General features: G+C 39.5%; 1 protein-coding gene, 1 long non-coding RNA gene and 1 pseudogene across 4 annotated transcripts; 2 read left to right on the top strand and 1 right to left on the bottom strand.

The window, feature by feature from the left end:
- Window positions 1-61,341: 61,341 nt before the first annotated feature.
- Window positions 61,342-63,119, bottom strand: LOC111750158 (uncharacterized). The gene is made up of 2 exons (XR_002785305.2): window positions 61,641-63,119; window positions 61,342-61,457 (listed from the first exon to the last, which is right to left on the bottom strand). It is a non-coding gene; the product is annotated as an uncharacterized LOC111750158 (long non-coding RNA).
- Window positions 63,120-63,334: 215 nt separating this feature from the next.
- PTGER2 (prostaglandin E receptor 2) lies at window positions 63,335-117,052 on the top strand. Of its 3 annotated transcripts, none has more exons than XM_064292477.1 (3): window positions 63,335-63,436; window positions 63,539-64,428; window positions 83,473-83,765. In XM_064292477.1, the coding sequence occupies exons 1-3, from the start codon at window positions 63,370-63,372 to the stop codon at window positions 83,656-83,658; spliced, it is 1,143 nt and encodes a 380-aa protein (XP_064148547.1). In that variant the 5' UTR covers window positions 63,335-63,369; the 3' UTR covers window positions 83,659-83,765. The 3 variants fall into 3 exon arrangements, with proteins under 3 accessions (XP_064148547.1, XP_064148548.1, XP_010587196.3); XM_064292478.1 differs by lacking the exon at window positions 83,473-83,765 and adding an exon at window positions 115,919-117,052 and having other exon boundaries at window positions 63,337-63,436; XM_010588894.3 differs by lacking the exon at window positions 83,473-83,765 and adding an exon at window positions 74,825-76,994 and having other exon boundaries at window positions 63,346-63,436.
- LOC111750157 (uncharacterized) lies at window positions 116,104-117,112 on the top strand (annotated as a pseudogene).
- Window positions 117,113-144,179: the final 27,067 nt, after the last annotated feature.

A 144,179-nucleotide genomic window follows, 5' to 3' on the forward strand; every position in this document is an offset into this window, starting at 1 on the left:
CGAGTACTGAAAATGAGTAGGAATTTCGACTCCAATTCAAAATTGAACAAGGAACACAAAGGAATAGTTCACATAAGAGAAAATACATATGATTAATAAATAACTGACAAATCAGTGGTTTTCAGCAGCTCCTCAGAAGAAAAGATCTGGCGGTCTGCTCCCATAAAGATTACAGCCTAGGAAACCCTGTGGGGCAGTTCTTGAGGACACACAACAGTAACTGTAGAAAAATGTCCAGCCTAATCAAAGAAATGTAAAAATAAATACAGTCTCACCTCTTAAACTATGAAGGCCAATAATAATAATAACTCTCAAAGCAGAGAAGTTATGGTAAGGGGGAAAGAGCCCTAGTGGTTCAGTGGTTAAACACTCAGCTGCTAACCAAAAGGTCTGCAGTTCAAACCTACCTGCCACTCTGTGGGAGAAAGATGTGACAGTCTGCTTTCGTAAAGATTACAGCCTTGGAAACTCTATGGGGCAGTTCTACTCTGTCCTGTAGGATTGCTATGAGTTGGAATCGACTCAATGGCAATGGGCTTGGGCTTATTATAGGAGGAACACTCATGTTCGCCAGGTCAGTCTGTAAATTTGTATATCTTTCTTGAAAGCAACCTAACAGTGTGTATCAGGAGCCTAAAAGTAATCTTTTCTATTGTTCAGTTCCACTCTAGAATTTTCTACTAGAAATAATCAGAGGGGCTGCCAGAGTTATGTGCAAAACTGTTCTTTCTAGCATTATGTGTAATATCAAAAAAAAAAAATTTAAAGGAAACCATCTAAGTGATCAAACAGATGTGTCTGTAGGGTTTGTTTGTTTAACCTTTGTTTTGATCATAATTTATATATATGTTATACAGCCGTTAATAAAAGTTTTCAGATAATTTATAAAAATTGAAGAGAAAGCTTACAATGTAATACCAATTTTTTAAAATGAAACAAAACTATTTGAAGATATGATTCATAAATATATACGTGTAGAAAAAAACCAACCCAGTGCAATGAAAGTACAATGAAAAAATTAATCAAAATGTGAACCACGGTTACCCTTTTTATGGACTTTTTCCATAATTTTTTATATTTTCCAAGTTTTAAAATAGTAAGTATGTATGTCTTTTACATGAAGTTATTTTTTAAAGGAATGAATAGAAGTAGACCTAGTAAACAAGTGAAAAGTGTGAAGAGGAAGCTTTCTAGTCTAGAGGAATAACATGAGCATAGGCACATAGGAATGAAGAAGTGTGGCATGTCCAGGTGTGGTTAGTAGTTCCATTTGGCAGAAGCTTGGGATTTATGAGCAAAAGTGGCAAGACAAGAAGTTGAAAAGGCCAGCAGGATCACATCATAAAGGGTATTGGGTGTGGCGGTGGACAGTTGGAGCTCTGTGAGGCCCGGGTGACTGCAGGAGGCTTTGAAGCTGGATGATGTCAGAATGGAGTTTGGGGAAGATCGCGTTAGAGGTGTGGATTGTGATGCAGAAGATGAGGGCAATGGAAGAGGTGGGAGTGGTATTCCAGGGCCCCTGGGGCAGTGGTGCAGTCCCTGTACTGACCACAGCACCCAGCTGAGGAAAGGAGTGGGGCTGAAAGACCAGCTCTGCTCTTACGGTGGGTTGCATGATCTCAGAGGAAGGGGTGGCTTTTTATGATCTTTTACTTGGAGGGGGCTACAAAGGCACCACATATGCAGGCCCTGGAGTGCCCTGCTTCAAAGGAGGGAAAGAATTGAGGAGGAGCTGAATTCAAATTGTGGGAAGGCAGAGATGAGTTGCACAGCTTTTTAGTAGGTAGCACTGACAGATTCCAACTTAGCCATCAGCCATGCCTTTTGTTCTTCTTTCAGCTGCGTATATTTGGCCACTCTCTACTTCTTAGTTTCAGCATATTCTGCAACAAGTCAAGAAAGAAAAAGAAATTCTGAAAAAAAAAAAAGCCTAGTTTTCTTTCTTTTTTTTCAACATTCCCAGTTTACCTGGACAGAAGGTTGAAGCTACTGATTAAAATGAAGTTTTCTAGCCAAATTCATGAAGGGGTAACTACAAGGACTGTTAACTTAGTTCCAAAAATCCATCAAGGGCTGAGTTGACCAGACGTCCCTGAAACTTTAGGGAAAAGAAGGTACTTCACACATACCAAGCACTTGGATGACTCTAGACACTCACTATCATGCATTGTCCTCCTCCACCTGCTCATTTAACTGAAGAACTTCCCGCTCCAGACAGGTGCTTCTCAAAGTGTGGTCCCCAGACAAGCAGCATCAACATTACCCGGGGACTTGTCAGAAATGCAAGTTTTCATGCCACATCCCAGACCAATTGAATTAGAATCTCTGAGAGTAGGCCCAGCAGTCTGTGGTTTAATAATTCCTCCAGGTGATTCTAATGCATGTTAAAGTTTGAGAACCACTACTCCAAGCAAAGAAAAAAAAAAAAGAAGAAAATATCCCCCGAAATGACAAGAAAATATTCAATAGACTCCATTTATGTTTCTCTGTCCTCTGACTCTCAGATCTTTTCAGTTGCAGGTAATCCCTCACATCTGAGCTCTCATAGCATTTTCTCTGTAATTTTCTTGAGGCAGTTACATTTAAATTCACATAGCCCTTCACTGAACCTTTCTTATGCTGAAAGTGCTGATAGCAGTAAGGAGCCCTGTGGTGTCCACCCACTTGGCCCAGGGAGGTAAAGATGTTCCCCTCAGATGTGCTGTTGCTTTATCTTCTATGTACGCTTCTAGTGCTGTGGCCTAACAGTTGCTGGTTGTGAAAGAAGAGACTAAGGAGCATTCACAGAAACAATTATCAAAGATTATGGCTAAAGGTGAGCTTTCATTGTTGTTGTTGTTAGGTGCGTTCTGTTGTACATAGCAACCCTATGTACAACAGAATGGAAACACTTCCCCGTTCCTGTGCCAGCCTCACGATCGTTGTTATGCTTGAGCCCATTCTCGTAGCCACTGTGTCAATGCATCTCGCTGAGGATCTTCCTCTTTTTCTGCTGACTCTCTACCAAGCATGATGTCCTTCTCCAGGGCCTTATCCTTCCTGATAACATGTCTGAAGTATGTGAGACACAGTCTCACCATCCTTGCTTCTAAGGAGCATTCTGGCTATATTTCTTCCAAGACAGATTTGTTCATTCTTTGAGCAGTCCATCCCATATTCGATATTTTCAATATTATTTGCCAACACCATAATTCCAAGGTGTCAATTCTTCTTCTTTCATTAGAGATTTAATAATTTTTTTTTAGCTTTCCATAGGATAGAAACCTCCATTAAATATGTAAAGCTATTTTTAAACTTTTGTAAATTGAGACTTTTGTGTCTTTTTAAGAATACACCACAGGCTTGTTTCATCTTTCTTCCCAGGCTTTAAAAGCCTTGAGGACTAGGTAGTTACTTATTTCCCTAGGTGAAGAGCCAGTAACTAATTTCCCCAATAACTAACACATATACTGCAGAGGGCAATAAATATATATGTGTATATTGAATAAACTGTGCTGTCCCCATGATCTTCCAAAAACATTTATTTCAAAAAAAAAAAAAAAACTCATTGCCATGGAGTTGATTCCGACTCGCAGTGACCCTATAGGACCGAGTAGAACTGTCCCATAGGGTTTCCAAGGCTGTAAATCTTTTGTTCTTTCATTAATTAAAAGATTATTTATTTATTTTATTGTACTTTAGATGAAGGTTTACAGAACAAATCAGTTTCTCATTAAACAATTGGTACACATATTGTTTTGTGACATTGGTTGCCAACAGCACGACATGTCAACACTCTCCCCTTTTCGACCTTGGGTTTCCAATTACCAGCTTTCCTGTCCCCTCCTGCCTTCCTGTCCTTGCACCGGGGCTGGTGTGCCCATTTAGTCTTGTTTTGTTTTATGAGCCTGTCTAATCTTTGGCTGAAGAGTGAACCTTAGGAGCAACTTCAATGCTGAGTTAAAAGGGTGTCCAGGGGCCAAATTCTCAGAGTTTCTCCAGTCTCTGTCAAACCAGTAAGTCTGTTCTTTTTTTGTGAGTTAGAATTTTGTTCTACATTTTTCTCCAGTTCTTTCTGGGGCCCTCTGTTATGATCCCTGTCAGAGCAGTTGGTGGTGGTAGTCAGGCACCATCTAGTCATGCTGGACTCAGTCTGGTGGAGGCTGTGGTAATTGTGATCCACTAGTCCTTTGGAGTAATCTTTCCCTTGTGTCTTTGGTTTTCTTCATTCTCCCTTGCTCCAGATGGGATAGGACCAGTGGAATATCTTAGATGGCCCCTCACAAGCTTTTAAGACTCCAGACACTATTTACCACAGTAGGATGTAGAATATTTTCTTTACAAACTATTATGCCAGTTGAGCTAGATGTCCACTGAGACCGTAGTCCCCAGCTCTCAGCCCAGTAATTCGGTCCCTCAGGCAATTTGGATGTGTCTATGAAGCTTCTATGACCTTGACTTGGTCAAGTTGTGCTGGCTTCTCCAGTATCGTATACTGTCTTACCCCTCACCAAAGTTCACCCTTATCTATTGTCTACTTGGTGTTTTTGCCTCCCCATTCCACTCCCCCTGCCCCCTCCCCCCTTGTAACCATCAAAGATTGTTTCTTTCTGTGTAAACCCAAGACTATAAATCTTTACAGAAGCCGCAGAGTAGCTGGTTGGTTCAAACTGCTGATCTTTTGGTTAGCATCAGAGTGCTTTAACCCCTGAGCCACCAGGGCTCCTAAAAACATAATAACTATATTCAATAAGATGCTACTATAACTTGGTCAAAGATTCCTCTGTAGTTGATGAGAAATGTTCTCTCACTAGCATACAAGGGTTTTTCCTCTTAGGCTACCAAAGGTAAGAATAATAAATGTAAGAAAAAATAGTCGTGCTGCATATTTTCCCTCTGTCATAGACATTATGGAAGTTAACATAAGTGTTCCAATTTTGTCCAAAGAATGGAAACTCATAGTTAGCTAAGTTAACAATATAGTTTGTTTATTAGGCAATTTTTACACTGTAAAAACAACTTTTTCTTATTGGAGTTTTTCATGCCTTTTCTTGTAACTATACTCATGAACTAGACCAGGGTTGCTGTTCTGGGTGTTCCCAATAGGGCCTCTAGGTAAAGGGCAGCTGAGATCACAGGTAAGGGGTGGTACTAGAATTAAGTCTTACTCTCCTTGCCTTTCCCCAATTGCCTAACTCACTGAAACGAATCAGCTGGTCTCCCCTGACATCATCAAGGTGAATATCTCAATTTTTAAAATTGCGTGAATACAAGACTCAGTTCAATCTTAAAAATACTTTCAATGAATGTGTTGAGAACTCATCATTCTCTGCTTATAACCAAAAAAAAAAAACCCAAACCTGTTGCCATTAAGTCGATTCTGACTCATAGCAACCCTATAGGACAGAGTAGAACTGCCTTCTAGAGTTTCCAAAGAGCAACTGGTGGATTCAAAATGCTGACCTTTTGGTTAGCAGCCATAGCGCTTAACCGCTACACCACCAGGGTTTTTCTCTACTTATAAAAAAAAAAAAAAAAACTTATAGAGTATATGAAATCAAATATAGGGAGAAGAAGCAAACTTTATTTATTTTTTATGCTTATAAGCAAAAACCAATGAGGACAACAAATCATGGTCAAGTCAAATCTGGGAAGAAAATATATTTTATGTCAAGCACATTGGGTCTTATAATGATTCTTGGAATGTAATTGGAAAGACAAGACAAACTAGACACAACACACGTTAAAAATAATTCAATGTAGTGTAAAATGTTACCAAGTGCTATAATATGGGGCATAAATGTTAGAACAACAGAGCGCCAAATCAGAGATAATTGATGTTAAGATTAGTCTAGTAGGGCACTGTATAGACTCCTGGGCAAACAGTAAAGTCAGTATCTTGCCAAGGTCAATTTCTTATCAATACAAAGTAAGATATGTAAACAGTAAATGCCAAGCAACCTGATTCATAATGATTGGGAAAGACTTCTTATATTCTTCCAAATTTAATAACTATCCAGAGGTCTCAACTGGGTTAAAAAGACAAAGTGCAATGATTTACTAATTATGAGAGGCACACTCAGAATAATAGGACCCTCCAAAAAGCTAAAGTTAAAAAATGGGGCCACATCTAGTCTTCAAATGTGAACAAAATAGTATTAGGCAAGGCAGAATTAAGGCAGTAAGTTTTAACTGGGGGTTAAAAAGCCAATATATGTGGTTAAAAGATACAATGAGTAGGGCACACATTACAGCATTGAGTCGTTTTAACCAAATGACATGGCAATAAAACTACAAAGGAAAAAGCATTAAAAATATAAGAAATTGAAAAATCACTATTATTATAGAAGATTTTTATGCCTTACCAATCAAACTTAGATTAAATAGACAAAAAACATCCGTTTAAATCTGTTTATATTTCTGTTGCCACATCACTCAACCCTGAAATGGGTTTTTATTGAATAGGCAGAGTATGTTTAAGACGTTTGGTTTTTAAATCAGAGCTGTGATACAGACTTAAGATTCACTTTGGGGACCACAGAGGCAACTCCGCCACTCATCTGTCAGTTTGTTGGACTATGGTGGCTTGTGTGTTGCTATGATGCTGGAAGCTATGCCACAGGTATTTCAAATACCAGCAGGGTCACCCATGGTGGGCAAGGTTCAGCAGAGCTTCCAGACTAAAGCAGACTAGGAAGAGGAGCCTGGCAATCTATTTCTAAAACAAATTGGTCAGTGAAAATCTTATGAACAGCATCAGAACATTGTCTGATATGATGCCAGATGATCCCCTCAAGTTGGAAGGCACTCAAAATATGACTGGAGAAGAGCTGTCTCCTCAAAGTGAAGTTAACCTTAATGACGTGGATGGAGTAAAGCTTTCAGGACCTTCATTTGCTGATGTAGTATGTCTCAGAATGAGAAAAAACAGCTATAAAACCCCTTAATAATTGGCAGATGGAATGTACAAAGTATGAATCTAGGAAAATTGGACATTGTCAAAAATGAAATGGAAAGCATAAACATCAATATCCTAGGCGTTAGTGAGCTGAGATGGACTGGTATTGGCCATTTTGAATTGGAAAATCTTATGGTCTACTGTGCTGGGAATGACAACTCGAAGAAGAATGGCATTGCACTCATCATCAAAAAGAACATTTCAAGGTCTATCCTGAAGTACAACGCTGTCAGTGATAGAATAATATCCATAGGCCTGCAAGGAAGACCAGTGAATAAAACTATTATTCAAATTTATACACCAAGCACTAATGCCAAAGATAAAGAGATGGAAACTTTTCATGAACTTCTGTGGTCTGAAATTGATCAAATATGCAATCAAGATGCATTGATAATTACTGGTGATTGGAATGTGAAAGTCGGAAACAAAAAAGAAGAATTGGTAGTCGGAAAATATGGGCTTGGTGACAGAAATGAAGCCAGAAATCACAGGATAGAATTCTGCAAAACCAACGACTTTTTCATGGTAAATACCTTTTTCAACAATATAAACAGTGACTATACACTTGGAACTCACCAGATGGAATACACAGAAATCAAATCAACTACATCTGTGGAAAGAGATAATCGAAAACTCAATATCATCAGTCAGAACAAGGCCAAGGACCTGCTGTGGAACAAACCATCAATTACTCTTATGCAAGTTCAAGTTGAAGCTGAAGAAAATTAGAAAAAGTCCACAAGAGCCCAAGTACGATCTTGAGTATATCCCCCCTGAATTTACAGACCATCTCAAGAATAGATTTGACGTGTTGAATGCTAATGACGGGAGTTGTGGGATGACATCAAGGACGTACATGAAGAAAACAAAAGGTCATTAATTAAAAAGACAGGAAAGAAAGAAAGAAAAGACCAAAATGGATGTCAGAAGAGACTATGATAATATTTGACAAATTTGTACAATTTGTGTATTAACTGTTTAATGGGAAACTAATTTGGTCAGTAAACTTTTGCCTAAATTAAAATTTAAAAAAAAGTTGTGAGGTGATAAAAAAAAGAGACTCTGAAACTTGTTCTTGAACATTTGTTGTTGTTGTTAGGTGTCATCGAGTCAGTTCCGACTCATAGCGACCCTATGCTCAGCAGAACGAAACACTGCCTGGTCCTGCACCATCCTTACAATCGTTGTTATGCTTTAGCTCATTGTTGCAGCCACTGTGTCAATCCACCTTGTTGAGGGCCTTCCTCTTTTCCGCTGACCCTGTACTCTGCCAAGCATGATGTCCTTCTCCAGGGACTCATCCCTCCTAACAGTAGACTACTGGGTCCTTCTTCCTAGTCTGTATTAGTCTGGAAGCTCAGCTGAAACCTGTCCTCCATGGGTGACCCTGCTGTTATCTGAATACTGGTGGCATAGCTTCCAGCATCACAGCAACACACAAGCCCCCACAGTAAGGCAAACTGACAGACACATGGGGGTTCTTGGACATAGTGTAGCTAAAGCGAGTGGAAGAAATGATAAAGTAAAAGAGCTGAACAGAAGATTTCAAAGGATGGCTGTAGAAGACAAAGTAAAGTATTATAATGAAATGTGCAAAGACCTGGAGTGGGAAAACCAAAAGGGAAGAACATGTTTGGCATTTCTCAAAATGAACGAACTAAAGAAAAAATTCAAGCCCCGAGTTGGAATATTGAAAGACTCTATGGGCAAAATATTGAATGATGCAGAGAGCATCAAAAGAAGATGGAATGAATACAGTCAGTTGCTGTACCAAAAAGAATTGGTCAACATTCAACTATTTCAGTAGCATTTGATCAAGAACTGATGAGATCAAAGGAAGAAATCCAAGCTGCACTGTTAAAAAGTGTTAAAAAGCAAAGATGTCACTTTGAGAACTAAGGTGCACCTGACCAAAACCATGGGTATTTTCAATCACCTCAGATGCACGGCAAAGCTGAACAATGAATAAGGAAGACCAAAGATGAATTGATGCCTTTGAATTATGATGTTGGTGAGGAATATTGAACATACTATGGACTGGGAGAAGAATGAACGCATCTGTCTTGGAAGAATTACAGCCAGAATGCTCCTTAGAAGCAAGGATGGCGAGACTTAGTCTCACATACTTTGGATGTGTTATAAGGCAGGACCAGTCCTTGGAGAAAGACAACATGCTTGGAAAGTAGAGTGTCAATGAAAAAAAGGAAATTCCTCAACAAGATGGACTGACACAATGCCTACAAAAGTGGGCTCAAACACAGCAACAATTGTGAGGATGCACAGGACTGGGCAGGGTTTCATTCTGTTGTACATGGGGTCACTATGGGTCAGAACCTACTCAGTTGGAGAAGGTGTGCGACAGGGTTGTATTCTTTCACCTTACTTATTCAATCTATATGCTGAACAAATAATTCAAGAACCTTGGTTATATGAAGAAGAATGTGGCATCAGTGTTGGAGGAAGATTCATTAACAACCTGAGAGATATGGATGACACAACTTTGCTTGCCAAAAGTGAAGATGGCTTGAAGCATTTACTGATGAAGGTAAAAGACTACAGACTTCAGTATGAATTACACCTGAACATAAAGAAAACAAAAACTCTTGCAACTGGACCAGTAAACAACATTATGATAAATGGCAAAGAAATTGAAGTTGTCAAGAATGTTATTCTTCCTGGTACAAAAACCAATGCCCATGGAAGTAGTAGTCAAGAAGTCAAATGACTTATTGCGCTGGGCAAATTTGCTACAAAAGAGCATCAAATCATTTGGGGCTCCAAACTTTCTCCCATTTGAATCACCCAGAGCAGGTCCATTTATATTAATACCTATACTTGATAAACACTACACATAAGTGATAAGCATTACAAATTGTGTTGGGGCAAGTTCCCAAGACCTCCCTAAGCTCAAAGATTCTCTAAAAGGACGTACAGGACTCAGCATTTAGCCATGTTGTAATTTAATACAGTGAAAGTATAGAAAGCAAAAGGAAAAGATGCATGGGGTGAAATCTGGAGGAAACCAGGTACAAGCTTCCAAGAATTTTCTCCCAGTGGAGTCACAAAGGATATACAGGTAGTTCCCGACTTAGGGCATACTCGAGTTATGATGAACCACACTTAAAACCACTTGTTTGTTTGTTTGTTTTTTGACATCTGTCATTAGTACATCCTCCTGGGAGGAAGTTATGGGAAAATGCATGCAGGGGATATGGAAAAAAATTGCTGAGTTATGTGAACAGGCTCCGAGCATTTCATCAGGATAATATGATGGAAGAGACAGGTGGAAAAAATCATCCACATGGCAAGAACGCTGAATTTAGAACTTAATATCGCCAATGTGGAACAGCTCATAGATCAAGAAGAAGGGGGAATTGACAGATCAGGACTTAATGGATTTTGAAAAGAAAAGAAAGAGGAAAGAAATAGTAAGGAAAAGGAAGGATAGTTGTCAAAAAGAAAAATTTTCAGTAAAAGGATTAGATGAACTTTTTTCTAAACTAAATTGGGGCCTTCAATTGCTTGAAAACATGGACCCAAATGCAATTGCTTTGCTAAAGTCGATAGGCAGATTTGGTAAGTAGTAAGATGTTAGCACAAAATATATGAAGAAAAAAAGAAAAGGAATGTACAGACAACTGTTTTCTGACTAGAAATGCCACCCCCATCCCCACGGATAATCCAGACAATCCAGAACCTTCCACAAGTGTAGTTATTACCACAACTGACAAAATGCCAACATTTTCCAACTTTTCATCATAGAATAAATTTTTATGATTTGTGTATTTTTTTATGTATGGATGGAGCCCTGGTGGCACAGTGGTTAAGAGCTGGGCTGCTAACCAAAAGTTCAGCAGTTCAAATCCATCATTCTCTCCTTGGAAATCCCATGGGGCAGTTCTACTCTGTCCTATAGGGTCGCTATGAGTCAGAATTGTCTTGATGGCAACAGGTTTGGTTTTTTGGTATGTATTGAAATATATCTGTAAGTTCATACGTAATGTTTCCAACCCCCAAAGACAAATACAGATTGGATTTATAAAGATACTGATAATAAAAGGCAATAATAATAAAAACTAAAAAAAAAAGAAGTATTCGACTTTATATCAGAACTGACTTAAAACGGAGCTTTTGGAATGGAACCCTGTTGTAAGTCAGGGACCACCTGTACTTAATTTCTCCAGACACAAATTTTAACAACACATGTGAAGCATTGTCTACCAGGGAGGCTCATTAGGGATTTAGTACCCAAAGTTTTTAATTGGGGGCTGGTCACATACCTTCTATCTAACCCACTGCCATTGATTTCAACTCTTAACAACCCTGTAAGACAGAGTAGAACTGCCCCATAGGGTTTCCAAGGCTGCAAATCTCTACGGAAGCAGACTGCCACATCTTTCTCCTGCAGAGTGGCAGGTTGGTTCCAACTGCTGACCTTTCAGTTAGCAGCCGAGCACTTTAACAATTCTACCACCAGGGCCCCTACCCCCTCTCTCTAGCACATTCCAAAATAAGAATTCCAGAAGGAAAGCAGGTGTTCGGCATAAATCATATTGTTTGCACAGTTTAGGCACAGTAATCACCCTTTATCACATAGGGAATAGTGGAACTCTTCCAACATCCGAGTCCTCAATGCCAACCAAGGGTCAAACTTGGAAGCAAGCTTGTTTAAAGGTAGCAGTCTCAATCCTGCCGTGTTAACTCTTTCATACACATAAAACTTTAAAAAGAAGGAAAAGTATCATTCTTAACTGATCAAAAAAACCCATTGGCGTCGAGTCGATTCCAACCCATAGAGACCCTATAGGACAACGTAGAACTGCCCCATAGAGTTTCCAAGGAGCGTCAGGTAGATTCTTACAACCTTTTGGTTAGCAGCTGTAGCTCTTAACTACTATGCCACCAGCGTTTCCTTCTTAACTGATATCATAGTATAAATAAAAAAGACTCATCTGAAAATCCATTAAAATGAATAACAGCTTATAAATATGATAATATAAAATATATAAAATTCAATAACATTTTTATATACCAGCAGTGACCTATATAAAAACAAACAACAAAATAGGCCCTGTTTGCAATAGCAACTAAAACATATGTAATGCCTGGGAATGGTCTTAACAGGATAGTGATATTCATGAGAAAAACACTATACGTATTGAGAAATATAAAACAAGATTTGAAAAAGCAACCAGATCATTATTCCTTGTTAGGAAGACTAAATATGAAAACAACTATGCCTAAATTAATTATAGATTTAAGGTAACCCCAATCAAAATCTCTACAGCTTTGAGTTCCTTTTTTAAAAGAAATAAAATTTTTTTTCATACTTTGACAAAGTGATTTTAAAGTTCACTTGAAGAATAAAAAGGAAAGAAAATTCTGAAAAAATAACATTAGTTGTGGGAGGATTAGTTCAATTCTTATAAAAATATGATAATTAAAACAATGTGGTATTTGCGCAAAGAATGCACTAGGTCAACAAAACAGACAAGTTTAAATATAAATCTTATTGTAAGTATCTCAAAGAATGTATCACAAATCGATTAGGGAAAGGAAGATTAGTCAATATATAATGTATGGATAAGTGATTAGGAATTTGAAAAACGATCTAGACCCTAATTTGTTTTTAAAGAAAGCCAAACATGTCTTATCTTTTTATTATTTCAAGTATCCATTATTTGACACCTAATCAAAGCTGTGTTTAGTTTTGAAAATAATTTACTGTTATAGTATTATATTCTTTTCTTTATGTCAAAAAAAGAGCTAAAATAAAAGGGCAGACAGGTCTAGGGAAAATAGTGCAAATGATTAATATCTTTATTACGTAAATAACAAATCCCTGGGTGGTGCAAATGGCTAACGGGTTAACATGCTCAGCTGTTAACCAAATGGTTAGAGGTTCCAGTCTACCCAGATGTGCCTTGGAAGGAAGGACTGGCAATCTACTTTCCAAAAATCAACCATTAAAAGCCTTATGAAGCACACTTCGACTCTGATACACCTGGGGTAACTGTGAGTCAGAGTCATCTCAGTGGCAACTGGTTTATAAATAAAGGTATGATAGGAGCCTCTGGGTGTGCAAACAGTTAAACACCTGGCTACTAACTGAAGAAAGGTGGACCATTTGGATCCACTCAGATGTCCCTAGGAAGAAAGGCCTGGTGATCTCCTTCTGAAAGATCACAGCCAAGAAAAACCCTATGGAGTGAAATTCTACTCTGAAACATATGGAGTCACCATGAGTCACAATCAACTCCACGACAATTGTTTTTGTTGTTGTTGTTTTTTAGTATCTTTACGTGAGGCTGAGGTTGTAGTAGTAGTAGAAAGTAATCTGTGCAAGGCTGTGTGGTCTTGGATAAATTATTTCGCTTCTCTGAACCTCAATCTCTGTCTTCCTTGCAGGGTTGCTGCACAGATTAAATATATGTACAATATTAGACATATGGTTAGTTGCAAAACAAATGACAGCTAGTTAGTAACGGTGGTGGAGATGGTCATGATGGTAAGAACTCACATAAATAAGAAAACATGAAGTCCCCAAAAGATAAATGCATAAAGGACATGAACAGAGACCTCTCAAGAGAAGAAATAAAACTCATAAACTTGGAAAAGCATCCAACCTCATCAAAAGTCAAAGACAATTAAGTTAAAACCATGAGATAGCATTTTCTTATGCACTAAATTACCGAAACATTTTAAAAAAACATAGTTCCTAATGTCAGCAGGGTGTGCTGAAATATTCATGAAATATCATAAATTGCTGATGGTATCTAAATTGGCACAACCATCTTAGGAAGTCATTTGGAAATATGTACTCTCTCATTTAAAAAAAAATCATATCATTTTGTTTAGTAATTTCACTTCCGGGAATCAATCCTAGGAACATCTCCCCAAATGTGGAAATGCTACATGCATAGTAAGGTTAAGTGTACTTGTTACTGCATAATTGGAAACATCCTAACTGTCCAACGATAGGATTTACTCAGTGGATATGATGTCGACAATGTTACTACATAGAAAATACTTGGAATAAGAGGAAAAAAAGAGCAGGATGTACCAATATATGTGTATTGCATAGCAGACAAAACTGGAAGGACGTGTCTCAAATTAGAAACAGTAATCATTAAAATGGTATGATGATGGAGAATTATTAGTTCTATAATTTAAAAATTATATTTAACTAAAGTTTAATTTCCCTGATTGTTTCCAAAGGGGTTCTTTATCTTTTAAATGACACCAAAATGTAACCTCAAAACCCTCAGCAAACGCTAGGATGGCTCTGGTTTTCTGTTTTCTGCTGCCCTCTAGAGGGAGCACAAATGCATTATAACCGTAGCTTGATCTCGCACTCAACAGCAGTCAAGACTTTTAGAACTGCAGAGGGGACTACTCCAATGTGTTTTCTTTAGTTTTAGGGATGTACAGTCCCTGGCTGTAAATGATCCTGTTTCTATTATTGGTGGTGCTTTTAAATGACACGGAATTCCTAGTGCTGAGCATATAATCTTTTCTGAGGAGACACTCCTAGTGGAGAGGTAAAAAAGGAAAACAAAATCAGAGATGCAAACTACTCTCAAAGCCCTAATATTAACCCGTTGCCATGTAGTTGATTTCGACTCATAGCCACCCTATAGGTCAGAGTAAAACTGCCTCTATACATAGGGTTTCCAAGGCGGTAATATTTACAGAAACAGACTGTATTATCTTTCTTCCCCAGAGTGGTTGGTGGGTTTGCAGTCGAGTGCTTAACCACTGCAGGCACCAGGGCTCCCTGCCCTAATATTACTGATATTGGTTACAATCTAGTAACTAAAATTCCAAAGAAAAGCGCTATCAGCCCATTTAACAAAGTTTTTGTTTGTTTGGGGTGGTTTTTTTGTTTTTATTTGTTTTGTTGTATCTTATTAAAGTTGGGTTCCACATAGCACCATGAGAAAGGAAGGAGTTTGTAGCTTTGATGTGTATTTAATTTGACTAGGAATCTATTCAGGCAAGATAAACACTATCAAGGATCAGACCCCAGTGTGTGACAAATGCTAGGACAGCTCTGATTTTCTTTGCCCTCTCGAGGGAGCTCAGATGCTTAAAATACATCATAACCACAACTTGATCTCACACTCAACAGTAGTCAAGACTTTTGGAACAGCAGAGGGGACTTCTCCAGTGTGTTTTCTTTAGTCACATTGGGGTCTGAAAGGTGCCTTGCTTGCCAACTGCTTAAAAAGCATGGGAGCTAGACTTGAACTGTCCTCGGGTTACATCCAAGCACAGCCATGGCAGCTCTGAGTTCACCAGAAACCTTCTCATCCCTCTGTTGGATTTAAATTTTAAACACCCTGATTAAGATGCATAATCTCTTTTTTGTAAGCCAAGTTTGCCTCCAAACTACTTGGAACCAAGAACAAAACGAAGAGCCACAGCTTTTTCAGAAGTATTTATTCCTTCCTTCACCTTTATATGCCCAGACAACTAAAATAAAAAGCAACAAAAATGGAGATGGTGGGAGCCTGAGAACTTTTCTTGAGTTCTTGACCTGAACAATGAAAATCTTCTCAGATAGTATTTGTTATATTATCACAGCTATAAACTCCTTCTCATGGTGCTATGACCTGAACAATGAAAATCTTCTCAGATAGTATTTGTTATATTATCACAGCTATAAACTCCTTCTCATGGTACTATGTGAAACCCAACTTTAATGAGATACAAAAAACTTGTTGTTTTGGCAACTAAAACTTGTGGTTTTGGTGGCTAACAAGTTCTAGTAGCATTTTGGTAGTTCCTGGGTGGTGCAAGCGGTTAAGCACTCAAGTACTAGCCGAAAGGTTGACAGTTTGAACCCACCCAGAGGCCTTGAAAGACAGGCCTGGCCATCTGCTTCTGAAAGGCTACAGCCTTTAACCCTGTGGAGCAGTTCTACTCTGCACACATGGGGTCACCATGAGTTGGAATCAACTTAATGGCAACTAACAACAACAGTACTTGTCTGGTAGGTCATGAGATGGCACAAGCAGTTTGCAATTGCTGCTAACCAGTGGCATCACTAGGGTTGGTGTCACCCAGTGTGGTAATTCATGACATCAACCCCCCCATGCTAATTACCACAATATTGTAGCTAATACACCAGAAATTTTGACAAAATCAGTGACTACAAAAACACCAGCAACAATGAAAACAACTGTGTGCTTGTAGCAGGGGCAGACGAAACCACATGATTCAAAACATCATTGTAATTGGATAATGAGCTCTGACTAGAGCACATTAAAAGGTTTAAAAAGTAAGTAGCATAGAGTTTTAGCCTTGTAGGTATGTCGATACATGTAATCTGGGCTTATAAAAAAAAAATCTTGTTGTTGTTCAAATTAACTATAGGGATAACCCAGTGCCGTCGAGTCGACTCCGACTCATAGAGACCCTATAGGAGAGAGTACAACTACCCCACAGAGTTTCCAAAGGGCGCCTGGCGAATTCGAACTGCCAACCCTTTGGTTAGCACCTGTAGCACTTAACCACAATGCCACCAGAGTATCCCTATAGTAAAAAAACTACTCTAGGGATATATTTATAAATATATCCCTAGAGTAGTTTTTTTACTATAGGGATATATTTATAAAAATAATAAATTTCTGCTGAAACGTACAAAAATTTTATAGACAGTCATTTGGGTGTCACCCCCTGACAGTTTCACCTGGTAAGGTCCACACCCCCAGCACCCTATTAGTGACGCCACTGCTGCTAACATAAAAGTTAGTAGTTCAAACCCACTCAGCAGCTCCACAGAAGGAAAGCTTGGTGAACTGCTTTCATAAAGATTACAGCCAAGAAAACCCTGTGGAGCAGCTCTACTCTGTAACACGTGGGGTCACCATGAGTTAACTCTATGTCAATGGTTTGGTTTTTTTGTTTGTTTGATTTTTCTGTCTTTGAGCTCTCTGGGCTCAAAGACAGAAAAGCAGCAAATAGGACCATTTCTTATGCATTCCAGAGGTAGAAATAAAGCTCTTCATTTGGAGATAACTTGCTCAGAAATCTTATTTCCTCCATTGGGTGCAGTCTGATAGGTGAAATAAAAGGCCAGAACCCTGAACTACCATGCCGGCTATAGAACCCTTGCCCAAAATTGAGGTGGTATGCTTTACTACCTACTCATAGGGGCCTCCTTGCCCATCTTCCTTGCACTTTCAGCCTCTTACTTTATTATTATTATAGTTAATATCATTATTATTAAAAAGTCTATGTACATTGTATAAAATGTGAAAAATGAAATAAAACACCATAGTCCTACCATCTTAGTGCATGGTCTTCCTCAGATTTATGTATTGGTGTATGTCTTAGCAAAATAGGGTCATATTGTGCTGTGTTATCTTCTTGATTTATTTAAGGTTCTCCAACTTTCCATGCCTGTACATTTTCATCTTGTCTAATGTCTATTCCATAAAAAATTCCTATAATTTGTTTCCCAAATCTCCTTTACAGATGATTTGCCCAAACCACAAATCAATATAAGACCCTACACTGCATCTGGTTATTATGTCCCTTAAGTCTCTTGATCTAGCACAGTCCCCTTCTTTTCTTTTCTTTTCTTTTTTTTTTTATAATTTTTATTGTGCTTTAAGCGAAAGTTTACAAATCAAGTCAGTCTCTCACACAAAAACCCATACACACCTTGCTACACACTCCCAATTACTCTCCCTCTAATGAAACAGCCTGCTCTCTCCCTCCACTCTCTCTTTTCGTGTCCATTTCGCCAGCTTCTAACCCCCTCCACCCTCTCATCTCCCCTCCAGGCAGCAGATGCCAACATAGTCTCAAGTGTCTACCTGATCCAAGAAGCTCACTCCTCACCAGCATCCCTCTCCAACCCATTGTCCAGTCCAATCCATGTCTGAAGAGTTGGCTTTGGGAACGGTTCCTGTCCTGGGCCAACAGATGGTCTGGGGGCCATGACCACCGGGGTCCATCTAGTCTCAGTCTGGCCTTTTTATGAGAATTTAGGGTCTGCATCCCACTGCTCTCCTGCTCCCTCAGGGGTTCTCTGTTGTGTTCCCTGTCAGAGCAGTCATTGGTTGTAGCTGGGCACCATCTAGTTCTTCTGGTCTCAGGATGATGTAGTCTCTGGTACATGTGACCCTTTCTGTCTCTTGGGCTCGTAATCACCTTGTGTCCTTGGTGTTCTTCATTCTCCTTTGATCCAGGTGGGTTGAGACCAATTGATGCATCTTAGATGGCTGCTTGCTAGCGTTTAAGACCCCAGATGCCACTCTTCAAAGTGGGATGCAGAATGTTTTCTTAATAGATTTTATTATGCCAATTGACTTAGATGTCCCCTGAAACCATGGTCCCCAAACCCCTATCCCTGCTACACTGGCCTTCGAAGCATTCAGTTTATTCAGGAAGCTTCTTTGCTTTTGGTTTAGTCCAATTGTGCTGACCTCCCCTGTATTGTGTGCTGTCTTTCCCTTCACCTAAAGTAGTTCTTATCTACTATCTAATTAGTGAATGCTTCTCTCCCCGCTCTTGTAACCACAAACGAATGTGTTCTTGTCAGTTTAAACTATTTCTCAAGTTCTTATAATAGTGGTCTTATACAATATTTGTCCTTTTGCAACTGCTTTCACTCAGCATCGTGCCTTCCAGGTTCCTCTGTTATGAAATGTTTCACAGATCCCTCACTGTTCTTTATCGATGCATAGCATTCCATTCTGTGAATATACCATAATTTATTTATCCATTCATCTGTTGATGGGTACCTTGGTTGCTTCCATCTTTTTGCTATTGTAAACAGTGCTGCAACGAACATGGATGTGCATATATCTGTTTGTGTAAAGGCTCTTATTTCTCTAGGATATATTCCAAGGAGTGGGATTGCTGGATCATATGGTAGTTCTATTTCTAGCTTTTTAAGGAAGCGCCAAATCGGTTTCCAAAGTGGTTGTACCATTTGACATTCCCTCCAGTCGTGTATAAGTGTTCCAGTCTCTCCACAATCTCTCCAACAATTATTATTTTGTGTTTTTTGGATTAATGCCAGCCTTGTTGGAGTGAGATGGACTCTCATTGTAGTTTTGATCTGCATTTCTCCAATGGCTAACGATTGTGAACATTTCCCCTCTTTTACTTTTAATGACACTGACTTGTTGAAGAGACCCAGCCAATGGCCCCACCTTCTGAATTTGTCTGTTTGCCTCCTTGCCATGCCATTCTACTTGTTCCTCAACCTGAGCATTTCCTGAAATCTGACAGTTAAATCTAAAGACTTGATGAATTGAAGGTAAAATTTTTGGTTAGAGTATTTCAAAAAGATAATATTGTACTTCAGTATTCTACATCATATCAGAGAAGAAAAATACATATTAACTGGTTGAACCCTCCCTCAGGAGTGATGCTAAGATTCACCCTTGGATTAGAGTAATGACAGTCTGTTTCTTTTATTGAACGATTAATTCCTCTTCCACTTCTTGCAACTAGAAAGTGATTTCTGTCATGTTATTTTTGGTCCCATATGAACGTCTGTTGCTGTTGTTTGCTGCCTTCAAGTCAGTTCCAACTCATAGCGACCCTGTGTACAACAGAATGAAATATTGCCTGGTCCTGCGCCATTCTCATGATTGCTGTTATGCTTAAGCCCATTGTTGCAGCCACAGTGTCAGTCCATCTCATTGAGGGTCATCTTCTTTTTTGCTGACCCTCTTCTTTGCCAAGCATGACGTCCTTCTCCAGGGACTGATCCCTCCTGATAACATATCCAAAGTATGTGACACATAGTCTTGCCATCCTTGCTTCTAAGGAGCACTCTGGTTGTATTTCTGGTTGTATTTCTTCCAAGACAGATTCGTTCTTTCTTTTGGCAGTCCATGGTATATTCAATACTCTTCAACAACGCCATAATTCAAAGGCATCAATTCTTCTTCGCATGCATATGAGACAATTGAATACCATGGCTTGGGTCAGGCACACCTTAGTCTTCAACGTGACATCTTTGCTTTTTAACACTTCAAAGAGATCTTTTGCAGCAGATTTGCCCAGTGCAATCTGTTGTTTGATTTCTTGACTGCTGCTTCCATGGGTGTTGATTGTGGATCCAAATGAAACAAAATCCTTGACAACTTCAGTCTTTTCTCCATTTATCACAATGTTGCTTATTGGTCCAGTTGTGAAAATTTTTGTTTCCTTATATTGAGGTGTAATCCATACTGAAGGCTGTAGTCTTTGATCTTCATCAGTAAGTGCTTTGACTCCTCTTCACTTTCAGCAAGCAAGGTTCTGTCACCTGCATGTCACAGGTTGTTAATGAGTCTTCTTCCAATCCTGATGCCCTGTTCTTCTTCATATAGTCCAGCTTCTTGGATTGTTTGCTCAGCATAAAGATTGAAAAATTATCGTGAAAGGCTACAACGCTGACGAACACTTTTCCTCACTTTAAACCACACAGTATCCCCTTGTCCTGTTCGAACAACTGCCTCATGATCTATGTACAAGTTCCTCATGAGCACAATTAAGTGTTCTGGGATTCCCATTCTTCACAATGTTATCCATAATTTGTTATGATCCACACAGTCATAGTGAATAAAACACAGGTAAACTTCTTTCTGGTATTCTCTGCTTTCAGCCAGGATCCATCTGACAAAATGATATCCCTCGTTCCACATCCTCTTCTGAATCTGGTATGAATTTCTGGCAATTCCCTGTCAATGTAGTGCTGCAATCAATTTTAAATGATTTTCAGCAAAATTTTACTAGTGTGTGATATTAATGATATTGTTCCATGATTTCCTCATTGTGTTGGATCACCTTTCTTTGGAATAGGCATAAATATGGATCTTTTCCAGTCAGTTGGCCAGGTAGCTGTCTTCCAAATTTCGTGGCATAAACAAGTGAGCATCTCCAGCATTTTATGATTTCTGCTACCATATGCTTCTTATTCTCTGCCTGTTTTGGTAAGCTCTTATTGTTTCATAGATGCAATATCTTCTATTTTCTGCCTGAGGATATTGTTGTATTTTATGCTTTCTTTTCTCTGCGTTGTTTTTATTTTCTCCAAGTTCTTTTTATGTGTTTATTTGTATTGATATCTGCTTTTCATGTTAGAGGCTTTCCTCAAATATCAGTTATTTCATATTTAAGGACCAACTAGGTAAGTGAGTCAGAGATTAGGTTTATTAATTTGTAGACTTTCACTTTCGCCCTGTTTTTGCTCCAACTTCAGCTCTGCTTAGGGTCTCTGAATCTAGAGTTACTGGTTTAACTCTTCTATAGAGTAAAAGTCTAGTGTTCTTCTAGGGGTTTGGAGAGGCATTCACCCAAGCAAGTGGGATAGGGAGGGCATCTCGTGTTCTAAGTCTTTCTCAATCAGATTTTAAACCAATCCTCCTATGTTTAACCCTGCCTGTGCTCTTACTTAAAGAGGCGACTGATCCCTCCAATCCCTGTGTTTTCTGGGGTGCCATGAACAGAAACCCTGGTAGCGTAGTGGCTAAGTGCTACAGCTGCTAACCAAAAGGTCAGCAGTTCAAATCCACCAAGCGCTCCTGTGGGGCTGTCCTATAGGGTCACTATGGGGTTGCTACAAGTCAGGATCAACTCAGCAGCAATGGGTATGGGTTTTTTTTTGTTTGTTTTATGGTAGGAACCGTGATGTTTCTTGGCTTCTTCTACTTTTGACTTAAGTTTTAGCTTTCTGTGGTTTGCCAAGCAAGTAACTCACTGTCCATTCTTTTCTAACTTCCAAATTTGTCTTGCTGTTTTCTCTTCTCCTATTGTCTTTGTCTTCATGGAGGGGTAGGCAGGTGCCAGGGCATGAAGAGCCTTGTATACCAAGTTAAAGGATTCAGACTTTATCCTGGAGGCAATGGTGAGACATTAAACAATTATAAGCAGGGGGATATCATGATCAGATCTCTTTTTTGTAATGATAACTCTGGCTTTAATATGGTGCATTTAACAGAGGAGAACAGGACTAATGCCTGGAAAACCAGTTAGGAGGTTTCTGTAGTAACTCAGGTAACTGGATCTAAGAAAACAGCAGTATGGACAGAGAGAAGTGAACTGATCTGAAAGGCGTATAGAAATAATCACTAACAGGATTTGGTGATTATTTAGACATAGAGGCCAAGGAGAAGGGAGGACTCAATGATGACCCCAGGTTTCTGGCTTGGGCAACTGCATGGACAATGATACCATTCACTGAGATAGAGAACAATGAATAAAAAACCAGTTGGAGGAGAAAGTATACCATGCTGCTTCTACAAATGCCAAGTTTCTTCACAGCTGATCTTAATATAGATATAAATGACCACACTTTCCTAGTGAATGCTCTTTCCTGCTCCAGGAGGCGATTACACTAGTCCTAGTCCATCAACCTACCTGCACTGTGCCTACATACATACCCACCTTCAATGAAAGAAATGCCCCTGCTGTCTCAAGACAACCTCTCTGTTTGTACCCTGAATTCTTCCCTTCTCACATTCTCAAGGTGTTTGCTGATTTTTCTCTTCTGTATTACCTTACTCTCCCTCTGTAGAGGATGCTTTCCATCTATATGCTATTACCCATTTAAAAAGAAAATTTGTCTTGATTCCACTGCCTCTCCAATTCCAGTACCAGTTGTTGTCAAGTTGATTCCAACTCATGTGTTGGAATAAAACTATGAGTAGAGCTGTGCTCCAAAGGGTTTTCAATGGCTGATGTTTTGGAAGTAGATTGCCAGGTCTTTTGTCCTAGGTACCTCCAGGTAGACTTAAACCTCCAACCTTTTGGTTAGCAGCCAAGTGCATTGACATTTGCACCACGCAGGAACTCCACTGCTCCAGTTAATGCCACTAAGTTTCTCAGCACACCCAAACCTTTTCAAACGTATCCATAGATTTTTTTTCATTCCTATCTTTACTTTCTTACCTTTAGTTCTTCCCCTTTTTTTCCCCCAGCTCCTCACTAATCAAAGTTTTGTCTCTACCACAACACCAAAACAGCTCCTAGCCGAGAAATTCACCAGTGAGCTACATCCTGCAAATCAGTGGCCAGTTCTCTGCACCTGTCTTATTAGATGTCTTAGCAGCATTCACCCAGTCCATCACTCCCTCCTTCATTTATTCCACAAATATTTGAGTGCTTACTCTATTCTAGACACTGTTCTAGTGATTGGAATAAATCAGTGAGTTAAATACACAAAGATCCCTGCCCTCTGGGAATTTATATTTTCACAGGGGGAGACAGTTAACAAGCAAAAAAAAAACAATAAATAACTAAATTACGTGGTATGTTAGAAGGCAATAAGGGCTGTGGAGAAGATAAAACTAGAACTCAACAATGGCCTTAAAATTTCCCCTTTAACATACAATTATCATTGGCATAACAAAAAACACCTTGCATGATGTCTTAGTTATCCAGTTCTGCTATAACAGAAATACAAGTGGGTGGCTTTAACAAACTATTATCTATTTTCTCACAGTTTAAGAAGCTAGAAGTTCAAATTTAGGGATCCGGCTCTAGGTAAAGGCTTTCTCTGTCTGTCTCTCTGGGGAAAGGTACTTGTCTCTTTTCAGCTTCTGTTTCTTGGCTCCTTGGTGATCTTCATGAGGCATGGCATCTATCTTCCCCCATCCTTGTTTGCTTCCTTGCTCAATCTGCTCTTTTATATCTCAAAAGAGATTGATTTAAGACACACCCTATACTAATAATGCCTCATTAACATAACAAAGAAAACCCATTCCCAAATGGGATAATAACCACAGGCGTTAGAATTTATAACACATGTTTTCGGGGGACACAATTCAATCCATAACATATGACAATAATATTTAATATCAAATCAAATGAAAGGATATGTCCATATATCCCCAGATAACAAAATGAATCACATTTTCATATGCTGCCATTCTTAAGTCAGTGCCGTTTTCCCTCCTGCCTCTCCTGGATTTGAGGTGAGGAAACTGGAGAGAAGAAAAAAGGAAAAGGAGAAACTCAGGGGACAAGGTATTAGGGGTTTTGTATTTCTTAGTTTGTGATCCTACATATTAGGTCTTAGGGGCAGGCAATAGAAATGGAAGTGTTAGACTTCCAGGACATAAGCTGAGTCCTTTTTCACTCCTTTTTAAACTGTCAAATGATAGAAATTTTCTAACAGTAAAGAATCAGGAACTCAAAATATGATAATAACATGATTCAAGAGTAGAATTTTCTACGGGTAATACCTTTTGTTTTAATCTTAAAGAAAATAAAGCTGTGTTCAATATGACTGTAATGAGTATGGATTTCATAGTAGGAGTGGCCGGCGGCTTGCAAAAATGATCGCAACAATTCTTCCCGTCTTTGTATAAAAGCTCTTCCGACCAAGAGGTGGAATTTATTTCCTTGCCCTTGAATTCAGGCTGACCTTGGGACTTTCTTTGACTAATAGAATGTAGTAGAAATGATGTGACACTTTCAAGTGTAAGCCTTACAGCACTCACTTTCTCCCTCTTGGAACACTGTGTCACCATGGGAGGAAGCTCAGGCTAGTCCACAGGAAATTGAGACAAGCCCTGCCAGCTGAGGTTCCCTAGACTAATCACTCCCCAGTCAAGTCACCAGATGACTGTGCTGCAAGAATGATCCCATACAAGACCAGCAAAAAAACCACCCACCTGAGTCCAGCCCGACATTACTGACCCGCTAGTCATGAAAAAAATAAAATGATTATTTTAAACCATTAAATTTTGGGGTGGTTTGTTACACAGAAATAGATTGTTCCCGTTAGGTGCCGTCGAGTCGGTTCTGACTCATAGCAACCCTATGCACAACAGAACGAAACACTTCCTGGTCTTGTGCCATCCTTACCATCGTTGTTATGCTTGAGCTCATCGTTGCAGCCACTGTGTCAATCCACCTCTTTGACGGTCTTCCTCTTTTCCTCTGACCCTGTACTCTGCCAAGCACGATGTCCTCCTCCAGGGACTGATCCCTCCTGACAACATGTCCAAGGTATGTAAGACACAGTTTCACCATCCTTGCCTCTAAGGAGCATTCTGGCTGGACTTCTTGCAAGAAAGATTTGTTCGTTCTTTTGGCAGTCCATGGTATATTCAGTATTCTTCGCCAACACCACAATTCAAGGGCGTCAACTCTTCTTCGGGCTTCCTTATTCATTGTCCAGCTTTCACATGCATATGATGTGACTGAAAATACCATGGCTTGGGTCAGGCCCACCTTAGTCTTCAGGGTGACATCTTTGCTCTTCAACACTTTGAAGAGGTCCTTTGCAGCAGATTTACCGAATCCAATGCATCTTTTGATTTCCTGACTGCTGCTTCCATGGCTGTTGATTGTGGGTCCAAGTAAAATGAAATCCTTGACAACTTCAATTTTTTCTCCGTTTATCGTGATGTTGCTCATTGGTCCAGTTGTGAGGATTTTTGTTTTCTTTATGTTGAGGTGTAATCCATACTGAAGGCTGTGGTCTTTGATCTTCATTAGTAAGTACTTCAAATCATCTTCACTTTCAGCAAGCAAGGTTGTGTCATCTGCATAAGGCAGGTTGTTAATGAGTCTTCCTCCAATCCTGATGCCCCGTTCTTCTTCATATATTCCAGCTTCTCAGATTATTTGTTCAGCATACAGATTAAATAGGCATGGTGAAAGAATACAACCCTGATGCACACCTTTCCTGACTTTAAACCAATCAGTATCCCCTCGTTCTGTCCAAACAACTGGCTCTTGACCTATGTAAAGTTTCCTCAGGAGCACAATTAAGTGTTCTGGAATTCCCATTCTTTGCAGTGTTATCCATAGTTTGTTATGATCCACACAGTCGAATGCCTTTGCATAGTCAATAAAATACAGGTAAACATCCTTCTGGTATTCTCTGCTTTCAGCCAGGATCCACCTGACGTCAGCAATGATATCCCTGGTTCCATGTCCTCTTCTGAAACCAGCCTGAATTTCTGGCAGTTCCCTGTCGATATACTGCTGCAGACGTTTTTGAATGATCGTCGGCAAAATTTTGCTTGTGTGGGATATTAATGATATTGTTCTATAATTTCCACATTCGGTTGGATCACCTTTCTTGGGAATAGGCTTAAATATGGATCTCTTCCAGTCAGTTGGCCAGGAAGCTGTCTTCCATATTTCTTGGCTTAGACAAGTGAGCCCCTCCAGCGCTGCATCTGTTTGTTGAAACATCTCAATTGATATTCCATCAATTCCTGGAGCCCTGTTTTTCGCCAATGCCTTCAGAGCAGCTTGGACTTCTTCCTTCAGTACCATCGGTTCTTGATCATATGCCACCTCTTGAAATGGTTGAATATAGACTAATTCTTTTTGGTATAATGACTCTGTGTATTGCTTCCATCTTCTTTTGATGCTTCCTGCATCATTTAATATTTTCCCCATGGAACCCTTCACTACTGCAACTCGAGGCTTGAATTTTTTCTTCAGTTCTTTCAGCTTGAGAAACGCTGAGCATGTTCTTCCCTTTTGGTTTTCCATTTCCAGCTCTTTGCACATGTCATTATAATACTTTACTTTGTCTTCTCGAGAGGCCCTTTGAAATCTTCTGTTCAGTTCTTTTACTTCATCAATTCTTCCTTTTGCTTTAGCTGCTCAACGATCAAGAGCAAGTTTCAGAGTCTCCTCCGACATCCATCTTGGTCTTTTCTTTCTTTCCTATCTTTTCAATGACCTCTTGCTTTCTTCATGGATGATATCCTTGATGTCATTCCACAACTCGTCTGGTCTTCGGTCACTAGTGTTCAATGCATCAAATCTATTCTTCAGATGGTCTCTAAATTCAGGTGAGATGTACTCAAGGTCATATTTTGGCTCTCGAGGACTTGCTCTGATTTTCTTCAGTTTCAGCTTGAACTTGAATGTGAGCAATTGATGGTCTGTTCCACAGTCGGCCCCTGGCCTTGTTCTGACTGATGATATTGAGCTTTTCCATTGTCTCTTTCTACAGATGTAGTCAATTTGATTTCTTTGTGTTCCATCTGGCGAGGCCAATGTGTATAGTCGTCATTTATGTTGGTGAAAGAAGGTATTTGCAATGAAGAAGTCGTTGGTCTTGCAAAATTCTATCATTCGATCTCAGGCATTCTGTCTAGAACAGAAATAGATACCTTATGTAATAGGTATGACATATGTATTATTTATGTGGAAACCCTAGTGGCATAGTGGTTAAGTGCTACAGCTGCTAACCAAAGCACCAGCAGTTCGAACCCGCCAGGCACTCCTTGGAAACTCTATGGGGCAGTTCTACTCTGTCCTGTAGTGTTGCTATGAGTCAGAATCGACTCGACGGCCCTGGGTTTGGTTTTGGATTAAAGTAATAATTTAAAATTGAGCATTAATCCTTTAATAAACTGAATTTTAATAAGTAAATTTAACATTTGTGAAGAGCGTTAACAGTAGGGAGTATATGCTAGAACCCATTTTTCTACAAAAAGCTCACTAGCCATATACCTTTGTGTTTATTTTTACAAAAATTAAATCATATTGTGCATAGTATCTCATGACTCCATTCATTTAACATTATGGGCATCTATCCATGTCAATCAATGCAGAGATATATTTTTAAATAGTTGCATAGTATCCCATTGATTGAGAAGATACAAAAAATATATTTATATAACTCTTTTTTGATTGACATTTAGGCTAGTTCCCAATGTTAACATATTACAAACAATACTGCAAGGAACTTCTGTATACTTAGAATTTCGAGCATTTATCCTTTGAGCCTCAGTTTCTTTATCTTTAAAATGGGAATACCTCTGACCCTCTTACAAATTGTTATAAAGATTAATGAGACAATGTATATAAAGTCCTAAACAGTTTGAGGATATAAGAAAATAAAATCAAACCCGTTGCCACCAAATCAATTCTGATTCATAGCAGAGTAGAACTGCCCCATATAGGTTCCAAGGCTGTAATCTTCATGGAAGCAGACTGTCACATCTTTCTCCTGAGGAGTGGCTGATGGGTTCGAACTGCCAACCTTGCAGTTAGCAGCCATGCATTTAACCACTGCATCACTAGGGCTCCCTTTTGGGGCTATAGTAATCTTCTAATAAACTATAGTCTTTTCATTATTACTGTCATTATTATTATCATCTGATTATAAGCCCCATTAATTAGGGCAGGGAACATGTGTATTATTTAGGGACTAAAAACCCAAAACCAAACCCATTGCTGTCAAGTCAATTCTGACTCATAGTGACCCTATAAGATGAGTAGATCTGCCCCATAGAGTTTCCAAGGAGCACCTGATGGATTTGAACTGCCAGCCTTTCAGTTAGCAGCCATAGCACTTAACCACTAGGACACCAGGGTTTCTATTTAGGGACTAGTATGTAATAAAAGTGTTCAATAATAAGTTAACTGACCCCTGCAAAGTATGAAGTAGGTACAATTATTATTCCCATTTTACAGATGAGGAAGCTGAGGTACATAGAGGTAAGATAACTTGCCTAGGACAGAATTAAAATTTGAATTCAATGTATGCTCTTAATCTTTGATTACTATATTGTAATCAAAGACCTAAATATAAAAGCTAAACCTATAAAGATCATGGAGGAAAAAATAAGGGTCCTAATATATGGCATAAACAAAATACCAAACATGCACACACAGCCAAAGATGAACTAGATAAATGGGATCTACTGAAAATTAAACATTTATGCTTAACAAAAGACTTCTCCAAAAGAGAACATATAGATTGGGAAAAAAATTTTGGCTACAACATATCCGACAAGGGTCTGATCTGTAAAATTTATAGAAAACTTGAACATGACAAAAAGACAAACAATCCAATTAAAAAATGGGCAAAGGATATGAACAGACAATTCACCAAAGAAGACATTCAGGCTGCTAACAAACATATGAAGAAATGCTCGTGACTATTAACAATTAAAAAAAAAAAAGTTGCTGTCGAGTTGATTCCTACTCATAGCAACCCTATAGGACAGAACTGAACTGCCCCATAGGGTTTCCAAGGAGCACCTCATGCATTTGAACTGCCAACCATTTGGTTAGCAGCCATAGCTCTTAACCACTATGCCACCAGGATTTTCACCTCTAATGGTGTCATCTCACCCTGCCATTAGCAATTAACCAAACCAAAAACTAAACCCATCGTCCTTGAGTCAATTCAGACTCATAGCCACCCTATAGGACAGAGTAGAAGTGCCTCATAGAGTTTCCAAGGAGCACCTAGTGGATTCAAACTGCTAGCCTTTTGGTTAACAGCCATAGCACTTAACCACTATGCCGTCAGGGTTTCCCATTAGCAATTAGAGAGATGCAGATCAAAACTACAATGAGATATCATCTCACCACCCTAACATTACTGGCACTAATCAAAGAAAAATAGAAAATTACAAATGTTGGCAAGGTTGTGGGAAGATTGGAACTCTTACACACTGCTGGTGGGAATGCAAAATGGTACAACCACTGTGGAAAATGGCATGGTGCATCCTCAAAAAAAGTTAGAAACAGAAATACCTTATGATCCAGCAATCCCACTCTTAGGTATATAGCCTAAAGAAATAAGGGCTGTGATATGAATAGACATATGTACACCTATGTTCATTGCAGCATTATTCACAATAGCAAAAATGTGGAAACAACCTAAGTGCCCATCAACAGATAATGGATTAACAAATTTAGGTGCATATACACAATGGAATATTATGCAACAATAAAGATTAATGACGAATCTGAGGAACACCTCACAACAGGGGTGAATTGTGAGGACATTATACTGAGTGACATTAGTCAATAGCAAAAGTACAAATATTGTATGAGACTGCTATTGTAAAGTAACAACAAAAAGTTTACACACAGAAAAAAAGAAAAAAAATTCTTTGATGGTTACCAGAGATAGGAGAAGCAGGAAAGGAAAATTATCAAATAGATAGTAGACACGTGTTAATAATGGTGAAGAGAAAGGCAATACACAATAGGAGAGAAGTCAGCAAAACATGATCATGGCAAGTGATGACACTGAGAGGAATGCAAGAATAAAGGGTAACTAAAAAAAAAAAAATTTTTTTCTTTTACTATAGCATTTTGTTTATAAAAATAGACAATCCTGCAACAATAGTATTAACAAACAGTAATTTACGAATGGATACATAGGTAGGGAGATATGCCAAGAGGTGTGGGAGGGTGTAAGAGAGTACACCTACCAGCAGATACAGGTTTGGTGATGGATATTTCTACACACACAACTGTAGATTTTCCTCATATATTAATACAGACAATAGAACAAGTTGCACAGACAGGGAAACCTCTTAGACATAACAAAGACCTCCAAGGAAGAAGTTTCTAGGTTTGAAGGCAAAGGACCATAGACTCAGGGGACATCTACAGCAATTTGCACAACATAGTTCATAAAAACAATGTTCTATATTTTACTTTGGTGAGTAGTGTCTGGTGTCTTAAAAGCTTGTAAGCGGCCATCTAAGATACAACTATTGGTCTCTGCCAGTCCAGAACAAAGGAAAGTGAAAAAACCAGGCTCAAGGGAGCAATTAGTCCAAAGGGCTAATGGACACATGAACAACAGCCTACACGACCCCAAGAGCTGAAGAACTAGATGGTGCCCAGTTATCACTACCCACCACTGTGACTGGGATCACAACATAGGGTCTGGACACAGCAGGAGAAAAAATATACAACAAAAAATTCAATTCACACACACACACACACACACACACACACACAAACTTACTGGTCTGACAGAGACTGGAAGAGCCCCCAAGACCATGGCCCTAAGACACCCTTCTGACCTGGAACTTAAGCCATTCTTGGAGACCACTTTCCTGCCAAACAATAGACAAGCCCATAAAATAAAAAATAACACCTGAGAGGAAAATGCTTCTTAGAACTATCAATTATAGAAGATCAAAAGGGCAATATTTGCCCAAAAGGAAAGACAAGAAGGCAGGAAGGGGTAGAAAATCAAGACAAAAGGAAAACGGGAACCCAGGGCAGAGATGGGGAGACTGCTGACACATTGTGGGGAGTGAAGCAAAGGCCATGAAACACTTTATATACCAACTATAGAATGGGAATCGAATTTGCTCTGTAAACTTTCACCTAATGCAAAAAAAAAAAAAACTATACTGTACTGCCTCAGTAAATATATATCTTAATAAATAAATGGATGATCTCAGGGTATGAGCATTTCTAAGGCTGTTAATACATGTTGCTATGTAAGCTATTTATTATATTGTTAATTTTTTAAAAAGCAGTACATGAAATTTTACATATAATATGGTCACAACTATGGAAATAAACAAACCAAAAACAGTGCATTAAAGAATGAAGAAAACACATCAAAATGTTCAGAGTGACCTTTGTTTATTGACCCAGTCATGGGTAACTCTTTTTTCCTTCTAATTTTCCAAAATTTCTCTAAATGAGTTATTTTAAAACCACTTAAGTAACCATAGTCCTGCTTTTGTGTTATATATACTTTTTTACTTTACGGTAGGTTCTGTCTTTGAAAGCAAACTTTTCTAAGAAAGATAGTTTTCATGACTAAATTGTATTCTTTGACCTCTATCAATCTTAAAAAGGAAATTAGAATCACAGGTAATTTGCCTTCCTAACATTATCAGAGGAAATCCTGGCGGCGTAGTAGTTAAGTGCTACAGCTGCTAACCAAAGAGTTGGCAGTTTGAATCTGCCAGGTGCTCCTTGGAACCTCTATGGGGCAGTTCTACTCTGTCCTATAGGGCCACTACGAGTCGGAATCGACTCGATGGCGCTCGGTTTGGTTTTGGCTTTTGGTAATGTTATTGGAATGACTCATTTGCTCAGCTCCTGATGCCAATGATCGGTGTTATAGATTTACCTTTCTAATATTTCCTGTATGAGGACAAAAGAACCTTTGTACCCTTCCATGCAATTGTAAAGCACTTTTTATGGACTCAAGGTTTTGCAAAGACTTTATAAGGTTGTTTCTCAAACAGTCCTATGAGGTTGTAATTAGCCCCACCAAGCGTCGGACAAGCACACCTACGTGAAAGAAACTGTAGCTGGATAATAATTTGACTTATTAACCAAAGTATTTTTTGGCCAGTGTTTCCTGATACTCCAGACCTTTCACTGGTTTTAGCAGCATCTAAGGCATCCTATGCTTACTGCTTCAGAGAAAGAACCACATAACAGAACTTAAAGAACACAGGGGTCAATTCTTGGTTTGTGACTTTCACAAAAGCCTAGGCCTAGAGGAGACACAGAACAGGGAAAGTTCCACCACTCCTCCCCTATTCAGTTCCACAGACCATGAAGGAGGGAAAGTGAAGTTCAAGAGAGCAAGAAGAGCTTAGATGTTGACCAAGGGTTTCCTGGACAGCGTGGCCTTATAACCAAAAATCTCAGGAAAATTTGGTGAATCTGAGAGCAAAAAAAAAAACCCATGCCTCACTTCTTGAGTAGAAATAAGACGAGCAGCAGGAAACAACTGTTCTGTAAGCCTTTGGCGTATGAAAAGAGTGAGAATGTTTCCATGAGCACAAGAACAATGAGAACATGGAAAGAAAGTACAGCAGGTCTGATTAGTCTTCAAGTTCATTCTTTCTTCTGCCAATTCCAAACTGCTGTAAATTTTATTTCTAGAATTTCCATTTGACTCTTTTTTGTTGTTTCCATTGATCTACATAGATTTCTTGCCTGTTCACTAAACTAAACCACATTTTCTTTTATTTCTTTAAAAATACTCATTACATGCAAAATCTAGATTATCTTGAAGTTGGCTTCTATTGACTGCTTCCCTCCCCGAACTTTGGTTGAATTTGTTGCCATCTTTATGACTGAGGGTCATAAAGAAGAAACTACCACCCAGAGAAAATACCATTAATATTTTGCTGAACATCCTTCTAGATGCTATTCCATGCAAATATTTATGAATACAATTTTATATTAATGCAATATTTGGTAAAGATAATTGTCAATAAGAATAGATACACATAATCATTTTTGTTGTTGTTGTTAGGTGCTGTCGAGTTGGTTTTGACTCATAGCGACCCCACACACAACAGAACGAAACACTGCCCGGTCCTGCACCATCACCACAATTGTTGCTATGCTTGAGCCCACTGTTGCAGCCACAGTGTCAATCCACCTCATTGAGGGTCTTCCTCTTTTCCCCTGACCCTGTACTGCCAAGCATGATGTCCTTCTCCAGAGACTGATCCCTCCTGACAACATGTCCAAAGTATGTAAGACAGAGTCTTGCCATCCTTGCTTCTAAGGAGCATTCCGGTTGTACTTCTTCTAAGACAGATTTGTTCATTCTTTTGGCAGTCCATGGTATGTTCAATATTCTTTGCCAACACCACAATTCAAAGGCATCAATTCTTCTTCGGTCTTCCTTATTCATTGTCCAGCTTTCACATGCATATGATGTGATTGAAAATACCATGGCTTGGGTCAGGTGCGCCTTAGTCTTCAGGGTGACACCTTTGCTCTTCAACACTTTGAAGAGGTCCTTTGCAGCAGATATACCCAATCCAATGCATCTTTTGATTTCCTGACTGCTGCTTCCATGGCTGTTGATTGTGGATCCAAGTAAAATGAAATCCTTGACAACTTCAATCTTTTCTCCATTTATCGTGATGTTGCTCATTGGTCCAGTTCTGAGGATATTTGTTTTCTGCTGAGGTTCAATCCATACTGAAGGCTGTGGTCTTTGATCTTCATTAGTAAGTACTTCAAATCCTCTTCACTTTCAGCAAGCAAGATTGTGTCATCTGCATAACACAGGTTGTTAATGACTCTTCCTCCAATCCTGATGTCCCGTTCTTCTTCGTATAGTCCAGGTTCTCAGATTATTTGTTCAGCATACAGATTAAATAGGCATGGTGAAAGAATACAACCCTGATGCACACCTTTCCTGAGTTTAAACCAATTAGTATCCCCTTGTTCTGTCCAAACAACTGGCTCTTGACCTATGTAAAGTTTCCTCAGGAGCACAATTAAGTGTTCTGGAATTCCCATTCTTTGCAGTGTTATCCATAGTTTGTTATGATCCACACAGTCGAATGCCTTTGCATAGTCAATAAAATACAGGTAAACATCCTTCTGGTATTCTCTGCTTTCAGCCAGGATCCACCTGACATCAGCAATGATATCTCTGGTTCCCATGTCCTCTTCTGAAACCAGCCTGAATTTCTGGCAGTTCCCTGTCGATATACTGCTGCAGACGTTTTTGAATGATCGTCGGCAAAATTTTGCTTGTGTGGGATATTAATGATATTGTTCTATATAATTTCCACATTCGGTTGGATCACCTTTCTTGGGAATAGGCTTAAATATGGATCTCTTCCAGTCAGTTGGCCAGGAAGTTGTCTTCCATATTTCTTGGCTTAGACAAGTGAGCCCCTCCAGTGCTGCATCTGTTTGTTGAAACATCTCAATTGATATTCCATCGATTCCTGGAGCCCTGTTTTTCGCCAATGCCTTCAGAGCAGCTTGGACTTCTTCCTTCAGTACCATCGATTCCTGATCATATGCCACCTCTTGAAATGGTTGAATATCGACTAATTCTTTTTGGTGTAATTACTCTGTGTATTGCTTCCATCTTCTTTTGATGCTTCCTGCATCATTTAATGTTTTCCCCATAGAGTCCTTCACTATTGCAACTCGAGGCTTGAATTTTTTCTTCAGTTCTTTCAGCTTGAGAAACGCTGAGCATGTTCTTCCCTTTTGGTTTTCCATTTCCAGCTCTTTGCACATGTCATTATAATACTTTACTTTGTCTTCTCGAGAGGCCCTTTGAAATCTTCTGTTCAGTTCTTTTACTTCATCAATTCTTCCTTTTGCTTTAGCTGCTCAACGATCAAGAGCAAGTTTCAGAGTCTCCTCTGACATCCATCTTGGTCTTTTCTTTCTTTCCTATCTTTTCAATGACCTCTTGCTTTCTTCATGGATGATATCCTTGATGTCATTCCACAGCTCATCTGGTCTTCAGTCACTAGTGTTCAATGCATCAAATCTATTCTTCAGATGGTCTCTAAATTCAGGTGAGATGTACTCAAGGTCATATTTTGGCTCTCGAGGACTTGCTCTGATTTTCTTCAGTTTCAGCTTGAACTTGGATATGAGCAATTGATGGTCTGTTCCACAGTCGGCCCCTGGCCTTGTTCTGACTGATATTGAGCTTTTCCATCGTCTCGTTCCACAGATGTAGTCAATTTGATTTCTGTGTGTTCCATCTGGTGAGGTCCATGTGTATAGTTGCCGTTTATGTTGGTGAAAGAAGGTATTTGCAATGAAGAAGTCGTTGGTCTTGCAAAATTCTATCATTCTATCTCCAGAATTGTTTCTATCACCAAGGCCATATTTTCCAACTACTGATCTTTTTTCTTTGTTTCCAACTTTTGTATTAAAATCACCAGTAATTATCAATGCATCTTGATTGCATGTTCGATCAATTTCAGACTGCAGCAGCTGATAAAAATCTATTCATCTTTGGCCCTAGTGGTTGGTGCGTATATTTCAATAATAGTCGTATTAACTTGTCTTCCTTGTAGGCATATGGATGTCATCCCATCACTGACAGCATTGTACTTCAGGATAGATGTTGAGATGTTCTTTTTGACAAGGAATGCGACACTATTCCTCTTCAAGTTGTCATTCCCAGCATAATAGATTATATAATTGTCCGATTCAAAATCGCCAATACCAGTCCATTTCAGTTCACTAATGCCTAGGATATCGATGTTTATGTGTTCCATTTCATTTTTGACGATTCCTAATTTTCCTAGATTCATACTTCGTACATTCCGGGTTCCGATTATTAATGGATGTTTGCAGCTGTTTCTTCTCATTTTGAGTCATGTCACATCAGCAAATGAAGGTCCCTAAAGCTCTACTCCATCCACGTCATTAAGGTCAACTCTACTTTGAGGAGGCAGCTCTTCCCCAGTCATCTTTTAAGTGCCTTCCAACCTGGGGGCTCATCTTCCAGCACTATATCAGACAATGTTCTGCTGTTATTCATAAGGTTTTCACTGGCTAATACTTTTCAGAAGGAGACTGCCAGGTCCTTCTTCCTAGTCTGTTTAGTCTGGAAGCTCAGCTGAAACCTGTCCTCCATGGGTGACCCTGCTGCTATCTGAATACCGGTGGCACAGCTTCCAGCATCACAGCAACACCCAAGCCCCCAGAGTACGACAAACTGACAGACACTGTATATTCCATTGCACAGGTATACCATAATTAATTAAGCCAGTCCTCTATAAAAAGGCATTTATTACTAGATTCTTGCAATAATTAACACTCTTTCTATGTGTATGTGCATATGTGTAGCATCTTTGTGTACTTGTCAAATTATGTCTCCTTAGTAGGATACATTTCTATAACTGTGATTTCTGGGCTAAAGCATAGTCATAATTTTTAACAATTAATAACTTTCCATCAGAAATATGACTTTCCATCAGAGTGCACACACTCATGTTCCCACTAACAGTGTATAAGTGTGCCTATTGATCTATATCCTTAGCTATACTGGACATTTGCAATTTTTTCAAACTTTACCAATCTGTCAGATAAAAAGTAACTTAATTTTATTTAGTGATTTCCCAGTGAGCTCTAGTTCAGTGCTAATGATGGGTAGCTTGCTATGTGTTCCTTTCTGGCTTTAAATGGACATTGTTTGCAATTAAACAAAGAAACAAAACAAACAAAAAAAGCAGTTGCTGTCAAGTCAATTCTGACTCATGGTGCCATGTGTGTCAGAGTAGACTTGTGCTCCATTGGGTTTTAAATGACTGATTTTTTGGAAGTAGATTCCCAGCCCTTTCTTCCAAAGCACTCCTGAGTGAACTTGAACCACCAATCTTTTGGTTAGCAGCCAAGCGTGTTAACTGTTTGCACCACCCAGAGACTCCGTGTGTGATATATAGTGGCTTGGGATGTAAACAAGAGGATCTGGCTTCCATACTCCTAACTTTATTGCACTAACTGTGTGTATCTTTGGGTATGCTACTAAACCTTTCTATGCCTCAATTTCTTCAAATGTAAATGAAGGAATTGGAATAGGTGTTCTCTGACATCCTTTCCAGCTATAAGGGACTGTAGTAGGAATGCACCATGCAGGTCTGCAGCACATACTGTCAGCTGACTAACTCAGCAGCCATTCCAGCCCCTTCTCCCTTGCCTGCCTCTACTCTAAAAGAGGCTGGAAAAGCTCAATACCCCTCTTTTCAGCCATCTTTCAAGCTAAGGGGTAGCCATGTTACCAAGTTCTGGCTAATGAGGCATGAAGGGAAGTCTGTTGAGTGCTTCTGGAAAACCTTTTGCTTTCCTGATGAAAGAAACAGGTATGAGAGAGCGAGCACGCACATGCTCTCACTGATGCTATCTCTGCCTCATCCCTGGTGCTGTATCTCACTGGTCCTCTGCCTTGAATACAGATTTGATACCTAGATCTGCCAGGCAGTGTGGTGCCTTCATAACTCAGCTAAGCCAGAACTGTATTTCCTAAAAATCCTGTATGGTTTCAGGTTAGTGTTGGCCATGAGAGAAATGTTGCATTAGATTTGGAAGGATGCAGTGCAGCAGCAGCCATGGCTTTTATGCTCTGAAGAACAATGCAGAGGGCCAGGCACTGTGGCAGCTCTCACACATTGTTGCTGAGCTGCTGGCACACCTTTCTGGCATGGAGCAGCACCAAGACTCACCGTGCCTCTGCTCCTGCCAGATTTTTCTTCAGCTTCTCCAAGTCCTAAGCCAAGTGCTTGTGTGACTCTGTGATGAATGGTGCGAGCTTCAGCCACGTTATCAAGGCTGCAAGTAGTGAGAGACAGACGCAGATCCAGGCTTTCCTCAAGGATTCCAGTTGTCCTCATGAATTCCAGTCTGTTCTTGCTCTCATTACATCCAGCTTTCTACGCTGACTGCCATTCTGGCTGACCTATGTCAACTTCGGCCTCAATACTAGACCAAAGACAACAAATAGCTTTGCATAGACTCCTCTACCAGCTTGCACAATCATGTAAGGTTTAATGCAACACTGTTAGTGCAATAAAACTAGGTGTATAGAAGCTAGATCATCTTATTTACATCCCAACCCACTATATACCACATACGGAGTCCCTGGGTGGTACAAACAGTTAACGCACTTGGCTGCTAACCAAAAGATTGGTGGTTCAAGCTCACTCAGGGGTGCCTTGGAAGAAAGAACATGGAAGTGTCCTATATTCCTGCTCAATATGATATCTACAAATCACATATGGCTATTGAGCACTTGTAATGTACTTAGTACAAGTAAGAAAATAAAATTTTACCCTTATTTAATATTAATTAACTTAAATCTAAATAGTCACATGTGGCTAGTGGTTACCATATTGGACAGCACAGGCCTAGTGCCTATGATAAATCTCTCATTCTTTATCACTCATAAACCAAACAACCCAAACCCATTGCTGTCAAGTTGATTCCAACTCATAGTGACCCTATAGCACAGGGTAGAACTGCCCCACAGGGTTCCCAAGGAGCGCCTGCTAGATTTGAACAGCTGACCTTTTGGTTAGCAACTGTAGCTCTTAACCACTACAGCACCATGGTGGTTCTGTCTCTCTGACTGAATTGTGACTGATAAAGGCAACAGCTAGTAACCACGTGGGGAAGAACATGAAAACAAAAAGCCAATATGCCAGGAATGACAGGACTGGAGGATAAAAAGAGCCTAGGTCCTTGGTAGCATCGCCAGCCTGTGACCTCTGGACTTATGTGAAAAATAGACCCCCAATTATTCAAACAATTGTTAGTTGGGTTTTTCATTACCAGAAGCTAGAAGCATTCTAACTGATAAAAGTTTGGTAGTAAATTCTTTTTTTTTTTTTAAATGTACAACAGAATCTCTTGACTGATCTCCACCTAATTCATTTACTGAATTGATTCTCAATTTCCAATTCCTTTTATAACCACTGACTGATACCTATACCACACTGAGAGCAACAAGTTTCCTCTCAAGCATATTTCTCCTGTTCTGTCCCCTACATGGCACCTGTGCCTGTTGAAAGTTGTCCCCACTTCACCAGTACATGTGATTAACTTATAGACTACAGATTCCTATCATGCTGGATAAAAGGGCTCCAACTATATTAATAAAATACCACTTAAGAGACTCCAGGTAAAGTCAAGGCTGGTGGAACTATTTAATATGTAAGATGTAGACAGTTACACATAGGAAATTAGTTTATTTAGTCAGAGGTTTTTTCCAATTGGCTCATTGTCCAAGAGTTTCTATTATTTAAAAGGGATCTAAGAACATAGAGCTGCCAATCATTTCCTCCATGCCTTTTTCTAAGAAGAGGTATTTACTCCACCTGTCAAAAAGTCTTCCCCCTCCCCAAAATAGACATATCTCCTGTGCAGAAGAATTCCAAGTAATTTATGTAGATACTCCACCCTCAAGGAGAGGGAGCATAACTCCCTATTCCTTAAGAGTACAGTATGGAGAGACTTGAAAGCAGTGACACAGACAGACACATGTACACCAATGATCATTACAGCACTATCCACATAGCCAAAAAGTGGAAACAACCTAAGTGTCCATCAACAGAGGAGTGGATAAACAAAATGTGGTATATACATATATTAGAATATTACTCAGCCATAAAGAGAAATGAAGTACTGATACGTACTACAATACAGAAGAACCTTGAAAACATTATGGTGAGCGAAATAAGTCAGCCACAAAAGGACAAATATTCTATGATCCCATTTACATGAAATATCTAGAATAGGCAAATGGATAGAGGCCAAAGTATATTAGTGGTTACCAGAGGTGGGAGGGAGGGGGAAAGGGAAATCATGGTCCAGGATGCAGTGAGTATCTGTTTATGGTAGTGGAACACTTGACAACAGATATTGGTGATGGTTATACAACATGATTAATGTAATTGATGTCACTGAATTGTACATGTAAAAAATATCGAGTTGGCAGAAGTTGTGTTTTATATATATTGTTTAAAAACCCATTACCATCAAGTTACAATAAAGCACATGGGGGGCACAGTTAGGGATACTTCCTGCACATGGCCAAACACTTTGTGGGAGTGATTTACTGGGTTAGAAGGCTCAGGACCATAGCCTTGTGGGACAACTAGGTCAATCGGTATAACTTATTTCATAAAGATAATGTTCTACATCCTAGTTTGGTGAGTAGCTTCTGGAGTCTTAAAAGCTTGCAGGTGGCTATCTAAGATATAACTATACAACTATTGGTCTCTCCCTATCTGAAGCAAAGGAGCATGAAGGATATCAAAGACTCAAGGAAGAAGTTAGTCCACAAGACTGATGGTCCACACAAACCAGTCTCTTCTAGCCTGAGACCAGGATAACTAGATGGTGCCTGGCTACCACCACTGACCATTCTGACCAGACACAATAGAAGGTCCCGGTTAGAATGCGAGAAAATGTAGAACAAAACTCAAATTCATAAAAACGCCAGACTTACTGGACTGATAGAGACCTGAGGAAACCCTGAGATTATTGCCCTAAGATACTCTTTTAACCTGGAACTGAAGCCACTCCCGAAAGTCACCTTTCAGCCAAATAACTGATTGGCCTATAAAATAAACATAACACCTGTGAGGAATGTGCTCCTTTAAGCTATACGAGACCAAACGGTCAATATTTACCCAAAAGCAAAGATAAGAAGGCAAGGAGGGGCAGGAAAACTGGACAGATGGAAACAGGACAGGTAGGGCAGAAATGGTGAGAGTACTGATATATTGTAGGATTGTAATCAATGTAATGGAACAATTTGTGTATGAATTGTTGAATGGGAATCTAATTTGCTGTATAAACTTTCACCTGAAACATAATAAAATATATTTTTTAAAAAGTACAGTATGGAAAGGAGGAAATAAAGAGTAATTATCTAATGGAGAAAGCTGACATATACAGCCTCAGCCAGGTGATCAAGGTTAACATCAAAGTGACAAGTCATGTTCATAGTATATACCCTTGATATGATGTAATGAAAATGGCACTTCGACTCTGCGGCCTTCCTCCCCAAAGCTTATAGCCCCAGTGTATAAGGAAAAACATCAAACAACAAACCCAATTGAAAGGATATTTTACAAAATTCTCAAAACTCTCAAGGCCATCAGAAACAAGAAAAGTCTGAAAATCTGTCACAGCCAAGAGGGGCCTGAGGAGACATGACAATGAAATGTACTGTGGTTTCCTGGATAGGATCCTGAAACAGAAAAAAGACGTTAGGTAAAAACAAAGGAAATGTGATTGAACTACAGACTTTAGCTAATAATTATGTGTCAACACAAGTTCATTAATTGTGATAAATACACCACACTAATGTTGTTGTTTGCTCATAGCAACCTTATGGATAACAGAACAAAATGCCACCCAGTCCCGCACCATCTTCCAGCACTCTATCAGACAATATTCTGCTTCAGTCCATAAGGTTTGGTTGTTTGTTTGTTTCATTTTGAAAGAGATCTTATTAGACATGTTTGCTACAAATTTTCAGCATTTTATAGAAAGAACAATAGGTTTCATTTACTTGAATTTTTACAACACTGCAAAAGCCCATTTCTTCCCCCTCCCTCTCTTCCTTTTTCTCCTTTCCTATCTTCCTGCCTTCCCTTCCTTCTCTCTTTCCATCTCTTCCTTTAGCTCTCCTCTCTCCTGCTCTTTTTCTTTCTTTTTAAATAATAAAATTTAAATTGGTGAAAGTTTACACAAGTTAGGTTCCCATTTGACAATTTCCACACAATTGTTGGGTGACATTCGTTCGTTTATTCCCGCCGCCATAGAGTCAATTCCAACTCATAGCGACCCTAGAGGACAGAGTAGAATTGCCCCATAGGGTTTCCAAAGAGCACCTGATAGATTTGTTAGCAGTGGTATCTTTTAATCACAATGCCACCAGGGTTTCCCCTCAGTGACATTAGTTACATTTATCACAATGTGTCAACATCCTCTTTAAATGTGCTGTTTGTTCCATTTCCAGTACTTTAGTTTCCCTGGCCCCTTATCTTCTCATCTTTGCTTTTGAGTAATTGTTGACATTTTGGTCTCATACAGATGGTTTTTAAGTAGAGCACTGATCTTTTGGGTAATATCCTTTATTCTGTGTGCCAATTTGCTTTTTCATTAAAAGTTGATTACAGAGGATAGGTTCAGTTCTAGGTTTAAAGAGTGTCTCAGGGCTATAGCCTTGGGGAATTCTCTGTTCTCTACTGTTCCAGTTTCTCTAGCTTTTTTTTTTTTTTAAGAATTTGAGTCCTTCTCCACATTTTTCTCCCATTGTATCCGGGACCATCTATTGTGACCTCAGGCAGAATGGTCAGTGGTGGTAGCAGAGCATCCTCTAGTTCTTCTAGTCTCAGGGTAGATGAGGTCTTGGCTTGTTTCTTGTTTCTCTTCTGTGCTTTTGGTTACCTTCTTACCGTTTTGCTCCTGAGAAGTAGAGACTCGTAGTTGTGTCTTAGATGGCAGCTCACAAGTTTCTTTTCTTTTTTTCAAACATTGATTATTTTTACTCAATAATATGTCTGGTAACTTAATATGAACATTACCCATGTCATCATATATTCTTTTAAACTATTTAAGGGTGACATTACATTTTTGGGTAGGCAAAACTAATTCTCATTATTGCATGAATTACATTTATAGTGCTTGATGACTAATGATGTTGAATATTTCCTCCATTTTTTAAAAATTTTATCGTGCTTTAGGTGAAAGTTTACAGTGCGAATTAATTTCTCACTCAAAAATTTGCACACAAATTGTTTTTGCGACATTGGTTGCAATCCCCACATTGTTGTCAGCACTCCCCCCCCCACCCCTTTCCCTTTCCACCCTGGGTTCCCCATGTCCACTCATCCAGTTTCCCTGTCCCTTCCTTCCTTCTCATCTTTACTTTCGGGCAGGTGTTGCCTATTGGTCTTGTATACTTAACTGAATGAAGAAGCATGTTCCTCACATGGGTTATTGTTTGTTTTATAGGCCTGTCTAATCTTTGGCTGAAAGGTAGATTCAGGAGTGGCTTCAGTTCTGAGTTAGCAGGGTGTCCAGGGGCCATAGTCTTGGGGGTCTACAGTTCAAATTCACCAGCTGCTCCTTGGAAACCCTATGGGGTAGTTCTACTTTGTCCTACAAGGTCACTATGAGTCAGAATCGACTCAACGGCAACAGGTTTGGTTTTTTGTATAGATACTTCTATCTATTCTAATGACATGTTCAAAGATCTGGAGTTAGGAAACAAAAAGGAAAGGACACATTCAGCATTTCCAAGCTGAAAGAACTGAAGAGAAAATTCAAACCTCAAGTTGCAATATTGAAGGATTCTATTGCAAAATATTGAAAAACTCAGGAAGAATCAAAAGAAGATGAAAAGAATAGAGTCACTGTACCAAAATGAATTGGTCAATGTTCAACCATTTTAGGAGGTAGCATTTGATCAAGAACCAATGGTACTGAAGGAAGAAGTCCAAGCTGCACTGAAGGCATTGGTGAAAAATAAGTCTCCAGGAATTGGAGGAATACCAATTGAGTTGTTTCAAAAAACAGATGCAATGCTGGAAGCATTCATTCATCTATGCCAAGAAATTTTTAAGACAGCTACCTGGCCAACTGGCTGGAAGAGATCCATATTTGTGCCCATTCCAAAGAAGGGTGATCCAACAGAATGCAGAAATTATCACACGATATCATTAATACAACACACAAATAAAATTTTGCTGAAGATAATTCAAAAATGGTTGCAGCAGGACATCAGCAGGGAACTCCCAGAAATTCAAGCAGGATTCCAAAGAGGATGTGGAATGAGGGATATCATTGCTGATGTTACTTGGATCTTGCCTGAAAGCAGAGAATACCAGAAAGACATTTTATTGACTATGCAAAGGCATTTGACTGTGTGGATAATAACAAATAATTGATAACATTGCAAAGAATGGGAATTCCAGAACACTTGATCCTGGCCATGTGGAACCTGTACTTAGACCAAAAGGCAGTCGTTCTAACAGAACAAGGGGATACTGTGTGGTTTAAAGTCAGGAAAAGTGTATGTCAGGGTTGTATCCTTTCACCATACCTATTCAGACTGTATGCTGAGCAAATAATTTGAGAAGCTGGACTATATGAAGAAGAATTAGGCATCAGGATTGAAGGAAACTCATTAACAACCTGCAATAAACAGATAACGAACCTTGCTCGCTGAAAAGAGGACTTGAACCACTTATTGATGAAAATCAAAGACTACAGCCTTCAGAATGGATTACACCTCAACGTAAAGAAAACAAAAATCCTCACAACTGGACCAATAAGTAATATCATGATAAACAGACAAAAGATTGAAGTTGTCAAGGATATCATTCTATTTGGATCCATAATCAACACCCACGGAAGCAGCAGTCAAGAAATCAAATGATGTATTGGGCAAATCTACTGGAAAAGACCTCTTTAACAGATAAAAAAAGAAAGAAAGAAAAGGTGTTACTTTGAGGACTAAGGTGTGCCTGACTCAAGACATGGTATTTTCAATCACCTCATATGCATGCGAAAGCTAGACAATGAATAAGGAAGACTGAAGAAGAAATTATGCATTTGAACTGTGGTGCTGATAAAGAATATTGAATATACAGTGAAGCCCTGGTGGCACAGTGGTTAAGAGCTCACTGCTAACCAAAAAGTTGGTAGTTCAAATCCACCAGTAGCTACTTTGAAACCCGGGGGGCGGGGGGGCAGTTCTACTTTGGCCTATAGCGTTTCTATGAGTTGGAATCAACTGAATGTCAACAAGTTTGGTTTGGGTTTGGTTTAGTAGTGTTTTATAATTTTCATTGTATAAGTTTTTTTATGTCCCTGGTTAGGTAATTCCTAGGCATTTTATTGATTTGGGGGCTATGGTAAATGGTATTGTTTTCTTGATTTCTTGTTCGGAGTACTCTTTGTTAGTGCAAAGGAACCCAATCAATTTATGTGTGCTCATCTTGTACCCTGCAACGTTACTAAATTCTTCTATTAGTTCCAGCAGTTTTCTTGTGGAATCTTTAGGGTCTTCTACATATAGGATCACGTTGTCTGCAAATAGAGCTAGTTTTATTTCTTCTTTTCCGATTTAGATAACTTTTATTTCTCTTTTTTGTCTTATTGCTCTGGGTAGGACTTTCAGTACAATGTTGAATAAGAGTGGTGATAATAGACATCTTTGTCTCTTTCCTGTTGCAAGAGGGAAGGCCTTCAGTCTTTCTCCATTGAGTATAATGTTGGCTGTTCATTTTGCATAAAAAAATTTTTAAAAACCAGTGCCCTCAAGTCAATTCCGACTCATAGTGACCCTGTAGGACAGAGTAGAGCTGCCCCATAGAGTATCCAAGGAGCGCCTGGAGGATTCGAACTGCCGATCCTTTGGCTAGCAGCCGTAGCACTTAGCCACTACTCCACCAGGGTTGCATATATGTCCTTAATTATTGTGAGAAATTTCCTTTCAATTCCTATTTTGCTGAGAGTTTTTATCAGGAAAGTGTTTTGAATTTTATCAAATGCCTTTTCTGCATCAATTGATATGATCATATGCCTCTTCTCCTTTGTTTTATTTATGTAGTGTATTACACTGATTGATTTCTAAGGTTGAACCACCCTTCTAATCCTGGCATGAATCCCACTTGTTCATGGTGTATGATTTTTTTGATATGTTGCTGAAGTCTGTCGGCTAGAATTTTGTTGAAATTTTTTGCATCTATGTTCATAAGGGATAAAAATATTGGTCTGTAATTTTCTTTTTTCGTGATGTCTTTATCTGTTTTGGCATCAGGGTTATGCTGGCTTTATAGGAAGAGCTCAGTAGTGTTGTTTCCTCTTCTGTTTTTTTTTTTTTTTTTTTTATAATAACTTTTATTAAGCTTCAAGTGAACGTTTACAAATCCAATCAGTCTGTCACATATAAGTTTACATACATCACACTCCCTACTCCCACTTACTCTCCCCGTCTTGAGTCTGCCCTTTCAGTCTCTCCTTTCTTGACAATTTTGCCGGCTTCCCTCTCTCTCTATCCTCCCATCCCCCCTCCAGACAAGAGTTGCCAACACAATCTCAAGTGTCCACCTGATATAATTAGCTCACTCTTCATCAGCATCTCTCTCCCACCCGCTGACCAGTCCCTTTCATTTCTGATGAGTTGTCTTCGGGGATGGTTCCTGTCCTGTGTCAACTGAAGGTCTGGGGAGCATGGCCGCCGGGATTCCTCCAGTCTCAGTCAGACCATTAAGTTTGGTCTTCTTATGAGAATTTGGGGTCTGCTTCCCACTGATCTCCTGCTCCCTCAGGGGTCCTCTGCTGAGCTCCCTGTCAGGGCAGTCATCAATTGTGGCCGGGCACCAACTAGTTCTTCTGGTCTCAGGATGATGTAGGTCTCTGGTTCATGGGGCCCTTTCTGTCTCTTGGGCTCTTAGTTGTCATGTGGGCTTGGTGTTCTTCATTTTTCTTTGCTCCAGGTGGGTTGAGACCAATTGCTGCATCTTAGATCGCTGCTTGTTAGTATTTAAGACCCCAGACGCCACATTTCAAAGTGGGATGCAGAATGATTTCATAATAGAATTATTTTGCCAATTGACTTAGAAGTCCCCGCAAACCATGCTCCCCAGACCCCCGCGCTTGCTCCGCTGACCTTTGAAGCATTCATTTTATCCCGGAAACTTCTTTGCTTTTGGTCCAGTCCAATTGAGCTGACCTTCCATGTATTGAGTGTTGTCTTTCCCTTCACCTAAAGCAGTTCTTATCTACTGATTAATCAATAAAAAAACCCTCTCCCACCCTCCCTCCCTCCCCCCCTCGTAACCACAAAAGTATGTGTTCTTCTCAGGTTTACTGTTTCTCAAGATCTTATAATAGTGGTCTTATACAATATTTGTCCTTTTGCCTCTGACTCATTTCGCTCAGCATAATGCCTTTCAGGTTCCTCCATGTTATGAAATGTTTCAGAGATTCGTCACTGTTCTTTATCGATGGGTAGTATTCCATTGTGTGAATATACCACAATTTATTTACCCATTCATCCGTTGATGGACACCTTGGTTGCTTCCAACTTTTTGCTATTGTAAACAGAGCTGCAATAAACATGGGTGTGCATATATCTGTTTGTATGAAGGCTCTTGTATCTCTAGGGTATATTCCTAGGAGTGGGATTTCTGGGTTGTATGGTAGTTCTATTTCTAACTGTTTAAGATAACGCCAGATAGATTTCCAAAGTGGTTGTACCATTTTACATTCCCACCAGCAGTGTATGAGAGTTCCAATCTCTCCGCAGCCTCTCCAACATTTATTATTTTGTGTTTTTTGGATTAATGCCAGCCTTGCTGGTGTGAGATGGAATCTCATCGTAGTTTTAATTTGCATTTCTCTAATGGCTAATGATCGAGAGCATTTTCTCATGTATCTGTTGGCTGCCTGAATATCTTCTTTAGAGAAATGTGTGTTCATATCCTTTGCCCACTTCTTGATTGGGTTGTTTGTCTTTTTGTGGTTGAGTTTTGACAGAATCATGTAGATTTTAGAGATCAGGCGCTGGTCGGAGATGTCATAGCTGAAAATTCTTTCCCAATCTGTAGGTGGTCTTTTTACTCTTTTGGTGAAGTCTTTAGATGAGCATAGGTGTTGGATTTTTAGGAGCTCCCAGTTATCGGGTTTCTCTTCATCATTTTTGGTAATGTTTTGTATTCTGTTTATACCTTGTATTAGGGCTCCTAGGGTTGTCCCAATTTTTTCTTCCATAATCTTTATCGTTTTAGTCTTTATGTTTAGGTCTTTGATCCACTTGGAGTTAGTTTTTGTGCATGGTGTGAGGTATGGGTCCTGTTTCGTTTTTTTGCAAATGGATATCCAGTTATGCCAGCACCATTTGTTAAAAAGGCTGTCTTTTCCCCAGTTAATTGACACTGGTCCTTTGTCAAATATCAGCTGCTCATACGTGGATGGATCTATGTCTGGGTTCTCAATTCTGTTCCATTGGTCTATGTGTCTGTTGTTGTACCAATACCAGGCTGTTTTGACTACTGTGGCTGTATAATAGGTTCTGAAGTCAGGTAAAGTGAGGCCTCCCACTTTCTTCTTCTTTTTCAGTAGTGCTTTGCTTATCCGGGGCTTCTTTCCCTTCCATATGAAATTGGTGATTTGTTTCTCTATCCCCTTAAAATATGACATTGGAATTTGGATCGGAAGTGCGTTAAATGTATAGATGGCTTTTGGTAGAATAGACATTTTTACTATGTTAAGTCTTCCTATCCATGAGCAGGGTATGTTTTTCCACTTAAGCATGTCCTTTTGAATTTCTTGTAGTAGAGCTTTGTAGTTTTCTTTGTATAGGTCTTTTACATCCTTGGTAAGATTTATTCCTAAGTATCTTATCTTCTTGGGGGCTACTGTGAATGGTATTGATTTGGTTATTTCCTCTTCGGTGTTCTTTTTGTTGATGTAGAGGAATCCAAGTGATTTTTGTATGTTTATTTTATAACCTGAGACTCTGCCAAACTCTTCTATTAGTTTCAGTAGTTTTCTGGAGGATTCCTTAGGGTTTTCTGTGTATATAATCATGTCATCTGCAAATAGTGATAACTTTACTTCTTCCTTGCCAATCCGGATACCTTTTATTTCTTTGTCTAGCCTGATTGCCCTGGCTAAGACTTCCAACACGATGTTGAATAAGAGTGGTGATAAAGGGCATCCTTGTCTGGTTCCCGTTCTCAAGGGAAATGCTTTCAGGTTCTCTCCATTTAGAGTGATATTGGCTGTTGGCTTTGCATAGATGCCCTTTATTATGTTGAGGAATTTTCCTTCAATTCCTATTTTGGTAAGAGTTTTTATCATGAATGGGTGTTGGACTTTGTCAAATGCCTTTTCTGCATCAATTGATAAGATCATGTGGTTTTTGTCTTTTGTTTTATTTATGTGATGGATTACATTAATGGTTTTTCTGATATTAAACCAGCCTTGCATACCTGGTATAAATCCCACTTGATCAGGGTGAATTATTTTTTTGATGTGTCGTTGGATTCTATTGGCTAGAATTTTGTTGAGGATTTTTGCATCAATGTTCATGAGGGATATAAGTCTATAATTTTCTTTTTTTGTAATGTCTTTACCTGGTTTTGGTATCAGGGAGATGGTGGCTTCATAGAATGAGTTGGGTAGTATTCCGTCATTTTCTATGCTTTGGAATACCTTTAGTAGTAGTGGTGTTAACTCTTCTCTGAAAGTTTGGTAGAACTCTGCAGTGAAGCCGTCCGGGCCAGGACTTTTTTTTGTTGGGAGTTTTTTGATTACCGTTTCAATCTCTTTTTTTGTTATGGGTCTATTTAGTTGTTCTACTTCTGAATGTGTTAGTTTAGGTAGGTAGTGTTTTTCCAGGAATTCATCCATTTCTTCTAGGTTTTCAAATTTGTTAGAGTACAATTTTTCATAATAATCTGAAATGATTCTTTTAATTTCATTTGGTTCTGTTGTGATGTGGTCCTTCTCATTTCTTATTCGGGTTATTTGTTTCCTTTCCTGTATTTCTTTAGTCAGTCTAGCCAATGGTTTATCAATTTTGTTAATTTTTTCAAAGAACCAGCTTTTGGCTTTGTTAATTCTTTCGATTGTTTTTCTGTTCTCTAATTCATTTAGTTCAGCTCTAATTTTTATTATTTGTTTTCTTCTGGAGCCTGATGGATTCTTTTGTTGCTCACTTTCTATTTGTTCAAGTTGTAGGGACAGTTCTCTGATTTTGGCTCTTTCTTCTTTTTGTGTGTGTGCATTTATTGATATAAATTGGCCTCTGAGCACTGCTTTTGCTGTGTCCCAGAGGTTTTGATAGGAAGTATTTTCATTCTCGTTGCTTTCTATGAATTTCCTTATTCCCTCCTTGATGTCTTCTATAACCCAGTCTTTTTTCAGGAGGGTATTGTTCATTTTCCAAGTATTTGATTTCTTTTCCCTCGTTTTTCTGTTATTGATCTCTAGTTTTATTGCCTTGTGGTCTGAGAAGATGCTTTGTAATATTTCGATGTTTTGGACTCTGCAAAGGTTTGTTTTATGACCTAATATGTGGTCTATTCTAGAGAATGTCCCATGTGCGCTGGAAAAAAAAGTATATTTTGCAGCAGTTGGGTGGAGAGTTCTGTATAAGTCAATGAGGTCAAGTTGGTTGATTGTTGTAATTAGATCTTCCGTGTCTCTGTTGAGCTTCTTACTGGATGTCCTGTCCTTCTCCGAAAGTGGTGTGTTGAAGTCTCCTACTATAATTGTGGAGGTATCTATCTCGCTTTTCAGTTCTGTTAAAATTTGATTTATGTATCTTGCAGCCCTGTCATTGGGTGCATAAATATTTAATATGGTTATGTCTTCCTGATCAATTGTCCCTTTTATCATTATATAGTGTCCTTCTTTATCCTTTGTGGTGGATTTAAGTCTAAAGTCTATTTTGTCAGAAATTAATATTGCTACTCCTCTTCTTTTTTGCTTATTGTTTGCTTGATATACTTTTTTCCATCCTTTGAGTTTTAGTTTGTTTGTGTCTCTAAGTCTAAGGTGTGTCTCTTGTAGGCAGCATATAGATGGATCGTGTTTCTTTATCCAGTCTGTGACTCTCTGTCTCTTTATTGGTGCATTTAGTCCATTTACATTCAGGGTAATTATAGATAAATAAGTTTTTAGTGCTGTCATTTTGATGCCTTTTTATGTGTGTTGTTGACAATTTCATTTTTCCACACACTTTTTTGTGCTGAGGCGTTTTTCTTAGTAAATTGTGAGATCCTCATTTTCATAGTGTTTGACTTTATGTTAGTTGAGTCGTTACGTTTTTCTTGGTTTTTGTCTTGAGTTATAGAGTTGTTATGCCTTTTTGTGGTTACCTCATTATATACCCCTATTTTTCTAAGTAAAAACCTAACTTGTATTGTTCTATATCGCCTTGTATCACTCTCCATATGGCAGTTCAATGCCTCCTGTATTTAGTCCCTCTTTTTGATTATTGTGATCTTTTACCTATTGACTTCCATAATTCCCTGTTATGTGTATTTTTTTTTTAATTAATCTTAATTTGTTTGTTTTTGTGATTTCCCTATTTGAGTTGATATCAGGACGTTCTGTTTTGTGACCTTGTGTTGTGCTGATATCTGATATTATTGGTTCTGTGACCAAACAATATCCTTTAGTATTTCTTGTAGCTTTGGTTTGGTTTTTGCAAATTCTCTAAACTTGTGTTTGTCTGTAAATATCTTAATTTCGCCTTCATATTTCAGAGAGAGTTTTGCTGGATATATGATCCTTGGTTGGCAGTTTTTCTCCTTCAGTGTTCTGTATATGTCGTCCCATTCCCTTCTTGCCTGCATGGTTTCTGCTGAGTAGTCAGAACATATTCTTATTGATTCTCCCTTGAAGGAAACCTTTCTTTTCTCCCTGGCTGCTTTTAAAATTTTCTGTTTATCTTTGGTTTTGGTGAGTTTGATGATAATATGTCTTGGTGTTTTTCTTTTTGTATCAATCTTAAATGGAGTTCGATGAGCATCTTGGATAGATATCCTTTCGTCTTTCATGATGTCAGGGAAGTTTTCTGTCAGAAGTTCTTCAACTATTTTCTCTGTGTTTTCTGTCCCCCCTCCCTGTTCTGGGACTCCAATCACCCGCAGGTTATCCTTCTTGATAGAGTCCCACATAATTCTTAGGGTTTCTTCATTTTTTTTAATTCTTTTATCTGATTTTTTTTCAGCTATGTTGGTGTTGATTCCCTGGTCCTCCAGATGTCCCAGTCTGCATTCTAATTGCTCGAGTCTGCTCCTCTGACTTCCTAGTGTGTTGTCTAATTCTGTTATTTTATTGTTAATCTTTTGGATTTCTACATGTTGTCTCTCTATGGATTCTTGCAACTTATTAATTTTTCCACTATGTTCTTGAATAATCTTTTTGAGTTCTTCAACAGTTTTATCAGTGTGTTCCTTGGCTTTTTCTGCAGATATCCTAATTTCATTTGTGATATCATTAAGCATTCTGTAAATTAGTTTTTTATATTCTGTATCTGATAATTCCAAAATTGTATCTTCATTTGGGAAAGATTTTGATTCTTTTGTTTGGGGGGTTGGAGAAGCTGTCACGGTCTGCTTCTTTAAGTGGTTTGATATGGATTGTTGTCTCCGAGCCATCACTGGGAAACTAGTTTTTCCAGAAAATCCGCTAAAAAAAAACTGCAGTCAGATCCCTATCAGAGTTCTCCCTCTGGCTCAGGCTATTCAGATGTTAATGAAGCCGCCTGGGGAGGGTGGGGGAGGGAAAAGAGAGATAGGAGAGTAGCACCTCAGAATATAGCCAGAGTTGCTTGTCTTGCTTGGAATGACTGTTATATCTGAGATTCCCGCGGGTGCGTCGCCTATGTGTGCTGGCTGTGTGGAGATTGCCCCCAGGGGGTCTGGCCCGCTGGAGTCACGGTCAGATCCTCCGCTTCCAGCCCCACGCCCAGCGTCAAGGCTCCCCTACTGGGACGGTGCACTCTCAACTCCAAAATCAGTCGCTGCCTCCCGGGGACTTCTCGTCCCTCCAGCCGCGTGGCCGTGCCGCCCCCGTGAACCAGGTAGGCCCCCTCCCGGGGTTAGTTCAGATGGGTGGAGTAGCTCCCCGTGCTTGTGCCGCGACCAAGTGTCCCGGCTGGAACGCTGTTCTCCCCACTCCAATACCAGTCGCTGCCTCCCGGGGACTTCTCCTACCGGCTGTGTCCCACGCCGCCCGCGCGACCCGGCTGGTCCCCTTCCCGGGGTTAGTTCAGGGGGTGGAGCAACTCTCCGTGTTTATGGCGTACCTGCGAGCAGTCCAAATCCCTGCGGGACGGTTCCCCGGCTCGGATGCTGCTCTTTCTGCTCCAAGATCAGTCACTGCCTCCCGGGGACTTCTCCTACCGGCTGCGTCCCACGCCGCCCGTGGAACCGGCTGGTCCCCCTCCCGGGGTTAGTTCAGGGGGGTGGAGCAGGTCTCTGTGCTTGTGCCGTACCTGACTGGTACGCTGGCTCCAGGCTCTGGAAACTATCGCTGCTTCCCCGTATTAGTTCGTTCTCCGTCTCTAAATCCGTGTTTGTTGTTCAGGGTTCGTAGATTGTTATGTATGTGATCGATTCACTTGTTTTTCCGTGTCTTTGTTGTAAGAGGGATCCGAGGTAACGTCTGCCTAGTCCGCCATCTTGGCTCCGCCCCCTCCTCTTCTGTTTTTTTTAAGAGATTGAGTAGGATTGTTGTCAACTCTACTTTGAATGTTCGGTAGAATTCTCCGTGTAGCCATCTTGTCCTGGTTTTTTGTTGTTGTTGTTATTGTTATTGGCAATTTTTTTTTTTTTTTTAATGACGTCTTCAATGTCTTCTTTTGTAATGGGTCTGTTTAAATTTTCTCCCTCTGTTTGTGCTAGTTTGGTTAGGTAGTGTGTTTCTAGGAATTTGTCCATATCATCTAGGTTTTCAAATTTGTTGGAGTACAATTTTTCATAGTAATCAGTTGTGATCTTCTTTATCACTCCTGGAACAGTTTTAATGTCATCAATTTAATTTTTTATTTTGGTTATTTGCTTCCTCTGATTTTTTTCTTTGTCAGTCTAGACAGTAGTTCGTCTATTTTATTGACCCTTTCAAAGAACCAGCTTCTAGTTTTGTTGATTCTTTCTACTGTTTTCTATTTTCCATTTCATTTATTTCTGCCCTGATCTTTATTATTTTCTTTTTTCTGGTAGCTTTTAGTTTCTCTTGCTCTTCCTTTTCGATTTTTTCAAGTTGTTGGTTTAAGTTAATGATTTCAGATCTTTTTCTTTTTTAATGTAGACATTTATTGCTATGAATTTTCTCCTGAGTGCTGCTTTTGGTGTATTCCAAAGGTTTTGATATGTTGTGTTTTCCTTTTTGTTTTATTCTAGGAATTTTTTTTTATTGTACTTTAGATGCAGGTTTACAGAACAAACTAATTTCTTACCAAACAGTTAGTACACACATTGTTCTATGACATTGGTTAACAACCCCACAACATGTCAACACTCTCCCTTCTCAACCCTGGGTTCCCTATTACCGGCTTTCCTGTTCCCTCCTGCCTTCCAGGCCCTGCCCCAGGGCTGGTGTGCCCCTTTAAAAAAAAAAAAAAAGCCCCTTTAGTCTTGTTTTATTCCATGGGCCTGTTCAATCTTTGGCTGAAGGTTGTACCTTAGGAGTGACCTTATTACTGAGCCAAAAGGGTGTCTGGAGGCCATACTCTCTGGGTTTCTCCAGTCTGTCAGGCCAGCAAGTCTGGTCTTTCTTTTTGAGTTAGAATTTTGTTCTACGTTTTTCTCCAGCTCTGTCGGGGACCCTCTATTGTGATCCCTGTCAGAGCAGTCTTTGGTGGTAGCCAGGCACCATCTCATTGTTCTGAACTCAGTCTGGTGGAGGCTGTGGTAGATGTGGTCCATTAGTCCTTTGGACTAAGCTTTCCCTTGGATCTTTAGTTTTCTTCATTCTTCCTTGTTCCCAAAGGGATGAGACCAGTGGAGTATCCTAGATGGCTGCTCACAGGCTTTTAAGACCCTGACACTGCTCACCAAAGTAGAATGTAGAACATATTGTTTATAAACTCTGTTATGCCAGTTGGGCTAGATATTCCCTGAGATCATAGTCCCCACAGCCCTCAGCCCAGCAATTCGGTCCCTTAGGGAGTTTGGATGTGTCTTTGGAGCTGCCATGACCTTGCCTTATACAGGTTGTGCTGGCTTCCCCAGTATTGTGTACTGTATTACCGATTCTAGGAATTTATTAATTTCACTTTTGATTTCTTCTATGACCCAATAGTTTTTTAGTAGTGAATTATTTAGTTTCCATGTTTTTTTCCATATTTTTCCTGTTGTTGATCTCTAGCTTCATACCGTTATAGTCAGAGAAGATGCTTTGTATGATTTCAATCTCTCTAAATTTCTTGAGACTTGTTTTACGTCCTAGCATATGGTCTATTCTGGAAAATGATCCATGTGCTCTAGAAAAGAATGTGTATTGTTCTGATGCTGGGTGGAATGTTCTGTATATACCCATTAGGTTCAACTGGTTTGTAATTTTATTTAAGTTCTCGGTGTCCTCAATGATCTTCTTTTTAGATGTGCTATCTGTAATTGAAAGTAGAGTTTAAGTCCCCTATATTATTGTGGAGTTGCCTATTTCTCCTTTCATATTAGCCAGTATTTGTTTCAGGTATTTTGGAGCATTGACGTTAGGTGCATATGTATTTATAGTTATTATGTCTTCTTGCTGGATTGAACCTTTTATTGTTATGTAATGTCCTTCTTTACCTCTTGTAGTAGATTTTGATTTAAAGTCTATTTTATCTGATATCAGTATGGGCAACCCCTGCCCTATTTTGTTTACTGGTAGCCTGGAATATTTTTCTCTATCTTTTTGTTTTCAGTCTGTTTGCATCCTTTTTTCTAAGGTGTGTTTCTTGTAGACAGCATAAGAATGGATTGTGCCGTTTTTTTTTTAATCCATTCTGCCACTCTCCGCCTTTTGCATGGGACATTTAAACCATTTGCATTTAAAGTTTTTACTGAAAAGAAAGTATCTACCTCACTCTTTTGCCATTTGTCTTTGGGTGTGTCATATCATCCTTGTTTTTTTAATTCTGATTTTTCTGTTTTGCTTTGTATTTGGCTATTTTCTAATGATGACCATTTTTGCTTTCTTCCTTCTTCTGAATGTTTTTTTTCTTGGTGATTTCTTAGTGTTTACTGCATATATTACATTACACAAATACAATTGCAACAGCATTTAACATACGAACAACAGTTAACATAAAACCATAACACAATAAATCTATTCTTGATATACTCCTCCCTCCCCCATTTCTGTTGGTGGGTCTCCATCATTATCAATATACAACCTGTATTCAATAAGCTTACTTTGTACTTATTTCTTATAAATTTGCTGTTATATTGTTTGTGGGACTTACCTATTGAGGTTATTCCCTGAAAATATCATATAATCAGTCCTTATGATTGCCTGTGTTGTTGCATTTTTTGGAGATCTCTCTCACTCTGTTATTTTTTATTTTATTCCTGTGTATTTATATATTTAATCCTCTTGCCTTTCCATTTGGAGTAATCCCTTAAGTAATATACCTACTCCTCACTTATCAACTATCTCATTATCTGATATTTCCCATTTATGACAGCTTTCAAAAATTCTCAGGCAGCACCTCTTATTGTACAGGCCCCACATGAGGCCGTGATCAGACCCAGGATGCCCTCCTCAGGCCACCTCAAACAATATATTGGAGGCCCTGGCAACGACTGTGCCACGCAAGGGATGGTGGCTGACTGGCTGTGGGGCACTTTCTCTCATTCGTCTTCAATGTCTTGGTCCAGCCATAGAGGGCACAAGGTGATGGCAGGAAGAAGTGAGGTCATGGGCAGGCAGCAAAAGGCCAGGCAAGGGCCCAAAGGTACCAGGGAGTTCAGTAGAGGGATGGAGGAGACGTTGAGGGAAGGGGGCTGTGCAGGGCTGCAGGGCTGGGGCGGATGGAGGATGAGGGAGGTCCCCACCCTGGGCAGGTGGTGGGAGGTGACAAGTGTTATACAACACCCAACCACCACCACCCTCAATCCCTACAGGCTCCATGGTGGTGGGGAAGGCTGGTGGGGAAGGTTGGTGGGGAAGGGGGGCCTGCCCCATGCCATATGCATCCCAAGACACTCCAGGGGTGCCCGACAGGTAGTGAGTGACCAGGGGGAACACCAGCGCTGAAGATGGGGTGAGGCCCCAGATTCTCTCATAATGCTGATTTTGCATAACGACCTGGTCTTTGGAACATAACCATGTCCATAAGTGAGGAGTATGTGTAGTGGCAAATTCCCAGAGCTGTTTATTTGGGAATATCTTGATCTCCCATTCATTTCTGAATGACAGCTTTGCTGGGTAAAGAATTTTTGCCTGGCAATTGTTTTCATTCAGTATTTTACATATGTCACTCCATTGTCTCCTGGCCTCTTGTGTTTCTAGGGAGAAATCCACACTGATTTTTATGAAAGAATTTTGGTATGTTATATTGCCTTTTTCTCTTGGTGCTTTCAGAACTCTCTCCTTGTCTTTAATTTTCAGGGTTGATCTTTTTGTGTTTCTTCTAGTTGGGGTTCTTATAGCTTCTTGTATTCGCAGGCTTGGTTTGCTGCTCAGGTCTGGGAAATTCTCCCTGATTATTTCTTGGAAAATTGTGTTTATGCCTTTATTGTTGTCATCGTACTCTGGGATTCCAGAAATTCTAACGTTAGATTTCTTAATTGAATTCCATATTTCCATTTGGGTTTGTTCACTTTTCTTTGTTCTCTTCTCTTGTTTCTTTTGAGACCTTATAAATTCAGTTATTTTGTCTTCTAGTTCATTTTTCTATCTTCTGTCTGTTCAACTCTATTGTTGAGTGTTTCTCTTGCTTTTTCTAATTCAGTTGCTGTATTCTTCAGTTCCAGTAGTTCTCTTTGTTTTTTTTTGTTTGTTTGTTTTCAATTTCCTTGTTAAGTCTTTTATTTTATTCCTGTATTTGTTCCTGATCTCCACTAGTTTGTTTTCTGTGTGCTTTTTGCTTTCTTTAAACATATTTAGCATCATAGTCTGAAAACGTCCAATTATTTCCATTAGTCTGGTCTCCATAGGACAAATTCCCTCTTCTTCATGTTTTGCTTTTGATTGGTCCTTCCTCTCTTGCGACTTTGTGTGTTTTACTATATATATATATATATATATCTCGCTATGAGTCGGAATTGACTCAACGGCAGTGGATTTGGTTATAAATAAATAAATAAATATATATATACACACACACTTTTTTTTTTTTTTAACTTGGGCCATTTTGTTGTCTTTTTTTTTTTTTTTTCTTTACATTTTGATTTTTCTGGGAAAATTTTCTGGTGGGCACTCTGGTGACACAGCAGCCAAGCACCTGGCTGCCAGCTGAATGGCCAGGGCCTGCACCCACAAACCACTCCACAGGAGAAAGATACGGCAGCCCACCTCCACAAAGACTCACAGCTCTGGGAACCCCATCGGGGAGCTCCACTAGGCTCCACAGAGTCACTATGAGTCAGAATTGACCCAGCAGCAGTGGGCTTGGTACCTCCTCCTGAAAACCACTAGAGGGCACTCTTATTGTTAGGTTTTTTTTCAGTGATGATTCAGGAGTTCTGGATGCTTGATCTGTGGAATTTAATAAGCATGCACAGGGGAAGGGGGATTAGCTGGTTGCAGATGCTGACATAAGTGGTGGGGCTCGAATTTCCTGTGGTGAGGGTGAGAGGCTCTCTATGTCTTTACTTCATGGCACCACTGCACAGACTCTCCCCCAGTGTCCTGCTGTACGCAGGGAGTCAGCCTTTTCCCTCTGTGTTGCTGTTGCCCATCCATCCAAAGTATTCCCCTCACCCTACTGCCCTTGTGATCCCTCCTGGTCCTAGTGTCTGTCCATCTCGGGCTCAGTGAGATTCAACAGCACTCCCTTACGGCACCATGGTGTCCCTCGGCACCCTTCTACTGTGTGCTCCGTGAACTCCCATGGCCAATCTGAACCATCTTAAGAAATTAGGCTACAGTATTAGTCCAAAGCACTAATGGACCACATGAACCACAGCCTCCACCAGCCTAAGCCCAGAACTAGATGGTGTCTGGCTACTACCACCAACCACTCTGACAGAAATCACAATAGAGAGTCCTGGACAGATCAGGAGAAGAACGTAGAATAAAATTTAAATTCACACACACACACACACACACAAAGACCAGACTTATTGGTCTGACGGAGACTGGAAGAACTCTTGAGACTACGGCCCCTGGACTCCCTGCTAACTCAGAACTGAAGCCACTCCTATAAGCCCGCCTTTCACCAAAGATTAGACAGGCCTATAAAACAAACAATAACACACGTGAGGAACATGCTTCTCAGTTCAATCAAATATAGGAGACCAAATGGACAAAACCTGCCCAAAAGCGAAGGCAGGAAGGGACAGGAAAACTGGACAAATGGACATGGGGAACTCAGGGTAGAAAAGGAAAGAATGCTGACACATTGTGGGAATTGCAGCCAATGTCACAAAACAATTTTTCTATAAACTTTTAAATGAGAAACTATTTTGCACTGTAAAGTTTCACCTAAGTACAATAAAATAAAAAAAGAGAGGCACCAGTCTACAGCTTCCTCAAATTAACTCCCTTTCTGTGTTCCCTGTTTGGGGTGTTGCCCAGTCTCATCCCAAAGTGGCTGTGATGAGTGAGTGTTCTAGATGTTAGCAGGTAGGTTCTGCCAGTTTTTGTGCTATTCCTGCCGCTTCTCTCCCTCTTTGGACTCACACCGACTCTCCAATACCTCAGCTGCTTCTGGAGTTCTGAGATCTCAGTCTGTGCTTGTTTTTTTTCCATTGTTCCGTGGGTTAGTTGGTGAGGAGTAAATGGGAGTGTTTACTCACTTCACCATCTTTCTCCGCCTTCCCATAAGGTTTTCACTGGCCAATTTTCAGAAGCGGATTACCCAGCCTTACTTCCTAGTCTGTCTTAGTCTGGAAGCTCTACTGAAACCTGTCTACCATGAGTGACCTTGCTGGTATCCAGCATCATAGCAACACACAAGTCACCACAGTATGACAAACTGACAGACAGGTGGTGGATCATGCTAATGTAAGATGTTAATAATAGGGGAAACTGGATGCAGGATATATGGGAACTCTCCGTATTATCTTCACAATTTTTCTATAAATCTATTCTAAAATAGAAAGAAAAAGTTAAAAAAAAAAAAAATTTAAGTCTGCTTTTCCAAACCTGGCTGCAAGAAGCCAGTTCAGAGATTTTGCTGTCAACACTCCCTGCCCTTCTTATTTTGGCAGAGGGTGCATCTGACCCAAATGGTGCCAATCATAATTTCTCTGTACTTGCAGCCCTTGGGGTCTGTGGCCTATTACTGTGTGCTTCCAAGAAATCCTCTGTGTTTTTTTCCTTAAACTAACTTGAGCGGCTTCTGTTTTTGCAATGAAGTGGTTTAATCTTGTCTGGGATAATGCAGGACCCAGATGGTATTCTTAGAACTTAATTTAAGAGGAAAAATAAAAAGTGTTTGTACATGCATAGGAATCATAAAATATTTTCAGTTAGTCTTTTCTAGGGCCAAATAACAAAAATAGAGCTAAGAACCAGAATTAATGTTGGCTTTATTCCCTACGTAGCCCTCTCTTCCTTCGTGTTTATCTTTGCTTTCTCTTGAAAAATGACCTACAGAGAGTAACTTGCCTTCCACAGTCCTTTGAGTTTGTGGATACATAAATGAAAACTATGAACTTTAGAATTTCAGTTTTGAGATTTAAGTAGTGTTCCCTAAAATACAATTGCCCCCCACACAGGAACTGAAAAATTACCAAACTCTGTGGCTCAATTATAGGAGATGGTACAAAACCAAAAAACCCAATCTGTTGTCATGGAGTAGACTCTGACTTATGGCGACCCATGTGTTACAGAACAGAACTGCTCCAGATAGTTTTCTTGGCTGTAATCTTTATGGAAGCAGATTGCCAGGCCTTCCTTCCACAACATGGTTGGGTGGATTTGAACCACTAACCTTTATGTTAGTAGTATAATGCAAACCACTTGCACCACCCACAGACCTAGGAGATGGTACAGGAAGAGTGTTAATTCATCAAATTTCTTTTAAGGAACTCTAAGTTCTATCTGAACTGAAATTGTGTCAAGATGCCAACACTAAAATTAGAAATGGAAAAGGAGATTTTAAACTAAAAAATTGGGGGAAACAAGATTAGACAAGCTTGGACTGACTGCTAGAAGTCAGAAACGAATCTGATGGTCCATTTGAGGAATTAGGGATGGCAAAGTAATCAACCTAATCAACCTATCTAATCAGACATCTGGCAAGATGGAACACAGCAGAACTGCTAAAACTAAATACATACATCCTTCTGTCCAAATGCTGGAAACTTAAATAAAAGGATAAGTTGAATATTTGGCAGCAAATAAAACGTAGAAGGAGTGTACGGGATAGGATATAATATCATCACACAGTACCACCCTAAACTTGGCAACTTGAACCCTTACCCTGGCCCTTGAGATTTATAGGACCCCACTCTGGTCTTCCTCTTGCCACACATTTCCCCAGAAGTAAGGAGACACTGGGGCCAAGAGGCTCTACTCATGCAGAGCCCATGCCCCCTCCATTCTAGACCACCTTCCAGGTACCTGGGATCACGGGATCAAATGCAGCCCAGAGCTACTTCCATGGCTGATACAGACATCTTCCCCAGGTCCACTCCCACAACGGTCAACTGGACACTTGGGCATGCACGTCCCGTGACCCAGCCTGTAGTTAGCCGGGAGGGGGTGTGTACATAGCTTGGTCATGAGGGGCTGTGTTGTCCACATTTATGCAAGTCTCTTCATGGTATTTTTTTTTTTCTTCATGGTACAATGCTGAGTCAAGGGTGGAGATTAGAAAGAGAAAGGGGGAAGGGTCTGGAGTGAGGACCTCCAATTGTACTCCTGCTCTGTCAGGTACCTATTCAAATGAAAATATATAGGAAAGATTCAATAGTAGATTTTGGTTATAAGGAACTTTATGAAAACAAAAAAGGAAGATTCATGTAAAGTTTTTCCATTACTTGGAGTGACATGGGAGAATGTTAGTGCAGGGAAGTGGTCAGAGGTGCGTGGAGAAGATTGGAGACAAGGTGTTACTGACCTGCAGTTTCCAGCCCGGAAGAAAAACTGTGGTTAAGATCACCTCCCCTAGGAATCCATGTCATCCAAAACTAGGAATCGGGGAAGCGGGGGCAACTGATATGCAAAAACCAGCCTATACCAAAACAAAAAAACCAAACCCAGTGCCGTTGAGTTGGTTCCGACTCATAGCCAGCCTATAGGCTTTGCAAAAAAAACAAAAAAACAGTTCCTGTTGAGTGGATTCCAATTTATAGCAATCCCTTGCGCGTCAGAGTAGAACTGTGCTCTATATGGTTTTCAATGGCTGATTTTTCAGAAATAGATTGCCAGGCCTTTCTTCTGAGGCACCTCTGGATGGACTCAAACCTCCAACATGTGGTTAGCAGCCAAACCTATTAACAGTTTGCGCCCAGGGACTCCAAGTGATCCAGTAAATTATGCCTGACCTGTTGGGAATTCCCTTCGCATTCCAATCCCCAAGCCAGACTCATCAAGGTGAGCTAAAATATTCAGAGAGGGGGTAGGCTTGTTGTAAGGTGTGCTCTTCAGCAGGAAGACTTTCTTCTTTCCAGATCACTGTGCAGATCCTGCTGCCTCCCAATCTTCCTCCCGTCCCCAAGTGACATTTCTTATACAGTACGATTGCCAATACTGTCTGTCAAACTAGATTAAAAAAAAAAAAAAAGAGCGACCCCTTAGCACAACTCTGGCAATTATGACAACAGGTGGTAGGCATCCATTTTTGTCAGCTCCAGCCTCTGAAACTGGCCACTCAGCAATAAACTTTACCAGGAATGGGTGTTTCTAGATGAGCCCTGCGTGTTAACTGAACGTGGAAAAATTAATAGCTAAACAGCATATCAACATTTTCTTCCAAGGCGGAGCTTGAGTAGAGAATAATGGTGTGCAGTGGTTTCAAACGGTGTCCACAAACACAGTTCTACACACTTACAAGGAACATTCCTTCCCCTCGCCCCGCCCCCTCCCCTTTCGTTTAATGGTTGCTTAAACAAATGTTATCCGTTATGGTGTTGACATAGGAAAAGACGAAGTGCTAGTAACCGAATCAAAACCGAAGCAACAGTGCAAGAAACAGCTCAGTGGTGTGCCTGGATTGGTTCTTTGGATCAACAGGCTTGCTTTTTCACTTCCTCCAAAGGACCATAATGGTCTGACTGCCAGCCGTCTTTCATGTCTGTTGTACCCTTCTCCACATCTCAGGGGACTAGGACCTCCAATTGCTTCCAACACGTCGGTTCGCATTTCTCACTGTTACCGTGACCTTCTTTCTGTGAATTTTGCTGAGGCCCCTCAGGCGTCCTCACACTCCCTCCCAGCCCTGAGCTGCAGCTAAACGCTTTCTAACCAATGTCAGGCGATCATGCGGCTTTGAAGGCGCAACTCCGAGAGCAAGAAACGCCGCTCCCGCCGGCCACCTGGCTGCGAGCAGTCCCGGGGCGCCGGCAGCACGCGCTGGGCAGCGGCCCAGCGCCGCGCCCGGCTGGTGCCTTGACCCCCTCCTCTCCCTGTCCCCGCCGGCGCGGCCGAAGGAACTCGCAGCGCCCCCGCAGGGTGTGACGAGTCGGGCCTCCGGGGCAGCTCGCAGGCGCTCGCACTTAGGACGGCCGTGACATCCCGCTTGGGCCCGCCCCGGGGCGGTGCGGGGGCGGTGCAGGCATGCGTCCCTCCGCGCGGGCTCTCTGCCCTGGAGGGCGCGGGTCGGAGAAGGAGCCACCGGCGCTGTCCGAATGAGGCAGCCGCGCCAACACTCGGGGCGCGGCGGGAGAGTCGGGGTCGCGCCTACCCTCGGCGCCGGTAAAGCGCCTAAAGGGGTTCTGGATTCCGGTCCCCCCCCCGCCCCCGCCCTTTTCCTTTAGGGCTTGGAGCACTCGGTTTCTCAAACCCTCCTCTTCCCAGGTACAAGCCAGGAGAGGAGGGCGCATCTCTCCTCTTGGGACCCCATCATGGGCAATGTGTCCAATGATTCCCAGGACGAGGACTGCGAGACTCGACAGTGGCTTCCCTCGGGCGAAAGCCCAGCTATCAGCTCCGTGATGTTCTCGGCTGGGGTGTTGGGGAACCTCATTGCGCTGGCGCTGCTGGCTCGCCGCTGGCGGGGAGATGCAGTTCATGGCGCCAGCCGCGGGAGTTCCATCTCCTTGTTCCACGTGCTAGTGACAGAGCTGGTCTTCACCGACCTGCTCGGGACCTGCCTCATCAGCCCGGTAGTGCTGGCGTCGTACGCGCAGAACCAGACTTTAGTGGCCCTGGCGCCCGAGAGCCGCGCCTGCACCTACTTCGCCTTCGCCATGACCTTCTTCAGCCTGGCCACGATGCTCATGCTCTTCGCCATGGCCCTGGAGCGCTACCTATCCATCGGGCACCCCTACTTCTACCAGCGCCGCGTCACGCGCCGCGGCGGCCTGGCGGTGCTGCCCACCATCTACGCCATCTCGCTGCTCTTTTGCTCCCTGCCGCTTCTTGACTACGGACAGTACGTCCAGTACTGTCCTGGGACGTGGTGCTTCATCCGGCACGGCCAGACCGCGTACCTGCAGCTCTACGCCACCCTGCTCCTCCTCCTCATCGTCGCCGTGCTCGCCTGCAACTTCAGTGTCATCCTAAATCTTGTCCGCATGCACCGCCGGAGCAGGAGAAGCCGCTGCGGACCCTCCTTGGGCAGCGGCCGGGTTGGCCCCGCGGCCCGCAGGAGAGGAGAAAGAGTGTCCATGGCGGAGGAGACGGACCACCTCATCCTCCTGGCCATTATGACCATCACTTTCGCCGTCTGCTCCTTGCCTTTCACAGTAAGTCACTCTGATTCCACAGCCCAGCTCTGGGCAGCGTTCTGGCACCTTTCCCTCCGACAATCACCCTTCATACCACCAAACAAAATTTCTGCAACTTGGTAAAAGATGCCCTAGTTTGTAAACCTCTATAGCCTTCCTCTCGGCTTAACTTTACTCCACTTCCTTCCTCCCCCAGCCCCAGCATAAGCGCCTCACACTGCTAGTGTTGTGCAGTAAGGCAGTCGCAGTGAAAAGGAGCCTTTGCCCTGGCCTAAGCCAGTCCAGCCCGCCACCCTAGAGTCAGAAGCCCCTGGACAGTGTCCCTGTCCCACTCGTGGCTAACCTGGCTCAGTACGGGAGGAGGAGGCAGACCCTACCACTGACACATGGTTGTCTTTGTTACACCTGCTTCCCCTGAGCTGCAGTTTGCCTCCCTATACCTTCCACCCACAGATACTAGTTCTCTATGTTTTACCTTCTGTTTCTTCCAGGGCAAAATGTGGTACCCAACCCATAGCTTTCTAGTTGCCATTGAGAATGGCTCCCTGTGAGAAGGGTCCCTTTTTCAGAAGCTTGCAAAATTCCTTATTTGTCCTAAAACTGCAGTTTACATATTGGGAGTGTAAATTGTTGATGCCATAAAATCCCAATATGTCCACAATGATTTTTAAAGAAAAGAGGGTTGTTTGGAGGAATCCCTTCCTAAGCTTTGAGATCCCTCCAGAGATGTTTGTACCCTCTTACAAAATGTCGTCTTGATGGTAGTGTCAGAAATAGATACAGGTGCTCTTAAGCTTATAGTCTTGCACTTGGTGAGCATGAAGCCACACCCAGGAATGGCGGGTTCTTGTCAGGGTTGGGAGAATTAGACATGCCCAGGACTTGCTATGATCTAGCAGGCCAAAAGGCTGCCTGGGGAACTGAAGGATGGAAGTCCAAGTTCTGGGCTGGGTGCTGTGCTAGTTTGAGGCAAATTCAGTAGTTAGTTCTATGATGCTGTTCTATAAGGCAGTACTCGGGGGTAGAGCCTGAGATGTGTCTGAGCCTGTGCTAGCCTCTTACAGAGAACTGGGACTGGGAGTTTTGGCAACCCACTTCCCAATCTTAAGGAGAGCAAGACTGACCCTGCAGGGAGTAAGCAGTGACTCTCACCTGCCACAACCTTGGAGAGAAGGAAGAGATGGAAGGTGCCTCACATTAGCAGGTGTGACTTGCAGAAACTGGAGATGTAACTTTATTCAACCTCTGATTTCCCTTACTGCTTCTAATTATTTCGTTCACTCATTCGCAGGGGCAGGGAAAGAAACAGGTTCCTAAAAGCCTAGACATGATGCTCTACTCCCCACCCTCCCCTGCCCCCAGAATTAACTTACATTCTTAGCTAAGTTCTTTTTTTCTCTGGTCCCCACTGTTCTCATATCCCCCCCCCCCACCCCCCGCCCATCCTTTGTCAGGGCATGAGCTCATCTAAATTAGTACATTATATTTTGGGGAGAATGAGATGAGGTAATAAAAAGGTGCCCTCCTACAAAAAGAACTAGAGCTGTGGGAGACTGTATCTCCCATTCTGCCCAGAGCAGGGGAGCTTGTGCAGCAGAAATGCTGTGATATGGAAACCAACATGGCTTCTACTCTTTTGTCTTGTTTTGCTGGTAAAAACAAAAAAAACAAAAACTGCTGCTGTCGAGTCGATTCCGACTCATAGCAACCCGATAAAGAGCCTTGTAATTACATTATGGGCTAAATCAAGTTTCCTGGGTGATGCAAATGGTTAAGTGCTCAACTACTAGATGAAAAGTTTGCCGTTCAAACCCACTCAGAGGTGTCTTGGAAGATAGCCTTAGCAATCTGCTTCCAAAAGGTCAGAGCCCTGCACTCCTTGGAAACTCTGTGAGGCAGTTCCACTCTGTCCTATTGGGTCACAATGAATTGGAATCAACTTGATGGCAACGGATTTTGGTTTTTGAAGCCCTTTAGAGAAGGAGAGCAGGGGCATAAAGGCCTCCCCTTTGACCGTGATGGACCCACTACATAAACTGTTTCTTTTTTTAAATAGAGGCAGTGATTCTCAACAGGTTCTTCTGTTTTCACTTAAACTTTCTTTTTATCATTGTTGTTATTTTAAAGTCTGCTTATATAATGTTTTTCCTCATTTCATATTAGGCCACTGGCAATTCCAGAGTTGCCACATGGAAGGGACTTAGAGCCAGAAGTCTGATTAGAATGGGTGGAGGAGTAGGGACTTGCTTTGAAGCTGTGTTTTTATTTGGATTGCCTATTTATGGCTTAACGAGCCCTGAGGGTGCAATGGTTAAGTGCTTGGCTGCTAACTAAAAGGTCAGTGGTTCGAACTCACCAGCCACTCCATGACAGAAAAGACCTGGTGATCTGCTCCCACAAAGAGTACACCCTAGGAAACTCTATGGGGCTGTTCTACTGTGTCCTATAGGATCACTTACGAGCCAGGATCAACTCAACAGCACACAACAGCAACATGTATGGTTTAGGAAAGCCTGATGAAGATTATGAGAGGGCTTTAGCTCCCCCAAGCTATCCCTTGGCATTGACATCAGCAAATATTAAACATGTTTCCTTCTGCATATATGCACGGCAAAGATTCTCAGAAAAGGAGCAGGAGAAAACCTTAGTATGAATGTGATTAGAAAGCCAGCTAAGCTGACTTCTTTCCATGAGGCTAACATGATTCATGTTATTCAGATAAACTATAATCGCTAGCTACAAAACAGATATTTGAACTATACCTTAAGTGGGAAGTACCAGATCATCTCTAAATAAGGAAACTTACATGGACCACTGACTAATTTTATTTTGCCAATAGATTATTGTTGTTGTTAGGTTGTGAGGTGCTATCGAGTTGATTCCAACTCACAGCTACCCTATAGGACAGAGTAGAACTGCCCCATAGGGTTTCCAATGAGTGGCTGGTAGATTTGAACTGCTGACCTTTTGGTTAGCAGCTGAGCTCTTAACCACCAGGGCTCCAATAGATTATTAGCAATAATTATTGTCCTGCATTTACATAGCACTGTAACCCTTATGAAGTGCTACTCCTGTTTATTTCTTGGAGGGTTTATTTGACAGTTCAAAACTTACCACTACTATTTGATTCTTACATTCTGCTATTCTGAAAAGCTTGGCATGTGTCCCCGCCACCCTACCACCAGGCAGGCATCATTTCTACACATCCTGATTGCAGGGGTGGGGGTAGACACTTAGATGCGGCAAAGGCTCCTGGCTGCCTTCAGAAATGCTGTACCTTTAACAGAGCACAGTCCAACAGAAATACAGAGTGAGCCCACAAATGTGAACTACATATGGAATTTAAGTTAAAAAAGAAACAGGTGAAATTATTTTTTTATTATTGTACTTTAGATGAAGGTTTACAGAACAAACTAGCTTCTCATTAAACAGTTAGTGCACATATTGTTTTATGACACTGGTTAACAGCTCCACGACTTGTCAAAACTCTCCCTTCTCAACCTTGGATTCCCTATTACCAGCATTCCTGTCCCCTCCTGTCTTCTAGCCCTTGCCGCTGGGCTTGTGTGCCCCTTTAGTCTCATATTGTTTTATGGGGCTGTCTAATCTTTGGCTGAAAGGTGAACCTCAGGAGTGACTCCATTACTGAGCTAAAAGGGTGTCTGGGGGCCAAACTCTCAGGCTTTCTCCAGTCTCTGTTGGGCCAGTAAGTCTGATCTTTTTTGTGTGAGTTAGACTTTTGTTCTGCCTTTTTCTCCAGCTCTGTCAGGGACCCTCTATTGTGATCCCTGTCGGAGCAGTCAGTGGTGGAGGTTGGGCACCATCTAGTTGTGCTGGAGTCAGTCTGGTGGAGGCTATGGTATTTGTGATCCATTAGTCCTTGAAATTGTTTTTTATCATATATCCAAAATATCAATTCAAAATGTAATCAATGTAGCATAACTATTAATGAGATATTCCAACTAATTTTCTTCCTTGTGTCCCCCAAAATACTAGCAATTCACCCTATTTCTGCCTTGCTCCTTCCTCAGGATAACAGAGCTGTTCCAAGTGGGAGACTAGTCTATTCCACAGTACTCCAGTAGTGGGGGAAGGAGGGGAGTTGGAGATATAGGAAACCTCATCACTAACTTTCAGAAATATTAATGTCAGCCATTATCCCAAGGTGGGGGCAGAATTACTCTTCCTTCAACAGTGCCAATCTAGGGTGTTCAAAGTTTGGGAAGTGAAACTATGAAAATGTGAATTGCCCAGCATCTGGTAGCAAAGTCACATTCAACCTCATATATCATCATTATCAACATCAAAATGGCAACATTTTTTAGTGCTAAATTTTATGTAACTCATTATCTCCACAACCCTGTAAAGCAAGTAGTATTATTGTTCCCATTTTACAAATGAAGCAAATAAATTGCCCTGGGTCCCACAGCTAATAAGTAGTGGAGCCAGGATTCAGAGTTTGAGCATGAAGCCCATTCTTTTAACTAAATACTATCAAAGAGAAAGTATTCATTTGGGGTGACACAGAGAGATTAATCCCGGATTTCATAAGAAGATTGTGAAGATATTATAAATGCCTGGACCACTTTGCTCTTAATTCCAGCTTGTTAGCTTTAAAAATAAAGTGGCAAAGGCCTTTTTCTCCATGTTAGATCAAGGGGCCTAAGCTAGGGCCAAGTGCGTGATCCTCTTTGTGTTTTCCACAGGCCTATGAAACAAAAGTCTGAGACTGAAATTTTAGGTGATTGGCTAATGTAAATACTGGTCTCAATTAAGAAATAATCAGATTATCCCTCATATAAAATCTTTCTGGGGTAGATATAAAATATTTAAGTGATAAACAAGCATGTGGAGTTGAGGAAATGGCATTATTTTGGCTGTCCAATATGAAATCATGCTTAGGTCCAACCACATATTCCAGACTATTTATGCACTAACGGTATGTGGTATAAATTAATAAATTCCTCCTTATGTTAATCAGCTGTTGTCATCGTTTCACAGAGATAAATAGAAACTCTTTCTTCCAGAAATAGAATGCAACACAGGAAATTCATCAGACCTCCATTCTTGCCTCACATACTGTTTGTGCCTTACTTTCCAACTCACATCAAGCCACTTTCTCACCACTTTACTAATAATTGTGGCTAGCTTCTGGTCATTTTTAAATGTTTTCCAAATGCCATTAGGATAAAGTACTTAGGCATTTCATTCACTTCTAAAATTTCAAGAGTGAAGCACTGACTCATTCTCATCTTTAGCCATTCCTTAGGGCTATTAATTTCTAGGTAAATCTGATTAGCGGAAACGTGATCTTTGCAATACATAACAAACTAAATAGTACTGGAGTTTCCTGGTCATTCCTGGTACTCTTTATGTAAAATGTAATATGGTTAAAGAGTACCAGGATAACGATTGTAAGGATGGCACAGGTCCGGGCAGTGTTTCGTTCTGTTGTGCATGAGGTTGCTGTGAGTCGGAACAAACTCGACGGCACCTAACGACAACAACAACAATATTGTTGGGGGTTGAAAAATGATATGGAATTGGCTGATTACATATATGCAAAGGATCACAGTTCTAACAGGGATGAAACAGAAATCCGGAAATCTCTGTGTATAACCACAATGACCTTTGCCTAATGATATTTGAAGTTGATGTCCGTGAATAACTGGAAGGTCCTTTATCATTGATATATCACTAATTATGGATTTGAAGATTATTGAAAAAGTTTTAGTATATGTCATCTTTTAAGAGAAAGTTCCTGTATATGAGTGTTTTCATTTAACATATTTTCCTTTGCCATTTGATATTATGAAATGGCAGTTGTGAATAAAGACACAACTGGACTAGTTTTTAAAATTTAGATGGCAAGAACCATACTCCTTTTCCCAAAAGAGAAGTTGTACATCATGTTGACACCTTTGGTCAAATTTATTATCACTGCTGTTTCAGATGATAAGGACAGGTCCTTGGCGTAAAGAAAAACAACATTTTGGGATGGTATATTTCTTCTTTAGTATGTCAAGAGCCCATCGTAATATTGTGTTTAAAATAAAATGAAAAAGAATAGAATATGGTGGGGAATTGATCTCCTGAGATAGAGTTTCAGGAAGGTAATCAATGGGTCTCTTTCCAGCTAGATGATTAAAAAAAAAAAGATGATTAAGACCCAATTAATCTGCACCTTAGTCTGCTTAGTTCCCATGGCTTCTCCTGTCCTCTATTTTGAAGTTTCTGACTACCACTTCCCATCCATATCTTAAATTCATGTCCACTATGCTTCAACTTACATGACCAAGCTCCATTTTTCTGAGAGTATTTGGCACCTAAAATTGCCCCTCACTAACAGATAACTAGATTGAAGAATCCGGCATTAGGACATATGCATGATGGGGAGGGCTAGGGTATAGGAAAAATGCATTTGGGGGAGGCTGAAACTTCCTCTAGACCAGGGTTCTTAACCAGAGCTCATGAACAGTACATGAATCTCTCCAAAATTGTTTCAAACTTTCATGTTTACTTGAGTCCTGGGTAAAGGGTTCACAGTGTCCATCATTTTTTCAAAGAGTTAAGAGGCACCGCCCTGGGATACATAGTCACAGAGCTCTAAACCCTAGCATTATCTCTTTTTTTTCCGGCACTGCTCCCTGGCATCTCTGAAGCACAAGGTAGAAGACTCTCTAGTTCTGCAGCCATAGCTATATCCTAGTCTTTCCTTCTAAAGGGAAATAGACTCCTGTTTCCCTCCACCCAAAACACCTGTGATTTTGGAGGAATTTCTTTAAAACATCCTATGCCTGGAAGACAGTCTTCCAAAAAGAGATTTTCTGAAGAATGAATTATACAGAGCCTATCGCCAGGATACCCTAATGTCTTTCAGAAGGCACGTAAGTATAGACCAATCTATGCTGAATTTAGCTGTGGAAATGTACAAAGGAAAAAGCAAGTCTCCAGTTAGTTACAGCCATGATTTTAAAATCTGTGAACACGAGCAGTGATATCCACAAACCTTTGTTGACACCTTTGAAGAGAAGTCTCCTACAGGTGTAGAATTCAGCCAATCGACTGTGAATTTCATGTGAAACTTTCCAGTGTAGGCTTTTTATGTGGACGGTGGCAGAGTGTATTCTGGTTGGAAGTAAACTCCTAGTCATCCTATAGGGCAGTGTAGAACTGCCCCACAGGGTTTCCAAGGAGTGGATTTGGACTGCTGACCTTTTGGTTAGCAGCTGAGCTCTTAACCACTGAGCCACCAGGGCTCCAAAGGCAGAAAAGTAGCTCAAATAAACAGTACCCACTCAGTGCCATAATGAGATTTTCCATGAGAAGTTACAAGGTTTCCACAGAAGGCAGTGCTAAAATAACACTAATTCTTATCTATACTGCTTTGTAGGTGTCACAACCACCTACAAAGCAGTGTGTTCTTAGCAAAGCCCCGTACAGACAGCCTGCCCTAAGGAATTTAAACTCACTTTGACTCATTTAGATTAGCACTTGGTTGTTCCTCTCATAGCAAATATTTTAGTAGTGTATACAAAAAGATGTATAAATTATACCAACCCTTAAAACTGAATTCTACAGTATCACTGAAACATTATTAATTTATTGATTTATATCCTTTGTGTCAGCCTTTAATTAAAAACCCAGGATCCACAAGACCAAAAATGGTGAACCCTAGGCAAAAGACAAGAACCAAAGGAAAATAAGAGGAGATAGGAGAAAAGAAAAAGCTTACATCAAGAACTTCAAGGTTCACTGAAGTGTTCTTTTTGCCAACTGTAGGCATTGTCTTCTATAAAATATTAGCAATCTCCAGAAATGCAAATTTAAGCAATTCTAAAAATTACCCAGCATAGTAAATGAAAAAGGAGAGGGAACAAATAGTACAGAATTGCTTCATATTCTAAAGCTATTCACTTCTCATTATGCTGTCACACTTACACCAGGAACTACGGTATAAGTTACTTTCCACTGAAAGCCTGACTCATCTTCCCTGGTGAAGCTGACACCAGAATGCTAAGCCCTCTCTATATGTTCCATCTTGGCTGGCCAATTCAGTGTGATCACATTGCTTCACTAAACTAGATCATAAACTCACCTACAAACCTTTTCTACAAGAGTGCTCAGTTTATTTATATACTATATATATATAGTATATTTTATATATATATAGTATATAATATATATACACATATATATAAACACACACATATATTTACATACATATAAATGGTGCAACAGTTAATTGTTCAGCTGCTAATGGAAAGGTTGATGGTTTGAACCCACCCAGTGGCTCTGTTGGAGAAAGACCTAGCAATCTGCTCCTATAAAAATTACAGCCTAGAAGAGCTTATGGGGCAGTTATGTTCTGTCACATAGGGTCATTGTGAGTTAGAATTGACTTGATGGCACCTAATAACAACAATATATGTATGTGTGTGTGTGTGTGTTTATGTGTGTATATATATGTGTGTGTATATGTATGCATATATGTGTGTGAGTGTATATGTATAGCCGTTAATATATTTTCATCTATCAGACTTATGCACACCATTATCCTGAACTTCTAACCTCTGAAATCACTCCCTGTTTACAGTCAGATTCCAGTAAACAGGCTGATCTTTGTGGACAGTAGTTAAGTAGTAGTTAGCTAGCATCTGGAAGATCATTTTGAAATGATTCCTTGGAGATATGAAAAAGACTAGTGTATAAACAAAATAAATTTTTAATAAGATGTAGTAAACAAACATTTAAGCTGTGGTTTGAGCTTTCAGATACCACTAAGTACTATATATTTCGCATCAAAAATAATTTAGCTGACAAGAAAACGATCGTTCTGTTGCATGTCCCAACCTAACTTTCATCTTCTCTCTATAATCTGGGAACTCCACCATCAATTCATCTTTTTCCTTACCCACCTGCCAAGTCTTTTTCTCCATTCCCTATGCCAAGATTCTCTGGCATAAACACCTATGGCTGCCAAACCTTCCTGCTGTTGTCCTAACATAAGCAACCTGAAGATGGCTACTCTGCTCCCTCCCTGCAATTTGCTTTGTATATCCAGGTGCCAGATGTCTGCAGAGTAAGTAAATAAATCATTCCTTCTTCTGGTCAAGAAGAGTGGAAGAAAGAGGGAATAGCTCTCTAATTCATAGGCTACCATTGGTAAGAAGGTCCCTGGAGCATTGTAAAGAACTGGTTTTAAATGACTGGGTGTGATTTATATTTGTTTTCCTCTTTTCTGTAAGTTATATGGAAGTGTTAAAAAGAATCAAGCATGCACTGTTCCACTCCTTTCAATCTGGCCAAGAAGTCCTGTAACTTCCTAAATATCTAAGTACTCAGCTCAAAGCTGGTGTACTAGTTTGAATACATTGATCAACATGAAGATGTGTAAGCTTTCTGATGTTTAGGACATTGTTCTAAGGACCTGTGCTCTAATACAGGTGACCTGATACAGCACACAGTAAGCACTGCATTGGCAGCAGGAGAGTTGGAATCTGTGCCGAACTCAGCCACTAACGACCTGGGAACTTGGGCAAGTCACCTAACATCTCTGTGCCTCGGTGTCCCCATTGATAAAATGGAGATAATAACAAATAACTCACGGAGCACTTACTTTGTCAAGCAGTGTTTTAAGTATCTCAGACATAGTACTTTTCATCATCCTCACAACAATCCTATAAAGTAGATACTGTTATTATTCTCCCCCATTTTAACGACAAGGAAACCGAGGTACACAGAGGTTAGATTTCTTACCTACAGTCCCAAAGCTGTATGTGGAGTCAGGATTCAAACCAGAGAGTCCGATAGCAAGAACCTGTACTCCCACTGACTCCTTTGCTGCTTCCCCTAGCTCAATGAATTGTGATAATTAAATCAGATGAAGTATTTGGAAATAAATTAACATGATGCTATTAATCTTCTTGAAATTCACTTACTCGTGTGTTAAAAGGAGACAATACCATTTCAAAGTTTTAGTAAGGAGTAGGAATAAGCAGATATAACAATGAGTACAATTTATGATACACATGTATTATGTATACATATATTAGATTATTCATCAGTGGTAACTACTAATATTATTACTATTGATATTATTAAAATAATTTTATTAGGTGCCAAGAAAAGTTTATTCATCTCCCTCTGTTCTCAGTGAAAAGACTGGAACATTGTGTATGATGTTCATGCTAATTATAAGCCACAGAAAACATCCTTTCATTGAGTTCAAGAGAAAAAAAATTCATTATGTTACAATTTACATAAAGAAGAAGAGTGGGATTTTGCTCCCCCCCACCATCCCCACCACACACAAAATAGTTTCCACTTTTATATCTGAAGAAATAGCATAATGTGACCTGTGCTTGTCCACTGCTGTAAGACTAACGTCATTTTTCCCCTCTGCTTCTTACAGATTTTTGCATACATGAATGAAACCTCTTCCCGAAAGGAAAAATGGGACCTCCTAGCTCTTAGATTTTTATCAATTAATTCAATAATTGACCCTTGGGTCTTTGTCATCCTTAGGCCTCCTGTTCTGAGACTAATGCGTTCAGTCCTCTGTTGTCGGGTTTCATTAAAAACACAAGATACTGCACAAGCTTCCTGTTGAAAACAGATTCCAGTAAACAGGCTGATCTTTGTGGACAGTAGTTAAGTAGTAGTTAGCTAGCATCTGGAAGATCATTTTGAAATGATTCCTTGGAGATATGAAAAAGACTAGTGTATAAACAAAACAAATTTTTAATAAGATGTAGTAAACAAACATTTAAGCTGTGGTTTGAGCTATAGATGTGTTGACAAGGCACTTCACAGAAAGTGTCAGAAAGGAACTATAAAATCTACCCTTAATGAGCATGTTATGTGGCCTTTAAAAGAACAGTCAACTGCATTTAAGATCTAATTGCCTTTAGATTTAAGCTTCCTGGTGAATGAGAAAGCATGTGGTTTTGCAATTTGTTTAAAACCCGAAATAGTTACTGTCTCTTCTATTTTAATCTTCTATGCTACTACATTATAAACGTCTATATAATGTACTACATTATATGGTGTACAGTCAGACCAGATAAAACTTTATTTGTATTCTCTAGGAAGTCAATATGTGGTAGCAGCCAAGGCTACTGTCTCGCGATGACTTAATGAATCCTTTATTTGGACAATGAAGTTGAAAATTTTAAGCACTTTTTATTGTAAGGTCTGTGTATGTGCAGTACTTTCTTGTCACTACAGTATTACTCTTAGAAGAGTGGGCTTACTTGGTAAACATCTTGTCAGCTTTTTTTGCTATTTCTCCAGGAGCTATGTGTGAAACTGTGAGGTTATTTTACAAACCCAGTTGTGCTAACAATAATCAAGAAAGCCTAAGGAATTTTCCTCTCGACAAAAAATAATAGGTTATTAAGAGAGTAAATTCTGACTAATATTCTTCATTCTGTTTCCAAGGGAGGATATATGTGACTATGTCTTAAGCCAGATATTGGGGTTAAAAACTGAAAAATCTGGTCAATACTTCAGATACACTGGTACTCTTTTAATGCTGATGTTGGGGTCATGACTACCATGTAATCTTTATGAGATGACTTTGTCATAGCAAAATTCATCTGTCTATATTTTTATTTAGGGAACAGAGTTTGACTCATATAGGAAATCATGTAACAATGAGTCACATCTTAACATATTTCTAAATCTGAATGTTTAGCATGGTGTAAACTCAGCATCAAAATATTTCAGTGAATTTGCACTGAAAAAAAATTTTTTTAATCATATTTTAGTTACTGTGTAAACTCATCTGAAATGTTACAAAAATAAACTATAAAATAAAAGTTTGAAAGTGAAATAGCATTTAATGAACCCCCAATAATATTTTATAATTAGCATAAGCATAATATCTTTTAAGTAAGATGAAAATGGGAAAAATATATTTAATTTGTCAGGTTTTTAAAGCGTGGTTGCTTTGTAATTAGAGATTAAAATATTCAATATAGTACTTGGTATTTATTTTTTCTTTCAGTTTTTACCCTTCCGGCATGATCTTTTAAATAGTAGAATAAAACTTACCTTTTGCAGTGAGTATAAAAAACAAAAAACTGATATTAATTTTTACCAAAGTCTTATTGAGTTGTTTACCTTAAACAATTTCCTGTAAGTAGCTATCAAACTAGATGATCATTTAGTGATTTCAAACCAATCTAGGTGTCAGTATACTTTGACACAAATAATCTATGTCAAATCAGCTCTTAAGTTAAAAAGAATAAATAAATGGTTCCCTTTTCTATAAATCTAAACAAACCAGGCAAAATTTAACTTAACTAAAATCTGAACATGTAAATAAATCTTCCTTGTCTACCAGGCATTCTAAAGTTAAGATACCATTCTAAATGGGACAAATTAGGCCCATGGGTAATTCCTAAACATAAAATTCTGAAGTTACTTTGAATCTAGAATATTGATGCCTTTTATCAGATGACATTTTCCCCCCCTCCAAATGAAAATGGTAACTACAGTTCTTCATCCTACCTCACCATCCAAAAAAAAAAATCTGGAATGATGCCCAAGAACTGAAAAAAAAAAAAAAAAAGGCAAAATTGGACGTAATATCACTGGCGGGAACAAAATGATTCACTCTGGGAGCCCAAAATATAAGAACTAAAGACATTTATTTGAGAACTTATAGATGTCTAGGCTTTGTTTCTTCATGAACTCCCAAACTGTACACTGTGTTAAAAGACTTAATCCTGCTCTTTCATTTTCACCAATACATACACCACCAAAAACCAAACCCACTGCTCTCAAGTCGATTCCGACTCATAATGACCCTATGGGACAGAGCAGTACTGCCCCATAGAGCTTCCAAGGAGCAGCTATTAAATTTGAACTGCTGACCTTTTGGTTAGCAGCCAAGCTCTTAACCACTGAACCACCAGGGCCCTAATATATACACAGTAGGAATTTAAACCCTGGTGGTCTAGTGGTTAAGTGCTACGACTGTTAACTAAAGGGTCAGCATTCGAACCTGCCAGGCGCTCCTTGGAAACTCTATGGGGCAGTTCTATTCTGTTCTATAGGGTCGCTATGAGTCGGAATTGACTTGATGGCAATGGGTTTTGGGTTTGGGGAGGAATTTAAAGAGAAAACCGTATATGATAGTCAATCACCTACTATTAATTGCAATTTAAAGGTAACTTAAAAAAACTACTTAGATATAAAAATGTTTCCTTTCTAAAAATTCTGTCACAGCAAACATACCTGTTTAAGTTATTGACTCATTTTCAAGTTAAATAAACAGAATTTAGCCTGATACATTAGAGAACTGAACTGTGATGAAAGAAGACCTAGATTTTATTCTCAATGCCCCCCTCCCCCCCTCCCCTGCCAATGGAATGAAAAGGTGGAAAGAAACTGGAGTAGATATTCACCTCAGTGCCAGCCCTAACTTTAGGCGTTCAGATATAGGATGGGCTCAAACCGTCTGTTCTGAACTGAGTTGTTCCTGGGTGGCTCACAGTGGCCCAGGTCATCTTTTCCGAGAAAGAACTGAGGAAATATGGTGCTAAATTGCAGTCTCACGTCTCCAAAGATCTCACAGGGACCTGAGTTTGGTTAGAAGCTGTAGAGAGCCTTCAGAAGACCTGAATCTCGAGGTGGCTTAGACCAATGACAACCTAGAGCCAGTCCAAAAAAAAAGCTCCAGAAATCACGCCAACCCAAAACCACAATGCTGGCAGAAGGCCCTGAGCCGAGGATTGTCCTAATGTTAGTGTCAAGTCAGCTCTGATTTGATCCAAGAAAAAACAAAATATTCAGGTTCAGAATTTGATGAACTTGAAAGGCAGAGAAAGTCACTTAGCTTTCACTTAGGTAGACGTTTTATTATTTCACTTAGCTTAAGCCAAATTTAGTGGTTTCCTGAACTTAGGAAGAGTCCCTACTCAAACCAAATGAGTACTTTATACACGTAGACTTATAGCACCTATGCAGTACAGGTGGTGTTGCAACTTGAATATTTGATAACTGTCTCCTGCCTTCATCAAACACTTAGCCCCACTGGATTTCCTGTCTGGGTGCACATTTGCAACATACCTCCAATCACCCAACAGCATTATAATTGAATTTTTTTTATTTAGAAAGCGTTTTGAGCACCTGAAATATACACTATGGAAATAAATATTATTTTAAATATTCATTAAAGCTACAGTCTAATTTATACATGGGGCAAAGGCCATGTATTGGGCATTACTTTTTATTTCAAAAAGTTCCTTTTTTTCCTGCTAGCTTTTGTGATTTTTTTTTTTATGGTAAGCAAATTTTCTTGAATTATATTTTTTTTATTTCCTACAAAATGTATGTACTATTAAAGATCAATTTTGGTCGTTTAATTCTGTGATCCATGTTATTTTATTTTTAAAAATATGCAGAGTCAAATATAGTCATTCCTAAAAAAAAAATCAATGAGTGGTTGGGCAGAGAGAAATGGCACACTCAAAAGGATAATTAAGGAATATTTATGAAGGGACTATTTATAGAGGGATGGGCAAGGTGAAGGGAATCAACAAGGGATAATGAGAGAGCCCAGGGTTAGCAACCCAGGAAGTTATTGCCACTCCTAGGTCTGAAGCAGTTACTAGAAACCAGTGAGAACTGTAGAAGTTACCACCAGACAAAAGCTGTGGTCTTCAGTAGAGAAACAGCTACTGCCAAACACAGAGAGAGAACCTGGAGGACTTCTCCTACCCTTTGGTGTTCTGCCTATTCCTCGCATTAGTCAACAAAGCTGGAACCCAGAGAGCAAGGGGTGATGCAGTCTGTGAAGCACAAACCATGAGTGAAGAGTAGATCTTGAGGGGCGATTGAAGAATATGCAGCATAAGTACATTAAAAATGTTTTTTTTTTTTTAATTGCACCAACACAAAAATTAGAACAGCAAAGTCGGCAGTCCCTCTTCTCACCTTTTATTCTAAATAGATGTACCCTAGAAGGCTTGGAGAATACGAATCCATCTGTATGGAAGGGAGTAAAGTATTATAGATTCCTTTTCCAAAATGCTTGACCCTGCTTCCTTATGGCTCAACATTTATAGTTACCTAACTCCAGAGGTAGATTGTGTGGTTGGAAGACAGAGAATCAGACTGAAGCAACTTTCTGTCCCTCCTCCACCCCACAGCAATACAGAATAATCGCTATTCTTAAGCAGATTGAGAGGCAATGAACACTGGTTTAGAAATGAAGCCTTATTTTTAAGGACTGCTTTTTTTTTTTTTTACCAAGTGAGAAAATCTCGAAAGGCTTCACTTAACAGTGCTGAGGTCAGGCCATATTCCCAAACTTAACATAGCTCAGAATGGTTTACATAGCTATTGTAGAGTGTATGTACTAATTTAGCAATTCTGCATAGTCTAAAAGGCCAATAAAAAAAATCAAGGAAAAGCAAATTTTAACAAAGTAGAAAAAGGTTGGGCAACATGTAGTTCCCAAGGCCATCACCAATGTTGCCCTTCCTGCTACCACAGAATTTGTCTTTACTCCTTTACCCACCCTACTTCATCCCCTTCCATACCACCCTCTTCCTAGCACAGACTGTCTTCTCTCCTCCTGCCACTGGGTCCTGTTTTCTTTGATGCACACATTCAACCTTGCTCCTTTCAGTAAAATCAAGACTTAGCCAGTAAGTTAAAGATCTGTCTCACTGCTGGAGTTTTGTCAGACAAGTTATTTAACCTCTCTCATCTCAGTTTCCTCACCTATAAAATGAAGATAATAAAATTACCCACCTCCTTAATCATTTTGAGAATTGATTGAGTAAATGCAATCAGGCCACTTAACATGGTGCTTGGAGAGGGTAAATGCTAATGTTAGGAATTAGTATTATCCTAGATGTACAGTTCAGTGGACCCTCTGACCTCTTCACACCCATCTGGCCCAGATTTCTGGTTCTCAGTGGTGGCGGTGGTGGCAGTGGTGGTGGTGGTGGTTTGTTAACTCTGGGTAACTGTCAGGAATGATGATAAGCATGAGGGAAGAGTCTGTATTTCAGAGAATGGAATGAAGGTGGGTATATGTGAAAGAACGTAGAGAAATGTAAACATAAATAGAGGAAGACTGAGATTCAAACAGAGAGGGAAGAAAAAATACCACATGATTATAATGTTGACTCTACATTTCCGTACATGTACACATAAGACTATGTTCAAAATTTTAAGATGGATAATTTTTAATTAAAAAAATTAAATAAAAGTTGAAATAAATTTTTTCTTAGGCTGTCCTTGCTGAAACTAATTTTAATACTAAAGTAAGATCTATTACTCTGGCATATAATTATACCTTCTATTCAGGTACCGCTATATACATTCACATCAGCATTGCTAGTAACCACATAGTTATTTTTTTGGTATAGATGTATAAAAACTAATTTGATCAATCCCCGGTGGTTAGACATTGGTGTTCATAACAAATGCTTCAGTGAGTATATTTGTAGATAACTCTTTGTATATTTCCCTGTTTGGTTTATTAGAATTCATGAATATTTTTTAGGGTATCTGATCAGCAATCAGAGCCCTGGTGACACAGTGGTTAAAACCTCAGTTGCTAAACAAAAGAAATGATAGGGCCTAGAATAGAACCCTCAGGAACCTAGAATTTTGAGGTCAGCTTGTTCAAACTCTTAGATAACTATGGAATTCCCTTAAAAAAAAAGTATGCATGCTCCTTCCACCCCCATTAATAATGTCTTTTCTTCTGTCTGCATGTTTCTACTACCCATTCTTCACTCCCAGGACCAGGACACAAAACATGGCCCTTTCCCCCACAATAGAGTCAAGGAGGGGTAGCAAAAGGGAGCAGCACAGGGACATGATACATTATTCAAACAGAATATTTTGTGTGTTGGGAAACACAACTCTATCATCAAACTGAAATCTGCTTCGTGTCATTTACACACCCATCTTCTAAAGATTCTCAACATAGCTCCAGTACATGTGCCACAAGATGGCCTTTCAAGTTCCTGAAACCAGCACCCAAGACTTCTCTAAGCAAAGTATTTCTGATTTCCTCAGGGGTTCTTTATATGACATTGTTTCTAGACACTTCACCATTTTGATGCCCTCTTCCAGATCTTATCCAAGTTACCAATGCTCACCTTAATATGTAGAGCCAGAACCAAACACAAATAATTCTAAACTGATCTTACCAGTCACTAGTGCTGACATGTCAGTTGCTGGCTTGACCTGGACATTATATTTCTATTAATGCAACTCTAGATTACAAAGCTTTCATAGCAACCAGGTCACACTAACCTTCAACAAATGTAAGAAGCAACAACATCCCACTTTACATAGAAGAAAACTGGGCATGCAGAGGTGAAGTGAGTTGGTCATTAATGACATCCTCATAAGGTACCTTATGATGTGCTTGATCCTGCCAACCTGTGACCACGCAGTCACTCGGTTTCTGTCTTGCCAGTAAGTTCTTGGATAGACTCCATAGACTAGGGCTGGGGAGCTTTGGGCTTGTTAACTGAACCTGGTCTTTTCTGTTAATAACTTGGCCCTTGAGGTGATGTGGAACTAGATGCCAGTGCTGTAGCCCGGAGACATTTTCCTTCAAAAATGAAACTTGCTGCTTTCAGTTATGAAAGGATATTTTTACTAGAGTTAGCTGGCCAATACTCATCTCAGCCCAAAGAGTGTGCCTGACATGTCCTGATAAAATAAACATTTAAAAATTGCAACAGCTGCACAATTAAACCTTTGAAGACATAGTTGAGACTATCTCTCAGCTCTTAAAGAGCAGCTCAATATGTCTACACTGAAAAGTGTGCAGACGAACAAGCCAAAACAACCTAGACTTTTGAAAACCCAACATTAATTTTTTATGCTTTTAAAAATAAATGTCCTCATGTTACTTGTAAAATGAAAGACACAATAACCAAAACACTGCAGGCTGCATATTGTGGTGTACTACTCTTTGACCTGTAAAAATAAATCTTCCTGGTGTGAGTAGGTGTTCCGATAAAAGAAGAGTAGGCTTAACTATAAACTAGAGATCTTTATTCTCTTTACTACCTATTATGGTGACTGGGGAGTTGGACACCCACTTCTGAGAGGAAAAGCTAGCTTAGATGTCCACATCTTTCCATGAAATTCCAGTTTGGAACGCTAAGGAAGGTGGAGAGTCAGATTTCTGTCTTTCTTCTATGAATTTTCTCTGTGTTCTTAATGAAGTTACAGTGAACCATAATGGTTGTAAAGAAATACTAAGGGGGGAAAGAAGTAAAAAATGATCCTGTGTTATCAGTATTAAAGACTTTTAAAATAATAAGGTCTTGCCTTTAGTTTGTCTATCTGAATATGTTAAAATACAACTAATTGGAGTACTGTGTTAATGGGAATTTTGGATTAAGAGAAGTCATATGGAAAAAAAATGATAACTAATTTTAAACCAACACACTGAAGGGTTACGTCACTTGCCAGGGTCACACAGCAAGGAAGGAGGTTGGAACTGGGATAGGAATGCAGATGTCCAATCAGTGAGATCTTTGTTTTATATGATCTGCCTCCATCACCTGGGCCTCCCACCGCCACCGCCCCCCCCACCACCAATCTTTCTCCCCCTGCCCCTTGGCCTCACTGGCCAACGTGCTGTCCCTGGAGCACACAGTGAAAGTTTCTCTCTCAGGGTCATTGAACTGACTGTTGCCTCTACCTGGAATAAATGTTCTTCCACAGATAGCCATAGATCACGTCCTCCCTTCTTCACCTCCGACATTTTCCTCCTGTGACACTTTCTCTGTGAGGCTTTCCCTGTACACCCTTTCTAAAATTGCACATATACACACAAAACACTCCCCATTCCTTTCCCTATGCTATTGTTTTTCCACATCAATGACCTTCTAACATACCTCAAGACTGGCCCTCCCAGGGTTGTGAGTTTCAGGAGGACAGAGATCTTTGTATGCTTTGTTCACTGGTGCCTAATGCTATGATATCTTAGAGTTGCCAGATACACCACACATTTGAAATTGTATCTTATAGAGATTTTAGGGCCTTCCTCTGTTTTTATTTACTTAGGATAATCTTGTTTTAATATGGACATCTTTAATTAATGAGACGGATTCCCTGGATGGCACAACAGTTAAATGCTCATCTACTAGGCTAAAGGATGGCAGTTCGAGCCTAGCCGGAGGCACCTCGGAAGACAGGCCTGGTAATCTGCTTCTGAAAACCATATGGAGCATTTCTACTCTGCACATGTGAGGTCACCATGAGTTGGAATAGACTTGACAGCAACTAACAACCACCACTACCGTCATGTTCCCATTAGGGAGAAAGAAACCAAACACATTTACAACTATAAACTGTTGTTTATATTTATATGGTTTACTTTGAAAAATAAATATGTGGTTATTTCAGCATCAACTTAATGATAATTTTAGGTATCATATGAGAAAATGATTTTGTCCAAAAGAAAACATCAGTATATCCACCAGAGGTCCAGACCTATGTGGTAATTATTTGATTTTGTGGGCTTTGGCAGCTTCCTCAGAATCATGAATTTATTCTTAACTATACAATAGCAGTACTTCAACCTTCTTGTCACTCACTTCAACCTGCACAGATGCAACAAGGGTTTGAATCTGACAAATGGAGATTTACTACACTTAAAGATGAATTTCCTAAAACCTCCTTCTCAGAAGCATAGGAGGATTGTGTTTACCCTGGAGGCTACGTAACAGAACATCCAGGTGAAGAAGCAGGTTGTCAGGAAATTAGTCAAAAGTACTGCTCATTCTGTTTAGCCTAATATCCTCCCCAGCTCGTTCTCCACACTGCTGCCAGCAGCAGCGTCCTCGGAAGCAGAATAGTATAATGGGTAGTATAAAGCTTGGAGTTTTAAGTTGAACAGACCTCATTTCTGACCCTGCCTTTGCTACTTACTAACTGTGAATCTTGATCAAGGTACTAACTCTTTCTAAACTTCTTTTCTCACCTATAGCATGAGGGTAGTAGTTGCCTACCTCACAGAATTGCTGGAAGAATCAAATACTTAAAGCAATGTCCAACACATCGTAAGTGCTAAAATATGTTAGTTGTTATTATTACCATTACAGACATTTTAAAATGAAAATCTGATCATGTGATTAGAAGCCCATACTTTCAAATTTCTTCGGTTAAAACCTTTCTTATCATAAATAAGACAGACACACACACTAACCAAAAAAAAAAATCATGTTTATGTTCACCTAATGAATTTGATAGATATTACCAACAAGTCTGAATTTGACTGGAGACCCTGAGGAGCCCGCTGAAGCCAAAGGTAGTTAATCGAATCTACATCTGTGTTTGCGGCGAGAGATTGCCAAAGAAGTAGTAACATGAGCAACTGTCCTACCCATCCCTATACCAACCATCCAAACACATTTGGAGGCATTTCAGGCTCATCTCTTCCCCAAGACAGACTCATCATTCACCCCCTCATTACATTCATGTATCTCTGCAAATGTCACCTCCACCGAGAAGTCTTCCCTGACCTATATAAAATATAAAATAACTCTATAAAGTCATCCCCTCGCTCTCTTCCCTTCAGTCTGTTTATTTTTCATTATACCCCTTACCACACTTCTTACTACCTGGCATTGGTGTGTGCACGTGTGTATGTGTAGTGCGTGTGCATGTTTATTATCTCCAAGTAGAAAAAAAACCTCCATAATGGCAACATCTTTTGTTTACCATTAGAACAATATTTTATATAGTAGGTGTCCAGTAAATAGTTATTAAGTGAATTAGTGAATTAATTGAATTGTCAGCTAAGAGTTTAAAGACAAATGATGCTAATTTTGAATTGAGTCTTTAGAAAAATGAAGTGTTCCCATATTTGCCACAGATTTACAAGAAACAGAAATCAACTTCTGTACAGTTCACGCAAAAAAAAAACTTCTCAAAAGTAGCTTGCATTACACAGCTCTTAATACATTTTTATAAAAGCATATATTTCTGTATTATTTTCTGTTTTTTTGCGATTGATTTTTTTTTTTTTTTAGCCTTACGAAATAGGTTTCTAGGAACAGAATACCATTCTATAACATTGCATTTATAAGACCCAAGGGTTCAACCTGTGACTATTATCCTGGGTCAATTCATTTCTAAGTCAGCAGTTGTCCCACGTCATGGCTCCCTATCATCCCCAGATGTTGTGAATTGAATTGTGTTCCCCCAAAATATCTGTCAACTTGGCTAGGTCATGATTTCCAGTATTGTGTAGTTGTCTACCATTTTTGTCATCTGATGTTATTTTCCTATGTGTTGCAAATCCTTTCACTATGATATTTATGAAATGGAATAGTGGCTGTTACATTGATGAGATCTACAAGATTAGTGTCTTAAACCAATCTCTTTTGAGATATATAAGAAAGAAGCAAGCAGAGAGACATGGGGACCTCATACCATGAAAAAAGCAGTGCTGGGAGCAGAACATATCTTTTAGACCTGAGGTTCCTGCCCTGAGATGCTCCCAAACCAAGGGAAGACTGAAGACAAGGACCTTCCTCCAGAGCTGACAGAGAGAAGAAGGCCTTCCCCTGGAGCCAGCACCCTGAATTTCGGACTTCTAGCCTCCTGGACTGTGAGAGAATAAAATTCTCTTTATTAAAGCCATCCAGTTGTGGCATTTCTGTTATAGCAGCACTAGATGACCAAGATACCAGGTTAGATCCAAGCTTCTTAGAGTGCAAGCAAGGACAGACTGGGTCTGCTGTATCCCTCAGCCTCATCTCATGCTTTTCCACCCCAAGGTCTCATCTCGGAGCTGAGATACAGTTCCACTTCTCCATGCCTTAGCTCTTGCTTTCCCATCAGTCTGTAGTACCTCGACTTGCCTGTTCGGGTTGGCACCTAACCATTTTCAGTCTCTGAGGTAGGTATTACTGACCTCTCCTCCTATCTTTACCTTAATGAAAATCAAATGAATTCAACGTTCTGATCAATAATATGCTTGTAACCCTTTGCAAAGACTGACTAGAGCATCTAAAACTAATTCAACCCTTGCTTTCTCTCTGAAACTATATACACCACTGAAGGCACATTTTAAAAGTTTTCCTTTTAATTTTCTAAAAGGAATTCATCCGATTCCATCCATCCATCCATTCATCCAACTGTACCTTCTGAGATCCAAATTATGACAATATAACATGCATCACATTAATATCTATGGAATTGAACCATGGCACAAATCTATAAAATAATCTAAATACAGGTAGGAAAATATACCTCAGATTAGTTATCTCCCTGCAAATAATCTTACAAACATTATTCAATTTTTAAGAGAAAAATAAATAAATAAAGCTTAACACTAATTCAGTAAGATGTATCTCTGTGATCTCATTCTATCATCTTTTAACTCACCAAGAGCTTTACTTAAGGAAGCCTAGTTTGGTCAGTCACAAAATTATATATTGCAGGAAGATTTTCAGGGTATAAATTATATCTTGAGGACACCTGGAGATGCAGTGGTTAAGAGCTTGGCTGCTAACCAAAATGTCAGCAGATTGAACCCACCAGCTGCTCCTCAGGAGCAAAATGTGTCAGTCTACTTTCATAAAGATTTACAGCCTTGGAAACCTATGGGGCAGTTCTATTCTGTCTTATGGGGTCACAATGAGTTGGAATCAATTCAATAGCAATGTTTTTTTTTAATCTCAGAAATAATGTTATTATACTTAAATACATTGTTTTACATAAAATTTTCTGAAGGCAAAACACAGAATAAAACTCATATCTGATAATCATTTGCTTTTCTTTGCCAAAAAGTGATACCCCAGGGATTAAGACAAGAAGCTGTGGTTTGAGTTTCCTAAAAATTTAAAACAAGAAGCTGTGGTTTGAGTTTCCTAGGAATTTAAGACAAGATTCAAAATAGTAGTGACAGGATTCCCATTCATAGTGACCGTATAGGACAGAGTAGGCCAGATATATAAAAAATTTTTAGTATCCATTCATGATAGGCTTCCATTTTAAAAATTTACCCACCTAATGTTTTGTTTTGCATTCAGACTATTTATTTTGAGTGAAGAATTCTATCTTTACTTGAAAATTAAGCAGAAAAGAAAAAATAGCAAATACACGCCTGAGAAGAGAGCTTTTACTTTTACTGTGAAGAGATCACGACGATTATACCTTGTTTCCAAACATAAGTAAATAAAAGAGTTCACTGAAAGAATTCTTCTCTGGAAATGCAAGAACTGATTAAGAGTATTCTTTGGAAATGCAAGTCCCATGAAAATCGAACATATACATGGAAATCCTTTGTTTTTATTTTTGTATCCCAACTATTTCCAAAAAGGATTTGAGGAAAGTTACAATGGTAAACCATATAAACAATACAGTAATTATGCATTTAAGGTAGTACAAAAACAAAAAAACGGCTCTTTCCTTAATACCATATTACTCATCTTTTGTGTAGATGATGTGGTAGACATTTGTTATCTAATACTAATAAGGACAGAAAAAAAGTTCCGTTGTCAACTCTGAGGGACTCTGGAAAATATGATGGACAATGTTCAGTGTTAGAATAAAAGAAATACTTTTCAAATGAAGCCCTAGTAGACTTTTCTTAAAAAATTAAAATTTGGCTTAACGAAGGTATTCTGTACACAGCCAAGATGATGTGATAGACACAATATACTTTCTGATGATCTAGCAAGGCAAGTGTGGTAGCTTTTTACTGTGTCAAAGTAGCTAAGCTAGATATAACTATGTTTCCCAGAGTTCACGTCTCTGCATGGGTCTGGGTTTGAGTTGCCCACAAGAGAAATTTGTGTCAAATTTGGAGGGAAGAAGTGCTGCAATGGCCATGTTGAGGCTCATAAAATTGGTGTAAAGTCAGGCACTACTGCATTTCATGTACATTCTTGTAATCTGTTGGCTTATCTGTTGGAATGGAAAGGCCAGTTCACCTGCTTCCCCAGGCCATAGCCAGGCCCGTGTTGCCTCCAGCAGGAGCTAGATTTCCTCCTTGAACTTGTTTGAACCCTGGGCCAGGTTCATGTGCTGCTCCATGAGAGCTCAGCAGGCCTTCTACAAGTCACATGCATCATCAAGGATGCATTAAGAGCCTAAGAAAAGATATCCTAGACTGACAAAGGAGATCCTAGAAAAAAGATAGCACAGTCATTAAGACTTATTTGGCTTATTTCTCTCTTTGGGGGTATTTTTAGCCTCCTACCATTTTTTTTTTTTTTTTTTTTACCATAAGCAGGGTTTGTAAGGGTGAGCTACCAACTTTCCCAAGAAGACCGTCTTTTAGGCCAAGGAAAACAAATGGTACAAAGATGGGGGCTTATTCTAGAAAGATCTTTGTAGTACTCACAGAATAAAAGAGGCAGCTAGTCTCCATGGTTTAGACAGGTTATCCCCCGAACAGTACAGGTTGTTTTTTTATTCAAAAAGGAATGTGTGTGTATATATATATATATTCCTTAAACAAAAAACAGAAATAAGAAGTGGACTAGAGGATTACAGAAAGGAAGACAAATTGTTTGTAAATAATGATTGTCTACATGGAAAATTCAACAGACACTGTAAGAAAATTATAAGAATAGCTTTTTTTTTTTTAGGTTCAGTAAAATTGTTAGAAAGAAGATTGATTTGGAAAAATCTACAGTATTCCTATGAATCGACTCAATGGCAATGGGGGTTTTTTTTGGTTAGAGTGTTCCTATATACAAACAAAGCAAATGAGAAAAATATAATTTTTACAAAAAATTCCACTCTATAAGGAACAAAAACTACTATAAAGTACCTAGGAAGTGCTTTATCACACAAAAGATGTGAAAGACCTTCATGGAAAAAGTTATAATGCTTTACTGAAAGACATAGAAGACTAACTAAATGGAAAGATATACTATGGCCATGAAGGGGAAAACTCAATAATGTACAAATATTAATTCCCATCAAATTTAATCTACAAGTTCTATACTATTGCAATCAAGATTTTTTGTAGGTTTTTTTTTTTTTTTTTTTGCAGAACTTCACACAATGATTCTTAAAATTCATGTGGAAGAGCAAAGATCAAGAATAGCCAAGTGGGGGGGAGCCAAGATGGCGGACTAGGCAGACGCTACCTCGGATCCCTCTTACAACAAAGACACGGAAAAACAAATGAATCGATCACATAAATAACAATCTACGAACCCTGAACAACAAACACAGATTTAGAGACGGAGAACGAACTAATACGGGGAAGCAGCGATTGTTTCCAGAGCCTGAAGCCAGCGTACCAGTCAGGTACGGCACAAGCACAGAGAGCGGCTCCACCCCCCTGAACTAACCCCGGGAGGGGGACCAGCCGGTTCCACGGGCGGCATGGGACGCAGCCGGTACGAGAAGTCCCCGGGAGGCAGTGACTGGTCTTGGAGCAGAAAGAGCAGCGTCCGAGCCGGGGAACCGTCCCGCAGGGATTTGGACTGGATGCAGTTTCCCAGTGATGGCTCGGAGACAACAATCCATATCAAACCACTTAAAGAAGCAGACCATGACAGCTTCTCCAACCCTCCAAACAAAAGAATCAAAATCTTTCCCAAATGAAGATACAATCTTGGAATTATCAGATGCAGAATATAAAAAACTAATTTACGGAATGCTTAATGATATCACAAATGAAATTAGGATAACTGCAGAAAAAGCCAAGGAACACACTGATAAAACTGTTGAAGAACTCAAAAAGATTATTCAAGAACATACTGGAAAAATTAATAAGTTGCAAGAATCCATAGAGAGACAACATGTAGAAATCCAAAAGATTAACAATAAAATTACAGAATTAGACAACGCAATAGGAAGTCAGAGGAGCAGACTCGAGCAATTAGAATGCAGACTGGGACATCTGGAGGACCAGGGAATCAACACCAACATAGCTGAAAAAAAATCGGATAAAAGGATTAAAAAAAATGAAGAAACCCTAAGAATTATGTGGGACTCTATCAAGAAGGATAACCTGCGGGTGACTGGAGTCCCAGAACAGGGAGGGGGGACAAAAAACACAGAGAAAATAGTTGAAGAACTCCTGACAGAAAACTTCCCTGACATCATGAAAGACGAAAGGATATCTATCCAAGATGCTCATCGAACCCCATTTAAGACTGATCCAAAAAGAAAAACACCAAGACATATTATCATCAAACTCACCAAAACCAAAGATAAACAGAAAATTTTAAAAGCAGCCAGGGAGAAAAGAAAGGTTTCCTTCAAGGGAGAATCAATAAGAATAAGTTCAGACTACTCAGCAGAAACCATGCAGGCAAGAAGGGAATGGGACGACATATACAGAACACTGAAGGAGAAAAACTGCCAGCCAAGGATCATATATCCAGCAAAACTCTCTCTGAAATATGAAGGCGAAATTAAGATATTTACAGACAAACACAAGTTTAGAGAATTTGCAAAAACCAAACCAAAGCTACAAGAAATACTAAAGGATATTGTTTGGTCAGAGAACCAATAATATCAGATATCAGCACAACACAAGGTCACAAAACAGAACGTCCTGATATCAACTCAAATAAGGAAATCACAAAAACAAATTAAGATTAATTAAAAAAAAAATACACATAACAGGGAATCATGGAAGTCAATAGGTAAAAGATCACAATAATCAAAAAGAGGGACTAAATACAGGAGGCATTGAACTGCCATATGGAGAGTGATACAAGGCGATATAGAACAATACAAGTTAGGTTTTTACTTAGAAAAATAGGGATAAATAATAAGGTAACCACAAAAAGGTATAACAACTCTATAACTCAAGATAAAAACCAAGAAAAACGTAACGACTCAACTAACATAAAGTCAAGCACTATGAAAATGAGGATCTCACAATTTACTAAGAAAAACGCCTCAGCACAAAAAAGTATGTGGAAAAATGAAATTGTCAACAACACACATAAAAAGGCATCAAAATGACAGCACTAAAAACTTATTTATCTATAATTACCCTGAATGTAAATGGACTAAATGCACCAATAAAGAGACAGAGAGTCACAGACTGGATAAAGAAACACGATCCATCTATATGCTGCCTACAAGAGACACACCTTAGACTTAGAGACACAAACAAACTAAAACTCAAAGGATGGAAAAAAGTATATCAAGCAAACAATAAGCAAAAAAGAAGAGGAGTAGCAATATTAATTTCTGACAAAATAGACTTTAGACTTAAATCCACCACAAAGGATAAAGAAGGACACTATATAATGATAAAAGGGACAATTGATCAGGAAGACATAACCATATTAAATATTTATGCACCCAATGACAGGGCTGCAAGATACATAAATCAAATTTTAACAGAATTGAAAAGCGAGATAGATACCTCCACAATTATAGTAGGAGACTTCAACACACCACTTTCGGAGAAGGACAGGACATCCAGTAAGAAGCTCAACAGAGACACAGAAGATCTAATTACAACAATCAACCAACTTGACCTCATTGACTTATACAGAACTCTCCACCCAACTGCTGCAAAGTATACTTTTTTTTCTAGCACACATGGAACATTCTCTAGAATAGACCACATATTAGGTCATAAAACAAACCTTTGCAGAGTCCAAAACATCGAAATATTACAAAGCATCTTCTCAGACCACAAGGCAATAAAACTAGAGATCAATAACAGAAAAACGAGGGAAAAGAAATCAAATACTTGGAAAATGAACAATACCCTCCTGAAAAAAGACTGGGTTATAGAAGACATTAAGGAGGGAATAAGGGAATTCATAGAAAGCAACGAGAATGAAAATACTTCCTATCAAAACCTCTGGGACACAGCAAAAGCAGTCCTCAGAGGCCAATTTATATCAATAAATGCACACATACAAAAAGAAGAAAGAGCCAAAAGCAGAGAACTGTCCCTACAACTTGAACAAATACAAACTGAGCAACAAAAGAATCCATCAGGCATCAGAAGAAAACAAATAATAAAAATTAGAGCTGAACTAAATGAATTAGAGAACAGAAAAACAATTGAAAGAATTAACAAAGCCAAAAGCTGGTTCTTTGAAAAAATTAACAAAATCGATAAACCGTTGGCTAGACTGACTAAAGAAATACAGGAAAGGAAACAAATAACCCGAATAATAAATGAGAAGGACCACATCACAACAGAACCAAATGAAATTAAAAGAATCATTTCAGATTATTATGAAAAATTCTACTCTAACAAATTTGAAAACCTAGAAGAAATGGATGAATTCCTGGAAAAACACTACCTACCTAAACTAACACAATCAGAAGTAGAACAACTAAATAGACCCATAACAAAAAAAGAGATTGAAACGGTAATCAAAAAACTCCCAACAAAAAAAAGCCCTGGCCCGGACGGCTTCACTGCAGAGTTCTACCAAACTTTCAGAGAAGAGATAACACCACTACTACTAAAGGTATTCCAAAGCATAGAAAATGACGGAATACTACCCAACTCATTCTATGAAGCCACCATCTCCCTGATACCAAAACCAGGTAAAGACATTACAAAAAAAGAAAATTACAGACCTATATCCCTCATGAACATTGATGCAAAAATCCTCAACAAAATTCTAGCCAATAGAATCCAACAACACATCAAAAAAATAATTCACCCTGATCAAGTGGGATTTATACCAGGTATGCAAGGCTGGTTTAATATCAGAAAAACCATTAATGTAATCCATCACATAAATAAAACAAAAGACAAAAACCACATGATCTTATCAATTGATGCAGAAAAGGCATTTGACAAAGTCCAACACCCATTCATGATAAAAACTCTTACCAAAATAGGAATTGAAGGAAAATTCCTCAACATAATAAAGGGCATCTATGCAAAGCCAACAGCCAATATCACTCTAAATGGAGAGAACCTGAAAGCATTTCCCTTGAGAACGGGAACCAGACAAGGATGCCCTTTATCACCGCTCTTATTCAACATCGTGTTGGAAGTCCTAGCCAGGGCAATTAGGCTAGACAAAGAAATAAAAGGTATCCGGATTGGCAAGGAAGAAGTAAAGTTATCACTATTTGCAGATGACATGATTATATACACAGAAAACCCTAAGGAATCCTCCAGAAAACTACTGAAACTAATAGAAGAGTTTGGCAGAGTCTCAGGTTATAAAATAAACATACAAAAATCACTTGGATTCCTCTACATCAACAAAAAGAACACCGAAGAGGAAATAACCAAATCAATACCATTCACAGTAGCCCCCAAGAAGATAAGATACTTAGGAATAAATCTTACCAAGGATGTAAAAGACCTATACAAAGAAAACTACAAAGCTCTACTACAAGAAATTCAAAAGGACATGCTTAAGTGGAAAAACATACCCTGCTCATGGATAGGAAGACTTAACATAGTAAAAATGTCTATTCTACCAAAAGCCATCTATACATTTAATGCACTTCCGATCCAAATTCCAATGTCATATTTTAAGGGGATAGAGAAACAAATCACCAATTTCACATGGAAGGGAAAGAAGCCCCGGATAAGCAAAGCACTACTGAAAAAGAAGAAGAAAGTGGGAGGCCTCACCTTACCTGACTTCAGAACCTATTATACAGCCACAGTAGTCAAAACAGCCTGGTATTGGTACAACAACAGACACATAGACCAATGGAACAGAATTGAGAACCCAGACATAGATCCATCCACGTATGAGCACCTGATATTTGACAAAGGACCAGTGTCAACTAACTGGGGAAAAGATAGCCTTTTTAACAAATGGTGCTGGCATAACTGGATATCCATTTGCAAAAAAATGAAACAGGACCCATACCTCACACCATGCACAAAAACTAACTCCAAGTGGATCAAAGACCTAAACATAAAGACTAAAACGATAAAGATCATGGAAGAAAAAATTGGGACAACCCTAGGAGCCCTAATACAAGGTATAAACAGAATACAAAACATTACCAAAAATGATGAAGAGAAACCCGATAACTGGGAGCTCCTAAAAATCCAACACCTATGCTCATCTAAAGACTTCTCCAAAAGAGTAAAAAGACCACCTACAGACTGGGAAAGAATTTTCAGCTATGACATCTCCGACCAGCGCCTGATCTCTAAAATCTACATGATTCTGTCAAAACTCAACCACAAAAAGACAAACAACCCAATCAAGAAGTGGGCAAAGGATATGAACACACATTTCACTAAAGAAGATATTCAGGCAGCCAACAGATACATGAGAAAATGCTCTCGATCATTAGCCATTAGAGAAATGCAAATTAAAACTTCGATGAGATTCCATCTCACACCAGCAAGGCTGGCATTAATCCAAAAAACACAAAATAATAAATGTTGGAGAGGCTGCGGAGAGATTGGAACTCTCATACACTGCTGGTGGGAATGTAAAATGGTACAACCACTTTGGAAATCTATCTGGCGTTATCTTAAACAGTTAGAAATAGAACTACCATACAACCCAGAAATCCCACTCCTAGGAATATACCCTAGAGATACAAGAGCCTTCATACAAACAGATACATGCACACCCATGTTTATTGCAGCTCTGTTTACAATAGCAAAAAGTTGGAAGCAACCAAGGTGTCCATCAACGGATGAATGGGTAAATAAATTGTGGTATATTCACACAATGGAATACTACCCATCGATAAAGAACAGTGACGAATCTCTGAAACATTTCATAACATGGAGGAACCTGGAAGGCATTATGCTGAGCGAAATGAGTCAGAGGCAAAAGGACAAATATTGTATAAGACCACTATTATAAGATCTTGAGAAACAGTAAACCTGAGAAGAACACATACTTTTGTGGTTATGAGGGGGGGAGGGAGGGAGGGTGGGAGAGGGTTTTTTATTGATTAATCAGTAGATAAGAACTGCTTTAGGTGAAGGGAAAGACAACACTCAATACATGGAAGGTCAGCTCAATTGGACTGGACCAAAAGCAAAGAAGTTTCCAGGATAAAATGAATGCTTCAAAGGTCAGCGGAGCAAGTGCGGGGGTCTGGGGAACATGGTTTGTGGGGACTTCTAAGTCAATTGGCAAAATAATTCTATTATGAAATCATTCTGCATCCCACTTTGAAATGTGGCGTCTGGGGTCTTAAATGCTAACAAGCGGCCATCTAAGATGCAGCAATTGGTCTCAACCCACCTGGAGCAAAGGAAAATGAAGAACACCAAGGCCACACGACAACTAAGAGCCCAAGAGACAGAAAGGGCCACATGAACCAGAGACCTACATCATCCTGAGACCAGAAGAACTAGTTGGTGCCCGGCCACAATCGATCACTGCCCTGACAGGGAGCACAGCAGAGGACCCCTGAGGGAGCAGGAGATCAGTGGGATACAGACCCCAAATTCTCATAAAAAGACCAAACTTAATGGTCTGACTGAGACTGGAGGAATCCCGGCGGCCATGCTCCCCAGACCTTCTGTTGGCACAGGACAGGAACCATCCCCGAAGACAACTCATCAGACATGAAAGGGACTGGTCAGCGGGTGGGAGAGAGACGCTGATGAAGAGTGAGCTAATTATATCAGGTGGACACTTGAGATTGTGTTGGCAACTCTTGTCTGGAGGGGGGATGGGAGGATAGAGAGAGAGGGAAGCAGGCAAAATTGTCAAGAAAGGAGAGACTGAAAGGGCTGACTCAAGAGGGGGAGAGCAAGTGGGAGTAGGGAGTGAGATGTATGTAAACTTATATGTGACAGACTGATTGGATTTGTAAACGTTCACTTGAAGCTTAATAAAAGTTATTAAAAAAAAAAAATAGCCAAGTGTAATAGTTTCCTATTGCTGCTATAACAAATTACCACAAACTTAGTGATTTGAGACAAGAAAAACTTATTACCTTACAGTTGAGGAGATTAGAAGTTCAAAATGAATCTTGTTGTTAGCTGCCATCAAGCCAGTTCCAATTCATAGCAACCACGTACAACAGAATGAAACTCTGTCTGGTTCCACGCCATCCTCACAACCGTTGCTATGTTTGAGCCCGTTGTTGCAGCCACTGTATCAGTCCATCTCATTGAGGGGCTTCCTCTTTTTCGCGGACGCTCTACTTTACAAAGCATGATGTCTTTCTCCAAGGACTGGCCCCTCTTGATAACATGGCCGAAGTAAATGAGACAAAGTCTCACAATCTCACTGCTAAGGAGCATTCTGGCTGTAGTTCTTCCAAGACAGATGTGCTCATTCTTCTTGCAGTCCATAGTATATTCAATATTCTTGACCAACACAATACTTCAAATGCATTGCTGGGCTAACATCAAGGTTTATACCAGATTGCATTCCTTCTGGAGGCTCTAGGAAAGAATCTGTTTCCTTAACTTGTCCAGCTTCTAGAAGCTGCTCGTATTCCTTGGCTTATGGCCACATCACTCTGACCTCTGCTTACACCATCATATCTCCTTCTCCGACTCCGACCCTCTTCCCTCTCTCTTATAAGGACCTTTGTAATTACATTGGGCCCACCTAGATAATCCAGGAAAATCTCCCCATAAAGAGGAATAAAATACTGATAAGTGCTATAAAATGAATGAGCCTTAAAAACTTTATGCTAAGTGAAAGAAGCCAGGCACGCACACACACACACAAACATACTGCATTATTCCATTTATACGAAATATTTGGAATTGGCAAATTCATAGAGGCATAAAGTGGATTAGAGATTGCCAAGGGCTGGGGGAGGGAGGATTGGAGAGCGACTGTTTAATGAGAATGGGGTGATAACAAATGTTCCGGAACTCAATAGTGGTGATGTTTGCACAACACTGTGAAGGTACTAAATGTCACAGATGGTAAAATTTTATGCTATGTGTATTTTGCCACAATAAAAAAAAGCACAAATCATAAATTGTATACATTACAATGTAATACTCTTATACAGTAAAACACATCATGAATAAAGTGAAAAGACAACCACAAACTCTAAAATACTTTTGCCATCCATGTTGCCCCTCCAAAAAATTAGTATTTACAATATAAAAATAAATTCTATAAACCTATAAGAAAATGCAAATAACACAATGAAAAAAATAGGCCAAGGATACAATTAGATAATTTACAAAAGAGAGAAACTAAATGTTCCCCCCCCAAAAATTATGAAAAGATGTTCAAACTCATCAATAATCCAGAAAATGTAAAAGTAAAACATTTTGCACCCTCTCAGAAAAGCAATACTTTAAAAGTTTGATAAGATCTAGTGTTAGAGAGTATATGAGGATATAGGACCTCTACTGCTGATAGGAATGCACACTGAAACAACTCTGGAAAGCAATTTGGCAGTATCTAATAAAGTTCAAAATCTATATGTCCTAATCCACGGCCATCGAGTTGATTCAGACTCATAGTGACTCTATAGGACAGACTAGAACTGCCCCTATATAGTTTCCAAGGGTGTAAATCTTTATGGAAGCAGACGGCCACATCTTTCTCCCTTGGATGGCTGGTGGGTTCGAGCCACTGACCTTTTGGTTAGCAGCCTAGGCTTTAATCACTGTGCCCCCAGGGTTCCTTGTCTATCTCTTGTGTCCTACTGACCAGCAATTCCACTTGTAGAAATATACTATAAACTAAAATCAAACCCATTGCCGTCAAGTAGATTCTGACTCACAGCGATCCTATAGGACAGAGTAGAACTCCTCCATGGGGTTTCTAAGGAGTGGCTGGTGGATTCAAACTGCTGACCCTTTGGTTAGCAGCCGAACTCTTAACCACTGGACCACCAGGGCTAGAAATATAGCATAGAGAATATTATCTAGGTACAAGGAGATGTGTACAAATATGCTCATAATACTATTGTTTGTTATTGCAGAGAAGGGGAGGGAGGAAAGAATTTTAATGTCTATCAATAAGAGTCGGAATCGACTTGACGGCACTGGTTTTTTTTATCAATAAGAGTATGGATAAATACCTTGAGGAACTGTCCTGTATCAGTTAGAATGGATGGAAAAACTGCATCTAAATGCTTCACTGTGGCCAGACCTCCAAAACATAATGTTCGGTGAAAAAAAAGGCACGTTACAGCCTGATTTGTAGGATAAACTGCCACTTATGTAAAATTTCACCAGAGGCAATTTTTTTTTTAATGAATATAGACGTTTGTAGTAAAAGAACAAAACTTAGAAGGGAAGGATACCCAGCAAATTCCTCATTGGTGGTTGTCTCTGGGAACGGAAGAAGGGAAATGGGATGAGAGTGGGTGCAAAAGGGACTTTGCTTCTAATTTTTCCTTTAAAAAGATCTGAACCAAATAAAACACATTGTTAACATTTGTTAGCTCTAAACAGTGGGCAGCTAGGTCTTTGCTATGCTACTTTTATCATGTTTCTGTGAGTCTGCGATTTTTCAGATTAAAAGAATCAATAGTCAATTAGCAAAGAATAAGTATATAAACCCTAGTGATGTAATGGTTAAGAGCTATGGCTGCTAACCAAAAGGTCAGCAGTTCCAATCCACCAGGCCTCCCTGGAAACCCTGCAGGGTAGTTCTGCTTTGTCCTCTAGGGTTGCTATGAGTCAGAACTGACTTGACAGCAACGGGTAAGGTAAATACATAAATGTGTATATTTTGTTATGGTGAGAAATTGGACTAATTGACTAATAAGTGTGTGTGTGTGTGTGTGTGTGTGTGTGTGTGTGTGTGTAAGAAAAGGAAAGAGAGATAAATGGGAAAAAGAGAAAAAAATAAGGGTCCATGCAATGGAAGCACCCAAGGCGGGTTTCTCTGAAGGAAAGACCTCATTAGAGACAAGGCTGTGGGCTCAGACGAGAACTTTGATGACACTCCCTAGACAGAGATCTCTGAGTGGCTTAGTGCAGAGGCTTGTACGATGCGTGCTGCAGTCAGCTAAGGGTGTTTCTTGTTGCTCTTTGAGAGAAGCCAGCCACAAGACATATCCAGAACAAAAACCATCTCCCACACCTGGCTCATCCAGTATTTTTCATAGATTCGCTTATTGACTTAAACTTGACAGGCCAAAACCAAAAAAACCATTGGCATCAAATCGATTCCGACTCATAGCGACTTGGTGGTGCAGTGAATAAGTGTTCGGCAGCTAACCCAACCCACCAACTGCTCCTTGGAAATCCTGTGGGGCAGTTCTACTCTGTCCTGTAGGGTTGCATTGAGTCCCTACGAGTAAGGTTGATCTAAGCCATACATGATGTTAAGGAATGAATCAAAACATCATTTTTTAGACCACCTTTGCTATTACAATCACAAATAGAAGAGAAAAGGTAGCCTCCAAACCATTTACTTTTGAGGCTCTTTCTGATACCAGCTCACGTTTTCTGAAGCATAACAAATGGAAACAGTTGTCACTACTCACTTAGCAGATGATCTGCTGCTTATTTTCTGGGCTGCTTAACATTGAAACAGCCGCACAGAAATTCAACTTATTGACAAAGGGCTCAAGAGGAGCAGCGGCCCCACAGTTCAGATCTCTTTCTTATGGTGATCCATCCAGCTTGCCTACCTGCTCAGCACACAGCACACAGGAAAGCTTAATTTACATGTTACCATTTTTTACTAATAAACACTCCTCCCTAACTGGTACAAGTCCTAACTTAGTGTTCTTGGGCTTTTTGAACCTTACCAGATAAGACAAAGAAAGCAGGTAACTCTGTTTCTAGAATCATCACAAATTTATAAATATTACCTGTCAGTAAATACTACATTAGGATGGGATTTCTGTTTGGTAGGATTGGTAACAATTATTTTCATAGCAGGCTTTCTGAAATAAGGAGAAATTAATTACTCTTTAAGCAAAGTACAATAAAATTTATGATTTTTCCCCCTACATTTCATCATTCAAAAATTTCTAGAACACAGCCCCTCCTTTCTAGAATATAAACTTCTTAAGGACAGGGACCTTGTGGTACTTATTTAGCATAGGGCCTGGCCCCAAGTTGGCACTAAATAAAATACCTGTTATGAATGGTGTAACTACCAGATAATCGTATGAATCATGAATCACATCCTCTAACCAAGCAGAAAGAACCACATCGTATTTTTGATCTTACAAAGTTGGATAAGGAAACATAAAAAAAAAAAGAACTAAAAATATTAGAGTTATAATAGTGCTCAATCAAGAAAACTGTCTTTTTGCATATGAAGAAATCACTAGCACAGTGATTGTGACTTTGGAAAAAGACAATCACACACTAAAATCTGTAATTAATAAATAACACATGAACAAATTACTCATTAATCCCTAAAGAGTGATCCTTTATACTGAAGGACAAAATACCAAGATACTAATTTTTATGTGTGTGCGTATACACATATAAAACAGAAAACATTTATTTCCATTTATAACTCTAAATGCTTCGAAGCATTTATATAGATGGGCCTTGGTACATAAAAAAAAATAAGAGAGGCTTTCTCTGCTAAATAGCCTGATAGGTCTGGGTATGCAAATTTGGTTACAAACTCTAGAGCTGAATAGTTCTGTGCAATAGCAGACAAGAGGAGTTTGCAATCTGAAGGGAGTAGGTGCATCAGAGAAACACATTTAGAAGAGAGAAGAGCCAGCAACACTGTGTGTGCTGCCTAGAAGAAGGATCAAACAGAGAAAATTCCAAGAAGGGTCTTTGGGAAATAGTGTTAAGTGCTTAAGCTGTTTGCTATGGGATTTTTGATATAAAATTCCTCTCCCATCTCGTGTGTGAAATCTTCAGCAAAGTTTACACTGCTCCTTAACGTAATTCGCTAAGAGTGGATTCTATTTAAGGATCTCAGGGATATGCTGAGTTCTGTTACATGGGGCAAAACTAGAGAGGACATAGAGAATGAGGGCTCAGGTGACACCTCTTGGTGACTCTTAAGCATCCCAAACTTGTTGTTGTTAGGCACCATCGAGTCGGCTCCGACTCATAGCAACCCTATGCACAACAGAACGAAACACTGCCGGGTCCTGTGCAAGCCTCACAATCATTGTTATGCTTGAGCCCATTATTGCAGCCACTGTGTCAACCCATCTCATTGAGGGTCTTCCTCTTTTCCACTGACCCTGTACTTTACCAAGCATGATGTCCTTCTCCAGGGACTAATTCCTCCTGACAATGTATCCAAAGTATGTAAGATGTGGTCTCACCATATTTGCTTCTAAGGAGGATTCTGGTTGTACTTCTTCCAAGAGAGATCTGTTCGTTCTTTTGGCAGTCCATGGTATATTCAATATTCTTTGCCAACACCACAATTCGAAGGCATCAGTTCTTCTTTGGGCTTCCTTATTGATTGTCCAGCTTTCACATACAGATGATGAGATTGAAAATACCATGGCTTGGCCTTAGCAGAATCCAAAACACTGAAATATTACAAAGCATCTTCTCTGACCATAAGGACATAAAAGTGGAAATCAATAACAGGAAAAGCAGGGAAAAGAAATCAAACACTTGGAAACTGAACAATACCCTGCTCAAAAAAGACTGGATTATAGAAGACATTAAGGACGGAATAAAGAAATTCAGAGAATCCAATGAGAATGAAAACATTTCCTATCAGAACCTTTGGGACACAGTGAAAGCAGTGCTCAGAGGCCAATTTATATCAGTAAATGCACACATCCAATAAGAAGGGCCAAAATCAAAGAATTATCCCTACAACTTGAACAAATAGAAAGAGAGCAACAAAAAAAACCACAGGCACCAGAAGAAAACAAATAATAAAAATTAGAGCTGAACTAAATGAAATAGAAACCAGAAAACAATTGAAAGAATTAACAAGACCAAAAGCTGGTTTTTTGAAAATACCATGGCTTGGGTCAGGCGCATCTTAGTCTTCAAGGTGATGTCTTTTCTCTTCAACACTTTAAAGAGTTAACATTGTCGAACAGAATTCTATTCCTCCTACCCTCAAGCCTGCTCCTTCCCCAGGCTTCCTCCATTTTATTAAATGGCACCTCATCCAGCAAGCTGCTCAAGCCAAAACCCTAGCTCTCTGTTTTGATTCCTTGCTCTCCCTCACCCTCTACCTATGATTCATTAGCAAATCCTGCCAATGCCACCCTACAAACATACCCCAAAACCACCCACTTCTGTCACCCGCTTCCAAACACCATATCTCCCCGGAACTATTGCAATAGCCTCTTAAGTAGGTCTAGCTTCCTACTTCCACTTTTACCAGCCACACGCACTTTCTGCACTGGCTCTTGGTCTCTTCCTCATACACATCCATTACACACACACCCATTGCCATCTAGTAAATTCCGACTCATAGCAACCCTATCAGACAGAGTAGAACTGCTCCATAGGGTTTTCAAGGTGTTGCTGGTGGATTCAAACTGTTGTCTGTTAGGAACTGAATCGCATGCCCCAAAAATGTGTGTCAACTTGGCTAGGCCATGATTCCCGGTATTGCATAATTATCCACCCTTTTGTCATTTGATGTGATTTTCCTACGCATTATAAATCCTACCTCTATGATTTAATGAAGCAGGATTAGAGGCAGTTATGTTAATGAGGCAAGACTCAATCTACAAGATTAGGCTGTATCTTGAGTCAATCTCTTTTGAGATATAAAAGAAGTGAGCAGAGAGACAGGGTACCCCATAACCACCAAGCAAGAAGAACCAGGAGCATATGCATCCCTTGGACCCAGGGTCCCTGCACTGAGAAGTTCCTCAACCAGGGGAAGATTGATGACAAGGACCCTCCCTCAGAGCCGAGAGAGAGAGAGAGAAAGCCTTCCCCTGGAGCTGGCACCCTGAATTTAAGGAAATAAAATTATAGTGAAACATATTCCCGTATATCAATTATCTAGGGCCACAACAATGCCGTATAAAATAGACAACCATGAAACCTCAGTGGCACTCAACAATAAGCATTTCTTCTTGCTCTCTTGCTCATGAGATGAGTCTACAGGTTGACTCAGCAGTTATGCTGATTTGAACTGCACTAAAGGGGACTCATTTGTACATCTGTGGTGAGCTCTCAGGTCTGCTGGGGACTGCCTGATCTAGAGTGACCTCAGCTGGGATGACTTGGTTCTGTGCTACATGGTCTCTCAACCTTCAGTAAGCTAGTCTGGGCTTATTCTTAGGAAAAAGATAAGTGTCCAAGAGAACAAGTAGAAACACACAAGTGCTTTTTCAAGACCATTTCATTAAGTTTGCTTTCGTCTCACTGGTCAAAGCAAGGCTCATAGTCAGTCAGAACAGGTTAGAAGGGTACTACCAAAAGGTATAGATATAGAGAGCCACAAAAACTTGGGCTCATTAGTGCAATCAACCTACAATACCCCAATATATGGAATTTTGTAGAATTTCAAATTTAGGAAGTTGATAAATGAAGGCATGAACAATGGCAGTAAATATCTTTTGGAAGGTGTGGCCTTCCCTTCATCTCTAGGAGCTGTCCAGCTCACTCTCCTGGCAGCCTTGCTTGTACCATATGACCCTACATTCTGGTATTGACAGGCAGGCCAAGGAGGAAACTTTGACCCAAGCTGGCCTGGTCACATTCTTTTTCTGGAATTTGGAAATGGAATCAAGAAAGTTGAGTCCGAATATGTGTGGTGGCACCTGAAACATGTAATCTTGGTGCTCTAAGAAGATCATGTTACCACGTGAACTGAGAAGCATTAAAAGTCAGTCAGTGGAGAGACAAAAAAAGTAAATGCTCTATCAGTTTCCCATTGCAGCTGTAACAAATTATCACAAACTTAGGTACTAAGGGTCTAATAAAGGAGCCCTGGTGGCACAGTGGTTAAAGCAATTGACTGTTAACCAAAAGGTTGGTGGTTCAAAACCACTAGTGACTCCATGGGAGAAAGATGTGGCAGTCTGCTTTCATAGGGATTTAAAGCCTCGGAAACACTATGTGGTCGCTATGAGTCAGAATCAACTCGAAGGCAATGGAAACCCTGGTGGCATAGTGGTTAAGAGCTATGGCTGCTAACCAAAAGGTCAACAGTTAGAATCTACCAGGTGCTCCTTGGAAACCCTATGGGGCAGTTCTACTCTGCCCTTTAGGATCGCTATGAGTTGGAATTAACTCGATGGCAATGGGTTTTTTTTTAGGAACTAAAAACAGCACAAATTTATTATTTTATAGTTCTAGAGGTCAGAAATCCAAAATTGGACAGCAGGGCTACATTCCTTCTGAAGGCTCTACAGAAAAATTCATTTCCTTGCATTTTCCATCTTCTTGGCTCATGCAACATCATTCCAATCTTTGCTTCCATCATCCCGTCTCCTTCTCTGACTCTGACACATCTGCCTCCCTCTTATAAGGACCCTTGGGTTTATATTGTGCTCTTCCAGATAATCCAGAATAATTTCCTCATTTCAAGACCTTTAATTTAATCAGCCATAAAGTTCCTTTTGCCATGTGAGGTAGCCTATTCACAGGCTCCAGGGGTTAGAACATCTTTGGGAGGGTGCATTATTCTGATTACCCCAAATGCACAAGGAGGCCTAAAGCTGAGAAGCGAAGAAAAAGTTCCAACAGCCTTCTGCTTCTTGACCCAGTTAAAGCATTCCTGCCATTGAGTGTCATGACACACTCTCATATCCTAACAAAAAGCCACTTGGGTAATAGCTGTGTGGAGTGCTTTGTTGAGAAGAATTCTGAAGGCTTATTGGAATTCCATGATCAATTAGCAATGTCTGCCATGGGTACAGAGCCCAAGAGTTACATGAGAAGTTGTAGAATGAGCACAACTGGCTATAAAGAATACATTTTTCATTATCAAAATGGGGCTTAATCTATGAAAATTTAAATCCTTGTTATTGGTAAAAAAAAAAAAAAAAACTAGTTATTGGTAGCAGAACCTTAAATAAATGTTATCTGTATCCCCTAGAAGACTGCCTATAACACACAACTTCAGGGGTGTGGGTGGGCTGCACTTTACCATGTACCAGATGCCTCATACTTAGAAGACAAAAACATCAGCTTGGTGATTTTTCTACCCATCATCTCTCTCTTCAAACAAATCAGTTGCTGTTCAGGGCTCCAATCATAAACCTGCATCTAACGCACCGTATGCCTCCCCCTAAGCAGCCAGGAGTCAGCCTTACCAATATGCTGAGCATTTTTCCATTCGGAACACTTCCTCACATGAAAAGTCATTGGTTTCAAGAACTCAAAGTTTTACTTCTGTCAGCTTTGTTTAAAGTAGTGTGCCAGGAGCTCACTTACGCCTGGATCCTTGGCTTCACTTTAACAGAGAATTCTGCCCTGAGTGACACTTAATAACTTCACTAATTGCTCACCTCTGTGTTCTCAGTGGAGCCCTTATGGCGTAATGTTTAAAGCGCTTGACTGCTAACTGAAAAGTCAGTGGTTCGAACTCATCTGCCGCTCCTCAAGAGAAAGATGTGGCAGCCAGCTTCCGTAAAGATTTAAGCCTTGGAAACCCTATGGTGCAGTTCTATTCTGTCCTATAGGGTTGCTATGAGTTGGAATCAACTCAATAGCAATGGGTTTGGTTTTGTGTTCTTAGTGATTTCATAGTCATGAAATTATACCATCATATCCATGCCAGATAAGAAGAAAGAAAAGATGAGCACATCATACTTTAGAATTCACGGGGTGCCAAAGGGTGGGCTGTGAGGAATCACTACATTTTCCCAGTGGCATCAAGAATTCAAACTGCAGCCTCTGTCTCACAATCTGTGAGAACACTTAAACGGCGAGGAGGCAGAGTAAATGCCCTTACAAAACAGACCCCTTCCTCTTCACTGCCGTGAAGTTCTCTTTTCATGAAGGATTCTTTTCTCTCAGGAAATCTAAGGAGGACTGTGAGATTTAATCACCCACTGTTGCTTTTGAACCCTTTAGAGTGAGTATTTACAAAGTAAGATCTTTTACTAGATATTGTAAAAGAGATGTCTGTGTGTATCTTTTGCCAAGAAATTAAAATTCAGTCTTTGCCAAGGAGCATAAAGATACTGGACAGAATCCAGAGGCTCAGTAGCAATTGGCTCATATTTATTACAAAACATTTGTCTTCCTGGAGGGTGAATTCTTTCCTCTGGTGCAATCTGGCTCTGGGAAATATCATCCTCTGCTATAGAAGGCCCCACGAGAGAGACAATGAAACGAGATGCTCAACCATGTAATTACTTCCCTATGGAGCTCCAGTTACATGCCCACAGAAGCTCAATTAATGATCTGAAACATTTCATCTTTCAGCAACCTGACTTCATTCCCACCAATAAAAAGACCAGTTTTTAAGAAAGACGTTGTCTTGGTTATCTAGTGCTGCTATAACAGATATACCAAAGTGGGTGGCTTTAACGAAGAGAAATTTATTCTCTCATGGTATAGTAGGCTACAAGTCCAAATTCACGGTGTCAGCTCCCGGGGAAGACTTTCTGTCAGCTCTGGAGGAAGACCCTTGTCATTAATCTTCCCCTGGTTGAGGAGCTTCTCAGTACAGGGACCCCTGGTCCAAAGGACACACTATTCTCTTGGCTCTTGTTTCTTAGTTGTATGAGGTCCCCCTGTCTCTCTGCTCACTTCTCCTTTTTATATCTCAAGAGAGATTGGCTTAAATTGTACATTAATCTTGTAGATTGAGTCTACATAACCACCAATAATCCCACCTCATTAATACCGTGGAGATAGGATTTACAATAAACACATAAGAAAATCACATCAGAGACAAAATGGTAGACAATCACACAATACTGGGAATCATGACCTAGCCAAGTTGACAGATATTTTGGGGGGACACAATTCAATCCATAACAAACATTTCTATCTTAACTATGTCGTTTTTTTCACTGCTTTAAAATCTAATTTGATTTTCTTCAGCTCTTTGGGCTTTATACAAATGATTAGTAAGCTGAATGGGTTGCCAGCACTTAAGCTGATGATTGGTTAACAAGAGATTTCTTAGTTTTATATTCAATAAAGCAATTTATGGGCTGTTCATGGGGGCACGATGCTGCTTTTATGAGTCCTGGTCTAATGTTTCAGCAAAAACTTGAGTCATCAGTAACTAACATTTGATGATATTTCTTGGCAGTTAATTCAATTTGCTATATGGGTTTAACAATAAGATATTTGCGTTTGTTTTATAAATAGCCTACAAAACTTTTTAAATTACTTAATTGCTCATTAGTTTAGAACCGTAGTTATTTGTTTACTTACCTTACTTTTCTTCTGAATTGTAAGGTTCCTGGAGAAGAAGCACCTAAAAGCACTGCACAAAGAAAGCAAACAGGTGTCACACATAATCCTTGTCCTTCAGGACCTTAGTCAAATGCAAGAGGTGGGATAGGTACACAAAGGGTTATACTCATCTTCTACTAGCCAACTTCCCTTTCTCCTTCTGCTGTACTGCTACACTTGCTTAAAAATATAAACATTTCTTATTATACATTATTTAGCTTTTGTCAGAAAACTTCTCCAAAAAACGCAATCATCCCAGATCCTCTTTGAAAGAGTAGAATCTATATTATGAATCATTCCTGTAAATCATCATAATAATATAGAGTAAGGCTATTATTTGGGATTCTTGGGGCTAGGAGGTAGAAAAAGGAAAGAAGGAGGTGTCTCTTAAGAGAATGACTCTACTAGGCCATTTGGCAATAATAGGATATCGCAACTCATACTTTAAATAAAATTGTACATTAGAGATTTAAATCATAAATTATAAAAAATCAAACATCCTGAGGAAACATTTTTAGTACATTAATAATATTATTACTGAGGCTTTTTTCTTTAAAACCACAATTAAATGTTGCAGTTCTGCCCATTTCATTTCCTGATGAGTAGTTATGCAAATCATAATTTTTTAAATAAACCCAGCAAATAATATTCCAGGAGCAAAAAAAAAAAAAAGAATGAAAATGGAGACAAATTGAAATCTACCATTAATATTTTCAGATTATAAACCATCGAAGAGTATTTATCTTCCACCTTTCTTTAGGAAATTTAATATGCCAAAACCTGGATGTATATAAAAAATAAATTAAGAGAACAATTCTTCTTTGAAAAAGTGAGGTAAAATTTTTTAAGTATCAGCTTTTCTAGTGCTATTAAGCAATTGATAAACATAATCTTAGGATTATGTGTATATATAAATAAAGATATTAAGTAAAAAAAGTATGCTATGACAGAAAACAGCCTCCCTTTTGAGTAAAACACCCATCTCCAAGATTTACGATTTGGCACTTCCTTAAAAAGCTAGAAATAGAACTACCATACAACCCAGCCATCCCACTCCTTGGAATATATCCTAGGGAAGTAAGAGCTGTCACACGAACAGATATATGCACACCCATGTTCATGGCAGCACTGTTCAAAAAAGCAAAAAGATGGAAGCAACCAAGGTGCCCATGAACAGATGAATGGTAAATAAATTACGGTATAGTCACACAATTTAATTCTATGCATCGATAAAGAACGATGAATCTGAGAAACATTTCATTACATGGAGGAATCTGGAAGGCATTATGCTGAGTGAAATTAGTCAGTTGTAAAAGGACAAACGTGGTATAAGACCACTATTATAAGAACTCAAGAAATAGTTTAAACAGAGAAGAAAATATTCTTTGATGGTTAAGAGATGGAGGAGGGAGTAAGGGAGGGAGAGGGAGATTCAATAATTAGATAGTAGACAAGAACTAATTTAGGTGAAGGGAAGGACAACACACAATACAGGAGAGGTCAGCACAACTGGACTAAACCAAAAGCAAAGAAGTTTCCTGAATAAATCAAATGCTTCGAAGGTGAGCGTAGCAGGGGTGGGGGTTTGGGGACCATGGTTTCAGGGGACATATAGGTCAACTGGCATAATAAAATCTATTAAGAAAATATTCTGCATCCCATTTTGGAGAGTTGTGTCTGGGGTATCAAACGCTTGCAAGCGGTCACCTAAGATGCATCAATTGGTCCCAACCCACATGGAGCAAAGGAGAATGAAGAACACCAAAGACACAAGGTGAGTATGAGCCCAAGAGTCAGAATGGGCCACATAAATCAGAGACTACATCAGCCTGAGACCAGAAGAACTAGATGGTGCCTGGCTACAACTGATGACTGCCATGACAGGGAACACAATAGAGAATCCCTGAAGGAGAAGGAGAGCAGTGGGATGCAGACCTCAAATTCTCATAAAAAGACCAGACTTAACAGTCTGAGACTAGAGGGACCCCGGAGGCCATGGTCACCAGACCTTCTGTTAGCCCAAGACAGGAACGATTCCCAAAGCCAACTCTTCAGACAGGGATTGGACTGAACTATAAGACAGAAAATGATAATGTTGAGGAGTGAGCTTCTTGGATCAAGTAGACACATGAGACCATGTGTGCAGCTCCCATTTGGAGGGGAGATGTGAAGGCCAAGGGGTACAGAAGCTGGCTGAATGGACACAGAAATGCAGGGTGGAGAGAAGGTGTGTGCTGTCTCATTAGGGGGAGAGCAACTAGGAGTATATAGCAAGGTGTATATAAGGTTTTGTATAGAAGACGGACTTGACTTGTAAGCTATCACTTAAAGTACAATAAAAATTTTAAAAATCTCCAAGATTTAGCAGAAAGTAAAAGTCCCCAGGAAAGTCACTCCAGAATGGGAGTCCCCTTAGGTCTTCCTCATGTTGATTTCCACTGAAGCTCTGACTCAAAAATGGACAACCCTTCCCTTCCCCCCATTCTTTAATTCACCTTTACCCAAATGAAACTGATTTAATATTTTCTTTCATACTTGTAAGGGTATCTACTTGTGTGGATTTTGATTTTATTGTTGTGGTTTATCATTGACATTAAGAAAAAAAACTTGACCACATAAGGAAGAATGCAGGAGATAATTATGGAAAATCCAAACTTTAAAAGTAGGCATGTTTCTAAAGCACATATTTCTGATTCTAGAATAATCTCCTTCTAGTTCTAAAGCCACGGTGTTTTTAATGGCCTCATATGCATGCAAAAGCTGGACAATGAATAAGGAAGGCGGATGAAGAATTGATGCCTTGGAATTATGATGTTGGCGAAGAATATTGAATATACCACGGACTGCCAAAAGAACAAACAAATCAGTCTTGGAAGAAGTACAACTGACTCAATGGCACCTAACGAGAACAAGAAGTCCTAAAAGACTGGTAGAGCTTTGCAGATACCTTGCCCAGCTTCCAATTCAGTTCCCTGAATGTCTCAAGTTAGCCACAAAGTCTTGGATCCTATGCCCATAAGAACTGATCTAATGGCTTACTTTAGACACTAAATTTGACCTTGTCCTCTTATTTCTTTCCTTTAAACTTTAAACATCCTCAGAACCTCCACTAAATCTAGTTTTCTACCTGAATGACTCAGACTACAAATGATTTATACGGAGGTGGTGATAAGAATAACAAATCATCCAGCTCTTTCTAACTCAGGTTATTGACTGTGTCCACCTTTGGAGGAGGCTATGATTCAGTGACAGCTCACCATGTACAGACCCACTGGGTAAGATACCTGAAATGGACAATTGCCATTGCACACACACAATATTATGTCTTGCTGCATACCACTGACCTTAGGAGGCATGGATTCAGGGAGCTCAGGTTGCCTATGCGTCTACCAGTTTGTCATACTGTGGGGACTTGCATGTTGCTGTGATGCTGGAAGTTATGCCACCAGTATTCAAATGCCAGCAGGGTCACCCATTGCGGACAGGTTTCAGCTCAGCTTCCAGATTAAGACAGACTAGGAAGAAAGACCTGGCCATCTACTTCTGAAATGAATTAGCTGGTGAAAACCTTATGAATAGCAGCAGAACATTGTCTGATGTAGTGCTGGAGATGATGAGTCCCTCAGGTTGGAAGGCACTCAAAATATGACTGGGGAAGAGCTGCCTCCTAAAAGTAGGGTTGACCTTAATTATGTAGATGGAATCAAGCTTTTGGGACCTTCATTTGCTGATGTGGCACAACTCAAAATGAGAAGAAACAGCTGCAAACATCCATTAATAATCAGAACATGGAATGTATAAAATACGAATCTAGGAAAATTGGAAATTGTAAAAAACGATATGGAGCACATAAACATAAGCATTAGTGAGCTGATATGGACTAGTATTGGCCATTTTGAATTGGACAATCATATGGTCTGCTATGCCAGGAATGACAACTTGAAGAGGAATTCATCGTCGAAAAGAACATTTCAAGATCTATCCTGAAGTACTATGCTGTCAGTGACAGGATAATATCCATAAGCCTAGAAGGACAACCAGTTAATATGACCATCATTTGAATTTACACACAAACCACTAAGGTCAAAGATGAAGAATCTGAAGATTTTTACTAACTTCTGTAGTCTGAAATTGATAAAACATGCAATCAGAATGCATTGATAATTACCGGTGATTGGAATGGGAAAGTTAGAAAAAAAAGAAGGATCAGTAGTTGAAAAATATGGCCTTGGCGATAGAAACCATGCCAGAGATCGCATGATAAAATTTTGCAAGACCAACGACTTCTTCATTGCAAATACCTTTTTTCACCAACATAAACTGCAACTATACATGTGGCCCTTGCCAGATGGAATACACAGAAATCAAAACTACTACATCTGTGGAAAGAGATGATAGAAAAGCTCAGTATCATCAGTCAGAACAAGGCCAGGGGCCAACTGTGGAACAGACCATCAGTTGCTCATATGCACGTTCAAGTTGAAACTGAAGAAAATTAGAACAAGTCCACGAGAGCCAAAGTACAACCTTGAGTATATTCCACCTAAATTTGGAGACCATCTCAAGAACCGATTTGCTGTGTTGAACGCTAATGACCAAAAACCAGACAAGTTGTGAAATGACATCGAGGACACCATACATGAAAAAAGCAAGAGGTCATTAAAAAGACAGGAAAGAAAGAAAAGACCAAAATGGATGTCAGAAGAGACTCTGAAACTTGCTCTTGAACATGGAGTAGATGAAGCGAAAAGAAAAAATGATGAAGAGCTGAACAGAGGATTTCAAAGAGCAGCTCAAGAACACAAAGTAAAGTCGTGTGCAAAGACCTGGAGAGAGAAAACCAAAAGGAAGAACATGCTCTGTATTTCATAAGCTGAAATAACTGAAGAAAAAATTCAAGCCTCGAGGTGCAGTATTGATGGATTCTTTGGGCAAAATACTGAACAACACAGGAAACATCAAAAGAAGATAGAAGGAATACACAGAGTCACTATACCAAAAAGAATTGGTCACTGTTCAACCAGTTCAGGAGGCAGCATATGATCGGGAACCAACAGCACCAAAGGAAGAAGTCCAAGCTGCACTGAAGGCACTGGCAAAAAACAAGACTCCAGGAATTGATGGAATACAAATTCAGATGTTTCAGCAAACAGATGTAATGCTCGAAGCACTCACTCATCTATCCAAGAAATTCGGAAGACAGCTGCTTGGCAGAACTGACTGGAAGAGATCCCATATTTATGTCTATTCCCAAGAAAGATAATCCAACCAAGTGTGGAAGTTATCAAACAATATCATTAATATCACACACAAGTAAAATTTTGCTGAAGATCATTCAAAAGTGGCTGCAGCAGTATACGAAGAGGAGACTTCCAGAAATTCAAGCCGGATTCAGAAGAAGATGTGGAACAAGGGATATTTGTATGCCAAGGAAATAATCCAAAAAGCTGGACTATATGAAGAAGAACAGGGCATTAGGATTGGAGGAAGACTCATTAACAACCTGCATTATGCACATGACACAATCTTGCTTGCTGAAAGTGAAGGGGACTTGAAGCACTTACTGATGAAGACCAAAGACCACAGCCTTCAGTATGGACTACACCTCAACATAAAGCAAACAAAAATCCTCCCAACAGGATCAATAAGCAACATCACAATAAATGGAGAAAAGATTGAAGTTGTCAAGGATTTCATTTTACATGGATCCACAGTCAACACCCATGGAAGCAGCAGTCAAGAAATCAAAAGACGCATTGCATTGGGCAAATGTACTGCAAAAGACCTCTTTAAAGTGTTGAAAAGCAAAGATGTCACCTTGAAGACTAAAGTGTTCCTGACCCAAGCCATGGTGTTTTCAATCACCTCATATGCATGGGAAAGATGGAGGATGAATAAGGAAGACCAAAGAATTGACCCCTTTCAATTGTGATGTTGGTGAATAATATTTAATATACCATGGACTGCCAAAATAACGAACAAATCTCTCCTGGAAGATGTACAACCAGAATGCTCCTTAGAAGCGAGGATGGTGAAACTACGTCTCACATACTTTGGACATGTTATCAGGAAGGGTCAGTCCCTGGAGAAGGACATCATACATGGTAAAGCAGAGTGTCAGTGAAGAAGAGGAGGACCCTCAATGAGATGGATTGACATGGTGGCTGCAACAATGGGCTCAAACATAGCAGCAATTGTGAGGATGGCACAGGGCCAGGCAGTATTTCATTCTGTTGTACGTATGGTCACTATAAGTCGGAACCAACCTAACAGCACCTAACAACATAACGTGTTGCCCAGGTCTCTTCCATAAAACCATTCACATTAGGTGAGTATGTAGAGGACAAAGCCCCACTAGACTGCAGAAACATAGGACATAAAATACTTGAAGGTAAGAGAACCATAGGACTGACCATTTGAGCAGCAAAGGAAGAGGAGTCATTGCGAAATCAAACTTCAGATTAACAGCCCAGGGAGAACTGGAACTTGACTACATATTATGTATGACTCATTATGGAATATTACCAAATTCAGTGGTGTCACTAGGAGGGTGCAGGGAGTGGGGACCAAACTGGGTAATACTGTCAGAGGAGGTGACATCAAAATGACTGTCTGTAAAATTTTCGTGTAATGTTTCAGCAGAAATTTATTATTTTTTATACAAAATCCCTGTAATTAGTTATAACAACAAATACGCTTTTTGTAAATCTAGCTTACACGTACCAATATACCTACGAGGCTAAAACTCTATGCTAATGTACTTTTTGAGGCTTCTAACGTTCTAGTGGAAACCCTGGTGGCATAGTGGTTAAGAGCCATGGCTGCTAACCAAAAGATCAGCGATTTGAATCTACCAGGAGCTCCTTGGAGACCTTGTGGGACAGCTCCACCCTGTCCTATAGGGTCACTATGAGTCGGAATCGACTTGACAGCAACAGGTTTTAGATTTTTTACCGTGCTCCAGTCAGAGATGTCATTATTACCCAATTACAGTGACGCTTTGAATCACGTGGTTTCGTCTGCATGCACTACAAGTACACGCTGCTGTTTTCGTTGCTGCTGGTGTTTTTATAGTAGCTGATTTTTGTCACGTTTTCTGGTGTTTTAGCTACAATATCGTGGTAATTAGTATTTGTGAACTTATATCAATCACTTTTTTGAGAATGAAGTAGTAATTAAAGGAAAAGAAGGAGTGATATACGGGAATTATGATTTGTGAGTAACAGTACAAAAAACATCACTAAGGATTCTGTATGGTCTGATACAGGAGGAGGTCCATGGAGTGGTGACACCATGAGTTGCCACATTGGGTGACACCAACCCTAGTGACACCACTAACCAAATTCCATTCATAGACTTTTATTCATACATAAAACATAACTAGAGGAAAGACTCCAACAATAAAAAAAAATAAAAGTAACAAAATATCAGTAATTAAAACAGCTTCTATATTTCTGGGTTGTTTTTTTTTTTTTGTAGAAAAACTACAGTTCAAGAGTGAAGATTTCTTATAAACTAAGTAAGTTAATACCCCAGGGAAGTCAATCCCAACCCATAGTGACCCTACAGGACAGAGTAGAACTGCCCCATAGAGCTTCCAAGGAGCGCCTGGTAGATTCGAACTGCTGACCCTTTGGTTAGCAGCTGTAGCACTTAACCACTATGCCACCAGGGTTTCCTCCAGGGAAGATAAAAGGAACCAAAGATTGTTGAGTTTTCTTTTTTTCAGAAAAGTGTTCTTTACTCCCTCTTTTCCTCTCTTGGCCATCAACCTGCAGCCATGCTTTTCCTCTTCCTAAGGAGAGATGTATATTGAGAGTAAAGATGTCTTAATGAGGATAGCTTTTTTTTTTTAATTGGTGTCCTGATCATCACAGACTTGTCACAAGCACAATCCCTTTCACAAGAGCCAAACCAAACTTTCCCCGATGCTGAACATCTCTCTCCTTAAGTATCTTACCATCTACTGTTCTTAAATTCTTTTTTAAAAAATAATTTTATTGAGTTTTTGGTGAAATTTTACAAGGCAAGCTAAGTTCCCATTGACAATTTCTGCACAAATTGTTCCATGACATTAGTTACATTTATCACAATGTGTCAACATTGTCTTTGTGCTCTGTTTATTCCATTTCCAATACTCTAGTTTCCCTGCCCCCTTATCATCTCATCTTCACTTTTGAGTAATTGTTGAACTTTTGGTCTCATAACGATAGAGCATCGATCTTATGGGTAATATCCTTTATTTGTGTGCCACCCTGCTTTTTCACTAAAGGGTGACCTCAGAGGATAGGCTCTGTCCTAGGTTTAAAGCGTGTCTTGGGGCCATAGTCTCAGGGAGTACTTTGTTTTCTACTGTTCCAATTTGTCTGACTTTTCTTTTTTATTTTTAAGAATTTGAGAGCTGATGATGTCTTTGTGCTGCCCCTCCACGCCTCGAGCCAACAGCGCCCCATGTTTCAGTCTCTGTGCTCTGACCCTCGGGCCTAGGACTGCGGACTTGGTAACTTAAAATACTCAGAAACTTTCATAAAACGTCTGCAGAGGATTCCCTGTGCAAGCCTAATCAAATCAGACAGATGGCAACTGGTTCAGATGCAGCGCCTGTGCACCCTTTTTCCAGAGAGGCCAAGGGGATCGTTGCTCTGCCGGCTCCTGACAGACATCAGCATGGCCTGTCAATGTTAGACTCTCCAGAAATGAGGTGAAAACGAGCTATTAGAACCCTGTGCATGACTATCTTATCTGCTGTTTTTCCAGCCTTCAAAGGTCCTGTCTTCAAGGTCACACCTGTCATTACTGGAGAAGCAGTTACTTGGCAAATGCAGTTAGATGGCACCTCTCAGTTGTCAATCCCTGAAGTTCCCAGTGATCCAGAACATAGACTTGGGTTATACCATGCAACACTGAACATTCTCATCGCATTGTTCAAGGACTCACAGGACAATAGCCATATAAGGACTGCAGAAAACAGGGTCAAAGCATTCAAAGTGGCAGTCAATACAGACATGGAGCATGCACCATATCCTGCTATTAATGTGTCCGCTTATGTCAGCTACTTGTCTCTTCAGTCCTGGTGTCATAGAGTCTTGCGTAGAATTTTAAGTACCAGATTCACAGGTCCAGCCGAACAGATGATGGTACAAGTCCGTATGGTGACTCAATGGTCACAGATGACTACTCTCGATGCTATTGAGAGGCTCCTTAATGACTGTGATTCGAGCTTGATCCTAATACTTGAAGTAAAAGAGGAGATACCCAAGTTCTATGAAGCATATGAGAGACTTCGTGAAAAAACTGGAAAGTGGTTTCTTTATGCCAAGGCAATCAAACACCCTGAAGCCCAGAAGGTGAAGACAGCAGCATTTCCAAACCTGGCATCTGCAGCCTTGTACCATGCAGCAGACACAACACCAACTACGCGCAAGTATAGAGCGGGGAAACACATTAGGGGAGGGCTCCCTGAAAGCACATGCAAAATCTCACGTGAAGAGCGGGCAACACTACACTCCCTGCATCAGCAGTGAGGTGAGTGACCAAGTGTCACAGACACGGACAGAGGCAGAGTCATCCATGGATGATGATTAGTGGGTTTTTATTAAAAAAAAAAAAATCCATAACCCCTTCCCCTCTAAACAAACAGATAAGAAACACAAGCCCCAAAAAGAAACAAGAAATCTGTACAGGCAATTTAATAGCTGCTGTGAGGCACGCAAAGATTAGATCCATGAAGGCGTTTAGAAAGGAAGTGAGGAGGAGAGGGTAGAGCAAAAAATAAAATGATAATTTTTTGAATGACCAGAATATGAAGGAGATTTAAGTGACATGTAAGACATCGAAACAAAAAGATGCTGTAGGCTTTCAGTGGAGGATAATATGTTGGCATGATCAGTAAGTAGTTTCTTGGAAATAGCTGTCAAGGGTAACCTTGAAGATAAGAAGTTTTCTTTAGAGAAACTGGTAAGAGAGAGATGGAAGAGTTACATTTCAAGGGCAGTTAGAGGACTAGTAAAGAAGTAGAAGGTTTGTTTTCAATGTCTGCTTCTTGATTTTAAATAGTGCAACAATATCTTCAAAGCTGGATTACTGTAAATATTTTTAAAATTGAGTACTTCAATACTCTGGAATGTGGAGGCTCAAAAAGGGCTGGTTACAGTGAGATTGAGCATGTGGACATGTCAGGTTTTAAGGGCAACACAGGTGGTTCTGAAGGCATTAAAAGAAAACTCTTCAAGCAGTAGCGTGAGCAAACCTTTATAACACGTTAGTGCAAGAAATCAATCCCAAAGACCGCCTACGATATGACTATACAATATCCAGAATAGGTAAATCTATAGAGAGGAAAAGTAGATTCGTGGTTGCTTCAGGCTGTGCAGTATGGGGTAAGGGGGTGATAGTTAAGGGTACAGGTTTACCTTTTTAATTTTTTTTACAGGTTTATTTTTGACATTATAAATATATTCTAAAATTGCTAATTTCACATCTGAACATACTAAAAGCCATTGAAGTGTACACTTCAAATGGGATGTGAACTAACTCAATAAAGCTGTTTTAAAAAAGAAAATGAATAAACATTCGTCACTCACCTTGTATTTCTGTTCTGTTAAACATAAAGAAGTTAATAATTTTAGGACCTTAGAGCCTACAAATGTAGACGTAAGTGTGTTACATAGAAGCAAAAAGGGGTTATACAACCTAGTAAACTTTGAAGCACCTTTATGAATATTGGTGATTTTGGAGGGGAATATTTTGTCTAATAAATACTTGATGTGTTTTATTAAAAAAAAAAAATAATTTGAGTTCTGTTGCGTGTTTTTCTCCCATTCTATCCGGGACCATCTACTGTAACCCGGTCAGAACAGTCAGTGGTAGTAGCTGGGCACCACCTAGTTCTGGCCTCAGGGCAGATGAGGTTGTGGCTCTGTAGACTTGTTTCTTCTCTGACCTTAGTTACCTTCTTACTGTTTTGCTCCTGGTGAGTACAGACCTGTAGTTATTTCTTAGATGGCTGCTCAGAAGCTTTTAAGACCCCAGATGCCACTCACTTCACTAGGATACAGATCATGATTTTTGTGAACTATGCTATGCCAGTTGACTTGAGATATTCCATGATCCTAAGTTTTCAGTCCCAGAAAACCAGCCTTGGAAGGTGTTTAGTTATGTCTGAGGAGTATCCATATTTGTGTCTTCAATATTTGTATTTACACATAACTGTAGAGTCCTAGTGGTGTAGTGGTTAGGTGCTACAGCTGCTAAGCAAAAGGTCAGCAGTTCGAATCCACCAGCCACTCCTTGGAAACACTGTGGGGCAGTTCTACTCTCTCCTATAGGGTCGCTATGAGTCAGAATGCACTTGATGGCAACAGGCTTTTTTTTTTTTTTAAATATATAGATACTTCTATCTGTTCTCACCCATGTATTCATCCATATGTGCTCAAGCACTCGTTTTCACTTTGGTTGAGCTGTGCTTGCTACATCCACATTTGGTGTCACTTTTCCCATTACTAAAAAATAGTAAGTCTCCGAGATCTAAAGCACACTTTCTCCTCTTCCCGCCCGGTAGCCACCAATGAATTTTGGTCTCTCTCTCTATGTATATCTATACTTGTCTTCTTATAAAAGAGGGATCATACAATATTTGTCCTTATATGCTTGTTTCACTTAGCATTATGCTTTCCAGGTCCATCCATGTTATGTTTCACAGACTCATCATTGTTCTTCAGATTGCGTAGTATTTGATTGTATTTTTATGTACCATAATTTGCTTATCCATTGATGGGCACTTTAGTTGTGTACATTTATTCGCTATTGTTAGTAAAGCAGCAATGAACATAGATATGCATAAGTCTGTTCCTGACATTTTTTTAGGTCTCTAGGGTATCCACCTAGGAGTGGGATTGCTAGATCATAGGGTAGTTCTATTTCTAGTTTTTTAAGAAAATGCCATAACATTTTCCATAATGGCTATACAATTTTACAGTCCCACCAGCAATGGGTAAGGATTCCAATCTCCCCATATCCTTGCCAACATCTGTTGTTAACTGGTTTTTTGTTTGTTTGTTTTTTAGACAGTGTCATTTTAGCCAAGGTGAGATGGTATCTCATTGCAGTTTTGATTTGTATCTTTCTAATGGCTAATGATTGTGAACATCTTTTCATGTTCGTTGGCTGCTGTATGTCCTCTTTAGGGAAGGTTCAGTTCATGTCCTTTGTCCATTTTGTGATTGAGTTGTTTGACTTTTTGTTGTTGAGTTTTGTTGCAGTCTTCTATGAATTTTAAAGATTAGACCCTTATTGGATAAGCTGCTTCTAAAGATTTTTTCCGAGTTTGTGGCTTGTCTATTTATTCTTTTAATAAAGTCTTTGATGAGTGTAAGTTTTTTATTTTTATGAGTTCCCATTTATCTATTTTATCCTCTATTTTTTGTTATGTTTGTTATTCTGTTTTTACAGATTAGGTCTCACAGTTCTCATGTTTTCTTTTGTGAATTTTATACTTTTAGGTTTAACATTTATGTCTTTGGTCCATTTTGAGTTAGTTTTTGTGTATGGCATGAGGTATGAGTACTGTTCCATTTTTCTGCAGTTGAATATCCAGTTTTGCCAGCCCATTTATTAAAGAAACTGTTTCTGAATGGATTTTGACACGTTGTCGAAAAAGAGTTGTCCATAGATGGCTGAGTTTAATTCTGAGTTGTTAATTCTATTTCGCTGGTCAATTGTTGAACCAATACCAGGCTGTTTTGATTACAGTGGCAGTATAGTATGTTTTGATATTGGGGAGTGTGAGGCCTCCTGCTTTGTTCTTTTCCCTCAATATTGCTTTGGCTATTTGGGATTTCTTTCCATATGAAGTTGGTCATCAGTCTTTTCCATTTCAGTAAAGAATGTTGTTGGGATTTATACTGGGATTGCATTGTATCTGTGGATTGCTTTAGGTAATACTGATGTTTTCACTATATTAAGTCTTTCACTCCATGAGCACATAATGCCTTTCCATTTTTGTAGGTCTCTAAGTCTCTGGTAGTAGTGTTTTATAATTTTCATTGTATAAGTCTCTTATGTCTCTGGTTAGGTTAATTTCTAGATATTTTATTGATTTGGGGGCCATTGTAAATACTATTGTTTTCTTGAACTCTTTGACAGTGCAGAGGAACCTAAGTGATTTTTGCACATTGATCCTGTACCCTGCAATGTTGCTGAATTCTTGTATTAGTTCCAGCACTTTTCTTGTGGAATCTTTAGGGTCTTCTACATAGAGAATCATGTCATCTGCAAATAGATATAGTTTTACTTCTTCCTTTCCAATTTGGATACCTTTTATTTCTCTTGTCTTATTGCTCTGGCTAGGACTTCCAGTACAATATTGAACGAGAGTGGTGATAATGGACATCCTTGTCTCTTTCCCATTCTCAAGGTAAGGATTTCAGCCTTTCTCCATTCAGTATTATATTGGCTGTTGGTTTTGCATATATGCGTTTAATTATATCGAGAAATTTTCCTTCTATTTCTGTTTTGCTGAAACTTTTTATCAGGAAAGGGTGTTTAATCTTATCAAATGCCTTTTCTGTATCAATTGGTATGAGCATATGGCTCTTTTCCTCTGTTTTATTTATGTGGTGGATTACAATGCTTGGTTTTCTAATGTTGAACCACTCTTGTAATCCTGGAATGAATTCCACTTGATCATGGTATATAATTTCTTTTCTTTTTCTTTTTTTTTTTTTTTTTTTGATATGTTGCTGAAGTCTGTTGGCTAGAATTTTGTAGAAAAAATTGCATCTATGTTCATAAGGGATATTGGTCTGTGATTTTCTTTTTTGTGATGTATTTGCATGGTTTAGGAATCAAGCTTATGTTGGCTTCATAGAGTTCAGTCGTGTTCCTTCCTCTTCTACGTTTTTTAAGAGATTGAGTAGGATTGTTGTCAACTCTTCTCTGAATGTTTGGTAGAATTATCCAGTGTAGCCATCTGATTCTCAGGGTTTTTTTTGTTGTTGTTGTTTGGCAGTTTTTTGATGATACCTACAATCTCTTCTTTTGTAATGGGTCTGTTTAAATTTTTTTCCCTCTGTTTGTGTTAGTTTGAGTAGGTAGTGTGTTTCTAGGAATTTGTCCATATTATCTAGGTTTTCAAACTCGTTGGAGTACAATTTTTCATAGCAATTAGTTATGATATTATTTATCTCTGTTGGATTGGATTTCATTACTTAATTTCATTATTTGCCTCTTCTAGTTTTTTTCTTTTGTCAGTCTAGACAGTGCTTTATCTCTTTTACTGATCCTTTCAAAGAACCAACTTCTGGTTTTGTTGATTCTATTTTTTTTTATTTTTTATTTCATCTATTTCTGCCTTAATCTCTATTATTCCCTTTTTTCAGGCAGCTTTTGGCTTCTCTTGCTCTTCCTTTTCTATTTGTTCAAGTTGTTGGTTTCAGTTAATGATCTTGGATCTTCTTTTATAATGGAGACATTTATTGCTTTGCTAAGTACCACTTTTGCTGTGTCCCAAAGGTTTTGTTTTCACTTTTTTTTTTATTCTAGGAATTTATTAATTTCATTTTGATTTCACCCAATAGTTTTTTAGTACTGTGTTATTTAGTTTTTTCCATATTTTTCCTATTGTTGATTTCTAGCTTCACATCATTATAGTCAGAGAAGATGCTTTGTATGACTTCAATCTCTTTAAATTTGTTGAGACTTTTTTTGTGTCCTATTGTATGGTCTATTCTGGAAAATGACTGAGGTGCACTGGAGAAGAATGTGTATTGTTCTGATGGTGGGTAGAGTGTTCTATATATATATGTGTCCGTTAGGTGCAACTGGCTTATGGTTTTATCTAAGTTCTCAATGTCCTTAGTGATTCACTCTTTAGATGTTCTGTCTATAATGGAAAGTGGTGTGCTGAAATCTCCTACTATTATTGTAGAGTTTATTTCTCCTTTCACATTAGCCAATTTTTTTTTCATATATTTTGGAACATTACTGTTACGTGCATATTTATTACAATTGTTATGTCTTCTTGCTGAATAGATGCTTTTATTACTATGTAATGTCGTTCTTTATCTCTTATAATGATTTTGATTTAAAGACTATGTGATATCAATATGGCCACCTCTAGTCTATTTTGTTTACTGGTTGCATGGAATATTTTTCTCTATTATTTTCAGTCTTTGTGTCATTATGTCTTATGTGTGTTTCTTGCAGACAGCAACGGGATGGATCATGGTTTTTTTAATCCATTCTGCCACTCTCTGCCTTTTGTGTGGGGCATGTAGACCATTTAAATTTAAGGTTATTACTGAAAACGAAGTACCTACCTCATTCATTTTGCTATTTATTTTTCGAGTGTTTCATGTCTTCTTTTTTTAATTGATTTTTCTGTTTTTCTTTGTATTAGGCTGCTTTCTTGTGATGAGCCTTTTTTGCTTTCTTCCTTCTGAATATTTTTTCTTGGTGATTTCTTAGTGATGACTACATACATTACATTACAAAACTTACAATTGCAACAACGTTTAACATGCGAACAACAGTTAACATACAACCTTAACACAATAAATCTATTCCTGATATGCTCTTCCCTCCCCCATTTCTGTTGGTGTGTCTCCATTAGCATCAATATACAACCTATATTTGCTAAGTTTACTTTGTGCTTATTTCTTACAAAATTGATGTTGTATTGTTTGCGAGATATAAGTACTGAGTTTATCCCCTGAAAATATCATGTACTTGGTCTTTAGATGTGTTGAGTTTTTTGGAGAGCTCTCTCTTATTTTTCTTTTTCTTTTTTTTTCACGTGTATAAATACAACTCACCTGTTCGAATCCACCAGCAGCTCCTTGGAAACCCTGCTGGGGAGTTCTACTCTGTCCTGCAGAGTCACTATGAGTCTGAATCAACTTGATGGCAGTGGATTTGGTTTGGTCTTGGTTTAAAGGTACGAGTATTTATTTAAAGCTCTGGCCTTCCCATTTGGAGTAGTCCCTTGAGTAATACTCGCAAAACTGGTCTGATAGTGGTAAGTTCCCAGAGCTTCTGTCTGTTTGGGAATGTCTTGATTTTCCTCTTGTTTTTTAATGAAAACTTTGGTGGGTAAAGAATTCTTGGTTGGCAATTTTGTTCAGTACTTTATATATGTTGTTCTATTGTCTTCTGGCCTCTTAGAGTTTCTGGGGAGATATATGCATTGATTCTTAAGGAAGACACTTGGTATATTATATTGTGTTTTTCTCTTGCTACTTTCAGAATTCTGTCTTTATTAGGATATGGCATGGAGTTGATCTTTTCGTGTCTCTTCTGATTGGGGTTCGTGTAGCTTCCTGTATTTGCAGGCTTTTTTCTCTGTTCAGGTCTGGGAAATTCTGATTATCTCTTGGAAAATTGTTTCTGTGCCTTTATTATTGTCATGGTATCTGGGATCCCAGTAATTCTAATGTTAGATTTCTTAACTGAATTCCACATTTCCTTTTTTTTTTTTTTTGCTTTCCTTTCTTTTTTTCTCCTGTTTCTCTTGAGTCTTGATAAATTCAGTTAATTCATCTTCAAGTTCATTTAGTCTATCTTCTGTCTGTTTGGCTCTATTGTTGAGTGTTTCTCTGGTTTTTTCTAATTCAGTTGCTTTATTCCTTAGTTCCTGTAGTTCTCTTTGGTTTTTGTTTTGTGTGTTTCTTTCTTTTTTTTTTTTTTTTTTTGATGTTTTCAATTCCTTTGTTGAGTCTCTCATTTTGTTCTTCCATTTGTTTCCTGGTCTCTGCTAGTTTGTTTTCTTTGTACTTTTTGCTTTCTTTAAACATATTCAGTACCACAGTCTAAAAAATATCAATTCTTTGCATTAGTCTGGTCTCCACAGGAGAAATTTCTTCTTCACGTTTTGCTTTTGATTGATCCTTCTTCTCTTGTGATTTTGTGTGTTGAACCTGGGCAATTTTGTTGACTTTTTTTTTTACTTTAAATTTTATATCCTGGTTTTTGTGGAAAATTTCTCTGATGGGCACTCTGGTGGCACAGCGGCTGAGTGCCCAGTTGCCAACCAAAAGGCCAGGGCTTACACCCACCAACTGCTCTGTAGGAAAAAGATGTGGTAACTCGCCTCCAAAAAGACCTTAAGCCCTGGGAACCCCACAGGGCAGCTCCAATCCAATCCACAGGGTTGCTATGAGTCAGAGTCAACCCAGTGGCAGTGGGGTTGATATCTTCTGAGAATAACCAGACAGCACTGTTATCCTTGGTTTTTTCCGGTGTTGATTCAGAAGTTCTGGATGTTTGATATCTGGAATTCGATACATATGTGCGGGAGTGCAGATTTAGCTGGTTGCAGACACTGAAGTAAGTGGTGGAGCTCAACTTTCCTATGGCAAAGGTGGGGGGCTCTTTATGTCTTTCCCTCATGGATGCCTCTGCACAGACTCTCCCATTGTGTCCCTCTGTGTATCATTTCCCTCTGTGTCATCCATTGGTCTGAAGTATTCCCCTCATCCTGCTGCCTTTGCAGTTCCTCCCAGTCCTAGTGTCTTGGGCTTCTGTGAAATTCAATAGCACTCTTTTGCAGTGCCGCAGTCTTCTTTCACCCCCTCCCAATTGTACGGCCTATGAACTCCTACAGCCAATTTGCTATAGCCTGATATTAAAATAAGCTTCTTCAGGCTGGTTCCCTTTCTGTGTTCCCTGTTTGGGGTGTTACCCTACCTCGTCCCAAAATGGTTGCGATGAGCAAGCGTTCCCAATGTTAGGGCATAGGTTTTCCCAGCTTCTGTGCCATCCTCACTCCTCCTTTCCCCCGCTTCTGGGTTCACCTCAATTCTCCAACACCTCAGCTGTCATCTGAGATCTGAGATCTTTGTGCTTGTTTTTATTCACTGTTAAGTGGGTTAGTTGCTGGAGGAGTAAACGGGAACATGTACTCACTTTACCATCTTGGTCCACCCTCTGTCCTTAAATTCTAATGGGCAACTCCAACCCAGAGATTTACATTATCTGACACTTAGATTTATCTTCCATAAATTATATATGGGTAAAAAGCAAGATTTTCATTTTTTAAAACCTGGCCTTTCTAAATAAGTCAGATTTTTTTTTCTTAAATTGTCTGTGATATATTAACATTTTAAAATCTATTTTCTGTGAGGAAATTTTTTTATATAGTTAGCCTCTCAAGCATCTCTCACCAGGAATTGAATGAAAAGGGGCCTGAAATTACTGAGATTTTTATAATTTCAGCATGAGTCTTCAATAAATTTTAACTAAAATTTGCACACTTCCATAAATTCCCTTGGCCCCAAAAATCATTTTACTCAGTTAATAAATAAGAGAAGAACGTTCTGAACAAAAGTTGGCACTAAGAGGAGTTGGATCCAAGTGCTGAAGCTTTAATCAAAGTTACTTATCACAAAAGAACAGATATGAAATACTAGGGCTTTCCACAGGCTTTTACCCTCAAGAAGCCTGCATTCTTGTTTGGCTTGTTTTTTAGACTGCTTGGTATACTAAGGAAGACAGACCTCATTCCTTCTGATCCTCATAATAAGCCAGACTAATGACAAAGAATTGTATTCTTGCAATAAGCACACACAGAATTTTTTGGGTTTTTTTTTTTTTGTTTTATTTTTAAAAGGTATTATATATGCCAGAAAGATCTGTGGTTTTATGCTTATGAATGTCTTTTATTTTTATCATGGGTATTTCTGCATAAGTAGATCAGAATCCCATACTAGGTGACTGTTATGGATTGATTGTGTCTCCCCAAATTATATGTTGAAGTCCTGACCCCTATACCTGTGAACGTGACCCTGTTTGGAAACAGTGCTTGTGTTATGTTAATGAGGACATACCTAATCCCTTCTGAGTGGTGTCTCATAAAAGAGAAGAATAAACACAGTAACACACAAACAAGGCGAGGACAGATACCTCTATAAGCCAAAGAATACCAAGAAATGCCCAGTGTTACCAACAAAGAAGGACCCTCCCCTACAGCCCATGCCCTGATTTGGACTTCTAGCCTGCAAAATAAATTGGAGGACAATAAATTCTTGTTCTTTAAAGCCATCCACTTGTGGCATTTGTGTTACACCAGCACTAGGAAATTAAATGACAAAGAAGCCTCAGCTTTTTATTGTAGGAGTCAAGTTTCACAAGTACCTCTTCAGCCAGGTTTTCACAATTGTTGGTTCCTTGGGTGTTGTTTTCTAAGGACAAGCCTCTACTCTTTATTAGACCAATATTTGCACAGCCCTGGAATCTTCTTCCTCAGAACACATGACTTTGAGTTTCTCCATAGGCCTAGAAGAATAATCTGAACCTACTTTCAGCACGGGCATGCTCAGACGGAAGTAAGGCTTGATGAAGCAACATTTTATAAGGAGAGATACTTCCCCAGTTGTATTTATTCAGAGCACCAGAATCTTGACTTCAGTAATCAAGGCTTCTCAGACCCATTATTCTAATAAAACAGTTAACATTTATGGAGTGCTCATAATATGCCAGGTATTTGGAGCTCTGGTGGCTCAGTAGGTAAGAGCTTGACTGCTAACCAAAAGGTCGGCAGTTCAAATCCACCAGTTGCTCCTTGGAAACCCTATGGGGCAGTTCTACTCTGTCCTATAGGGTCGATATGAGTCAAAATTGACTTGACAGCAACAGTTTTTTTTGGCCAGGTATTTATATAGATTTAGCTTATTTAATCTTTACCACATTACTACAAGATAGGTTTCTAATCTTACAGATGAGGAAACAGAAGCTCAGAGAAGTTTAGAAAGTTTCTCAAGGTCACACAGCCAGTAATTAATACGATAACCAAAAACCCATTGCTGTTGAGTCGATTCTGATTCATAGTGACCCTATAGGACAGAGTAGAACTACCCCATAGGGTTTCCAAGGAGCAGCTGGTGGATTTGAATTGCCAACCTTCTGGTTAGCAGCCAAGCTCTTAACCACTATGCTACCAGGACTCCAGATTCAAATGCAAGCCTTAAAACACCTTTGGGCAACAGTTTCGTAATGAAACAAAATAAAAATAAATAGAAAATAACAATGCCTACAGGAGTTCTTTAACTCAGGACTTTATGAGAATCATAAAAGAATCCATTGCGACTGACAGGAGCTCATTGAAAACACTACATAAACTATAAAAATATACAGTGAGGTTCTTACGTAAATTTTCAATTTCTTCTCTTGTAAAAATGGTGCAGTGGCATGGTCTGACCTCCTCTAATTTCATGAAGAGAAAAGAGAATCCTCATCAGCATCAGCCCAAATCTGATTCCTATGAGGCAGAGGTCAGACATACCTCGTCTTTCCAAACTTTTTGCCAATACTAATACCAGCTGTCCCTCCCACAGCATTCTCTATTTCGCTGCTGGGTTCGATAATTTGTCACAATGGCCACACAAATCTTACAGACTATATCCACAGTTATGGAGTTTATTAAGGAAGTAACAGGTTATAGTTCAAGATCAGGAATGACTCAGGATACACTTCTTTGGTCAGGGAAGCCTTTCCTTCCCCATCTCACTTCTCTAGTTCTCTATTGGTCTCTCCTGGAATCATCTCCTTCCCCCCAAAAATACTTGTACTCAAATCCTCAGGGTTTGTTGCTGGGTAAACCCATATCAAGACTGTGTCTCAGTTGATAACAAATGCCCCATCCCACTGTACCAAAACTTGGATGCCATGGCAAATTCATGTAATATTATGAAACATACCCCTAGGCAAAGTGGCCCAGGTGTGCTTCTGTTCAATCATTTCACACCCAGCATCATGGATGCTCGCTGGAGACTAGAGAACTGGGCAAAGGTGATTTGGTGCCAGTGTAATTAAAGTATCAGATTATAAAGATTTTAAACATTGATTCTACACAGTATTGGCAAGTGTGTGAGAAAGCACACTTAATCTTTTGTTGAGATGAGAAATGATACAATTCTTTGAAGGCAATTTGGCAATATCTATCACTACTTACCACAACTTTGAATGAATGTTTACTCTTTGGCCCAGAAATTCCTCTTTTCGGAATTCATCTTCAGAAATACTTGCACATATATGTCTATGAATTTTTATCATAGCAGATTGATTAAAAAAAAAATGTCCATTAAAAGGGGTCTGAACACACAAGGTAAATATGAGCCCAAGAGACAGAAAGGGCCACATAAACCAGAGACTACATCAGCCTGAGACCAGAACTAGTGGGTACCTGGCTACAACCAATGACTGCCTTGACTGGGAACACAACAGAGAATCCCTGATGGGACAGGAGAACAGTGGGATGCAGACCTCAAATTCTAGTAAAAAGACCAGATTTAATGGTCTGACTGAGACTAGAAGGACCCCAAAGGTCATGGTCCCTGGACCTTCTGTTAGCCCAAGACTGGAACCATTCCCAAAGCCAACTCTTCAGACAGGGATGGGACTGGACAATAAGACAAAAAATGGTACTGGAGAGGAGTGAGCTTCTTGGCTCAATAAGACATACAAGACTATGTGGGCAGCTCCTGTCTGGAGGCAAGATGAGAAGACAGGTGGGACAGGAGCTGGCTGAATGGACACAGAGAATACAGGATGGAGGAGAGGAGTGTGCTGTCTCATTAGGGTGAAAGCAGCTAGGAGTACACAGCAAGGTGTACATAAATTTTTGTATGAGAGACTGACTTGATTTGTAAACTTTCACTTAAAGCACAATAAAAAAAAGAAGGAGATTGAATAGGTTATGGTACATTCATGTAACTGAATACTTCATGGGTTTTTTTTTTTTTTTTTAAATATCAGCTAAAGCCATATGCATTGAGGTAGAAAACCTCCAAGATATATTAAAAAAATGAAAAAGTGAATTATAAAATAGTGTCTTTTTTGTTTAAGAAATTATAAAGTAAATCAGAACACATGGAAATATAGTCTGGATAGAGAGACTCACATGAAAAAGATGTCAGTTTTAAGTTTTATTTAAAAACTTGTAATGTAATCCCAGTAAAAAAAATAACGTCAGATTTTCTACGAAGATAGAAAAAGTAATTTCGAACTTCATGCTGAAACTAACACAAACAGAGTAGAACAACTAAATAAACCTATAACAAAAGAAGAGACTGAAGAGGTAATAAAAAAAACTCTCAACAAAAAAAAAGCCCTGGCCCTGTCGACTACACTGGAGAATTCTACCAAATTTTCAGAAAAGAGTTGACACAACTACTGAAGTTATTTCAGAACACAGAAAAGGATGGCATACTCCCAAACTCATTCTATGAAGCCAGTATAACTCTGACACCAAAACCAGGTAAAGACACCACAAAAAATGAAAATTACAGTCCAATATCTCTCATGACCATAGACGCAAAAATCCTCAACAAATTTCTAGCCAATAGAATTTGATAACATATCAAAAAGATAATTCATCATGACCAAGTGGGGCTCATACCAAGTATGCAGGGATGGTTCAACATTAGAAAAACAATCAATGTAATCCATCACATAAATAAAATCAAAGAATCACATGAACTTATCGATTGATACGGAAAAGGCATTTGACAAAGCCCAAACCCATTCATGATAAAAAAAAAAAAACTCTCAGCAAAATAGGAATAGAAAGAAAATTCCTAAATATTATAAAGGGCATTTATACAAAGCCAACATCATCCTAAGAGGAGAGAATCTGAAAGCATTCCCCTTGAGACCGGGAACCAGATAAGGATGCCCTTTAGCATCACTCTTACTCAACATTGTGCTGGAGATCCTAGCCAGAGAAATTAGGCAAGAAAAAAAAAAAAGGTGTCCAAATTGGTAAGGAAGAAGTAATAGTATCTCTATTTGCAGATGATACGGTCTTAAACACAGAAAGCTCCAAACGATCCACAAGAAAGCTACTGGAACTAATAGAAGATTTCAACAAAGTATCAGGATACAAGATAAACATACAAAAATCAGTTGAATTCCTCTATACCAACAAAGAGAACTTCAAAGAGGAAATCACCAAATCAATACTATTTATAATAGCCCTAAAGAAGATAAAATACTTAAGAATAAATTAACAAAAGACGTAAAAGACCTATACAAAAAAAAATCTACAAGACCCTACTGCAAGAAACCAAAAGAGATCTAGATAAGTGGAAAAACATACCTTGCTCATGGATAGGAAGACTCAACATCGTGAAAATGTCAATTCTACCCCAAGCAATCTATAGGTACAATACAATCCCGATCCAAATTCCAATGGCATTTTTTAATGAGATGCAGAAACAAATCACCAACTTCAAATGGAAAGGGAAGAGGCCCCAGATAAGTAAAGCATTACTGAAGAAGAACAAAGTGGGAGGTCTCACACTACCCGATTTTAGAATGTATTATACTGCCACGGTAGTAAAACAGCCTGGTACTGGTACAGAAACAGATACATAGACCAACAGAACAGAATTGACAATCCAGATGCAAATTTATCAACTTACGAGCAGCAGATAATTGACGAAGGCCCAAAGTCTGTTAAATTGGGTAAAAGACAGCCCCTTTAACAAATGGTGCTGGCATAACTGGATGCCCATCTTCAAGAAAATGAAACAAGACCCAAACCTCACCCCCTGCACAAAAACCAACTCCAAATGGATCAAAGACCTAAATATAAAATCTAAAACAATAAAGATCATGGAAGAAAAAATAGGGGCAACACTAGGAGTCCTAATATATGGCATAAACAGAATATAAAACATGCACAAACGTCAGAAGAGAAACTAGATAACTGGGAGCTCCTAAAAATCAAACACTTATGCTCATCAAAAGACTTCACCAAACAAGGAAAAGGACAACCTACAGTCTGGAAGAAAATTTTTGGCTACAACATATCCGATCAGGGTCTAATATCTAAAATCTATGAGATACTGCAAAACCTTAACAACAAAAAGACAAATAACTCAATTAAAAAATGGGCAAAGGGTATGAACAGCCACTTTACCAAAGAAGACATTCAGGTGGCTAACAGATACCTAAGGAAATGCTCACGATCATTCGCCGTTAGAGAAATGCAAATCAAAACTACAATGAGATTCCATCTCACCCCAACAAGGCTGGCATTATTCCAAAAAACACAAAATAATAAATGTTGGAGAGGTTGTGGAGAGACTGGAACACTTATACACTGCTGGTGGGAATGTAAATTGGTACAACCACTTTGGATAATGATTTGGTGCTTCCTTAAAAAAAACTAGAAATAGAAGTACCATACGATCTATCCAGCAATCCTACTCCTTGGAATACATCCTAGAGAAATAAGAGCCTTCACAGGAATAGATATATGCACACCCATGTTCATTGCAGCTCTGTTCACAATAGCAAAAAGATGGAAACAGCCTAGGTGCCCATCAATGGATAAGCAAATTATGGTATATTCACAAAATGGAATACTATGCAACAATAAAGAACAACGATTAATCCGAGAAACATCTCATAACATTGATGAATCTGGAAGGCATTATGCTGAGTGAAATTAGTCAGTCACAAAAAGACAAATACTGTATGAGACCACTATTATGGAACTCAAGAAAAAGTTTAAACACAGAAGAAAACATTCTTTGATGGTTACAAGGGTGGGGAGAGGGGGAGAGAGGAATTCACTAACTAGATAGTAGACAAGAATTATCCTAGGTGAAGGGAAGGACAAGACACAGTACACAGGGAGTCAACACAAGTGGACTAAACCAAAAGCTAAGAAGTTTCCTGAACACAACCAAACACTTCAAGGGACCATGGTTTCAGGGACATCTAGGTCAACTGGCATAACAAAATTTATTACAAAAATGTTCTGCATCCCACTTTGGTGAGTGGCATCTGGGGTCTTAAAAGCTAGCGAGCAGTCATCTAAGATGCATCAATTCATCCCAAGCCACCTGGGGCAAATGAGAGTGAAGAACACCGGAGACAGAGGGAAAATATTAGCCCAAGAGACAAAAAGGGCCACATAAACCAGAGACTCTGTCAGCCTGAGACCAGAAGAACTAGATGGTACCTGACTGCCCTGACGGGGGACACAACAGAGAGTCCCTGACAGGGCAAGAGAAAAGTGGGGTGCAGAATTCAAATTCTAGTAAAAAGACTGGACTTAATGGTCTGACTGTGACTGGAGGAACCCCAGAAGACATGGCCTCCAGACTTTCTGTTAATCCAGAACTAAAACCATTCCTGAAGCCAACTCTTCAAACAAAGATTAGACTGGACTATATGACATAAAATAATACTCATGAAGAGAGTGCTTTTTAATTCAAGTAGATACACGAGACTAAATGGGCAGCTCCTGCCTGCAGGCAGGACAAGAAGGCAGAAAGGGATGGGAGATGGCTGAATTGAAATGAGAAATTCAGGGTGGAAAGGGGGAGTGTGCTGTCACATTATAGCGATAGCAACTAGGGTCACATAACTAACTTGAGCTGTAAACTTTTATTAAAGCACTATATATATATATATATTTAAAAAAAGAATAAAAGCAAAGAAGTAAAAATTTTGTAATCATATTTGAACTGGAAATATTAGTATGAAGTCATAATTTTAAAAATATATCTTCCTACCTCTGACGACTGAAAAGTGCAGAAGCTCATTTTTTCACACGTATGTTCATTCTGACTGGTGCTGCTGGTCATGATGAGGAATATGATGGGGGACAGACAGATGTGGTGCAGGCCCTCACTGAGCCTACATTAAAGCAGATGAGGCAAACATTAAACTATGAAATTAATTGCTTAATTGAAGCTGTGGTGAGACCTCAAAGGAGAAGTCCAAATTGTGAAGAGAACATCTAACACCAGGTGACCAGACCAAGTCTGGGGAACTGGTGACCAAGGCAAACAAAACACAAAGCTGTTGCTTCCTAAATGCAAAAGGATCTTCAAGATCTCATTAAAAAAAAAAAAAAGTGGTGCAATCATTGTGAGCAAGAGAGGACCTGAAAGATTAGGAGCTGGAGCCAGCTTCCAAACCCATCCAGAGGCCTGTCAGCTGAAGGCAGTGTTTGGAGGGCAGAGCAACTTCCGGAGACCCACACAGAGACTCATGTCAATCTAGCAGGAAAACTGTCTCCCTTACCAGACAGCCCAACCAGACAGAGGAGGCGGGGCAGGGAGAGAAGCTGGCTAGGGACTTCCTGCCCCAAATCAACTGAGCTCCATTTGCAGATGGAGAGAGCTGAAGGGCCAGCTGGGAAAAGCTGGGGAGGAGGAGAGCCAGGGAAATTAGGCTCTCTCAAGCATGCATAAATTTGGATGAAAGGTCAGCCTTGAGTTTATTTACAAACAACAGTGCATTACTTGAATTCCCCAAAGTAATACCCCTGAGGAATATTAACTACTAACTTGAAGTTGTTCCAGATTGCAAACTTCTTTCGGAGCAGTAATAAAACATCCTGTCCCTTACATCCAAAAGAAGAGATTGGATTATCTCTTAGGTTTGGCTAGGTAAATGCATCCTCCTGGGAGTAGCCAAGGTGGAACATGCCTATTTCCTTTAAAGATGAAACAAATGTGGAGAGTCTAAAAAAGAGAGCATTTATCACTTAATCCTTATTTTTAAAAAATTAAATATTTTAAGTACATTGAGAAGTGCAGAGAGTAATATGCAAACATACTTTACCCACCACCCAGAATTTTAAAATTTTAACATTTAATTAATATATTCGTTGTTTTAAAATAAAACATTACACATACAATTGAAATCCCTTTTGTATCCTTCCATAACCCATTCCCCTCCCAGAGACAACTACTTTCCTAAGTTTATATATATATATACACACACACACACACACACACATACACATCCCTGGTAGTGCAGTGGTTAAGAGCTAAGACTGTTAACCAAAGGTCTGCAGTTCAAATCCACCAGCTGCACCTTGGAAACAATTTGGGGCAGTTCTACTCTGTCTATGGGGTCGCTATGAGTTGGAATCCACTCAACAGCAGTGGGTTCACATACACAGAGACGGGGGGACAGAGAGAGAGAGAGAGAGAAAGAGAAAGTGATCAAGCCCTGTGGTGCGGTGGTTAAGTGCTCAGCTGCTAACCAAAAGGTTGGGTGTTCGAACCCACCAGCTGCGCCATGGGAGAAAGATGTGGCAGCTTGCTTCCGTAAAGATTACAGCCTTGGAAACCCTATGAGGCAGTTCTACTCTGTCCTACAGGGTCACCATGAGTCCGAATCAAGTCAGCAGCAATGAGTTTTATAAATATGTGTGTGTATGTATGTTTACATATGTATATGTATGTGTGTGTATATATATATAATCTATGTACAAATAACATATGATATGGTGTCATGCATCTTTATACAATCTTTACAATAAATTATTTAAGTCCTATTATACTAGAAGGAGTCCTGTTGGCCCAGTGGTTAAGTGTTCAGCTGCTAACCAAAATGTCAGCAGTTGGAATCCACCAGCCACTCCTTGGAAGCCCTGAGGTAGTTCTATTCTCTCCTGTAAGGTTGTTATGAATTGGAATAGACTTGACGGCAACAGGTATATTATACTATAAAGTATCAGTCTGCCACTTGATTTTGTCACTGTTTTTCAATATCTGCAAATATAGACCTAATTTATTGAACAATTAGTTGTGTTATTTGAACACACTATAATTTATTTATCCATTTCTCCTGTTGGTGGGGGTTTTAAATTTGTTTCCAAATGTTTTACTATTGCATACCATGCTGCTGCAGTGGACATCCCTGCACATAGCTTTAGGTGAACATGTGCAAGAGTTTCTCTAAGATTTACACCAGAAAGTGGAATTTCTGGGTTTTGAGTGGTGTAAATTGTTAACACTCTTGGCTGCTAATCAAAAGACTGAAAATTTGAATGCACCAAGAGACAGACACCTTGGAAGAAAGTCCTGACAATCTACTTCTGAAAATTCAGCCAATGAAAACCCTACAGAGAACAGTTGTACTCAGACACACATGGAGTCACCATGAGTCAGAGTCAACTTGACAGCAACTGGTTGGTTATCTTTTTATCTAACTATGACGTTAGCATCATTAGGTCCATCTCTAACTTGCTTTGGCCTTGGTGGTGACAGACAGATTGAGCAGAACCAAGAATTATTGATGGGTGATATAATTTTACAGAATAAGTAAGATACATTTATTTGCGGGAATTTATATATTGCTTTGGAGCCCTGGTGGCACAGTGGTTAAGAGGTCGGCTGCTAACCAAAAGGTCAGCAGTTCTACTCTATCTCATAGGGTGGCTATGAGTCAGAATTGACTTGACTGCAATGGGGTTTCTTTGGTTTTATATATTGCCTTACTATATAATTTCCTTACTCAGCTAGTGGCTACTCATACAGCTTTATGTATTATAATTTACCTAACACAAATAACTTTTATTGTAAGTTTCATTGTGTGGTGTATACTTCCTTAATCCTAGGATATCTAGTAAAACAAATCTTCGATTCCCTGGAGAAACCCCAGAATCACCCCTTTTTCCCATCTTTTCATAACCCAAGGACTATTTTCCTATGAAACTGCATTTAAATTAATTCATTTCCCCATCTTATTTTAATAAAACCAAAACCAAGCCTACTGCCATCGAGTCAATTCCGACTCATAGTGATCCTATATAGGACAGAGTAGAACTGCCCGATAAGGTTTCCAAGGAGCGCCTGGTGGATTCGAACTGCCAGCCTCTTGGTTAGCAGCCATAGCACTTAACCACTATGCCACCAGGGTTTCCTCCTACCATATAGACATCCTTTAAACTTCAGATGAGCTGATAGGATGCCAGAATGGGCTAGATAACCCTGGATTCTCTCTAGTTCAAAGTTGAACTAGATCAGAAGGAACCAATTCACAATTTGTATATTGGCATCAATAACTATGAAATTGAATAAGCAAGTTCTCGGGGCCATTTTTTATTTCGTTAGTGCTGTCGAGTCATTTCTGACTCATAGTGATTCATGTGTTCAACAGAAGGAAACACTGCTCAGTCCTATATCTTCACAATTGTTGCTATGTTTGAGCCCATTGTTGCAACCACTGTGTCAGTTCACCTCATTCAGGGTCTTCCTCTTTTTTGCTGACCGTATACCTTACCAAACAGGATCGCCTTCTCCACATTGGACTCTCCTGATAACATGTACAAAGTATATGAGACAAAGTCTAGCCATTCTCACTTCTAAGGATCATTCAGGCTATACTTCCAAGACAGATTGGTTCTTTCTTCTGGCAGTCCGTGGTATATTCAACATTCTTTGCCAACAACATAATTCAAAGGGATCAATTCTTCTGTGGTCTCCCTTATTCATTGTCCAGTTTTTGCATGCATATGAGGTGACTGACGATACCATGGCTTGGGTCAGGCACACCTTAGCCCTCAAGGTGACATCTTTGCTTTTTAACACCTCAAAGAGGTCTTTTGCAGCAGATTCGTCCAATGTAATATATATCGTTTGAGTTCTTGACTGCTGCTTCCATGGGTGTTGATTGTAGGTCTAAATAAAATGAAATCCTTGACAACTTCAGTATTTTCTCCACTTATCATAATGTTGCTTATTGGTCCAATTATGAGGATTTTTGTTTTATGCTGCAGTGTAATCCATACTGGAGGCTGTATCCTTAGATCTTCATCAGTAATTGTTCAAGTCCTCTCCACTTTTAGCAAGCAAGGTGGTGTTATCTGCATATCACAGGTTGTTAATTAGTCTTCCTCCAATCTGATGCCCTGTTCTTCTTCATATAGTCCATTTTTTCAGATTATTTGCTCAGCATACAGATTGAATGGGTTTGGTGAAAGGAAACAACCCCAACACACAACATTCCTGATTTTAAACCAAGCATTATCCCCTTGTTCTGTTTGAACTACTGCCTCTTGGTTTATGTACAGGTTCTACATAAGCACAATTAAGTGTTCTGGAATTTCCATTCTTTGCAATATTATCCATAATTTGTTATGAACCACAGAGCCGAACACTTTTGCACAGTCAGTAAAACACAGATAAACATCTTTCTGGTATTCCCTGCTTTTAGCCAAGATCCGTCTGAAATCAGCAACGATATCCCTGGTTCCACGTCCTCTTCTGAATCCAGCTTGTATTTCTGGCAGTTCCCTGCTGATGTACTGCTGCAGGCATTTTTTACTTATCTTCAGCAAAATTTTACTTGTGTGTGATATTAATGGCATTGCTCCATAATTTCCACATTCTGTTGAACCACCTTTCTTCGCAATGAGCACAAATATGGATCTCTTCAAGTCAGCTGGGCAGGTAGCAGTCTTCTATTTTCTTGGCATAAAGGAGTGAGTGCTTCCAGCATTGCATCCATTTGTTGAAACATCTCAACTGGTATTCCATCAATTCCTGAAGCCTTGTTTTTCACCAATGCCTTCAGTGCAGCTTGAACTTCTTCCTTTAATCCCATTTGTTCTTGATCATGAACTATCCCTGAAATGGTTTAACATTGGCCAATTCTTTTTGGTACAGTGATTCTATGTATTTTTTCCATCTTCTTTCGATGCTTCCTGTGTCATTCAATATTTGCCCTGTAGAATCCTTCAATGTTGCAACTCAAGGCTTGAATTTTTTCTTTAGTTCTTTCAGCTCGAGAAATGTCAAGCATGTTCTTTCCTTTTGGCTTTCTAATACTAGACTTTTGCAGGTTTCATTATAATACTTTACTATGTCTTCTCAAGCCACCCTTTGAAATCTTCTGTTCAGCTCTTTTACTTCATTGTTTCTTCCTTCTATTTTAGCTACTCTACAGAACAAGTTTCAGAGTCTTTTCTGACATCCATTTTGGCCTTTTCTTTCTTTCCTGTCTTTTTAATGACCTCTTGCTTTGTTTGTGTATGATGTCCTTAATGTCATTCCACAACTCTCCTGGTCTTCAGTCATTAGTGTTCAATGAGTCAAATCTATTCTTGAGATGGTCTTTAAATTCAAGTGGAATATATTCAAGGTCATACTTTAGCTCTTGTGGACTTGTTTTCATTTTCTTCAGTTTCAACTTGAACTTGCATATGAGCAAACTGATGGTCTGTTCCACAGTTGGCCCCTGGCCTTGCTCTGACTGATGATATTGAGGTTCTTCATCATCTCTTTCCACAGATGTAATAGATTTGATTCCCGTGTATTCCATCTGGCAAGGTCCATGTGTACAGTCACCACTTATATTGTTGAATAAAGGGTATTTCCAATGAATAAGTTGTTGGTTTTGCAAAATTCTATCATGGGATCTCTGGAGTCATTTCTATCACCAAGACCTTATTTTCCAACTACTGATATTTCTTTTTTGTTTCCAATTTTCACATTCCAATAACCAGTAATTATCAATGCATCTTGATTGCATGTTTGGTCAATTTCAGACTGCAGAAGTTGGTAAAAAAAAAGCTCCAATTTCTTCATCTTTGATATTAGTGGTTGGTGTGTAAATCTGAATAATATTTGTATTAACTGGTCTTTCTTGTAGGTGTATAGATATTATCCTATCACTAACAGCATTGTACTTCAGGATTGATCTTGAAATATTCTTTTTGACAATGAATGTGACACCATTCCTCTTCAATTTGCCATTTCCAGCATAGCAGGCCATATGATTGTCTGTGAATAGACCTTACGAATGGCAGTGGAATATTGTCTGAGGGCCATAGTGGGCTGAAATAAGGGAAACTTTCAGCTTTATAGATACTTTTAGCTCCTGTACAGATGATGCATGCATTGCAAACATTTCAAAAACACAAAGATACAGCTCCATAAACAAGCGTATAAACCAGTTGTACAAGTTTTAACCTCCCCAGATAGAAGAAAAGTTTACTTGCTCTGAGAAGAAAATGTATGTTTTGGGGTGTTCCATAATGATGATATATGTGTGGTCTGTTTTGAGGGACAAGATTACAAATGAGAGAAAATCATATTGCTAATTTACATTTAATCTGAATTCACCAGTTGAGAGCCCACTGACTTGGGAAAATGCTGAGACAAAAGACTTCCCTATCCGCCACATCCATTTATGGACAGCCTCAGAGATATAAGTCCAGACCCAATAACAGCTAATGGTTTTTGGCACTTACAGTGTGCCAGGCAATACACTAGGTGCTTTCACGTGTATCCATTCATCTACTCCTCACATAATCACATGAGGTAGATGCTATTACTATCTTTATTGTACAGATGAAAAAACTGAGAGATACAGAGGTTAAATAACTTGCCCAGGAGCTTCTGTGCTCAAGTACTAGCCCATACTGCATATTTTACATAACTCCAATAGGGTCAGTCAGCTAAAATATTGGCTGTGATCTAAAGCCCTCAGGAAGGCTGCATTTCTTCTGGAGTCATTTTAGGATTTGGGCCTCCACTACCAGTCCTAAAATTCAGAAAGAAAGACCAGGAAAATCAAGAGTGGGACTTGCCACTCACTCTGAAGTGGCCATCAAAAAGTCTCGGCCTTTGGAAACTTTTCAAATCAAAGACCGTTTGGGGCCAGATTAGGCTTCCTGGGTTTTCCTACAGGCCAGAATTTTTTTTAACTCCATTAATAATTCTTGAAATGCTAACAGCTGAACCATTAAAAGGTCAAATAAATTTTTTAAAAGTGACATTCTGCTAAGGATTCACAATGACACAAAACAAATGTGAATATATTAAAGGTCTTAGAAGTCCTGCAGTAAAGAAACATGCTTAACTTTGTTTACACCAGCATTTTCCAAACTTATACATTCTCTTAACATTTCCATGCAACATGGTGCGTGGAATGAGGTTGACTAGTAGCATCTTAAGAAAGATGTGGAAAGACATAGACGTTCTCTGGTCCGCAATGTCTTGAAAACATTCCATAAGCGCCATGATAGCCCCTGCATCACTGTTCCTCCCGGCCTAGCCTCAGTGAGGCCTTCTCCTCTGAAAACACTGGCAGAACTTTGGTTCTGAGTTTGGCACTCCACACTCCAGGCCTAGGCTTAGCTTCCTAAGTCTCCTTGGGCCTTTCTATCCAGAGACTTGGTGTGTGGCCCTGAGCAGCTTGAAAGTAAGCCATTCAGTTTTGATCACAAAACCAGGGAGCAAAACATTTTGTTTGGATTTTTAGAAGATCTTTGGCAACTCTCCATATAAGTAGTTCCTCAATAAGCAATGAATCACAAACATCCATTATGGGCAGGAGCAGCTGGGTAATAATAGAACATACACTGTCCTTATAGCCTTTTCTCCAAAGGGGGCTAAATTGAATTAAATTTGTTCCAACAGTACGCTACTCAGTGCTTCTTAGGGGTATGAGAAACCTGAAAGTTACAAGGCACACCACAAATGAACCATTCATTGTTCAGTCAAGTTGCATAACTAATAGAAAGTTAAATTCCCCTCTCCCAAGCATGTCATCTAGTTCGTAGGCCCTCAAAGAACATCAAGCCAGGTAGTGAATACCTTATAAGTATCTACTGTTCTATCCAACCAGATATCTCAGAACATTTTAAAAGTGCAAACAGATTAGGGTATTTTTCTTACTGGAGAACAGTACACAGGCTAGTGCAGTTATTTTATGACCTCCCCATTATCCCCTACTTCTTCCAGTTGCTAGGGAAGATGAGAATCAGACTGACTTTTACAGTTGTTACAGTGCTATCCACGAGAATCACGAAGGTGGTTAATAGCATTTTGTGCTGTTAAGTTGTAATTCTCATAAGAAATACATGAAGACTTCTCACTAGATTGTGACAATAATGACCTAAAACTGTCATTATACCAAGGAAAATATGCACAGTGGAAAAGCAGATAACTATGTGACCATGGCCAGGTTTCTCTGTTTCTATGGCTTTAGTGTCCTCATATATAAAATGAAAGGATGGGAAAGACAATCATTAAGACTGTAAAATTCTATGAATATACTATAGCCTGTTTTAAGATTGTAACTGACCCATTATGTACAATTATATAATTTGCATTAAACTTTTCATATGGATTTGCATTAATTTCCCAAAGAAATGGTAGGTTCCTCAAAGGCAGAGACTTATAAGTGCCATTTCCTGTGCCTCTTTGCCGAGTGTCTTGAGCCATGCCTGTTTTGTTCTTTACTATCCCTCCAGGCCTAGCACAGTGCCTGGCCCATCACTGGTGCTCAATAAATACTGTTGACCATGACAAAAAAAAAGAGGCAATACTCTGTCTTAACTATACCTCTGAAACTGCCCTCCCAGAGTCCACTAGCCTCCAAATATCCCAGCCAAATGGCCTCCTCTTGGTACTCATTCTTCTTGACCTCCCCACAACCCATGACACCATGGAATTCAATCTTCTGCTTTTTCCTTAGCCTTCTGGACAGGTTTCAAGGGACTTGATCACCAATAGTTCCTTAAAAGGAAAATCACCCTTTCTGAAGCAGGTATGACAGTGACATTTATCATGCCTGAACCTCCAACCACTGCTTTGACCATCACATGGTCTCCTGATTCAGTGTGCCTGGCTTGCAGTTTAGTCTCCTGGATTCTTTGGGCCAGAGCTACCTGCACTCCAGGCAAGGAAAAGGTTAGGATCTTGATTAGAAAATGGAATTGGCCCAGTAATCCAAGAACAAATTGGACTGGCCAGCATTACAGCAGAGCCAGTAGGAGGAATACAGCTGGAACAAAGTCTGAAAATGAGAAAATGCCTGATCAACACCAGGTATTCTCCTAGTACTTAGTCCCACAAACAAAAACTGTCACAGGTGCTAAGGAGCAGTGGTGGTGGCAAGGCAGTGTCTAGGGCTTGTTACATTAGCCTAGAACATCTGTAAGACACATCAAGCCCTTGGGCTCTTCAAAGACACAAGGCATTGAATGGGGACACAATAGTATTATCAGAATGCTTCCTAGTCCTACATTCCTGAGAACTGAAGATAAGACAGAAACTGAGTGTAAGAACAGAAGAGTAGCCAAAATCCTTTCTTGTTGTAGATAAATGGAATGTACAAGAAAAAGAGGCACTTTCACATGTTTAGTGAGTCCTTTAAGTTTTATACTTCCATATGATCAAGGAAAGGAACAAAGTAGTCTGATAATACATTAAACAATAAAAATGGCCATCATTTATTAGAAGTTATTAGACACCAGGCACTTTACATGCACAAGCACATTTAATTCTCAAAACACCTATATAAGGTAAGCATCATTCTTCCAATTTTGCAAGAAACTGAGCTTAGAGAGGTTGTTACTTGCTCAAACTAGTTAATTTGGGGCCAAGTCCTCTGTGACCCTAAACACTCTCACAGTGCATATGAAAATTCAATAGATATATGCTGAGCACTTACTATGGACCTATGGAGGATAAAAACATAAATTAGACACAGTCCTTATACTCAAGAAGTTTATGGTTTAGTAGGATAAACAGGATCCAGTCAAATAGGTAAAAGACAAAATAGAATCAAGTGCGATAAGAACCAAGTACACCTGTAGCAATTGGAGACAGAATGATAATGTGAGTACAGTACCAGAGAAGAAAAACACAGTTGGATACCAAGAACACTGACTAATTTAAAATGGCTAAACGGGACCATACACGTGGAACTTGGCAGATGGACTGACTACATTTGTGGAAAGAGACACAATGGAGAAGCTCAATATCATCAGTCAGAACAAGGCCAGGGGCTGACTTTGGATGAAACAGTCAATTGCTCATATGCAAGTTCAAGTTGAGAGCATCAAAAGAAGACAGAAAGAACATACAGAGTCACTGTACCAAAAAAATTGGTTGACGTTCAACCATTTCAGGAGGTAGCATATAATCATAAAACAATAGTACTAAAGGAAGAAGACCAAGTTGCACTGAAGGCATTAACAAAAAACAAGGCTCCAGGAATTGACGGAATACCAATTGAGATGTTTCAAAACCTGATGCAAAGCTGCATGTGCTCACCTGTCTATCCCAAGAAATTTAGAAGACAGTTACTTGGACAACTGACTGGAAGAGATCCATATTTGTGCCCATCCCAAAGAAAGGTGATCCTACAGAATGCAGAAATTCCCAAACAATATCATTAATATCACACACAAGTAAAATTCATCTCACATACTTTGGACATGTTGCCAGAAGGGATTAGTCTGTGGAGAAAGACATCATGCTTGGTAGAGTACAGAGTCAGCAAAAGAGAGGAAGCCCCTCAACAAGATGGACTGACACCGTGGCTGCAGCAATGGACTCAAGCATACCAATGATTGTGAAGATGGGTCAGGACTGGGCAGTGTTTTGTTCTGTTTACATAGGGTCGCTGTGATAGTTAAGATTGTGTGTCAACTTGGCTGGGCCATGATTCTCAGTGTTTTGGCAGTTGTATAATGTTATAATCACTTCCCTGCTGAAATTTGACAGGTGATCACCCCTGTGATGGAATCTGCTGAGTGGTACTGCTGGGGGTGGGGCCTGTGGTGGCTCACCGCTCCCTCAGCCTTCATCTCTCCTCCTTCCACCACCTACTTCCTTCCTGCTCACCTGGCAAAGGTTGTTGGCTTGTTCTGGATCCAGCAGCTGTCTCTTGTCTGACCTCTTATTCTTGGGACTTGAGCTAACAGCTTACCTGTCCGTCTTGGGATTCGTGGATCTTCACGGCCTGTGAGCAAGAGTCCTACTCCCCAACCTGCCAATCTGGAGTTCGCCAGCCCCTGCTGCTACATGAATCAGGAGAAATCTTGCAGTCTTGCTGCCAACCTTGGTATTCCTTGACCTTCGCAGCCTGTGAGCTGGAGCCCTGCTCTCTG

Source organism: Loxodonta africana, chromosome 10, assembly GCF_030014295.1.
Source record: "Loxodonta africana isolate mLoxAfr1 chromosome 10, mLoxAfr1.hap2, whole genome shotgun sequence".
NCBI classification, from domain to species: Eukaryota; Metazoa; Chordata; class Mammalia; order Proboscidea; family Elephantidae; genus Loxodonta; species Loxodonta africana.

Coding starts and splice junctions, on each gene's coding strand:
- PTGER2 (XM_010588894.3), top strand. CDS start 63,370: ATGAGGCAGCCGCGCCAACACTCGGGGCGCGGCGGGAGAGTCGGGGTC. Junction 63,437..63,538: donor CGCGCCTACCCTCGGCGCCG/GTAAAGCGCCTA, acceptor TCCTCTTCCCAG/GTACAAGCCAGGAGAGGAGG. Junction 64,429..74,824: donor TCTGCTCCTTGCCTTTCACA/GTAAGTCACTCT, acceptor TGCTTCTTACAG/ATTTTTGCATACATGAATGA.